The sequence below is a fragment of the Lissotriton vulgaris genome, unplaced genomic scaffold (genome assembly GCF_964263255.1).
Source record: "Lissotriton vulgaris unplaced genomic scaffold, aLisVul1.2 SCAFFOLD_764, whole genome shotgun sequence".
NCBI classification, from domain to species: Eukaryota; Metazoa; Chordata; class Amphibia; order Caudata; family Salamandridae; genus Lissotriton; species Lissotriton vulgaris.
Window position 1 is genome coordinate 45,671 of NW_028241255.1, and position 144,179 is coordinate 189,849.

The window sequence follows — 144,179 nt, forward strand, 5'->3', positions numbered from 1 at the left end:
GGGATCGTCAGGGCATGGAGTGCCCCTACTTGTTTAATTTAATAGATTCGGTTCCCCTATTTTTTGTATTTTAAACAAACGTCCCAGGACGGCAGCAATAGCCAAGGCCTATATATAAGGCTCAGAGTTAATGGCCGTTTGGGTATGGGCGAGACGGGCAGAGAAGAAAAAGGACTCTGTCTTTTCCTTCTTGTCCAGAGAAGACAAGGACCGCCTGCACTTCTCCTGCTATGCCGCTGGCAGCTGCCTCCCCCCTTCTTTCTTCCTCTTTCTCCCTCTCTTTCTATGTCGCTCCTACTCACTTATTGAAAACCATGACTTTAAGAAACGGTTATTACTCCCTCTTTCCTCTGCTTTCGTTTGTGTTCCTCCATGAATTGGATCCCCTAAAAAAAAAAAACTTTTGGTGGACATGTCGTCTTTTTCTGACATTTTTCTATTCCAAAGTGCAGCCTTGGGACGGAGAGAAATAAAAGGTTCAAAACGTAAAAAAAGAACTAAATAAAGCAAGATAGAGTGGTCGCAGAGTGGCCAGATTGATTTTATTCACACCTAAACAAATTAGCGCCAATTTACAGAGTTTGCTAGTGAAGCGCTACTTTTTTCTTGTCTTTCTTTAACCTTTTACTTGCTGCCGTCGGCCAATGGCCGTCGCGAGCCCTACCTTGGTAGTGCTGCGCACGTCTGTTGGCCGACGCGGCCCACCCACATAATGGAACGCCATGCACTGTGGCTAAATTACCGCCGCTGTAAACGGGTTAAACAAATTTGTTTTCCCTGGGCGGGGAAATGCACCATTCCTGGAAAAATTGTTCAATACATGCTTGACGGGTGGATTGGAAAACAAATTGTGTGCAGCAGCTCAGTGTTCAGGGATGTGGTCTTTTTAAACCATGCTGCTTACGTTTTGTAAGAATATAAGCAATGGACATTAAAACGGGTCCCTTCTGGGCCCTTTAGTCATGTCTTTAACTTTTCAGGCAAAGCACTCACTGAGTGAGTGAGTGGATGGATGGATGAGTGAGTGAGCAACAGTGGATGTATAGATGGATGAATGGATGGATGAGTAGATGGATAGATGGGTGAAAGAGGGTGAATGATTGGATAAAAGGGTGGATTAAGGGTGGATAAGTAAAAGATTGGATGGATGAATGAAAGGGAGGATGGATGAAAGGGTGGATGATGGATGCGTTAAGGAGGGATTAAATGAAAGGGTGGATAGAATAAAAGAGTTAAAGGGTTGATGGATAGATGAGTTAAAAGATTAATTAATGAGCAAAATGGTGGCAAAAGATGGATGAGTGAAAGGCTGGATGGATAGGTTTGGAGATGGATGGATGGATAGGTTTGGATATGAAAGGAGGACAGACGGAATGGTGAAAAACTGAATGATGGATGAAAGACTGAATAGACATCAGAATGTAAAGGTTAAATGGTGGACATCAGCAGGTAAATGTTAGGATGAAATGATGAATGAATGGATAGATCGATGGAAGAGACAACAGATATCCTCTGGGGAGGGTCATGATGATTTGCTTCATTTGCTTCGGTTCAAAGTGGGGGTATTATCTGTTTCCTCCTACTCACGTGCTCAAAAATATATAGTATTGTGCCAAACAACAGCAATTAACAGTATGGCATTAAGATGGTGCAACTATTGCAAAAAAAAGAAATGTTAACATATTAATGCATTTCTCTTTAATATTGTGTAATGAGGTAACCTGCTTTGTTTATATAAGCAAATTTATCATGTGTTTTAGTACGTGCTGAATCTAATATAGGAGTCGTTAAGTATCATCATGTCTTGCCTTTAGCCCCGCCCCCTCACTACACCACTAGCTCATTTTAATGAGTTAATGAGTACCTGCACTTATTTTTTCCCATTTAAAGCACTGGCCCCACTCAACTGGATCGATTTATATTTCGGCGGCCTGAAAGGCCGCTGTAGCCCGCACGTCAATACGGGACGGCATGCCACAGAGGGTCCAAAGATTGTATATAAGAGACCACCCAGGTATTAAGTCAGCCTACTCGGGAAGGGACCAAGAAGCTTCCCTAACAAGATATATCGTACAAAGCTTTGGCTCTAAATCCCTAGGTGTCATTCTTGACAAAAGACTCAACCTAATCTCCCACATCAACTCTATTGCCAAGAACGCACGATACCAGTTGTGCCTCCTGTGGGGGATCCGTCAGTACTTCCAGGAGAAAGACTTTAAAAATTTGGTACAATCGCTGGTTCTCTCAAGACTGGATTATAGCAATTCTCTCCTGACAGGCCTACCTAAATCCCACCTCTCCCCTCTCAAATCCATCCTCCATTCAGCAGCTCGCTTCATTTCAGGGTCTAAACGAAGCGACCACGTCACCCCTGTCCTTTCCGCTCTTCGATGGCTTCCGATTGAGGCAAGATCCATTTACAAAACTGCCTGCATCACGCATAAAGCCTTACACACGTCCTCTCCTCGTTACCTGGCAAACAAATTGAAATTGTCCGGAGGCTCTCGACCCTCTCGTAATGCAGAAAAGCTTCTGCTTGAGCCCCCCATCTACAAAAGGGAGAGATCGATGGCACAATCCTTCTCAGGCAATTCGGTAAGAATCTGGAACTCACTTCCTCCATTGCTCCGTGCCACCTCCTCTACCCGGATCTTTAAAGCTCATCTCAAATCTCTCCTCTTCCAAAGACACTTTGAGAACTAATTTTTTCATTCTCAGGCCCGTAATGGTGATGTATTTATATTTCTATTGAATATGTAATGTTAATGTAATGTTAATGATTCCTGTGTTGCGCAACTTGGAATGTATTCCTGTTGCAGAATGTTGTCCTTTGAATGTTTGGAGTCTTCTTCTGTCTGTTGTTCGATGGGTTTCAGCAGTTGCCTGTTGGACGCCGGACTGAAGAGGTACTCCTCCTGTGGGTGAATCACCTGTTAAATAAAACTACTTAATTCAACTATATTTGGACTATTGAAGTGATCTTCTACATATTGGCGACGATCGGAATATTTTTGCAGTGTTTCACCCACCGACCCATGCAAAGCTGTAGATTTTTGGCTGATTTCAATGGATTTGCCTCCATCTGGCTACTTCATTATGGCGTTGTAGGAACATTTTGGAGGATCTTTGTCTGTATTGTACCCATTCAGACTCACAACGACAACAGTGTCACTTCAACCATCTCTCAGTGGGAATGTTCCGAGGTGGTTGTGATTGAGGCATGAAGTCTAGTGTTGATCTACCTGCATTCGGAAGGGACTTCGCCATCTGCAGTATTTTTTTTATTGTTTGGAAGATTGGAAAATGGTTTGTCACTGAGGATCGTAGCGGTTGTCGTTTGGTGACTGATGTGCTATGATTACTATCATACCCATCTTGTTTTGATTTAAAACAGGCACCTTACCTGACTCGCGACCCTCTGGATCTTTGGCGAACGTTCCATTAAATGGAAGACGCTTGAATTTGAGGAAACTGTGGACGCTGGGGTTCTTGGAATGCTCATCACGTCTTCTACGTGATTGTTGTCAGCTTCATCACGCAAGATTGGACTCATTCGTCATCGGACAACGGAACATCTTCTACATCATTGTTGTCAACGTCTTCACGCTTGGTCTCATTCGTCATCGGACAACGGACTACAGACTATCTCTGGTCGAATTCAGAAACATGCTTTTTCACGCCGAATGCCATCCGGAAAAGCGTAAATGCGTGACTCCATTTTGTATTTTTGAGTTCCGATTTTCTTTATCTCTAGTCAGTCTGCTTGGTTCAACCTTCGTGTGTTACATCCTTTGCTTTATCTGATGATCGATTTGAGATTTATATTATTTAGTCTTTAAAATTTCAAGTAAGACTTCTTGGGTTTAATTCCTATTTTAAATTTAAACAGTTGAATACACATTACAAAGCTGAACTCGAGTTCTATTGGACACATTTAAGGGAAACTATTTAACGCCCATCTGTATGTGAGTGAAATCATATTGAACTCGATAAACTCAAGTACGTCTAGGTTTATTTAAAGGAAACAGTTTATGATGCATTCATCTTTTCAGGATGTGTTTCATAGATCTCTTTAAGGGCATTACAATTGAAGGTACTTGTTTTATAATTAACAGTAATAGGGATTTTTTTCTTCTCTTTTATATCATAATGTCCTCTGTACGAGAAGTTACCCAACCACCCCCCTTTTTGGAAAAACCAGGTAAACCTGTGATGCTATGGGCAAAATGGTTTGGTTTATTTGAAAATCACATTGTAGCTATAGATGCTGCGGAATATTCTCCTCCTCGTAAATTCCCATTATTATTTGGTGGCTTAGGTTTGGCCGCTCAACGCATTTTTAATAGTCTTACACCTATTCCTCCTCCTTCTGGTCAATCTGGGGACAGACAGTGGAATGTTTATCTGGAAGCTATTGCCAGATTGAAGAAACAATTTGAAGAATCTCCCAACAGTATGTTAGAAAGACATAAATTTTATAAAAGGAAACAGAAAGAGGATGAGAAAGTAGAGGAGTATATTTCTGCGTTAAGGATCTTGCCAATTTCATGTGATTTTGGTCCTCTGTTAAACAATTATATCAGAGATCAATTTGTTTTCAATTGTGCTTCACCAAAAATTAAGAAAAGGATTCTCAGTTATAAAAATCCTTCTTTATCCGAAGTTATAGATTTGTGTTCAAGTATAGAAAGATCTATAATTTCTACTAAGGTAATGATGGCAGATTCTGCTCCCAAAGTCAACATGGTTTCTGAGGAAAATGAGGACGAAGGAGTATATGCGTTGGGTTGAAAGGATAAGCATGATAAATCCTTGAAGACAACTCAATCCAAAAGTCAAAGTCAAAATTACTGTTATAGGTGTGGCTCTAAATTTCACATTGGGAATTTTAAGGGGTGCCAGCTTTGAGTAAACGTTGCACCATGTGTAAAAGAATTGGTCATTTCCAGAAAGTTTGTAGGTTTCAAAAGAAGCCAGTAAAGGTTAATTGCGTTGATATGGATGAGTGTTCAGAATCTTTTGACAATGTCTTATTGACTCTAGATTCTGAAAAGGATCCAATTTTTATTAAGGGTCCTTTATGTGACACTACTATTAATGGCACAGAAATTCAAGTGATGGCAGACTCAGGATCTCCCATCACCATTCTCCAAGACACAACATTTTATGAAAAATGGGGCAAAGAAGTTGAATTGTTTCAAGCAGATGTGAACCCTAAGGCTTTGGGAGAGAAAGATATCGACATGGTAGGATTCTTCATGGGAAAATTACAAGTACTAAAGAGATCAATTTATACTAAGATTAACGTAGCAATAAAAGGGAAAAATATCGTAGGTTGGAAGGACTTAGCGAAAATGGGTTTGTATCTAGTACCTTGGGATGACAATCCTATTAAAGTAAGAGAATTTCCTATTTGTTATGTGGAAGATGCAAAAATGGATCTTTCAGATCTCTTAAATGAATTTTAATGTTTTTTTTTTTAAACATACATTTTTATTGAGATCATTGCAGAGTCAAAATCCAAGTACATTCGACATGGTCAAGCAAAGTCAAGATACATTTACAACATAGAGAAATCATTGCACAATTCTATCCAGTAGTCTAGTCCGGTTCATGGTCAGTTCCACCGTGGGGGATTCACAAAGTTCACCCCGGTAGATGTTCCAGTGGCTTAAAAATGTTTTTGATAAAGAGATTAGACTGGTGAAAGGCGTAGAACACAGGATTAGATTGATTCCTGGTGCAATGCCTGTGGCACACAAAGTTCGCCCGGTACCTTTGAGTGTGAGAACAGAGTTAAAACATTTTTTAGATGATTTATGTGACCAAAAAATTATTCAAGCTACTGAATCTTCTCAATAGGTCGCCCCCATTGTCGTTGCTCGAAAAAAAAATAACGAGATTAGGTTGTGTGCGGACCTTGGAGGTCTTAATAAGAACATTAAAGTGGACTGCCATCCCTTCCCCAGGATACATGAGATGTTGGCGAATTTAGGTGGGGCTAAATGGTTTTCTTTAATAGACTTGAAGTCTGCTTACCATCAAATTCCCTTGTCTAAATAATCCCAAGAACTGACTACCTTTATTACCCAGTTTGGTACTTTTAAATTTCTGAGACTCCCTTTCGGGTTAGCATCGGCAGCCAGTGTCTTTCAAAGACCTTGTTCAAAGACCTTATTGGAGTTCAGGCTTACTTGGATGATATTTTGATTTTTGTGAAAAACCTAGATGAACATAATATTGTTTTGAGAAAAGTTCTGTCTATTTTAGGGGAAAGAGGTATGACAGTAGGAGAGGATAAGTGCAAATTTGGTGTTTTCTGAATTAGAGTACTTGGGACACACAATTTCTGTAGCAGGGATTAAACCAAAATTCTCTGTGATTAGGGCACTGAAAGATGCTAAACCTCCTGGTGACAAAGACACTTTACGTTCGTTCTTTGGCCTAGCTGAGTACTATCCCAGGTTTGTTGTGAACTATGCGTAAGTGGTGGAACCACTTCGCATGTTTCTCAAAAATGGGTCAAAAATGTGTTTGGTCTAAGGAGATGGAAGAATCGTTTCACAAGGTGAAAGAGCTGATTATGTCCGCTCAGGAACTTCATGCTTTTAGAGATAATTGCATTTCTACTATTTATGTGGATGCAAGCATGAATGGTTTAAGGGCAGTGCTAAGTCAAGAAGTGGATGGCAAAGAACAGACAGTGGCTTTTGCGTCTAGGTCACTTAAGCAATTTGAAAAACATTATAGTACTATTGAGCGGGAGGCGTTGCTCTGTGTTTGGGCGGCTCAAAAATGTTAAATGCATATTTGGGGAAGGAAATTTGTGATTTTTTCAGATCATAAGCCTCTCTCCTTTATTTTTAGCAAAGTTGCTGGGAATAACAGTCTCTCTCCAAGGTTAACTAGACTTGTGTCTGAACTTCAGGAGTACAATTTTGAATTGAAACATATTGCGGGAGGGAAAAATTTCCGTGCAGACTGTTTATCCAGAATGTTAATGAACAAGGATGATGAAGATGATTTGGTGGAAGAGGATGTGGAATGTGTGACCATAATTGACGCTATTGAGGAACGGAGTTCAGTGATCTCAGAAATGGAGTGGAGAGAAGCATGTTTGAGAGATCCCATTTTAACTAAAGCGGTGGAATTTTCATCGAAGGTTTGGCCTGATGTTAGAGATTTATCTGGGGAATTGAGAAATTTTGCACAAGTTGGTGACAAACTTTCAGTTAAGGATAATATTCTGTTGAAGGGTGATAAATGTGTACCCCCAAATGATCTAAGGTATACCATTGTGAAAATGACTCACAAGGGTCATTTGGGAGTAAGCAAAACAGTGATGAGAATCAAATTACATTACTGGTGGCCAGGTTTAGACGCTGTCAAGAATTCCCGTCATGCGGGGGAACGGACTACGACTCCCAGGATGCTTAGCTGCTGAGATGTTATGCAAACGGGAGAGCCGTTGCATGACTCAAAGAAACACACCCATAAAAGGAGGAACCTGGGAAAAGAACGCTGTCGGATATTGAGTTTACACCGACATCCCCGCTTCGTGAAGAGCAGCGTTCTGGAGTGTTAGATCCAGTCCGGCAAGAACGGAGGTAGGTCGAGTCGTTACTCTCTGGGCCGTGTCTTGCCAAGTTCACCCTGTTTCTGTCCCGGAAGCTCTACCGGACATCCATTGAGCTCCGCTTTGACTCGGCTGAGTCAAAGCGCCTTAGCACTTACGCTGGTAGGAGCCGTTGCTCCCAGCCCGAACCGAGATTCAGGGACTACCAGCTGTGACGCACACCGGGAGGTGTTTGCCGCGTTACAGTCTAGGAGGTCCCCAGGGTCGATCGAGCGGCTGCTCTCGAGCCCATCACTACATTCGATTTGGGCATCGGTGACACAGCACCAGGAGGTGACTCCGCGTCCCGGTGGTGACTCCGCGTCCCGGTGCAGTCAGAGGAAGAGGTGGAGCGGCTGCTCCCTTCAGGTAGAGACCCCGGCTGGGTGTCTCCCTTACTCCTCTGTTATCCCACTCGCTCTTCGTGCCCCTCACAGCATATCGATTGGCATTTTCGGCCATTGCATTATCTGCCCTCTGTTGGCATACGCCGGGACCGGCGTATTTGCAGAGGACGGTTAGGACCATCCGTGCTGTGGGTTGGTAACGTAGCAAGACTGGAGGATTCCAGTGACTCTTTTTTCGTTGACTTATTGTATTATTTTTGCCATCATTAAAGTAACTAAACGTACACAAGTGGTTGCGTCCTCATTATATTGTCTGTTAATGATCCTGAGACTTTCAGGACGTTACAAATCCTCATTATATTGTCTGTTAACGATCCTGAGACTTTCAGGACGTTACAGACGCTCAGGTCAGGTTAATGGTGAACAATTGCGAAGAATGTTTGGTATCAGACAAACATTGGAAAACTCATTATTCTCCTTTGCAGCCTACCCAATTCCCTGGTTCAGCTTGGGAAAAAGTAGGGCTTGATTTTTCTGGCCCCTATAACGTGTTACCAGAACACATGAGATACTTAATTTTGGCAATTGATTATTTTTCTAAATGGATGTATTACAAATTTGTGGATGCTCCAAACTCTGATAGTACTATTTCATTTTTGAAAAGGGTTTTTTTATTGGAAGGGGCTCCACAAGCGCTAGTAACAGACAATGGTACACATTTCATCTCGGATAAAATGCATACGTTTCTGGATTTACAGGACATTAAACAACTAAGCATGAGCGAATTTTGCGGATCTCGCGTTTGCGAATTTTGCGGATTTGCGGATTCGCAATCCGCAAAATCCGCGAATTCCCGCGAATTTGCGGATTTATTTTTTTTGTGTGTTCGCAATTGTTTCTGCCAGTTCGCGAGGATTTGGTACTAGTTCGCAATTGCGAACTTACTTGTCGGCTCGCAACGGTCGCGACTATGTTGTTTCTACGTCTGGTTCATCATCACAGCCTCCCAGCACCCTCTGTTTTACCACTGGCACCCTCTCTTTGACCCATGCCACCCTCTGTTACATCAATGCCACCCTCTGGTTCATCATCACTGTAGAAGATGGGGGGGAAAAGCAAGCCCACCTGCCCTGCTTGAACTGACATGAATTAATTTGGGGTTAGTTTATTAACAACACCTGCCCTGCCCCAACTGACAATAATGAATTAGGGGCTAATTAATGTGTCACTGAAAGAATTTAAAGTTCCAGCCTGGCACCTGCTTGTCTGCTCCTTTAGCTGTAAATCAGGACCTTTGTGGCATACAGTTAAGGTCAGAGCAGGGTCACACAAAATAGTTGCAAGCAGGCAACCGAATTCTGGAGGGCCCCCTCAGGAAGCACTACAAAGAATCGTTACAAATCATGAGGTTGACCTTTTGCACCTGCTCATTGCTTTTGCTTTTGCTGAAATCGTTTTTCGTTTTTTTTCGCGCTATTCGCGGGGCGCGGCGTCGTGCGAAACCGACCGCGGAAGCCGCCAATTCGTGCGAATGAGCATTTTATTTTTTTTGCGGCTTGATGTTTCGCGAGTTTTTTTGCAGTATTCGCGAGCCGCTTGCAGCGCAACACGCGAATTTACCCCAAGGTCGAGTACGGGCGCGGCCATTTTGTTTCCGTGACGTATTTCCGTTTCCGCCCGCTATGTATAATCTCGCGCAGTAAGCGCATTGCGAGTAGAGGTTCGCACGAGATCGCGCGGGAAATCTACAGGTTCGCACGAGATCGCGAGGAAAATCTCGCGCGAACTTTCTTTCGCGCTCGTGAACGGGCGCCGGCCATCTTGTTTTTCATTCATTTCCTGTGTCTGGGCATGGTGTTTAATCCTCTTGGTATCTTTGCCATCCTTTGCTTGTTTTCAGTTTTTTTTTTACGATTTTGCTTCTTATCTATCCCTCTCTTTTCCTAGCTGTATATTTTTGTCTTTTCTGCTATTTTTCTTTACTTTTAAACTACTTTTTTAAACTCTTTTCTTTTCTTCTTCCCTATCCTAATCTTTCTTAATTTTCTACTTCTTCCTACCTTACCTGCCCAGACCATGGTCAAGCCAGGCGCCGTGAAGCTGCCCAGGCACTTGAGGGCCGCAGCGGCGGCGGGGAGTAGTGCTGGACCCAGTGGCAGGACAGCATGCGGGAGATTGAGGGGGGAGCAGGTGACGCGACGGGAGATATTCAGCCCGGAGGAAGTGGGCGCGCTGGTCTACTTCGTCCAGCGCCGCCTGCCCAGGACCATCGCGGGAGGCAGCAGGATCGCGGCCGGCGGCTACAACATGCGGGAGCGCCGGAAGCGGTGGGAGAAGGTGTGCTGGGCCATATCCCACCTCTACGGGGTCCAGCGCACCTACAGCCAGGTCACCCATCGCTGGACGGACCTCCTGGACCGCGAGCGCGACCTGCTGGACCAGCTCGGCTTGGAGATCCCCGGGCTTGGTGAGTAGTAGTAGCCATTTAATCACTCACTACTATGATGTTTTCTCCTGCTCTGTGTTGTTGTATTGCAAATATTTGTTTTTTACATGGAGCAAGCCAATAATGCCGCTGATGACGATTACATTGTAGTTAAATTATATTTCAAAATCTTCTGTGCATTTCAGGTGCACTGCTCTCCTTCTCAGTGGCGTTGCTACTATGCTTATTTGTTTTCTATTTCGTGGTCTCATTGGCCTGAGTAACTATTATGTATGAGTGTACTTTACAGAACTGCGTAATGCTAGACACTAGGGGGCAGATTACATTTACAAGCCCCTTGCGCCACGTTTACGTTGCCTTGCGTGACGCAACAGCGGCGTAAACGTGCCGCATCCCTGCGAGTCATTTACAGCATGACGCATCTAGGGAGATGCGTCACGTTATAAAGCCATGGGCCTGCACCACAATGGGTGCGTTCCTAGTACGCAGGGTGGGCGGTCCAGCGGCTGTGCGCCTCGCAAAATTGCCTGCGTGAAATGTACAAGATTTAACGCAGGCACTTCTGCGACGCTGCTACGTCAATTCAATTCCTTATGTCTGCTCGAAGCAGGCGAAAGGACTGACACAGCATGTTAAGTATTGGGTGGCCCTGAGCATTACTGGAGTTGCATTGCGTTGGCGACGTGACTCCAGCGATGCGCCGCTCTTACGTGACGAGATGCGTCACGCAAGTGCCTACCCTTGCGCCAGGGCGCGCCGCATTGTAAATGAGGCACATCTGCCGTGTCGCAAGGGTAGTTTTGCGTGACGCATTTGATCTGGCGCATCTCTGGAGATGCGCCAGAACGCGTAAGTAAGTATGCCCCTAAGGGGCAGAATTGCAATTACCGTCGCATCCCTGCAAAGTAGCAGGGATGCGCCATTAATTGTGCGGCCCGCTACCACCACCAAACATGGTGCGCCGTATTTGCAATGCGGCGCACCATGGGCCCAAAACGTCACCGAAGCTTTACTGCTGGAGTTGCGTCGCAACGATGGCGCAGCTCCATCAATGCTCTGGGGTACCCTATCTCCCCAATGCTGGGTCAAGCCGTACGTCTGCTTCAAGCAGGTGCAGGGTTTGTGTGACGCATCATTGTCCTAAAGGTGACTGATTGATATTTTGTAGATTTCCCTCAGCCACTATTAGGATGTGTTCCAGCGCAGGAATGCCCTCCCTTGCGCCGGAACGCCCCCTGATGGCGCAGGGCTTTATAACGGGATGCATCTCCCAAATGCGTCACGTTGTTATAATATTATACGCCGCACCATGGCGCCCTTTTTTGTTTAGCTGCTGCGTCACAAAAGTCACGCAAGAACGGCGCAAAAGAGCCGCAAGGGCTTAAATCTGCCCCTTCCTTTGTAACCCTGACAATAAGAAAAATAGTGGCGGTGGATTGATAGTTTGACTATTTAAATGACTGGTAATGTAGCAGGCAACTGTTAGTGTTGTCACTGATCTGACTGAAATCTCAATGGAGTTTGTCTGTCACTTTGCGTCTTGCCTGCGGACTGCTGCCTGCCAGTCCTAGGTGAACGTTTCAGTACTTTGTTTAGTGAGTTACGTGACTTTCGAAGTCACAGGTCCGCAAATAAATGAAAAGTAACCATAATCAATATAATTTCGCGGAAATATTTTGTTATTGTTCTTTTGAAATGTTTGATTTGGTTGACATTGACAAGCAACAATCATCCATGTTTTCTGTTCTTTCTTTCATGTTGTACGTCAGCTCCCCCCAGGGGCGAGAGGAGGACACAGGAGCAGCAGGCGGCGGATGCTGTTCAACAGGGCCAGGATCGGGCAGGCGAGGGCTCCTCTGCTGGCCCCAGTAAGTTTTCATTTTAGACTAGTACCTATTTTTCCTAGCGTTCCTCATTTGACTTTTTTCAAAATTGTCTTTGCTCTTCTTGTAGACTGTATCTAAATTCTTATCCTGCCTCTACTATGACTCCCTGTGGTATTACTAGATTATTCTTATTAGTCTGTCTGTGTAGCTAACTAAGATTGCACGGTTGGCGAAACTCCCATGATTCTAGTCAGCAATAGCTCTATCAACTTAGTGCAGTCCTCTGGGATTGTCCATAATGTCTTTTGAAGTGTTCTATCTGGACTCATGCTTGCAAAAATTGCAAAACCTTTCGCTCAGTCACTCTAGTCTGGACCAAAAAACACAGATTGTATTTAAGTTTAAAAGCTTTATTAAAAGTAAACACATTTATCAAAATGAAGTCATAATAAAACTAAACGTTTAACTGATAATGGAAAAGTGGTTAGTGCTGACGATTAATTGAAGACATTTCTTGTGGTCGAGCCGAGCTCTCACCTGGTTTCAACTTGATCTTGTTGTTAGAAGTCCATCTTCTGTCTGTGTGGAGAAAAATGGTGCGTGTTAAAAAAACAGCCTTCATCAGTTGTGCCAAAAAGTGCAGCAAGACAACCTTCCCTGGAAAAAGGGACATTTTTTTTAACTTTAACGTAGACAGTCACAAATTACATTGTTTTCACATGTCTTCATTCCTAGACCAAATACTAGTGACTAGTGAGTGCTTTATTCTAACATTCTTAAATGTACTTTGTAGGTGGAACATCTGGTGGCGGGGCCAGTGTGGAGGTGGTGGTGCTCGACACGGAGGCGGAGGGCGATTCTTCAGGGGAGGAGGCGGCGGCGGCGGCTGTGAGAGTTGAGACGGTGGTGGTGGCGGCCAGAGGTAAGCTTTTATATATTCCTTACTTATTGAGATTGAAGACTAGCTGGGAAGGCAAGAATATGAGATGCATGGCTGGGTGAATGATGAAGCAATGATGGGTGGAAGGACAACAGCCTGGGTGGGTGACACAGAAACTGTATGTGTCCATATACCTGGATCATGCTACTATCTGACTCTTAGATAGCATATGTGTATCTAGAGCAGGGGTACTCCTAGTACGGCCCGCGGGCCGGTGGTGGCCCGGCAAGCCTTCCTTGGCGGTGCGCAGACCTTGCAGACAATCACTGCTCCCCCGGCCCCCACAGAGCAGAGGCTTTTTTGTATTTCACCTGTTAGCGCCCCTGCATCTCCACTCTGACAATCACTGCTCCCCCGGCCCCCACAGAGCAGAGTGGAGATGCAAGGCCACAAAGAGGTGAAATAGAACAAATTAGCATAAGAATGGGACCCCCTCTATTATTACTTCAATGGTCAGGGAAAGAGGGGAAAAGCAAAGCACTAACAGTAAATATGTTCCCCCTTGACCTCTAAAACTGTAACGGTATATATCCAACACTTTAATTCTGCTATTTTAATACATAAGGGCAAACAACAAGAAAGGTTTTTTTTATAACTTTATCATTTTATTATTTTTTTCTTTTTAGTTGTATTTCTTAGTACAAAGATTATTTTTCCATTTATCGATTTATCACATCAGTTAGTATATTTTATCAAAAAACACATAGTATAAAACACATCATTTTGTAATATCATCAGTAAAAAAACTATTTAATGCAGGGAAAGCAATATACAAAACAATCAACACTCTCACAAGTACATACATCCCTTATTCATCATACATACTGCATTCATTCTTAGATTCTGCGTCTGAGGGATCGCAGGTGGACGTGCAAATTAATACGCAAGGTCCTTGCGTATTAATTTGCACGTCCACCTGCGATCCCTCAGACGCAGAATCTAAGAATGAATGCAGTATGTATGATGAATAAGGGATGTATGTACTTGTGAGAGTGTTGATTGTTTTGTATATTGCTTTCCCTGCATTAAATAGTTTTTTTACTGATGATATTACAAAATGATGTGTTTTATACTATGTGTTTTTTGATCAAATATACTAACTGATGTGATAAATCGATAAATGGAAAAATAATCTTTGTACTAAGAAATACAACTAAAAAGAAAAAAATAATAAAATGATAAAGTTATAAAAAAAACCTTTCTTGTTGTTTGCCCTTATGTATTAAAATAGCAGAATTAAAGTGTTGGATATATACCGTTACAGTTTTAGAGGTCAAGGGGGAACATATTTACTGTTAGTGAAATAGAACAAAGCCTCTGCTCTGTGGGGCCGGGCAAGCAGTGATTGTCAGGGTGGAGAAGCAGGGGCGCTAAAACAAACAAAGCCCCAATAATATGTTAATGGTCTTTTAAAGACCTGTTAAGTACTTTGGTGTTGTTGTCTGTGTGTGCGCGTTGAGGAAGCGGTCTCAACCCGGGCTGAAGGCTGACACAGATAGACACACACACAGTGAGATGACAGAGGGGGAGGGAGAGGGAGGGCAGGAGGGAGAGAGAGATGGAGGGAGGGCAGGAGGGAGAGCAGGAGGGAGAGAGATGTATGTAAATGCTGGGTCTGGTGGCTCAGTGGATGAGGGCATCTGCTGCAGGGACCTGTGTGCAACCTCATGGTCACAAGTTATCGTTTTGCTTTAGCCCCGCCCCCTCTGACTCCGCCCCCACCAGTGCGGCCCTCGGCCCCAAACTACACTGTAAATGTAGCCCCTGAGAGAAAGTTTGTGAGTACCCATGATCTAGAGAGAGTAGACGGTCAGTGGATGAACTAAGTGTAACTTTGAAGAGCATGTAACACTGCAACCGCACGTCCGTTCCAGTGTAGGAAAGGCAAGGAAAAGAACTTTTAATTTTGTCCAAATACTACCATAAATAGTAGCAGTAGTTTGTATTGCAAGCACTGCATAGATCCGGTTATTATGGTGGCCACTCCCTACCTCTCTTAATAAGTTTAGTAGTACTCAGTCATTCATGTGTGGATGTATCAGTGGTCACTCAATAAAAAGCAAAGCACCTAAAGTCATCCCATATATAAGCAAAAACATCCCATGTGAAGTGATAGATAATCAGATTATTTATCTTCTTCAATTTTCCATTTCTAGTACTCATTTCCACTGTAGGGTGAAAGTTAAATTAATTAAGCAGTAGCCCTTGAGTTGTAACAGAGTATTCTCAGTGCCACCCGTAATAGAAAAGTAAGAGCTTCACCACCTGCATGTACTGGACGGGTACAGTAACGCAACGGCAACGCAAGTCTAGGTCACTCCTCATGGCGTGCGTCTCTTTTTCTCGGGTGCAAGTTTACTGCGCTGGCATTATGCCGGCTTGCAGAAAATAACGTACCAATTTTCCAAAACAAGAGATAAGAAGAAGAATAAGACTGGTGTACTTTCATAGTCGACTCCAATGGAAGTCCACAGTGCTCGTAGAATTTGTTCCTTAAACTCCCACTAATGTTAGAGCAAGGATGAAGAAGTGTGAGGTTAGATAGATACTGGCCTCAATAGTTATGTAATGCGCTTGCAAGTTGCTAGTTGTACTGCAACACAAATTTCTGCTGAATGATTGAGTTAATCTTAAAGAGCATTGGTTACAGACTATGTCTTTCTTTCTTCATATAGGTTCTCCTTCCAAACGAACAAGGAGGAAGGAGCTGGCTAGAGCGGCCCGGCAACGGAGGATCGAGGCCACTGTTGCGGAATATCGGCGGCTGGTGGCCCTGGAGGACGTGGAAAGTGTGCAGTCGACAACTACAACAACGTCGTCTGCATCGGCCTCCGTGGCCCCACGGGCTGCCACCCAGCACAGTGGTCCACCCAGACTGAGCCGGGCTGCCAAAGGCAAACGCCACCGCCGAGCAGCAAGTCCAACAGCTGCCTCTCACAGGCATTGCACCTGCAAGGCAGTGAAGGCACGCCTGCGCCGCACTACCCTGATGGTGTCCCGCCTTCAGCAGGAGCTCGCCTTGCTCCGCGAGGAGCATGATGCCCTGGCCCAAAAAGTTAACAGCATCCACCCATAGTGTCCCTTGCCCCTTTTTTAGAGACTTTTGGGGGGTGGGAATTGGGAGTTGGGTTTTTGGGGACTTTTGAAGGACAATCGTTGGGGTTAGGGAGGGTCTTGCGGGAGATTATTTTGTTAGGGATATAAATATACTTTTTCAAACTTTATCTGAGCATACCTGTTTTTTACTGCTTGCCTGGTGGGTGGGGGTTTAACGTTGACTGTTTTCCTGAAAGTTTAGTTCCATTTTCTTCCTTTAAGTGTAAATGCCCAAATGTTTTCAACACTAAGTGCCTCTCACAGACTAAGTGAAGTGAATCCAAGAGTCCTAGGACTTTAGTAGTACTACCTTCAGTCTCTCGTCTCTCGTACTAATACTCCATTATACCCCCAAACCACCAAACGCTTATCTTACCTGTAATTTGTGTTTGAAAGTAGGGCTAGACCCAGGGCTGGCTCCACGGGAAACACCGAATAACGTTGGCAATCTTGGTCGGATAAAATTTCCTCATAGCGGTGGTACTAGTGGTGTGACACAGTGGCAGTTGCATGCCTATGAAAAAAAAGAAAATGAAATCTGGTTTGTCCTCCTGAGCAATTCAACGGTACAACTGAGAATATAGCAGGTGACAGAAGTACAGTAGAGCAGTGCCACATTGTAGCCTAACAAATGGTAAAGTATAACTACTAATTCGGTTGAAGTTCTTTCACATTAGCAATGGTTCTTTGTCAAGCAGAGTAAGAATATATCCTCGGATTTCTTCACCAGCCTGTTGCTATCACCTTATCCTCCCCACCCAGCAAGTGTGTGGATTTATTGCTGTAATAATAATTTAGTCACACATCAATCAAAACCACACAGCCCGGGGGAAGAGGGTTAGGGTTTGAAAAATGGATGGGTACGGGGGTTTTTGGGAAAGGTTTTGGGAGACAAGAAAAAATAGCACAGCATAGACAAACTATTGTGAACATAAACAAATCTTTGGGTACAAACCTATCCATCAATCTTTGAAAGTGCATGCACTACTGCATGCATGTCAGTGAAAAGTAAGTAGTACATTCGACAACTGTGGAAAGAAAGAATGCGACAGTACAGGGCCTGTGTGGAATTATTGATAACGATATTCAACATAAGGTCTCTGTAGCCAGATACCCGAGAGCCTTGCTGGTCACTATAAATCCATTCACAACAACACTCAATGGGGTTGGTCTGGAAGGTGTCAGGTTTACTCCCCGTGATGCAGTCGATGCAAATATGGTTCCACCTCCAAATGTCACCAACACCCAGAAGTGTAAACACAGGGTGTTCGAGCCATTAGGCGGGGGAGAAAAATAACAAACTAAAATAAAAAATGTGGGATGGGTAAAGGTAGGGTCAGCAGGGAAAGGATACCTGTAACAGAAGACAAGACAGGCATCAGTGAAGTGCTGTCCTAACATACAAGGGTACTCTCATATAGTCTCACTAAATAACCAAGGAAGTAGACAAGTACCTGAGCACCAAGAAAACATGACCTTGGATAGGAAATACTATAGCCCTTCTGCCACAATCTGTGAGGAAGGCCTAAGAAACACATAAACATATAGTTAACGAACACACTCCTGTCGCACCAAACACACTCGCGTTATACTAAGACATCAAACCCACTACTCACAACATACCACAAACTTGGTAGAGGACTCAATGTACAAAGGGGGTTCCAAATAGTCAAAGCAAAGATGTATGGTCCAACAAAAAGGAAGAGGGAAACGGTAGTGTGTAGGAAGCAAGAACTACAACACTGCGCTCTCTAAGTAATGACCCAGTAGAGAATATTTGGTGAAGGTCAAACAGAAAAACGTAGTTGCGACCACCACTGAATTCTGCCAACAACACACCCCACGGTGCACTACACAAAGAGAACTGGGGTAGCCTGTAGTTACCTCACTACATGCCCAGTTATGGAGGTCCTTTGAAATACACAGTTATACAACGGAGACGCGTAGTTGTCCTTACTACCGTGCTCCGTTTTAATAGTACAAAAACGATCCCCGATGTGAACGCTAACACGTGGTATAGACCGCCACTGTGCTCCGCCACACACAATTCAACCAAACAGGAATTCATGAAAGGTAGAATTCTGTTAGAAAACAGTCACAGAACCTCCCTTAACAATCCGTTCAGGCAGTAATCAGCTGACCGCACGGGCGGCCGAAGAGTTTAGAGCGGCTTTACCTGAAGACGCGTGAAGTCCGTCTACCGCCAAGGACAGAACACGGAAGCGCTCCCCACTGAGCCTCAGGGGGGGGGGGGGGGGAAGGTGATAGTCCACAGGAGACACGATAGAAAAGCATGCAGAGCGTCCGCTCTCATGCCGGTGCAGAACAGAAACCAGAATAACGCGCAACAGGAAGCGCGTCTGTTCCCCAGATAAACTTCCTGCAAGTCTCCCGCCTACTCATGGGAAATGTAGTTTCATAGTACGGTAGGCGCTTAGGGGCTGCGTAACCTGACAGAAGGTATAGTAGATAGAAAAGGAGAAATTGCTTTTTTTCTAGGTGTCCCCTCACTCACCAGGGTTGCCCCTTGGTGACATGCTTCATCATTGGGACCATCCCAGTCCTCTACGGCCTGGGGCGTGCTGCGACTTGCGAATTACGTAGGAGCACTTACAAATGACTATGTGTGGTGCAGATGTGATAGTGGAGTGGACTAAGTGATGTGTTAAGGGATCAATTTAGAAGCCTAGAGAGAGCCAAGAAATGCAGTCACAGTCAGAGAAAAAGGCAAGGGATACTGTATCTATGTGGTTGTAGTGGTCCTGTTGGAAGTGGTAAGTAAGTTGCCTGCAGAAAAAAAATCCTCCTATTAGCGGCACTCCTCCATTGCAGCCGACGCTTCGTCCATCGATGTTGGTCACCAGAAGACACCCTGTAAAAAAAAGCACAGCATAGACAAACAATTGAACATAAACAATTCTTTGGGTACAAACCTATCCATCAATCTTTGAAAGTGCATGCACTACTGCATGCATGTCAGTGAAAAGTAAGTAGTACATTCGACAACTGTGGAAGAAAGAATGCAACAGTAAAGGGCCTATGTGTAAATTATTGATAACGATATTCAACATAAGGTCTCTGTAGCCAGATACCCGAGAGCCTTGCTGGTCACTATAAATCCATTCACAACAACACTCAGTGGGGTTGGTCTGGAAGGTATAGTAGATAGAAAAGGAGAAATTGCTTTTTTTCTAGGTGTCCCCTCACTCACCAGGGTTGCCCCTTGGTGACATGCTTCATCATTGGGGCCATCCCAGTCCTCTACGGCCTGGGGCGTGCTGCGACTTGCGAATTACGTAGGAGCACTTACAAATGACTATGTGTGGTGCAGATGTGATAGTGGAGTGGACTAAGTGATGTGTTAAGGGATCAATGTAGAAGCCGAGAGAGAGCCAAGAAATGCAGTCACAGTCAGAGAAAAAGGCAAGGGATACTGTATCTATGTGGTTGTAGTGGTCCTGTTGGAAGTGGTAAGTAAGTTGCCTGCAGAAAAAAAATCCTCCTATTAGCGGCACTCCTCCATTGCAGCCGACGCTTCGTCCATCGATGTTGGTCACCAGGAGACACCCTGTCCACTGCCTGCCTGATGCTGAATTGTGGCTCGCTACTGTGAAGCCTGACTCCATCCTTTTTTCCCCATTGCAGAGACTGAAACCCGGCCTGTAATTATTCAACGAAAAACAGGAAGTGATATAATATTACAACACCACTGATAAATAAATATAAGGTATGTAGGCTGTGGAGTGCAAAAAGTCACAATTTGTTTTTCCTAGTAGACAGTACAATATTTTTGAAAGTGCGTACTCTGAGTCACCTTTTGAAGGATAAATAAGTATGGGCAAATTAATGTAGCGGATCTTGCCCCTCAAGCTAGGTGTACTGTAAACTGTGTTTTAGAACAAAATTAGATCTTCCTAGCAGTGCTCCCACCCAGACCCTTACTAAAGCCAGTCGCAAAAATGTAGAAGACCCCCAATCAAATCTCAAAAAACGAGGCCTAGCAGAAAACTGGTGACAAAACTTACTTTGAAAGTAAAAGTAGGCCGAAGTACCCCCTTCCTAATTACCCATTACCCACCATGGATTGCATTCAAACCACTTGCAAGCAACCAAGCAAAAGTAGCCATAGCCAGCATCGCTCCAAGACTCGAAATCCCCCCCACTCAAACACATGCAATAGAAATACTGCTAACCCTAACGAACCCTAAGTTAAGAATAGTGGCAAAGGCTTTCTTTAACTATGCCAAATCCCCCCTTTCCCACCATGGATTTTCTTCAAATGACTTGCAACCAAAATTACACATTCTCACGAGTGCTCTAAGACCCCAGAACTCAGTTGGAAAAATCTAGAACACCCCGAAACACATGCAATCCTGCTGCTAGGGCTAACCCTAACGAACCCTAAGTTACAAAAAGTGCCAAAACTAAAGGCTTTTCCGCGCGGATTTTGTCCCAACCACTTCTACCCGGTATTAGACCTTCCCAGGAATGCCCCAAGACCCGGCAACCCACCCGCCAAGAAGCGTAACACCCCCAAACAGGCCAAAAGCAAAATCTCATACTTGCAATATTTCTGGGCCTTCGGTCCAAACGCGCTGCGTAGCTAGGCCATAAGTCGGGGTTGGCACGACGGATTTCCTGAAAAGCAAATGCAATCAAGATTAGAGTGTCCCAGCAGTGCTCCCAGACCACGAAACTCACCCACAAACACCAGGAAGCCCCCCAAACAGGCCCCCGAAAACGCTACATAGAGCAAAATGTCAGTAATAGCCAAAAAAAAATCGGCCTGGATTTTGTCCCAACCACTTCTACCCGGTATTAGACCTTCCCAGGAATGCCCCAAGACCCGTCAACCCACCCGCCAAGAAGCATAACACCCCCAAACAGGCCAAAAGCAAAATCTCATACTTGCAATATTTCTGGGCCTTCGGTCCAAACGCGCTGCGTAGCTAGGCCATAAGTCGGGGTTGGCACGACGGATTTCCTGAAAAGCAAATGCAATCAAGATTAGAGTGTCCCAGCAATGCTCCCAGACCACGAAACTCACCCACAAACAGACGGAACCCCCCCTAAGAGCACCTCAAAGGCAAGCAAGTCATCAAAAACACAAAAAAAATTCCGCCTGGGATTTGGTCCAAAACACTTTTATCCGGTATTAGAGCTTCCCAGCAATGGCCCCAGAGCTGTCAACCCAGGAGAAAACGAGTATAAGACCCCCAAACAGCCAAAGAGCAAAAGTACAAAAATGGGGACTTAGTCAATTTTTCACAAATTTCCCAAATCACTCCGCGCGCGCTCTGCAGCTAGGCCCTAAGTCCCCTCTGCCACCATGGATTTGCTTCAAACCTCTTGCAAAGTAAAGTATATATAGCCAGCAGTGCTCCCAGACCACAAAACTCACCCACAAACACCAGGAAGCCCCCCAAACAGGCCCCCGAAAACGCTACATAGAGCAAAATGTCAGAAATAGCCAAAAACAAATCGTCCTGGATTATGTCCCAACCACTTCTACCCGGTATTAGACCTTCCCAGGAATGCCCCAAGACCCGTCAACCCACCCGCCAAGAAGCATAACACCCCCAAACAGGCCAAAAGCAAAATCTCATACTTGCAATATTTCTGGGCCTTCGGTCCAAACGCGCTGCGTAGCTAGGCCATAAGTCGGGGTTGGCACGACGGATTTCCTGAAAAGCAAATGCAATCAAGATTAGAGTGTCCCAGCAATGCTCCCAGACCACGAAACTCACCCACAAACAGACGGAACCCCCCCTAAGAGCACCTCAAAGGCAAGCAAGTCATCAAAAACACAAAAAAAATTCCGCCTGGGATTTGGTCCAAAACACTTTTATCCGGTATTAGAGCTTCCCAGCAATGGCCCCAGAGCCGTCAACCCAGGAGAAAACGAGTAGAAGACCCCCAAACAGCCAAAGAGCAAAAGTACAAAAATGGGGACTTAGTCAATTTTTCACAAATTTCCCAAATCACTCCGCGCGCGCTCTGCAGCTAGGCCCTAAGTCCCCTCTGCCACCATGGATTTGCTTCAAACCTCTTGCAAAGTAAAGTATATATAGCCAGCAGTGCTCCCAGACCACGAAACTCACCCACAAACACCAGGAAGACCCCCAAACAGGCCCCCGAAAACGCTACATAGAGCAAAATGTCAGAAATAGCCAAAAAAAAATCGGCCTGGATTTTGTCCCAACCACTTCTACCCGGTATTAGACCTTCCCAGGAATGCCCCAAGACCCGTCAACCCACCCGCAAAGAAGCATAACACCCCCAAACAGGCCAAAAGCAAAATCTCATACTTGCAATATTTCTGGGCCTTCGGTCCAAACGCGCTGCGTAGCTAGGCCATAAGTCGGGGTTGGCACGACGGATTTCCTGAAAAGCAAATGCAATCAAGATTAGAGTGTCCCAGCAGTGCTCCCAGACCACGAAACTCACCCACAAACACCAGGAAGCCCCCCAAACAGGCCCCCGAAAACGCTACATAGAGCAAAATGTCAGAAATAGCCAAAAAAAAATCGGCCTGGATTTTGTCCCAACCACTTCTACCCGGTATTAGACCTTCCCAGGAATGCCCCAAGACCCGTCAACCCACCCGCCAAGAAGCATAACACCCCCAAACAGGCCAAAAGCAAAATCTCATACTTGCAATATTTCTGGGCCTTCGGTCCAAACGCGCTGTGTAGCTAGGCCATAAGTCGGGGTTGGCACGACGGATTTCCTGAAAAGCAAATGCAATCAAGATTAGAGTGTCCCAGCAATGCTCCCAGACCACGAAACTCACCCACAAACAGACGGAACCCCCCCTAAGAGCACCTCAAAGGCAAGCAAGTCATCAAAAACACAAAAAAAATTCCGCCTGGGATTTGGTCCAAAACACTTTTATCCGGTATTAGAGCTTCCCAGCAATGGCCCCAGAGCCGTCAACCCAGGAGAAAACGAGTAGAAGACCCCCAAACAGCCAAAGAGCAAAAGTACAAAAATGGGGACTTAGTCAATTTTTCACAAATTTCCCAAATCACTCCGCGCGCGCTCTGCAGCTAGGCCCTAAGTCCCCTCTGCCACCATGGATTTGCTTCAAACCTCTTGCAAAGTAAAGTATATATAGCCAGCAGTGCTCCCAGACCACGAAACTCACCCACAAACACCAGGAAGACCCCCAAACAGGCCCCCGAAAACGCTACATAGAGCAAAATGTCAGAAATAGCCACAAAAAAAATCGGCCTGGATTTTGTCCCAACCACTTCTACCCGGTATTAGACCTTCCCAGGAATGCCCCAAGACCCGTCAACCCACCCGCCAAGAAGCATAACACCCCCAAACAGGCCAAAAGCAAAATCTCATACTTGCAATATTTCTGGGCCTTCGGTCCAAACGCACTGCGTAGCTAGGCCATAAGTCGGGGTTGGCACGACGGATTTCCTGAAAAGCAAATGCAATCAAGATTAGAGTGTCCCAGCAGTGCTCCCAGACCACGAAACTCACCCACAAACACCAGGAAGCCCCCCAAACAGGACCCCCGAAAACGCTACATAGAGCAAAATGTCAGAAATAGCAAAAAAAAATATCGGCCTGGATTTTGTCCCAACCACTTCTACCCGGTATTAGACCTTCCCAGGAATGCCCCAAGACCCGTCAACCCACCCGCCAAGAAGCATAACACCCCCAAACAGGCCAAAAGCAAAATCTCATACTTGCAATATTTCTGGGCCTTCGGTCCAAACGCACTGCATAGCTAGGCCATAAGTCGGGGTTGCCACGACGGATTTCCTGAAAAGCAAATGCAATCAAGATTAGAGTGTCCCAGCAGTGCTCCCAGACCACAAAACTCACCCACAAACACCAGGAAGCCCCCCAAACAGGACCCCCGAAAACGCTACATAGAGCAAAATGTCAGAAATAGCCACAAAAAAAAATCGGCCTGGATTTTGTCCCAACCACTTCTACCCGGTATTAGACCTTCCCAGGAATGCCCCAAGACCCGGCAACCCACCCGCCAAGAAGCATAACACCCCCAAACAGGCCAAAAGCAAAATCTCATACTTGCAATATTTCTGGGCCTTCGGTCCAAACGCGCTGCGTAGCTAGGCCATAAGTCGGGGTTGGCACGACGGATTTCCTGAAAAGCAAATGCAATCAAGATTAGAGTGTCCCAGCAATGCTCCCAGACCACGAAACTCACCCACAAACAGATGGAACCCCCCCTAAGAGCACCTCAAAGGCAAGCAAGTCATCAAAAACACAAAAAATTTTCCGCCTCGGATTTGGTCCAAACCACTTTTAGTGCTTCCCAGCAATGGCCCCAGACCCGTCAACTCACCTGCAAAGAGGTAGAACAACACCCCCACAAGTGCTGAGTCTTTCTTCATTGGGCGTAAACCAGCCCTCTGCTTTGATGGAAATAGGAGTCTGGAGGAGGAGGATAGAGGAGCATGTTCTTCTGAACTTGTGAACCTGAGGAATGCAGACTGCGGCACCTTCAAATAAATTAGCAAACAAGTGAAGACAGTTCTGCTGATGGGCTTGTTTTTGTGATTATCTGATTAAAGTTTGAATTATATTAACTGTGCACAACAAAGAAAGACAGACACACAGGAATAAAAGTGAATAAGGATGAAAAAGAAAGTTATTGATTCGTTGTCTCATTTTCAGGGCTCGAAGTCGGTATCACGGTCCAGGAATAAGAATAAGGCTTCGTCATCATACTCTGCGAATTCAGACAGGGAGAGCTCAGTGTCACCTGACAGAGTAGAAATTCCCTCATCTATGTTGCTGGCCACCTCCTCTTCATCCGGCACGCTCTCTCGTACTCTGAAATCTGGTGGTATGAGGTGCTGATTCATCTTGATCATTGTTAACCTCTCCACATTTTTGGGCGAGAGGCGGCTCCGTTTGGGAGTTACAATCCCACCAGCCGCACTGAAAACCCGTTCAGAAGACACGCTTGCGAGTGGGCAAGACAAGTAGTTTAAAGCCAGGTTGGTGAGCTGTGGCCACAATTCTTTTTTCCCATGCCAATACGCCAATGGGTCAGAATTAACATAGACCTCTGTTGAGTCATTCAGATAGTCCTTCACCATCGACTCAAGGTCCTCATCCAAGGTTCCTCCACTTTGCTTAGCTCTTGCTGTGCCTCTGACCTTTTGAGAACCAAACCCACGCAGAGCTAGCCAATCCTCTTCAGCCTCCAATGTTTCTGTTGTCTTTCGTGCAGATGATCCGGTTGCCGGTGTCTTTAACGGCTGAGAGGTCACTTGTGCCACAGCCACAGGTGCAGAAGTGGATTGTTTTGACTGGGGATGGCCTGCTGATGTACTGCCATTTCCTTCAATTTCCAGCCGTTCTGTTTCAAACTTCTTGGCTGACAAGGCTAGCCAACGTTTGTACTTTAGAACATGTTCATCATCAAAAGGAAAGAATGCTTGGCCTGCCAGCGCCTTTTTGTAGCGTGGATCCAGAATAGTAGCACAAATGTAATGCTGTTCTGAGTGGATCTTTTTAAGACGTTCATCACCTTGTAGGAGCTCTAATAATTGCTCGGCCAGAAGCAAAGAGTCTTGGTTTTTATCTTTTCGAAACACAGAACACACCTCCTTCAGTTGGTCCTCCAGCATGTACAACAATGGGATAGCTTTTCCCAAATTAGAGTCCTCCTTGCTGACTGCACGCGTGAAGAACTCAAAAGGACGAAGCATGCGTGTCAGGCTTTCAACTATGTTCCATTGCGGCCCACCCATCCTCAGCTCCTCTGCACCCTCTTTAAGGAAATATTGATCGAGTTCCGTATACTGCTCATACAGACGCTCAAGCATGTAGCAGGTTGAGTTCCAACGTGTTACCACCTCCTGGATGAGTGCTTTCACTGGCATTTGATGTTGATATAGCAGGCTCCTCAGCTGCTTCCGGGCCTTAAAAGAATGGCTGAAATGCTTGCACATTTTTCGGCAGGTGTCCAATACACCGTACGCTGCACTGCCTTTATTACCCAAGAATTTTTGGACAACCAGGTTTATACAGTGCGCCAAACACGGCACTCTGAAATAGTAACCGTCCCTCATGGCCTTAACTATATTGGAGCCATTGTCCGTGGAAACATAACCAACCTTGCGTTTTAGTGGGGACAGACAGTTAAGGACCTTTGTGTTAAAGACATCCAAAATGTTTTCTGCTGTGTGACGTTTCTCCAAACCAAACATGGCTAGTGTTGCATGTTTCCGAGCACCTTTAAAAACAATGTTAGTGTCAACACCTGAGTTTAGCTTTGCTTTAGCCCCTGAAAAAGAGACCCAGTGTGCAGTGATGCACATGTAATCAGCGCCTGCGCCACTGGTCCACATGTCTGTTGTCAGATGTATAGTGTGAACAGCACTCTTCTGCAAAGCTGCCCCAATCACCTTCAGAACATCTTCATGTAGTGCTGGAACCGCAACTCGTGCAAAATAGAACCGGCTAGGAACCTTCCATTTAGGGCAGAGCGCTGTCACTAATTCTAGAAAACCAACCCCTTCTACAAAAGAAAAAGGGAGAAGGTCCAGAGCTAGCATTTTAGCCAGCTTAGTGTTATACAGACGGGTCATTGGGTGGTTGCGTTCATATTGTGCTTCTGTAAACAACATCTTTTTAATGTTGCCCTGGACCAATGATTTACGGGATGATGATGATCTCTTCGACCTAGTTACGCTCGCTGATGAACTTTTCCGCATTGATGTCTCACTCTCTCCCACACTCTTAGTGTGGCTCCCATGGGGTGTGCTGCTGACATGGGAACTGGGTGTAAGTGAAGTGTTTGAATCGTCTTCTTCTACCTCATCGTCATCAGCAGATGAAAAATCAACGTTTTCATTACGTGCAATTCCAGCTTTCTTGACCGCCTCTAGGTGCGGAAACCATTGGACAGGGTGCCTTCTCTCAAGATGACCTCTCTGGCCTCCGGTACCATAGTTAGAACCAAGCTTACCACGACTAACTCGAAGCTTACAAAGGCTACAAATGGCTACGTTTTCCTTTTTTGGGCAAACACTAAAGAAGTCCCAAACTGGAGACTTGAAATGTCTTTGGGGGCCGGAGGAGGCGGCGATACTGGTGGTGGTGGTCCTGCTGCTAATGCCAGATGAAGTGGAGGATGTGGATTGCCGAACTTCAGTACGTTTTGCACTTTCACCACCACGAATTGAGGTCGAGGACGAGGTGGGTACCTTCTTGCGAAGAAATATGGAAGCGGTAGGTTTTGGTGTACTACTTAACTCCAAATCTAATGATTCCATTTCCATTGCCTCCTCGCCGACATCATCATCACGCTCAGCAGCTTCTCGGGATAGGGTCAAAATGTCTCTTTGCTGCATGCCCGGTGGGGCTGCAGTGACCTTTGTGATGACTGGCTCGTCGTCATCGTGAGAGGCTTTATCACCAGCAGTATCTGTCACTTCTTGTTGAGCCTCATCACACTCCATAGGTTTGAGTTTTTGGACGACCTTCCTTTTACGCTTAGGTACCGGTGTCAGATCATGGTGTGCCTCACTGTCAGACCGCAGTTCTGGTTCCCAAGACGGATCACTTGCATCAGAAGGAGGTGGGCTTGAAGAAGATGTAGACACCCCCCTTGATCTTTTCCTTGCTAGGGATGTGGAAGACAATGAATGATCATCAGGAGGAGTGGCTTCCAATGATACCTCGGCTTCATTGTCGATTTCCTGATGTGCCCCTACTTCGGGAGGAACAACTATTGTGGGCACTTGTGAACCTCCATGCACCTTTGCTTGCGCATCTCCTTTTGCTGCCTCTCCTTCCACATGTACTTGGGCGTGTACTTGCACATGGTGTTGTTGTTGCGGCTGTGGTTGTTCAACACTTGTCAGATGAGTTACAACAACCTGTGTTGATTCAGGGACATTGCTGCTACTTTCTTGCGATGAGCCAACATCACTGGTCGATGGTGATTGGAGAAGTACACTGACTGCCTCTGAAGCACTCAAGGGCTTTGACTTAAGTTGGCGTGGTGGTGGAGGCACTGAACCCAATGGAGCAGGGGTGCTGCTCCCAGCTTGGTCCCCAGCAGATCCTGCTGCTGCAGGCGTACTTTTTTTTTTGCTCCCAAAAAAAGTGGCGGGTGGCACACCAGCCTCCTTGGTAACTTGCTTCTTCTGCTCCTTACTAGCAACTTTCTTGCTAGAGGAGCTACGGAGAACTTTCTTTGGGGGCGGGGCCATCTTCTTCAGAGCAGGTCAGACAGCAGGCCGCAGTTGCACGAATTGTAGAGTTGTCTGAGGCCAGACGTGACGTCGCGTGACGTTATGCTGCACACACACACCGCTGCAGGACTTCTTCCAGGCACTGGTGGTTCTCTTGAGTCTTGTGCACCTAAAAAAAATGGAAGACAGAGGAACATCAGTTCAGTTATAGAGCACAAAAAAATCGAAAAACACTGCAAAATCAGCACAATCCCAATCCATCCATGCCCTCCATAATGTTTAAATTCAAGACAACCCACAGAAAGACTAGGCCCATGCAAGACTCACTACCCCTGGGCATAAATAAAGGTTGAAAAGTAGGCAAAATGGTTGGAGGCCTAACAACAAAGCCTGCATTTAAAATGGCCACTTGACTGCCAGCACTGATGTGGCACTAGAGGATCTCTAGTGTCATCCCTTACCGGGCACACAAATATTTGTCTTCCCACTCAAAGAAGACTTTCAATCCAGTGTTTCAATTGTTCATGAAATTTATTTTATATTTTTAGAAGAATTTATCATCATCATTTCATGTTGTTCGTTCAATATGATTCTCATGTTTGTAAATCAGACATTGTCAAAGGTTCAAAATATGCTTTATTCGATATTTGGCAAAGAAATATCATATAAGCGTAAAATTTCATAAAATATTATACAAACATACAATTACAGAAATAAGTTAAAAACAAGCAATTTGATCAATTCATTAAGATAAGTAAATGGCGACCATTTAAAGGAAAAAGAAAAGCAAAGAAAAAAACAAAAAAAAAAAAAAAACGAAAAGCAAGATCGGGAGAGCCATTCTTTTAGAGTGATTAAGAGTTAATTAGCATGTACGACAAAATACATAAATACAATTGTTAAGAGCATATTTGGGTTTTTCCATTTTTACATGTCTGGGTAAAAGGATGATAAACACATGGTGGTCAAAGTCCCCTTTCACCAAGTGTTATTGTTCATTATTCTGGGGCCCGGGTAAAAATCAAACAAGTCCCAAACAGAAATAGGGCCATCACCGGGTTTTGGTTGGGAAAGTCTTAAAAAGGGGACGATGTTCCTGTGTTTAAATCTGATCAGTATCAGGTCTCCCGAAATGTCTTTAGGGAATCTGCCTAACCACCCCACCCTCCTGACGCTCACAATTCCGCCATCTAGGGCGGGCGGCAGCGGTCTGTTGTTGTTAAGCCAGAAGATGGTCTTATTTAGCAGCTCCTCGCTTGTTTCATGATTGCCCTGGCCAAGTTCGGGCACCCCGGAAAGAACGGACACGTAGGGGGCAGCCTCAGGGGGTAAATTAATTCTATGCCTTCTTGGCTGAGGATGTCTAGAGGCTTTAAAAGGAGCACTATTATGGTTAAGAGTGTTATTATGGCCCCTTGAGAAGGGTATACTCCGGGCAGGGTCAATTGTTCGTGCTTTTATGGGTTCAGTAGGAATTGGCTTGTCCGGGTTTGTACGGAGTGTAGAAAGTGGGGAGACAGCCGCTTTTACAATTGGTGGGTGAGTCATTTTTACTATTTGTTCCACACTGGACAACCTGTCTCCCAACTCCTTAATTTTAGTGACCAGGGGTAACAGAGCAGCATTCAACAATCGTTCAAATTCGGCCAATAGGGTGGGTTGAAGGGGGGAAACAGGATTATTTAATGTGGTCCCTGCTTTATGTGGCGTTAAAATAATTGGAATGGCGGGGAGGGATGAGGAGCTACAACACAATAGATTGGGAGTTTCCTCGTTGTTAAACAGGATTAAATCAGGGGATACAGGAACATCTTGGGTGGTACAGGGTACGAGATCAATGTCTTTGCCCACTCTGGGGGGGGTTAATATATCAGGGACATAGTTAGTGCCACACACGGCATTAAGCTCTTCCCAAAAAGACATCATGGGAGGACTGTGTAGAGCCCGATGACGACACTGGACGATAGAAATATGTATACAGTATTATGTGTCTGTACCTCTTGAGTTGGGACCAAGTAGGGTGGCCCGCCCCGTCCTCCTCAGGTCCTCGGAGGGCCACAGAGGGCCCGCCCTTTGCCCGGGCTTAGCCCGGCTGGTCCCGCGCGCGTCCCGCGAGGCGGGAGGGGCGGCTGCCTCTTATGCGCCTCCGGGCGCTGCTGTGTGATCCGGCGGTTCGGCGCCCCCGGTGGCAGGTAGGGGACGCCGGGAACTGTAGTTTTTCCCTTAGCTCTCTCCCCGCTGCGACCGCGATGTCAGGAGCGGCGCCGGCGGGGGGAGAGAGCGAGTGCAGCAGCGAGTGCGCCAAATGTGGAGAGCTGGTCCCCGCAGGTAAGTGCCCCTGTGTAGAAAGAGATGGCCCCCGCTCAGCAGCAGGGGCGGCTGCCTCTTATGCGCCTCCGGGCGCTGCTGTGTGATCCGGCGGTTCGGCGCCCCCGGTGGCAGGTAGGGGACGCCGGGAACTGTAGTTTTTCCCTTAGCTCTCTCCCCGCTGCGACCGCGATGTCAGGAGCGGCGCCGGCGGGGGGAGAGAGCGAGTGCAGCAGCGAGTGCGCCAAATGTGGAGAGCTGGTCCCCGCAGGTAAGTGCCCCTGTGTAGAAAGAGATGGCCCCCGCTCAGCAGCAGGGGCGGCTGCCTCTTATGCGCCTCCGGGCGCTGCTGTGTGATCCGGCGGTTCGGCGCCCCCGGTGGCAGGTAGGGGACGCCGGGAACTGTAGTTTTTCCCTTAGCTCTCTCCCCGCTGCGACCGCGATGTCAGGAGCGGCGCCGGCGGGGGGAGAGAGCGAGTGCAGCAGCGAGTGCGCCAAATGTGGAGAGCTGGTCCCCGCAGGTAAGTGCCCCTGTGTAGAAAGAGATGGCCCCCGCTCAGCAGCAGGGGCGGCTGCCTCTTATGCGCCTCCGGGCGCTGCTGTGTGATCCGGCGGTTCGGCGCCCCCGGTGGCAGGTAGGGGACGCCGGGAACTGTAGTTTTTCCCTTAGCTCTCTCCCCGCTGCGACCGCGATGTCAGGAGCGGCGCCGGCGGGGGGAGAGAGCGAGTGCAGCAGCGAGTGCGCCAAATGTGGAGAGCTGGTCCCCGCAGGTAAGTGCCCCTGTGTAGAAAGAGATGGCCCCCGCTCAGCAGCAGGGGCGGCTGCCTCTTATGCGCCTCCGGGCGCTGCTGTGTGATTTGGCGGTTCGGCGCCCCCGGTGGCAGGTAGGGGACGCCGGGAACTGTAGTTTTTCCCTTAGCTCTCTCCCCGCTGCGACCGCGATGTCAGGAGCGGCGCCGGCGGGGGGAGAGAGCGAGTGCAGCATCGAGTGCACCAAATGTGGAGAGCTGGTCCCCGCAGGTAAGTGCCCCTGTGTAGAAAGAGATGGCCCCCGCTCAGCAGCAGGGGCGGCTGCCTCTTATGCGCCTCCGGGCGCTGCTGTGTGATCCGGCGGTTCGGCGCCCCCGGTGGCAGGTAGGGGACGCCGGGAACTGTAGTTTTTCCCTTAGCTCTCTCCCCGCTGCGACCGCGATGTCAGGAGCGGCGCCGGCGGGGGGAGAGAGCGAGTGCAGCAGCGAGTGCGCCAAATGTGGAGAGCTGGTCCCCGCAGGTAAGTGCCCCTGTGTAGAAAGAGACATTGTCATAATAAGTTAGTTGTGAGGGACTTTATAGACCACCAGCCTGGTTGTTAGTATGTTTTTGCCTTATGAACTGCCTCCCTATGTGAGGCTGTTTTTGTAACACTGCTTTATTTTTGATTTGCAGAACTACAAGTATTGTTAGAGACCCAGCCATGTGAGTTAGAGTATTTTTCTTTGAGAAGATTCTTTCTGTTTTTTCACTAATACTAACCACAGCATGTGATTCACACACAGCTCATATTGACTTATAAGCACATATCAAGCAGACCTTGTATTGTTTATGTCATGATTGATGTTAATAAGACTCACACAGAACCTTTTTGATGATATGATTTTATTATTCCTTGTTTTACAGTGTCTATTTCCCTGATGAAGGGCATGCTATATAATGCCCGAAATGCATTGGATGCCTTATTATGACAATGTCTGATTTACAAACATGAGAATCATATTGAACGAACAACATGAAATGATGATGATAAATTCTTCTAAAAATATAAAATAAATTTCATGAACAATTGAAACACTGGATTGAAAGTCTTCTTTGAGTGGGAAGACAAATATTTGTGTGCCCGGTAAGGGATGACACTAGAGATCCTCTAGTGCCACATCAGTGCTGTGTATCTTGACGTCGCAGGACCCTCGACGCCACCTTACGGTGCACCAAAAAAACGAGTAACTGTTGAACTTTGGGAGGTAACAAATTGCTGTGCATTTATCCAATTCTAATATTGTATCACTTGACTGCCAGCACATGGCCAGTGCCTGTAGCTGCACTCAAAATGGCCACCAGCCACATGGCATGTCCCTCCCCATGAACACCCCCAAAAATCGAAAAACACTGCAAAATCAGCACAATCCCATTCAATCCATGGCCTCCATGATGTTTAAATTCAAGACAACCCACAGAAATACTAGGCCCATGCAAGACTCACTACCCCTGGGCATAAATAAAGGTTGAAAAGTAGGCAAAATGGTTGGAGGCCTAACAACAAAGCCTGCATTCAAAATGGCCACTTGCCTGCCAGCACATGGCCAGTGCCTGTAGCTGCACTCAAAATGGCCACCAGCCACATGGCATGTCCCTCCCCATGAACACCCCCATAAAATCGAAAAACACTGCAAAATCAGCACAATCCCATTCCATCCATGGCCTCCATGATGTTTAAATTCAAGACAGCCCACAGAAAGACTAGGCCCATGCTAGACTCAAATACCCCTGGTGAAAAGGCCACAAGTACAGGCCCAAAAAACGAAAATCACTGAAAAATCTGCACAATCCCATTCCATCCATGGCCTCCATGATGTTTAAATTCAAGACAACCCACAGAAAGACTAGGCCCATGCAAGACTCACTACCCCTGGGCATAAATAAAGGTTGAAAAGTAGGCAAAATGGTTGGAGGCCTAACAACAAAGCCTGCATTTAAAATGGCCACTTGCCTGCCAGCACATGGCCAGTGCCTGTAGCTGCACTCAAAATGGCCACCAGCCACATGGCATGTCCCTCCCCATGAACACCCCCAAAAATCGAAAAACACTGCAAAATCAGCACAATCCCATTCAATCCATGGCCTCCATGATGTTTAAATTCAAGACAACCCACAGAAATACTAGGCCCATGCAAGACTCACTACCCCTGGGCATAAATAAAGGTTGAAAAGTAGGCAAAATGGTTGGAGGCCTAACAACAAAGCCTGCATTCAAAATGGCCACTTGCCTGCCAGCACATGGCCAGTGCCTGTAGCTGCACTCAAAATGGCCACCAGCCACATGGCATGTCCCTCCCCATGAACACCCCCAAAAATCGAAAAACACTGCAAAATCAGCACAATCCCATTCAATCCATGGCCTCCATGATGTTTAAATTCAAGACAACCCACAGAAATACTAGGCCCATGCAAGACTCACTACCCCTGGGCATAAATAAAGGTTGAAAAGTAGGCAAAATGGTTGGAGGCCTAACAACAAAGCCTGCATTCAAAAAGGCCACTTGCCTGCCAGCACATGGCCAGTGCCTGTAGCTGCACTCAAAATGGCCACCAGCCACATGGCATGTCCCTCCCCATGAACACCCCCAAAAATCGAAAAACACTGCAAAATCAGCACAATCCCATTCCATCCATGGCCTCCATGATGTTTAAATTCAAGACAGCCCACAGAAAGACAAGGCCCATGCTAGACTCAAATACCCCTGGTGAAAAGGCCACAAGTACAGGCCCAAAAAACGAAAATCACTGAAAAATCTGCACAATCCCATTCCATCCATGGCCTCCATGATGTTTAAATTCAAGACAACCCACAGAAAGACTAGGCCCATGCAAGACTCACTGCCCCTGGGCATAAATAAAGGTTGAAAAGTAGGCAAAATGGTTGGAGGCCTAACAACAAAGCCTGCATTCAAAATGGCCACTTGCCTGCCAGCACATGGCCAGTGCCTGTAGCTGCACTCAAAATGGCCACCAGCCACATGGCATGTCCCTCCCCATGAACACCCCCAAAAATCGAAAAACACTGCAAAATCAGCACAATCCCATTCCATCCATGCCCTCCATGATGTTTAAATTCAAGACAGCCCACAGAAAGACTAGGCCCATGCTAGACTCAAATACCCCTGGTGAAAAGGCCACAAGTACAGGCCCAAAAAACGAAAATCACTGAAAAATCTGCACAATCCCATTCCATCCATGCCCTCCATGATGTTTAAATTCAAGACAGCCCACAGAAAGACTAGGCCCATGCAAGACTCACTGCCCCTGGGCATAAATAAAGGTTGAAAAGTAGGCAAAATGGTTGGAGGCCTAACAACAAAGCCTGCATTCAAAATGGCCACTTGCCTGCCAGCACATGGCCAGTGCCTGTAGCTGCACTCAAAATGGCCACCAGCCACATGGCATGTCCCTCCCCATGAACACCCCCAAAAATCGAAAAACACTGCAAAATCAGCACAATCCCATTCCATCCATGCCCTCCATGATGTTTAAATTCAAGACAGCCCACAGAAAGACTAGGCCCATGCTAGACTCAAATACCCCTGGTGAAAAGGCCACAAGTACAGGCCCAAAAAACGAAAATCACTGAAAAATCTGCACAATCCCATTCCATCCATGCCCTCCATGATGTTTAAATTCAAGACAGCCCACAGAAAGACTAGGCCCATGCACCACTCACTACCCCTGGTCAAGGCCCCAACAACAGGTCAAAAATCGAAAAACACAGAAAAATCAGCACAATCCCAATTCATCTATGGCCTCCATGATGTTTAAGTTCAAGACAACCCACAGAAAGAATCAGTCCACCCACCACTGAGTACCCCTGGGCAAAAGGCCCCAAAACAGCCCAAAAATTGAAAATTCCAAAATTTTAGTTGCAGCAACTGTAATGCCCCAAACAAACTTACTTGTAAAATTTCTAATCCAACAGTGATCCAAAGAAAGTCAAAAAGGCCTCAAATCCAAAGATCCAGCAGCATCCACAAAAAGTAATCCTTCCAGCTCCAGATCCTAATGAAAAGTGACCAGGAGATGGACAAAGCACTGGGAGGAGCCTGCTGAACAGGAACAGGAAGTTGAAGACTGTGGGGCACTTCCTTCCTCCCACCCCCCTGCCCCCCTCCCCAAAATGGACTCCTCGCTAAAAAAGTGCAGGCAAATGTCAAACTAAGGAGTTATTCACATAAAAATCATCATTTCTAGAAGGTTTATGCTGCTTGCTGGTGGATTTCTTGTGCAGAATTGCAAATTTATATTTTCGCTCGCCGCATCTCAAATCTCGCAATTGCGAAGTACCGCGAGACATGATCTCGCCGTACTCACGTTGACAAACTATCGCTGGCAAGCCGCGATGACGTAATCGCGCTCGCCATTTCCCGCGGGATCACACAGCAAGATCCAAAATGGCGCAGCACTCGCAAACTATCGAAAAAAACAACTCGGCAAACGATGATAAACGCCGCACGCCGCAAAAATTGTATCACCAACGCCGCGCGCCGCCAAAAAAATCCGCTGCGTGCGAATTTGCGGATTTTGCGGGAAATCCGCAAATCTCGCGGATTGCGGATTTCCCGAAAATCCGCAAAATCCGCGAGCGTAACGGATTTTCCGCCCATGCTTATAAACAACTTAGTTGCGCTCTACTCCCCATCTTCTAATGGATTGGTGGAACGCGGTAATAAAATTATGAAATAAGATATTCAAAAGCCTATTGCTTCTGGGTTGGATGTGGGAAAGTTTTTGGAAGAGAAAATTTGGAATGACAATACTTCCCCACATTGTACAACCTTGGTTACACCTTTTGAATTGTTAAGAGGGAGGAAAGTACATTCAAACGTATTCCCTTCCTGGTTGGACAGGAGGAATCCTGGGGATAAAAGGTATGATGCCTTGAATTGTCAAATACAGTTAAGCATAAACAAGAAATGATGAAAAGAAATTTCGATAGAAAAAGCAGTTTGAAAGATGTGCAAATTTCAATTGGAGACTGGGTGATGATTAAAAAACCTTTTAAGTTTTCGAAGGGTAACTTTATTTTTACAAACCCAGTTCAAGTGGTTAAAGTGTGTAAAGGAGCTGTGTTTTTGGGGGAGAAGGGTTGGTGGAATTTCAGACAAGTGGTAAAAATGTCAGATGATCAAGCCAGTTTGGTTAATAAAGTGAAAAACAGGTCTAGTCAGGAAAATTGTGGTTGGACACACTGGTTACAAACTAAAAACAATCACAATAGTGAAAATTCATGTATGTCTAATTCATCTATTGCTTCTTACAGCCGGAGTGGGAGAGCTCGGAGAACTCCTGCGAGATATAATGAATTTATTAGATATTTTTTTTTTTGGTCCTTTATAAAAAGAGTAAGGTGATGTATTTCTATTTGTATTGAAAATGTAATGTTACTGATTCCTGTGTTGTACAACTTGGAATGTATTCCTGTTGCAGAATGTTGTCCTTTGAATGTTTGGAGTCTTCTTCTGTCTGGTGTTCGATGGGTTTCTGCAGTTGCCTGTTGGACTCCGGACTGAAGAGGTACTCCTCCTGTTGGTGAATCACCTAGTGAATATAACTACTCAGTTCAACTATATTTGGACTATTGAAATGATGTTCTACACGGCCCCTCTTGGAAGTTCGCTCCTCATTGTAAAATGTTGTATATTTGCCTGTATATTCCTCTCTCCTGCGTACTTTATCGGAATTTGTGTCTATGTAACCTTAATTTTTAGTCGCAGTGTCACGCAGGCGAAATCTTTTGATCTCTAGTATGGGGCTTTAACCCGCCTCTCTCTTCCATTGGCTAGCTCCATAAATGGAGGCTAGCCATTGGAAGAGATGTGTGTAAATTACTCTTTTCCCCGGCTTGATGCGATCCGTGGGCGTTTCTGTCTCTTTTTTTAAGTCCCGCCCCCCACACCCTCCCTCTCGCCGAGGAGTTACACCCCTCATTGTCTGCGTTTTCCATCCTCCCGCCCTCCTCTCATTGTCAGCGATCCATTTGTTCCCGCCTCCTCCCTGTTGTCCATGTTGTCTATCCTCCCCTTCCCGTTGTTGTGTCTTGTTTGTACCCTGCACTCCAAGCCGTTGTCCGTGCCTTCTCCCTCCCGCCCGTCCACTGTCCGTGCCTCCTCTCGGAAATGCCAGGGACCCACTCCACCCCTGCCTCATGCTAGCCATTGCCTCTCAGCACTGAGGTAACACACGCACACATCGTAGGCACAGCAGGCGAGTACCGGTGCATGGAGGGGCTGCGGGGCTGAGCACACCCTGTGGTCCGAGATGGCTTCCCTGAGCCTCAACTTCTCCGGTAACAAGAGCATTAGCAGGAATGCGACGTGGAGTGGAAGAACCTGATCATAGTGTGCAGGGAAATACCGGGGCAGGGCGAGCTGAGGGGTGGAGGGCCACGTGGGGCGCACAGCTACGGGGAACAGAGGCTCCCGTCATTGCGGGCAGAAGCGCCGCTCTGCCTGAAGATGACTTCATATTTGCGCCCTTGTATCTGTAATGATGAATGTCAACAGTCCTTACCATAACTCGGAGTCTGTGAGGAGCGTTGAGGGGTGATGTCACCCAAGCTTGTTGTTTTTTTCTGTTCTCAAGTTGTGCCGTAAATTGCCGAAATCTTTTACACTTTTTAAGAGCGACCCGAACTTAACCGGAAACAATCAAAAAGACTCAGTAACCGACATGTGCCGGAAATAGACGAAGTGGGCCGAGGTCTCAAAAGTTGCCGAAGTGTGTGTGTGTGTGTGGGGGGGAGGGGCGGGCAGCCATGTTGGGGAGGCTGGGAGGTGGCCGTGGTCCAACAGGAGCATGTGCTCGAGCTGCGGGGCAGTGCACGAGCCTGGTCGCGCGCCGGCGGTGGAGGGCGAGCGCGCGGACACCTGTGGGAGCGGCACGCAGAGGCCAGCAGTGATGGCCGCGGTGAGAGGGAGGTGGCACCGCCATGAGGGACTGAATCAGGGCCCGTATTGCACCCCCAGCACCGGAGACCCACTCAGGGTCCACCGCAAACATGACGTCTCCTAGGACTCCGCTGGCCACCGTGAGCGAGAAGGATACCCCCGAGCAGGTGAGCTGGGAGCGGGATTGACTTCCGGGCAGGAAAGGGTGCACCTTCCGACCTGCCCCTTCCCCTTGTGCTCTCTGCCTCTTTCTGTACCTCAGTCCTGAGGAACCTTATGGTTGTTAGTCCCCCTTCAAATCTCGGGCTTTGACCAGTCCTGTATCATAATGTAAATCTATTATGGCTAAATTCACCTGAACATGTACCTAACTTTGGAACTTTTTGAGACTCCTGACTATTTGTAATACTTGTTTATCAGATTGACTATTTGTATTATTGTTTAACTGATTGTGTATGCTCCCTCTTTTATCTACTTTATTTTTACTACCCATTTACTACCTCAACTATCTGTCGCTCAAAAGCTTGTTAATTGCTCTCTTGTTTTTATTCCCCCTTGTTGTAAAGCGCTCTGATATCTGCAAAGATCTTGTTCGCGCTATATAAAACTCTCAAAATAAATAAATAAACGTTGACGTAGGTTATGGATGCTATTGTCCATTCCACCCACCATTTTGTTTGGTTTTACTTCCCTGCTTACATCCTCATTTGTTAACCTCCATTTACACTATATTTTAAATGCGAAACCTCTTTAACCCCTTCACTGCGGCGGCTATTCCGCTGCAGTGCTAAGGGGGTGGGGGGGCTGCGCTGCGGTCCCGTGCTTGTGGCGGATCCGCTCCGTCACGGCACGCGGGTGAGCTGGGCTTGTGACGGAACTGTTCCGTCGTGGCCCCACCCGCGCTAGAGAACGTTAGCGCAGGCGCGGAATTCGCGCCGCGCAGGCGCGGCGTGAAGGCCGTGACGGAGGCGTTCCGTCACCAGCACAGTCCACCCGAGGCTCATGACGGAACGGTTCTGTCACGAGCATGGGAAGTGTTAAACATGTTTCTCGTCAGCCAACCTTCATGTATTTTTCCTTTTGAGAACCATCTTGTGTTTCTTTCTCATCAGTCACCACTAGTGGTGTACCTACCTGCCTCTTCAGACCTCCTCCCTTGACAGTGGTGTCACTATTTGCGAATTTTAGGATGGTACAAACTGAATCACAGATAAACAGTGTGTGTGTGTGGGGGGGGCCTCTGTGTGTGGTTGGGCTCTGCGTGTGGGGGGGCTCTGTGTGTGTGGGGGGCGCTCTGTGTGTGTGGGGGGGCTGTGTGTATGGGGGGGCTGTGTGTGTGGAAGGGGGGCTCTGTGTGTGTGGGGGGCTCTGTGTGTGGGGGGCTGTGTGTGTCGGGGGGCTCGGTGTGTGTGGGGGCTCTGTGTGTGTGGGGGGGGCTGTGTGTGTGTGGGGGGCTCTGTGTGTGGGGGGGCTCTGTGTGTGTGGGGGCTCTGTGTGTGTGGGGGGGGGGCTCTGTGTGTATGGGGGCTCTTTGTGTGTGGATGGGCTCTGTGTGTGTGTGGGTGGGCTCTGTGTGTGTGTGAAGGGGCTCTGTGTGTGTGGGGGGACTCTGTGTGTGGGGGGGCTGTGTGTGGGTGGACTCTGTGTGTGGGGGGACTCTGTGTATGTGGAGGGCTGTGTGTGTGTGGGGGGGCTCTGTGGGGGGGCTCTGTGTGTGTGGGGGGCTCTGTGTGTGTGGGGGGCTGTGTGTGTGTGGGGAGGCTCTGTGTGTGTGTGGCTCTGTGTGTGTGTGTGTGGGACAGGTGTAAATGCAATAGGTCTCGCATTTGCGAGAGATTAAGCTATTGACATTGTAAATGACATTGCCATTTATTTATATGTTTTCAAAACCAACACATAAATAAAAATGTTGTCATTTACAATGCCAATAGCTCTAACTTTGGCAAAGGCGAGACCGTTGCATTGTAAATGCTTGTTTTTCTTTGCAATCTATTATTGTGTTCCACGGTTCTTTTGTAATGTAACTGCCCCATTGTAATGCGCTCTGACACCTTCAGGCTTTATAAAATTGCACAAACAAATTAAATAAATAAAGTGATCAAATGCATATACTTCCAAACATGTGCCCACGCCTACAGCGAAGAAAACATCGATCATTCTGACATACACTCCACCATCCAATCAGCAAAAGGCCTTCAAGACGTCAGGGAGTAACTTAGGTCCCGCCCCTTCGGCTTACTATAGCAGCTGAAGCGCGCACTTGCGACGCAAGAGCGTGAGTGGGGGAACGCGCAACGTGGAGACTATAAGGCACAGATCCATGAACCACACCGCTGTATAGTCAGTACGACAGTCTTGCCGGCGAGTATCTACCTGTTCTTCCACCATGTCGAAGCGCATCATTGTCGTGTTTGGAGCCACAGGTGAGACAAAAGTTAGGAAAGACTCTTTCCGAAAGAGAAGTAGACTCCATTTCATTTCCAAACGAGAGACGCTGTCTAATTGCCCGCGGTCCCATGTTAAATGAGACCAAACAGGTTTTTGCATTCTGGACATGTGCGTTCTCTTTTGCTGTTCTACGTTTTGAGCTACCAGGTTCCAGCATGCACTTTGCTGTTGCCAAAAAAGCAAGGACTGGAGGATGCTGATGAAGTTATGCGTGGTTTAAACCCAGCGGACGAAACGTTACATGTTCGGTTGAATTAGTGTCACAGTCTGTGAGAGCTCGGGGAGGGGCTGCTGCAGCCTCTGGAGTTCAACAGAGAAGAGAGAGCTGCCCCTGAAAGCTGAAAGAAAAAGTAATCGTTTTTAAGTTGGACTATTCTTGCTGTCCCCGGCGTCCCGGGATGCTTTTTTGAAAGAAGTAGGGGAACGGACTGAAATAATTTTTAGAAGTAGGGGCACGCAGTGCCCTTCCGATCCCGCCCACTGACCTTAGGGTAATGAATAGCAGGGAACCTGCAGCGCACCAGGAATGATCCCCCATGACAACTGGTGATGTATTTGGTTTGTTCCACTAACATCCTGTTTAAGGATGTGAGGGGGCGAAGAGATCAATGCTTCACCCGGAATACACTGGGCACAGCTGATGACCAGTTGCCTTAAAGTACGCATGAAGATTGTGAACCAAGACCTACCTAGAGTCTGTGCTTTTGGCTCCTGGAAGTAGGGAATTTGGGTTTGCCCTGCACTCCGTGCCAGAAAGGGATGCCTTAAGGCCATGTTTAGGGTGCAGGAACATGGGCTGGACATGGCCGCGGTCCATGCCTAGCAAGCTCTGAGATAAAGGTGGCAGGAATATTGAAGGTATTTAAAGTAAATTATTACAAAACTATCAAATACACCAAAAATATTTCATAACGGAATTAGGCTTGCTTCGTAAGACTATCTATGATTATCCTCCAAAATTGATATTCAGTTAATATAATAACAAAAAAATGCTTATGCTGAAGCCCTAGTTAACTGGATGAAGCACAGAGGAAGTTAACATTCAATTGAACATTTTTTAAACCTATCACAAAGATACAGATGGTTACAAATAAAATTCAGTATTCTTTAAGGAAACCCAGATTCGCCTCATTAAGCAGAAATAAACTTTAAAGTCCTCAAGCTAAAGTCCAAAAATAACTTAGGACAGTAGAAATCATCTACTCTGAATTAGGATAGGGATGGAACTAAGCATTGGTCTCTAGAAGGCTCGGGAAAATGAAGGAATGTGTCCACATTGCAGAAACTTCTGTATATGTATTCTAAAAGTGAATTTGAGTTGGCATCAATGCTTAATTTGTAAAATATGAAGTCCAGGTGCACAAATGTTTGTCGGAGGCCACACCCACGTTTACCAGCTCCACCCACTTACTCTATTGGCTACACCGGCACTGCTGAAAACCAGAGTTAATACCCAATCTGAATTTCAGCAAGGGAACCTTCCTCAATTAGGTTTTGATCAGAGGTAGTACCCCTGCCCCGTGAACTTTGAAAAGGATAAAATCAAAAGTGCATTTAAAGCACATTTTTTGAATAAATTAGCTAAAATGACGGATGCATTAAAAGGGGACATGATTCGTGAAGTAAGGACTTAAGACAGTGATCAGGAAAGTGGACGATGACGTTATCTTCTTGCAAAGACTGACTAGTCTGTGTGAATAGGCCTAAAGGGGGATTTAGTTCATATCTCTGTGCTTGTTTCCTGGTCTGCTGATACTCGAAGCACTTCCATACAGACTAACAGTATTTACAATGTCTTCTCTTGCATAATGTGAATGCAGCTCCAGCGTAAGGATTTTCAGAGCCACATCGACTATTACATGTTGCCAAACAAGCCCTAGTTACCCTGGCAACAAGGCACTATAGGACTGTTACGTTTGCTGCCAACTTGTTTGCAGCAGGGCATTAACTTAACAGCTGTAAGATAGCACCCTTCGGATGTGCAGATTATGTTTGTGAGAGATCTATATTAATTACCTCGATCCCCACTTTACTGTCCCTGGTCCAGAATAATGAAGAGAGCAGGTTGCTCTCCAGAGGAGGGAGACGCAGTGGAGATTTTCTGCCCTAGCAGCATTACCACGTGTATCTGGAAAGCTTACGTTTTTTCAGAAACTCCAAGAAACCACTACAAAAGCATGGTAGAACCCAGCCCGCCTGCGGGTGGCTGACACCAGAGAAGAGTCACTAAAACATACAGTACCCGGGATACTGGGCAAAGCAAGTACGAACTCTGCCTATGGTGGAGTGTCATCGTGGGAGGGTGTGAGACATGTCTGTCACCAGACTTGCAAATATTGCAAATCCCAGTCCAGTTCCTCTTAAACGTGCATCTTATGAAAGTTTTAACTCTAGCATTAAGTTAAGAATATATAATTGCTCTGTATTTGTACAACATCTTTTTGTGAGGGAGCACAGCAGTGACCTTCCTCACAGAGATCAGTGATGACATGAACTCTTGGTGCACACTTTCATTACTGCACTCAGCCCACATGTGATTACTTTATAGGTTAACGTTTCTGGGAGAACCAACTAACTCTCTGGCCTTTGTGTTTACTTTTACTGGAAAGGTTATATGTTTACCGTTATTTACACTATTCCTATTTTTGCTAATTCACCACAAAAATACCTCTATGCAGTACTGAAATTTTATTGTGAAGTCCAAGAGATAGAGGCAATTTCGCAGTTTTAATTGCACATTGTGTATATTTATGCATGTCGGTACCAAAATATTGTGCAATTGCACATTTAATGTTTTTGTGTTTTTTTCTCAATATGAAAAATAGCTTTCCTCGCTACATCCCATACCAAATGCTCGTTCCATTCATAAAACTAGTCATTTCCACAAGTGCAAATTAACAATTGGCCTTGGTGTGTATCCGATTGTGACTACCATCAAATCCATGGTAAAAGTGAAACACCATCCAGTATTAATCTTGCTCCTTTATTTTCAAATATTTACCTGGCCTTCAGCGCTCCTTTTTATTAGGTCTCGCCTATGCAGCAAGCATGCGCTGCATAGGAGAGACCTAATGCCATCGGCAGAGCTTTTCCAGCAAAGAAGTGCAATGCAGACGTGTGCACTTCTGGAGATTTCCTTGCGGGAGCGCACAGCGCCATCTGGTGGCTCCATATGGTCGCACACTCCTGCAAGGATATCGCACATGTCCCCTCTGCTGCTGGGGCGTGCTCTGGCTGGGCAGCAAGTTTTTTTTTTTTTTTTTTTGCTGTCAGTTCCCCCGGGGCACAAGCAGGCATCCACTTTTGTCTTTTTGCTAAAATCAGCTGTCCTGACAGAAGTGGATGCCTGCTTGTGCCCCGGGGGAACTGCAGGACTACTCATCGGTACAGAGTCTCTTGGTTTTTAATCATTGCTTGGAGTCGAAGTTCAGAGGATGCCTGTGATGGAAGGACTGGCGTGTTGGGCTCCTCTGCTCTTTTGATTAGCCGGCTGCCTCTCTGAAGAGACCCCCCCCTTTTGAAGGACAGCGGGCGAATGTGATGGATTTATCGTCTGAGTTGAGCAAGCATGGGCGAAATCCATTTAGTCACAAACTAGAAGATAAGAAGGTAGGAATACCCGGGTGCTTTGCTTCAAATTTATTTTGAAGAGTGCTTCAATTATACTTGTGAACTAATTGCAATGTGCACCACTTAAGGCCACTGCCGTCTATGCTGGATCGATAGTTCCAAATTGGCAATTTCAAATAATGGGCATTGTACTGAAACCACGGCCTGCAGTTGTTTATTTCGTTTGTTGATTTTCTTAGTGTCCGAATTGTCTTCGCCGGGCTGTTGGATCAACCAATGGAGAGAAATGGGCTGCGCTCTGTCATTCATCTGGTTTGTTGCTACCTGGCAGCTGGTTTGTTTGCAATGCGCCTTTCTACATTGCCAAGTGTGTTTTCAAGGTCGCCTCTAAAATCTGCATTGCCTCATTAAGTCTGTTTATTTTTCATTAAGTAAAGCCTTCCGCATAGGTTTTTGATGGCGCTGTAAGGAAGTACGCTGGAAAGGTCCATCCTGACACAGGACAGCACCCGAGGTCCGCTGCTGTCATGGCAACTAAGAACAACCTACAGCAACACTTGCATTAAATCTCCGAATACTTAGTTATAGAAACAATTCTTGGAAAGTTTGAAGTGGGTGCGAACTCCTGTGATTAGTCGTCAGCGGTGCCTGAATAATATAACATTCATCTGACATTCATTAGTAATATCTTTTTGCAGGTGTACAGATAGAAATTGGCATTTCCGCGGAGCTAATGATCACTATTCATATTGTGCTGCAGTCCCCCTCAAGCAGTGAAATGAAGTCTGAATTTATTGCAGCTGTTCATCTAAATAGAGTAGTCCTTGGGACTCTGATGTGCTATGCATGTATCAGATAGCCAGGTAAGATGTTGTCTATTACATGCATTGCACAGTTAATTGTTGTGTTGGAAGCATCATGATTTGATGAGATTGACTATTGACTTACATAGGTTGAAGGTGTGACCTTGGACATTATTGAAAAGTGGGGTTGTAACAAATAAATTGTCTTTTGCTGAAGTGCTAGGTTGAAGGTGTGACCTTGGACATTATTGAAAAGTGGGGTTGTAACAAACAAATTGTCTCTTTTGCTGAAGTGCTATGGTTAAGCAATCAGAACAGTGGTCGGTGGTTTAAGGTGTAGTTGCTTCAGTAAGAAATTTGACTTTTACTTGCTTAGCTTATGATTTATATATCTCAGTTGCATTTACAGCCGTGTAGTGCAGTTGTTCACGGATATCTGGAAAGCAAATTCTTATTCAATACAAGAAATAGTTTCCCTCAAGCTATGGAAACCTTTGTAGATGCATGTATTTGTAGATATGGCACATCCTTACGCCTCGTGTTTTCATGGTGCAATGAGTTTTTTGTGATGTCATTGGAAATGCTTTAATTTGTAGTTATGACACCTCTTTACATCTAATGCTTTCAATGTGCAGTAACCCCAACAATCTCATTGTTTCGGTGGGCAGTCCGGCAAACCTCACTTTCATCTAGACATAAACGATCATAGACTAGACTGTAATGTAAATGTCTGCATTAGTCAGCTGAAACTGCAGTGTTTTGTTTGCTTGTAGGTACTGCCATGCCATCTTAGAAGGAGCCTGGCTCCTGGTGTACCACCATACTTGAAAGGCTATTTGCCTCTTTCTACTGGTTTTATGTCTGTTTACACTTTAATTACTGCTATTTGTTTCCAGTATTCTCACCACACAGGGCAGCCTTTGAAGTGAGGAAGAGTTGCTGGACCCCAGTTAGTGCATTTTAGACGCCCCCCCCCCCATTGATTGCTGAAGTTTATAGTATCCCCCTCCCCCCCCCCCCCCCCTTCGGAGCTTGGCCGCACCTCCAGTCATGCCCCTCTTGAGGACGTCCACATTAGTCAGCTGAAACAGTGGAGTTTTGTTTCGTTGTAGACTCTTCCATGTCAACCTGGCTCGTTTTTGTACTGCCATACTTGCAAGGCTAGTCACCTCTTTATACTTGTTTCATGTGTTTTTAAATGTTTGCAGGTTTTCTTTCAATCTTATTTCTTGCCAGTATTCTTACCACACAGGGGAGTTTGTGTAGTGAGGTGTTGCTGGACCCCAGTTAGTGCATTTTAAATGCCTGCCTCTGTTAGATTGCTGAAGTGCAATTTGCGATTTGAGTCTTTGCCATGCCCTCTGTCATGCCCTTAATGGCACGCAAATGGCAAGCCCATCTGCACACGTCTGCGGATGGACTGCGCCCAGCGCTACAACCCCTGGCAGCTTTACTTTAACGCCAGTTGTATTCAAGGGTAAAGCTCTCGGAGCTCAGCAACCAAGGCAGGAACAGTCCCTGTAATTGTTTTAAATTTGATACTTACCTTGATTGTTTTGGCTACAAAAATTGCAGATACTCATTTAAGGTAGATACTGTGTCACCAATAGAGGCACAACTTACCTTGCACCCCCTTCCATCAACCCTTGAGAATAACCCACATGCTCTTTGATAAAAAAATAAATATGATATTTGGAATGAGTGTCTATGTATATTCAGAATTTGGCTCCTCACTCTGCAGATCACCACATTTTGAGATTGGATAAACCAATCTTTGTATTCTCCTCCAACTGCATGTACCATTGTGGTAGGGTTATTTTTAGACAGGATGATTTGTGCAACACGTTAAAGCAAATATTTTATAGACAAAAATGTTACTGAAATTTTTATATAGCCATAGCATTAGCTTGCTCATGAGATAGGCAGATTAGTCAGACGAATGGGCGTGTTTGAACTATTTAAAAAGGTGAAATCTATTTTTGGCAAATCAGACAGCACGTCACTGAGGGAGCCAGTGAACAAAGAAGTACAGTTGAGGTGCCGGGTTTTTAGGAACCCGGTGGTGCCAGGGGATAACACCCGAAGACCTGAGTTCTCCCTGTTCCGGACCACAGAAACCAAGAGTCTTCTAGTTGAAGTCAGAGATCGAGTTTTATTGGCTGCAACCAAGTAACATGTGTCCCAGAAGCACGACAGCACGGGTCGTAAGTTCTCAGGAGACTGTTCGTTTTTACAGAACCAGCCTTCTCCTTTTATACAAAAATAACAGCTGCGGGCAAGAATACTTTAGTTTACAATACGGTCATATACATATTTCCAAAATAGAACAAAAAGCACAGTCATGTTGGCCAACCCATATTTTAGATGTCCAGTTTGTGATAGATGACCCAGCCAGGCCCAGAACTCCCATCAGATATCGATGAAACCCCAATAAAACCGGGCACCTCCCCGTCGTAAAACTGGCCATAAACAAGGAACATGGACAGGTGTATGTGTGCAGAAAACATGGTCTGTATGTAGTGAATTGTTTATGGCATGTTATGCATTGATGCTATCTTGTTCGGCCACTGGGCGAGGAGCTGCCCAAACAGGTTTGGCTGGAGGCAGTGGAGTCAGTTTGGCCAGGTCATGGGGAAGTCAGCTAAGGTGGACGTGTCCTTTCAGATCAAACTCTGCCTTAATCAATTGACTATATGAGGGCAAGCCATAAGATGGACGCCGTTCACAAAATGGAGTCCGAGGGTTCAGAACGGAACCATGATTTAAGGGCGTTAGCATCACTCAATCATGACGCAAATGTATAGGGATAATGTCCTACTCATTACCGGTCTGTAGACACCAAATTCGTAATGGTGCGACGATATTTTGTGACACGAGTGTTGGACCTCGGTACCCGTATTACAGCAGGGTCCAGAATTTCAGAACCACACAGTGAACAAAAGTACAGCAAGGCGTGTGAGTGAAGAACAGTGTCAGAGAATTATTTACATGACTAGGGCATTATTTACAGGAGACCATGGAGTAATTGCATGTGTATGGGGATGGTCAAGTATTGTGCTATCTTATCTTTACCTGACCACATGTGCCTGCTCCTGGACTTCCTCAGTGCTGCGTTGGGATGGGTTCCTAGTGTGCATTTTGGGTGAAAAACATAAATGTACCATATCTCTGGTACACATAATATGGTGTGATTTTTCTTAACTTGTGTAGGTCTACTGTTAAGCCTATGACTGCGCTTTAGCACATTACACAATACCTGTTTAAGAGATACAAGCAGGGTGCAAGGGGTCTTTGGAACGGATTTTGGATCAATTCCTTTGATTTGTTCCTACCATCTGAACTTAGTGAAAGTTCTATTACTGGAATAGTAAAAGGTGCTGCATGTCAGATGTGAGGTGCGTTGGTAGTGCTGGGTGCGAGCCAATGGACTGAAGTAGATGTGTGATGGCTACACTATAGGATGGTGATGATTTGGGAGAGCTCTAGGTATGAAGGCTTGTGTGTATGCATAACTGATCACATCACCACACCAACACACACTTTTGTAGCCATGCTTAAAACATCACACATTCACTACTATCACACAAACAAACATTACACACCTTCAGACTGTGTGAGTGAATCTTGTCCTGCTGATACCACTGGGGATTGTGTGCTTTATGTGGGGAAAAGTGCTATGTTCATTTATGACTGTACCTGTACTCTGTATTTGGTGTTTGTGTCTGAGGGAACCTCGATTTGCAGTTGCTGTACCCTACCAGCTGTATTTTCATTATGTTAATACATGCACTACTACTGCCAAACTCGTTATCTTGTTCTATGATGGTGAAGCTTTGTAAAAATGTATTTCACTTCACAAATGAAAGAACTGGCAGTGTCGAAGCTCGTTTGAAAATGTATGTTATTTATTTTTATATATATATATATATATATCAAACAGATTTGCCCCAAGCAAAGTGCACTCTTTCACAGAAACATTTTCATGGGAGCAGCCACGGTGAGTCACATGACACAGCAGTTCAAATGCCTAACGCGTTTCAGAAATACGATCCCTTTCTCAAAGGCAGAACATACTAAAATACAGCAAATATTTCATACCAGTATGTCCCCAAGTAATCGTCATGTTCAGGGAGTCTATGCATCCTTGGAAAGAGTTTCAAATTTTACCCATGTTGGTTTCGCCACACTATTGAGAATGGACTCTGTCCATTCTGCCCCTCCATGTTGTGGTCTAAATATTTTTGAGTGAGCCTACGGAGCTTGTGAACAGTTGTACTCGTTATCATTTTGTCACACGCATTGCAGTGTAGACCAGGCCCTGAGACATAAATTCTGGTGCAAAGCACCAGCACAAATTAAGCCTTGGTTAGCATAATGCCACACTTAGAAAAGATTAGGGAAAGCATAGAGGTATGTACGGCTCAAAGTCCAAAAGGAATCTGCTCTTCCGTGAACTGTGTGAACACCAGGATATGGGGCAAACGTGAGATTTAGATAGTGTTATCTCAATCACAACACAATCATCCAATGAAAAAACAGTATTCAGGTGCTTTGCAGTATAGCTCCCAATATCACTACCAGCCATTTTCAGCCTTGAACAACTTGTCTCTGCCTCTCTGCCTCTCCCCCTTGCTCTCCCTTCATATGGTCTTGGTACTCTGGGGTGCCTTGCAATATCCTTTTAATGCAAATCACAGGGTACTTTAATTCTTATAATACATGGTGACTCCATCACCCTTCCCACACACTGCTTAACCCATTCGCTGCTCATGACGAGCTCAGCTCGTCATGAGTCACACTGGAGCTGTGCTTGTGACTAGCTGAGCTAGTCATGAACAATGGTAAATCTGGAGTAACAGCACAGGAGAAAAATCTCCCTAGCCGACAAGGTGTTAAAGTCCTTGGGTTGTTGCACTTTCATATGAAATCGATAGTATGTTTGCTGACCTGATGAATAAAAGTCGGACCTGTACCACAAAATTAAACCCACCAAAGGGCACTCTTTTGCCATAAGATATTGGAATCCGTTTAATACATGTCAGATTTTTAGGTCTCGCAGAGAGACCTAATGCCGCCCATCCACAAAGCTGACTTTTACGATGTGGATTTTCAACAGTTCACGAAGCGAATCACGTGACAAGCTCCTCGTGCACAAGCTTGCCCGAGCCTTCCCCCTGCCAGCAGCATTTGCCACATCAAAGGCTTCCGCTGCCCCGCCGTCACTTATTCACAGCCGCAGGCCGTGACTCGCATGTACTTCCCCGGCTCTGCTCCCCGCCCCGCCTCCTCTCTATCTCTCGCTCTCCGCCAGATGCTAGGCTTCCTTTTCAGCTGCTTGTTTTGGCATAATGGTGATGTCTGGCATTGGCCGCCAGGCCACTTCAAAGGGTTCCGCTGCCCCGCCCCCTGCTTCATGGCCATCTGTTCCCCAGCACCTCCCCTCTCTCTCCCCTAATTATTCACTGCTGGCCGGCCGGCACATCGAAGGCTGCTGCTCCCCATGCGTCTCGTTTATTTTTTTTTGTCCCCTCGTTTTGATATAGTGCCTAATGCTGCGCATTCAGTCTGTTTGCAACTTTAACGAGAACCGGGACTTGGGAAAATAAGCGTGTTTGTGCCGAGGCAGCTCTCGTGATGTGGCCGGCAGTAAATCCTGTAAAGATTTTAATATTGTGGACATACTTTAGCAGTGCTGCACCCGTTTTACGAGCGCTGCGCTGGTTTTAATTTCATTCTTGTTTCGAATGTCTTGTGACCAGGCATGGAAGCTGTTCTGTTGTGCGACTGGTGACATTAGCATCCGCAAATTGCATGACTCCGATTCTGCAGAGGCGAAGCCCTGGTAATTAGCGGTCACTAGAGGCTCGTGTGAAACTTTTCAAAGCTTGTTGTTTGAGAGCTGTTTCCTTACCGCGCTTCCTCGGTGTTTATTGCATCAAATGCAGATGTTCTTTCACCCATTCAAATGTGACTGGGAACAGCACTTGCCCTGGTTAGTTTCTGCCAGGCTGCTTTGACCACCATATCAAAAGGAATCACTACAGCTATGTGGATCTTCCATGTACTGCCACAGGCTCTGGTAAAATGATTTTTGGAAGATAGCAGTCATGAAGCATGTTCTGGTTTGCTATGAATTAAATAGGAAGACTCTGCATATATTGTTTCAAGGTCTGATTAGTTGTTGCAGCTTTTGCTGACAGTCTGGTGTCGTATCGTGTTGTTGCATGTCGTCCTTCGTTGTCGCTCTATCTACCTTTTGTAAAATCTCATTCGGACACATTTGAACATCTACCAATTTTTCCATAATTAATTCCTGTTCCCCTAAACCTAAATTGGGCCCTAGGTTGTTTATATTCAGTGAGGCAAGTGAGAAATTTATGTCCGGCTAAACTGTATTTTTTTGGCATAATGTTGATGTCGGGCATTGCACATATCCGTCATCTCTTAAATAAAGTCTCTGTATTTTTACCCTTTCTGCACCATCGTTTTGGGATTCCACTAAGTTCTTGGTACTGTTTACTTCACTCCTCCATCGTGTACTTGTGTAAATGGTAAATGTTTCCTGTTTTGACTCAACATTCTCATAGCAACAGTGAGGCCTCTTGCAGGTCCGGCTCGGTGGCTTATTGGGTGCCTGATTACCAAACTCCTGCACTAGTATATGATTAGTTGTTCCATAGTGTTAAAGTGATCTTGTTGAATTTGTATCATGAGATAACAAAATCGGGAGTGGGGGGCAGGGGGGGGGCAGTTAGGTGTCCGTAACACCCAGAATAGGTAGGATATCCATTTTAACTGGACCCGTTTGGGTGTTAAAATGAAAGAATCCTCTCCTTACTTTTCAAACCTGTGAGCTCTAGACTAGTGAGCAACACCTGTTCCAGCGAAGGGAATACTTTTGGAATGTGTGTGGTCTACATTTTGTCAGCACCATGGGCCCTACGGTTACATTAGGCAACAGTTATTCTGGTGTTTCTAGGCCACAAATACATGTATTCCGAGGCTGTGCATGGTGCTAGGGAGTAGATCTTTCAAGGCAGTGCAAGCTACCTCACACTGTCCACATGGTGTTGTTTATCATTTTTAATCCTTACTTTATTTCTGGCAATGCTAGGAAGGTCTCAACAGGACAAGACAGCCTAGTTGAATATGACCTTAGCAAGAGTGCTGTTGGAAAAGTTTTATGTCCAGTTCCGCAGACCTGTACCTCTTGCCTGATCAGATGGGTGAAAAAGTGATGTTGGAGTTCTGACAAGGATCGAGCTATGGATTCTCTCGTGCTCGCCTACATCGCAACATGAACCATCCAACTCCCTCCACCCAGGAATGCGTGTTGGACGCCTACCCTCAGTCCGCTTCCCAGGAGCAATCTGTTGAAGCCACCGTGGTCTCATCCTCAGAGGAAGCTTTAACTGATAGGCCAGTTCTAAATAGCAGTGCTCTGTACAAACCTTAGCTGGGGACATTGAGGAGATCCCAATGAGTGGGTCCGACTGTGCACCATCTAGCTTTGCTGTCTTAGAGCTTAAAATCATGCTATCATGTAAATGACGTATCACAAGTTGGACATTTTGGAGATTTGTGATATCTTGATATCTTTTAAAAATGTTTTCATCTAGTAACATGTTTTCATTGTCCATATTTTCACTGACCACAAGGGGCGCTGCTGACCCAGCCCTCACAGCGGAGCACCTCTGACCCTATCCTTGCAATCAGTGTTGATATATAGAGAAACAAAATGTAATTTGTACTGCTATTTCATGCCCTATAGTTGAAATACAAAGGAAATATTTCCTCATAGAAGCACTCAAATCCCACTGTGCCAAAATTAAAAGGAGAACCAATAGGACTACACCCTCGCCCACCCTCACACACCATCACTCACCTTCACACCTCACCCACCCTCACCCACCCTCACCCACCCCCACTCCCCCTCACTCACCCCCACTCCCCCTTTGTTATTTGTAATATCAATAAATCTAAGTCACATAAATACAAAACATGTTGCATTACAAATGCTATAGGTGTCACATTTGCAAAAGAAAAAGTATTGGCATTGTAAATGACAAAGCTATTAATTTTGCTATTTTCAAAACCAACACATAAATAAAAAATGTCATTTACAAGACCAATAGCTCAAACTTTCCTAATGCGAGAACGATTGCATTGCAAATGCTTGTTAAAAATGTTGTAGTGCAGAAGCAATATGCATGGACAGAAACAGATGTTTTTCTATAATTTCCTCATGCATGCAAAAAATATATGTTGCCATAAATGTCTCCGTTCTACAGATCATCGTTAATTCAGAAAATGCGAGGTTTCGTTTTTGCATGTTTAAATTGCAGCTTTAAGGATGCTCCATGTCCTCCCTTTCACCTTTGCCGCTGGCTCTGGCAGTCACCTACCGTATGGAAATCAGAGACCTGCTTTAATAAAGGGATTCCAGTCTCTCCTATATTATCAACGCCCTTTTAATGTTATACTAATGTTGGACAAAATGAGCATGCGCATTAAAATCCACCCCCCCTGAAATCTGCTCATCATAAATTGCAGGTTCTGAAATGCGGCCGGTGAGGTATTATGTAATGTGCTCGTGAAAATGCTGCCTGATGGGATCGGAAAGCGGGCCCTGTCACAAAGATAGCTCCAAGTAGAACCACTGACCTTTTGCAGGAATACACTCACTTCTTTGTAGGGTACTGCAGTGGGTCTACATTAGCCAGTGCACAGAGGGTGCACAACTCCAGCCAATGGTGAGTGGGGGTTGCGTTACGGCTGGCAGGCTGAGGTACTTCAATGTGTATGAGAATCTATTTGCGTACCTAAACCCCAATTTTGTGGGATATAGACGTGGCTGAACGCTAGTCAAAAAGTTTACTTTGCTTGTAAGCTGAATTTATATGCTAAAACATCCTTAAGCATCAGATTAGGCAAGCACTAGTTAACAAACTGGTGGTTGAGTATAATGCAAAAATACCCAAGGGCAACAACGGTATTATCTCGCTCCAACAGATGTTTCAACAACTGCTCTTATTTTTCGGGAGTAAGGTTCAGAGCTTCATCTCTGCGAACAGCTCTCCCCACGAATTGAAGAGGAATGAATTGTAATTACACCAAACGCAAAGGGCAAGCTGTCCCCCTAGACAGCCATCCATCACACCCCAGATTCCCCCAGGGACACAGAGGTCAAACCTTGGTCACGGGCCTTACTCTGTCCCAGGTGGGACAGTGGCACCACATTACTGAAAATGCTGAAATAGCATTAAGCAGGGTCTGCTTTAGCCTTTGTTGCCCCCCTTCCCGCCTTCTCTAAGGATGCCTTCACTATTTCCTTTCAGTGCTTCCCCTCATTTCTTTATAGCCACCCTCTTGCAATGAACTATTATTATTGCGATGCCCATTCTAATGTAGGGTCAGAGCGCTTTACATAAAACTCACATTATTCAGAGTCAATGAATCCTACAAGAGAGTAAATCCTTCTCCCTCCCTTTCCATCCCACTCGCTCTCCCTCTCTGTCTCCTCACCCTCACTGGGTGTGCCCAGGCTGTGACAGCTTCCAGGCGCAGGCCCACACACACACACAGCTGCACCCGAGCTCTTGACAGATCTTTAATAGACCATTGGCTTGTTAATGAGGCCTTGATCACCTCTCAGCACCCCTGCAGCCCCACTCGGACTATGACGGGAATCGCCCAGCCCCCACAGAGCAGCAGAGTTGCAGAGTGGCGCTCTGGTTGCAGACACACTTTATAAAAAAAAAAACTCTGGTATGATATCTGCAAGGTCCGCCAGGGAAGGCTTGCCGGGCCGCACTATGAGTACCCCTGGTGTAACTGATTTCTCACCACCTTAACTCTTGATTCAGTGCCCAGGATCTCAAACCGGCATCACTGTTGACCTCATATCGCATTTTATTGGGATCACAGAAGTTGCAAGCTGTCCCCTTATTATTTTTTTTTTTTGCACCGGTTTGATAGCCTTGGCAGTGCAGGATTGTTCTGTATGTGCTCATTGTGGTTAATTCAGTATGTTGAAGGTGGGACTATACGCTTCTAATTATAAAGAATGTACTGCTAGCAAGTTTATTAGCAGTATTTTTGAATTTGCTGCATTCTCTTAACAATTGAAATGGTAATGTAATCCGTGGTCCTCAAAGATCTCTTGGTGACCTTGTGAACAGTGCAATATGAAAGTTAAGATGACATAGCTCCCAAAAGGGTGTGTGAAGGAAAAACCTAGTTTGGATCTATCCATATTAAAAGGATTTTGGTCAGCCTGAGCTTGGACTGAGTGAAAAGGGCTGTTGGGTACCTTTTTTAGGTCGAGCTATTATAGCTCTGAACTATTGTAGTTGAAACAACCCTCTTGAACAAGCGGATTTCTCCCAATGCATGTTGTCTACTGAAGCGCGAAGCTTTGCCAGGCGCGTGCTATGCTCATTCCATCCCTCTCGCTTGCTCCCCCGCCCCCCCACCCGACTTGAAAGGAAGCCTTGCACACCAACATGTCTCTCACACCACGACATCAAAGGCTGCTGCTCCCCCGCCCACCCACCCCCCACAGCAATGCCCATATGCTCTTGCCTCCTGTCTCTCCCCCTCTCTCGCTTGCTCTCTTCTTCCCTCCTCTCATTTACTCTCCCTCACACTCTTATGTTTACTCTCCCTCAAAGTCTGTGGCCTCTCATTAATGCCCACTTATCTTCCCTTGGCCTGCTGCTTCTTAATCGAGTGCGCTTAATTTACCTCTGATTTTTCTCTCACTCGCCCTTTCTCTCTCCCTCTTCACAGCCCTCTCTCATATTAATCTTCCGCTGTCTCTCAGTCTTGTTAATAAGACATGCTGCTGTTTTCTTTCTACCCTCCTTTTCTCTTCTCTCATTTTCGTCTCCCTTTCTGTTTTCTCTCCCTCGCTAGTCCCGACGCCCTTCACTACCTTTCTCTTTTTTTCTCTTTTTTTCCTTAGTCTCCTCTTTCATTCTCTCTCGTTATCTTTCCCTCGTCTCTTTCCTTCCCCTTCCATTTGTGTAACTTCCTCCGGCTTCTTTTTGGTCTTTGTGGTTTTTTTTTGTTGGTTTTTTTAGACACGGAAAAAATGAAGTTATTTGCCCAGAATCACATGGTGCTGCTCGGTTTCAAAATCCGCGGCTCTGGCGTAAGACGTCCTACGCTTTTATGCAGGAGAACAGAATACACTACAGATTAGACAGGGACTCTTTCACTTGGCTATGATTTCTGTCGCTCGCTTTCCATTTTTTTCTCCCATGCAATTCAATTTGAGTGCTTTATTGACCATGCCTGAGCATTTAAAATTCACAAATAAGGGTATACTTCGCATCTGATTAACACCCCTTTGATGGTGCTTCAAACTGGAAGGTATTTCACCTCTTCCTGCCTGCCTTGAGTTCTTATCAAAAAGTAGACTGCTTTGGATTTACGAAAGTGAAGGCTGGTGTCCCCGTTCTGCTTGTACTCAGACAGGATGTTGAGACGCCTTCCGGGATGCCTGGCTTCTTGTTATTGTTTTCTATCACTCTCTATCACTCTATCACTCTCTCACCATTCAACAAACTGATTCAAATATGTTCTCTCAATGTTTCAAGATTTATTACAAATGTCACAAAAATGTTAATATTTCACTTCTGTTCTTGGATTTTCATCACAATAAAATACACTGAACATAATCTTCCCAAAAGTTATTTACAAAAGTTTACACTATTGCCATTATAAATTACAATAACTTTTATTTAAGTATTCAATATTAAAATAAAAGCCATTGTTATTTGTAATAATATATTTAAGTCATGTAAGTACAACACATATTGCATTAGAAATGGTATAGGTGTCACGTTTGCAAAAGTTTACACTATTGGCTTTGTAAATGACAAAGCTATTAATTTCGCTATTTTCAAAACCAACACATAAATAAAATTTGTCATTTACAATACCTCAAACTTGCCTAATGCCAGACCTATTGCATTGCAAATGCTTGTTTGATTTGGTGTTTAAAATGTGGTAGTATATAGTGCTCCACCCCTTCAGAATAGCTCTATTCCCCCAAAGACCATTTTCTGGGTAAGAGTAAACGCTGTTGGGTTCGGCCGGGCCCTGCACTCCGACCCACACAACTGTGGTTGTAAATTGAGACATGAATCCTCTGTTCTAAATCTTCTTCTCTTTGGATTTTTCCCAAGGGGCCCAGGGTGGCTCAGTAGCCCGAGCTCTAATCAGTGATGGCACCTTTGCTGTGAGGGCTGTGACTCGAGACCCCGATAAGAGTGCTTCCCAGGAACTGAAGAAACTAGGTGCTGAGCTATTCAAAGGAGACCTGGATCACATTGAGACTTTAAAGCATGCCCTGACTGGTGCCTATGGAGCCTTCGTTGTTACCAACTACTGGGAGCATTGCAGTAAAGAGAAGGAGGTTGCACAGGTGAGACTACCACTCTTATCAGGGGTGAGTGCAAGGAGCTGCCCAGCCATCGGGGGTAGCCCTCTCCCTCAACCCCACCTTGTTATGGGTTGGGTTGGGCATGGAAGCACTGTACATAGCAGAGAGCATCTAATATTGGATTGATGTCAGATTTTGTGACAAACCATGAATCCTACATGGTAGGATCTTGAGTTTCAACACATGTATTTGCTAAATCGATCCTGGTTTTGGTGTGTGTCTTATAGGGTAAGGCTCTAGCTGACCTGTCCAAGGACACAGGCTTAAAACACGTGGTGTTCAGTGGTCTGGAAAATGTGAAGAAGCTGACGGAAGGCAAGCTGGAGGTACAACACTTTGACGGCAAGGGTGAGGTGGAAGAGTATTTCAGAGACCTCAACGTCCCTATGACCAGCATCCGGTTGCCTTGTTATTTCGACAACTTTCTTACCTTCTTCCGACCTCAGAAGGCCCCAGATGGCGATGGCTACTTGCTTGGTAAGAGGAGGAGTGTGGTTATGTTAATTCAAGCTGTGTAGCTGGTTGTGTCGTAGGTGTTGGCCTTGCTTCTGGAAAACCATATACAAAATGCTTTTATGTAATTTATGTATTCCAAATGAAACAGCGAATCGCTCTAATTGCTTTAATTGTTATGTTTGTTTGTATCCTGTCAAGAAAAACAATAAAATTTATTTAAAAAAAAACCATTGTATTAAAAATGAAATCATATCAGTGCCCATCATCGGCTTTATTCACAGTGAGCCAGATTACTTTGGGTATATCAACTTTCAAATGCTAAATGCCTAATATAAACCCATGACCTCCAGAGATTTTATTGCTACCATAGCTGTCAGGCTTAGTTTATTTTGTGTCCCATCCTGTTTTTTTAGCTGTACCAATGGGAGACATTCCAATGGATGGGCTAGCTGTAGATGATCTTGGTCCTGTAGTAGTCGGTGTCCTGAAGGCCCCAGAACAGTTCATTGGGAGGGACATTGGACTCAGCTCGGAGAAACTGACTACTGAACAGTATGCAGCCATCATGACTAAATTCACCGGGAAGAAAATCAAGGATGCTAAGGTGAGACTTGCACCTTTTTTCCATTGTTCATAGCTTCCCTAGCAAGACTTTGTACTTTTTCAGGTATGTATACAGCAAGGTGCTTGCAGCCCACCCATTGCATAACATATGTTTGCTTCATTGTCACTTTCATTTGCTTGCTTCTGATTGGCCATCACATGCTGGCTTCCATTCCTCTTTTTTTTTTTTTTTTTCCGGTTGGAGCATAGACCAAGTACTGATTGCTTCAGCTTGATTGTTGTCCTTCCGCAGATCACGCTTTAATTGAGGCACTACTTTATTTGTATTCCACTTTCTTGTTATCCTTGTAGAACCGTCACAATTTGCAGCTATGTTTTACTATGCTACACACACTTCAAAGAAGCCCTTTTCTCCTTTGAACTGGATGTTTATCGTGGCAAAAGATGTGATCTGCTTCCAAAAGTATTATTATTAATGCCTCAACATGGGTGCAATTGCCTTCTTTTGGTAGGATTTTTTGCCAAATGTCATCTAATTAAAAAAAAAAATGTAATGCATGGGGAGAATAGCCGATTTGCTCAGGATCATAGCGGTGTTCTGCCAGACTTAGCAAGCATTGGTATAGTCGATAGGTATCACCATTGAGATTATTGGCCCAGCCATTGCCTTTTGATGCATCCAGCACTAATGCACTTTAAAAAACCTCATTATTACTGTCTGTGTCATAGCGTTTTTAAAAATTGGTTTTAGCCACACTGCAAAGCATCCACGCTGCTGCACAGCATGGCTACAAAACTTTGCCAATAGCACTCGTTGGCAAGACCTGTTGGATTTGCCAATGTTGAAGTGTGGTGCTTTCTGGATCTGCTGCTGCTTGCCCCGGTCAACCCTGCTTCCCCCACCTCAACTAGGTTTTGAGTCTGTCTAGATCTGCATCTGTCATTGAATTTGCACACATTTTTGACCATATGTGATTACCCTTCTTCTTGGTTTTGAGCTCTCTGGTTTGTATTCTTGGAATACTAGGTTTGGTGGCTCATTTGCAACTCCTGTTTACGTCACTGTTTTTTTACATTAAATTGCTTGTAGTACAAGTGTTAGTTGCTACTTAACAGTTGAGTATACCATTGTGGAAGAGGCTACAGCCTATTTTTTGTTACAACCTTTTTATAGTTTTACTTTTAATTGTTTTCATGTTTTGATGAGTGATTCCCAAGGGTGGTGGTTTTCTTCACACAAGGTAGATTTATGATTGTCTAATCCACCTGTAAAATGCGCAGCACTTCAAAGTCTAACTCACTCTTTATGTAGAGGGTTCTTTGAATTTTCCTTGGAAGTTCAGCAGTGCACTCAAGCCTGTTATTACCATCTGTGGTTAATGCTGTACTCTGCGGCTCCCCAAGGGGTACACACCGGTCTGTGAATGCGCGAGCCGACACTGGGCTCCTGTCCTCCCGCATCTCTTCTAAGGCGCGCTCCAGGCCGACTTGTTTTTGTAAGCATTGGCTGAGCGCGCACACAACTCCCGCTTCTCCTGACCTCGCGCGCAGCCAATGCTTGTTTCAAATGTTGACATGTATGCATCATTGCTATATTATACACTCTGTGTAGACCTGGATCAGTGACCGGCCTCAGTGCTGTTTGCCTGCCGCCTGCAGTGTTGGATTGTGTTTGCGCTCTTCGTTTTCATTGCCTCTCTTCATGGCTCCGTGACAATCACCTGGAAATTCATGGCGACCGGAAGGTAAACAAGCTACTTGTGCCAGTGTGTGTGTGTGAGGCCCATATAAAAGGCGATCGTATAATCATCCGATCCCTAAACCCGTCCATCGAGTAACGCTGCACTGCAATTCCAAAACTGAGACCCCTTAAAAGGGGACCCCCTTTCCCAGACCCTCGGTCCGATCTATGACAAACTCTTGGCGCTGCGTCCAATCATCCTAATCGTACCCTCCGCGACCTCAGCCAAACAAAGTCCTGCCCGCTGCAGCTCACTCAGTGTCTAGCATCTGCCCTCTGTAGCTCAGGGGTCGCTGCCCTTTGCCTTCTCCAGTGCCTTGTTTTATATGCCACGGCGCCCGCGATTCTTCATTATCCCCCCTGAGGTCACCTGCGGGTTAGAATCACCCTTGTAACCAAGAGCTAGCGGCAAGACCACATGTAGAATCAGTTTATTGTAGAGCCAATTACCGAGCCTCACGTGCAACCGATCAACCTCAGTTATAAGAATGAATGTATGTGGCACAAAACTGGTCACTCAATGGCTGACAAGGCAGAGAAGGTACTGTACTATTCTTGGAACTGTCTCCCTGTTGAAATGTGGAGTCCTGGAATGTTACTGCAGCCCATGAGGCGCTCAAGAGGATTAGATCTGTAAACCTGGGAATAGTCTCTCTGAAGTAAAGTAAGTGGGCATGCACTAAATGTCCTTGCCAGTGTTAGCGAGATCGGTCTTCTGTTAGTACATTCCTCGTACTTTATTTATTTATTACATTTATATAGAGCAACAGCTACCCGTAGGTTTCCCGGCGCTGAAAGACAATTGCAGAAAAATACAATCCAAGGTGAAAATTATTGGACAAAAAGCCAGGTCTTTACGGCTCTACGGAAGAGAATATGACATTTCTCCATCCGCAAGTCCAAGGGAAGAGAATTCCAGAGTTTGGGTCCTTAGGTAGCGAAAGAGCGACCGCCCATTCTCAAGAGTCTGAACTTAGGAATACTAAAAAGGTGTTGGGAAGAAGAACGAAGTGAACGAGCAGAAACATAAGGTTTAACGAGGGACTGAAGATAGGAGGGGGCGACTCCAATCTTGATCTTGTCCATGAAGCACAGTGCCTTGAATTGTACCCGGTTGTCAAGATTGAGCCAGTGAAGCTCCTTGAGATGCTCAGTGATATGATCACGTTTTCGACAACCACAGAGAAGCCGTGCAGCAGCATTTTGAACCAATTGGAGACGGCGCATGACCGCCCTGGTAGACCCCAGGTAGAGCATGTTCCCGTAGTCTAGTCTGGAGGTCACCAAGGCCGTCATTACAGATCTCTGGGTGTTAGAAGGCAAATCCAAAAGATTTTTCTCAACCACCTTAGGATGGTAAAACAGGTGGCTGCAACTTTGTTGGCCTGATCTTTCATAGATAGATCCTTATCAATAATGACCCTGAGATTACGTACTCGTTCAGACTTTATTAATTCCAAATAGCTGTTTGAAGAAAAACTTGTATTGACCCACTTTAGTGCATACATCCGCTGGCCTTGCTCACATCTGTTTCCAAGGTGGCAGGATGGAAGTGCAGTGATCTGTATGCCATCAGTTTGAGCTCCGGCAAGACTGATTCCGAGGTCGCTAAACTCGGTAGCATTAAAGTTAGTATTAGTAGCACCCGTCATTTAAAGTGCCAAAGTGTGGTATTAGGCGCTGTATAAAACATGTATGTATCGTAAATTGTGTAAATGCTGGCTGCGTTTTCCTTCTAGTAAGGAGTTAAATCCTACATTGAAATGTTATAAATAATTAAACCTGTATTAAAGATGGTAGTTTAAACAAAGGTCCGTTTGACCTCTCTCCCTCTCCGTCATACCAACAAAGCTACAAACGCTGCTACAAGCAATCTCCTGAATTTCACCTGCTGTGCCGTCTGATCTGAATTGGATTGCAGTAGCACATCTTTGCATCTCCTGTAGTGAAAAGTTGGGGTTTCCAGGGGTCTGTTCAAGTGATGGCATAATAATACTCCACAGCTGAAAGAGAATCTGCGGTAATACCTCAAGAGCATAGCCTATCTGAACTGGCAGTGCACTTAGGCAACCATTCTCTTCTGTTCCAGAGCCCACATTAGTTCTGCTTCAGAGTTAACACTAAATGGCTTCAGTTTCTGCTAAATTAAATAAACAAGCATTTGCAATGCAATAGGTCTCGCATTTACGCGAGTTTAAGGTATTGACATCGCAAATAACAGCCTTTTTTTTTTTTAGTTTTTAAAACAGAAATAAAAGGCACTGTCATTTACAATGCCAATAGCTTAAACTCGCATAAATGCAAGACCTATTGCATTGCAAACACTTGTTCCTGTTGGCAGGGCATTGGTCAGGCCTTCCACTGTCAGTTATGTTTGGAGACTGCATGTCGCATCCGTAAGGCTTTTATTTTGGTAATACAATTTTTACAGGTGTACGTAAGCTCATTTGTATAGCGCATACATCTGGCCAGCTGTTGAATGCTGCTTAAAATTGGTGGTGATTGGCTGGCAGTTGAGAGTAGATTAGCAACTTTTTTTAACAGTACCATAATGTGAGGTGCAGAAGCCCAGACGAAGAGCTAGTGGAAGAGTTTCACAATGTGACGAAGTAACCATTCTTCATGGTAGCCATTTTCAGCAGGCTGATGGCAGAATCATTGTCCATTTGCTCTTATGTTTGGGGCGACATGCAATAAAAACATACTTGGAATTAAATATTTGGGGCATTTCCAAAGAACAACTTGTGTAGTAGGCATGCGATTTTAGAATAAGAATCTTCAGCTTTCTAAAGCTATGGTCCCTCGCTTTCCACACCCATTTCCTATGTCTCCGTCTCCTAGAAATGGTACCTTTCTGCTTGGTTCAGTCAGGGCCAATATACATGCTGATCATGGCCAGTTCAATCTGGTGGTGATTCTGACTACCTGCAAGAACTAAGGGAAAGGAACCTAAAGCACTTGTCCTTGATTAGGAGAGGGCTTCAAAATGTAAACTGATCCAGAGATATTAAGATGCAATGTGCAAAAAGTAAAACGTGCACCTTTAAAAAAACCTTTTATTATCCAATCATAATTATGTATCCGGAGTTGCCACACAATGCAGATATTTATGAATTCCTTGAAGTCAGTTCGTATTTTTTTGATAAATTAAACTTGTAAACAGCATGCACCTTAAAATCTTTTGCGACTGTAAAACTCCAGTCAAAGCCAGAAATAAATGTGCTTTGATGCGAAGCAATCAAGTGTGAGGTGTGTTCCACCTGAATCATTACGTTGTATGTTTTCATTCTGAACCAGTTTGTAGCAAAATTCCCTATTTGGTTTTCTCAAAACGCACAAATGCGCACCTAGGGATGGAGGCCGGAGAGAAACAAAGTATAATGGAAAAGGGGGTGGTGGGTGAAACGGAGGGTGGGTTATAAACAAGGGAAAGTGGGAGGAGAACCAGGGCTTTAGAAACCACAGAAGGTGGAGGTGAGTTAAAGGAGAGGGGGTTTAGCCTTCTGGCTAGAGCGGTGGACCTCTAAACTCTGCAACGTGGGTGGGTTTACAAAATGGGGACTTGCAGGGGGGGGGGGGGGAGTAGAGTCGCAGAACAAACTGCATAATATTCATTAGGCAGATCTCGATTTACGATACTACAGGACACCTTCCTTGTGAATGTGTTCCAACACTATCTTTTTATTTTTTCTTCTCGGTCTATATCAGAACTTCATGGGGAGCAGGCAGTGGTCCCAGATTTAGAAAGCAATCTGTAAGGAAAATCCCTTTCATATCCATTTTAAATTGCGATTGGTTATGGTTTGCCAGCCCAGTTTTGGGATTTTGGAAACATTTTAAAATCCCAAAATAGGATTCATACATAAAGGATTTTGCAGCTGCATGATTTTTCCAAATCAGAGGGTTTCCAACTGCAACATTGTAGCACATCTGATCCGAAATGCCGTCTCCTGTTCTAAACTGAAAACCACCAGCAGTTCAAAATTGACTGACTTCTGCTTATAAATTGCTATCTTTCATCCGTTGTTCCTCCTGCAAAGATGCTTGGCTGAAGCCTTATCCATCATAGAAGGATATCACATAGTCCCGTGAGATTCCTACTGCCCACCTTGCCTGGAGAAGACTCCTCTCTTGGGGCATGGAACTAGAGATACTTCCCTTCATCTCTGGTGCTGCCCATGGCCTTAACTATCTTTTCTGGTGCCAGCGGCACACAGTCCTTTCTTTCCAACACTGCTATAGTGCCACTTTCAATTTGTTGGGCCCGGTTCCTTGATACCAAAACAGTTGAATCACATTTCCAGTACTTTCAGTTCCGAATCTGATTGTAACTTCAGCGTTTTGATGAGTGGGTGACAACCTTCTCACCGAAAGCTTTAATAGCTGAACTGCAATTGAACATTTATAAGATCCAGGGCCATAAAGTCAAGTCAGTAACCCCAACAAGAATAATTTGGTTATCCTATCGGAGTGCGATGGTATTTCATTTATAAACCTCTGTACCGACCCAAGCTCCTGGCCTGTAACACCCGATTGCCTTAGGCCTTTGAGGAAAAGGCATTGCAATGAGCATTTACATTTTTTACTGTCCTTGACATGGAGCCAGCGAAGTGCTGGCAGTGCCCCAGGGACATGGTCCGTTCATCTCAGCCCTACAGTGAATTTTTTTAATGTCTTGCAGTTAGCAGATTTTTCTAAAATTCTTTTTATTAAGAAAAAGGAACAAACAAAACAATAGCATCAGGTGAGCAACATATAACATAATTGCAAGGTTTGAATTGTCATTCATACAGAATGATAAATTACAATATGCAACATTTTTGGGGATCACCGGGATTCCTGTGTCAACTTTTATTTGTCTTGACGGGGGTGTACACATCTCCACGGTGACCATTCCAGGCCCCCCAGATCTTCCCCCACTTCGGACAACCCCATGTCACATACACACCCTCTCCCTAAACATACACCAGTCTAGATCCTGGGCCCACTTGGTATGTTGGGGTGACCGGCTGGCTCCCCACAATTGAGCAATGTTACGCTTTGCCACCATACACTCCAATGTCACCCACTGTCTCTGATATCCATTCAAATCTGTGGGTTCCCATATATTCAATATACATCTCCGGGCTTCCGGTCGTATTTCCGCCCCCAACACTTCTGTAATCACATCATGTATTTTCATCCAATAATTTTGTATCACCACAGTGCCATAGGATATGCATGAAAGTGCCCAGTTCTCCACAACCTCTCCTACAGTCTCCGTTCGTCGCTCTCCCCATGTGAATCAGTCTAGGCCCTGTGATATATGATCTATGTAAGATCTTAATTTGTACCAACCTAAGCCTCATCTGAACTGCAACCACTATGGGGTAGGAGATAGCCTCCACCCAATCTTCATCATCCAACTCCAATCGGTCCGCTCCCCACTCTGTTCTAATGCTCCCAAGTGGGTCCTCCATATTATTTACAAGCTTCCTATAGATTAGGGAAATGGTTTTTTCTGAAAGTTGACAGTCAGGCACTCTGTCCTCAAGGGGGGAAGCCTCTGGAAGCTCCATGCCTCTAGGCATGCGAGCGAGAAGGACATGCCTGATCTGCCAATACCGAAAGCCTACATTTTCATGTAGGCTGTATTGTTTTTGGAGAGATTCGAAAGTCTGTACACAGCCCTTTCCCCATACATCTTTAATCTGACTAATTCCGGTAAGGTCCCACTTATCGAACCACCTAGACCTCCACAAGCTCCCTAGCCTCTCCGAGCGAAACAGGGGGTGGCCATTGTCCGTTCCCCTCCCAAACCTCTGGTAGCCGCGTGCCAGACATGCGCCGTCTGGCCCGCCAACGTGAATTTTCCCGGTTTGGCATATAAAGCTTTAACAATATCCCCACCTGGTGCCTGTCCACAGTCCATAGCCTAGCCTGGGTCCCCTGGGGGGCCATAAATCATATGATTCACCCCTGCAAGGTGAGAGGCCCAGTAGTATCTCTTCAAGTCTGGAAGACCAATGCCCCCATCATATCACGGGAGAGTCAGCTTGCCAAATGCTATGGGGGCCCTGCCGTCCTAAAGAAGTTGCTGTTGGAGTGTCTCAATCTCCCTGAAGTAAGCAACAGGCAATGGATCCATAGTGTTTTGAAGTATGTATAGGAACAGAGGCAAGGCCATCATCTTGAACAACACCGTCCTGCCAAGTAATGTCATGTAGATAGGCTTTGCCTTTACACTGTTAAGTTAGCATGAGCTTATTAGAAGTGTAAATGCCATTTTACCTCTGCTGCTTTTGCACACAGCACATATTTTTATTAATGCTTTGAGCCTAGTGGAATATTTTGCTTCACACGAATGTTTTCCCATAGTATCAGCTTTGCTTGGTAAGCTATGTCTGAACAGTGAGTGCTGAGGCCTTCAAGGTTATTTCAACACAGCGGTTGTTCGGTCTGATCAGCGCACGTCTTAGACATAACACATAGGCAGCTGTGGCCAACTCTGCCTTTTGGCGCGTTTAATAATGCACCGCGCAGAGCATGCACACGTACTTGATGAACATTCGCATGCAAAGAACTGGTGTTCCCTTTCTACTAAGACCAGAGGTATGGGGCCGCCCTTCTAAAACCCAAAGAGACCTTATATAATATAGAATAATATGTAATATACTAGCAAGGGAGGGTAAGACTGAGGTTCTATTTAGACCTTTTCCCTTTAGCATTTTAACATGCTTTCACCCTTTGTATTTTATGAAATAGTAAATATGCTGATAACCTCGGTGCTTATAATATGTTTACTTGTATTAGCCAAGATACTGCGCTTGAGAACACTGCATTAGAAATAAACATTTCAAACTTGCACGTGTCCTGATTTACTCCTGTTTCTGGACTGGTATGATAGTATAACGAAAGTGTTCATGTGTTCCACGTGACCTGAGGTGTTCTAAGTTCATGTTCTGGGTTGTCTAATCATTAGGGGTGTGTAAGAACCATTCAGATACTGATTGCTAATTTGGTAGGGGATTTTGGATACGAAGGCTAGTTTTGGCACACCCTACTAAACTGAGGTTCCAAGTCTCTATGCACAGTTCTGTGTAGGAGCAGAATCCCTGCGACAGTAATGACAGGGGGAGAGCCCTCCAACGTTCCACATGTTTTCTGAGCCAACCCAAAGGGGTTTCCAAGTTATTAGCATATCTCGCCTACGGGTCTAGTGTTATATACATGCCAAGATACTTAAATCCCACCAGTTCGATCTTTATAGGGCATGACTGTTGGACCACTGGCGGCACACCCGTTATAACAAACATTACCGACTTCATCCAGTTTATTGCAAACCCGGAGTACCTACTAAATATAGTCAGGACATCCAAGAAATTACTCGGGGATGCCTTGGGGTTAGTGAGATATAACAGGATATCGTCCCCGTAGAGCGAGATTTTATCTTCCCACTCCGGTGTCCACCGCAAGCCACGTATCGACCGGTCCCATCGGATCCATGCCGCCAGTGGCTCTTTCGCCAGTGCGAGAGTAAGAGGGGACAATGGACATCCCTGTCTTGTGCCCCTCCCAAGGGCAAAATCAGCTGATTTACAATTATTTACGATCACTCTGGCCAAAGGAGCGACGTACAACAATCGAACCCATCCGATAAATTCCGAGCCAAAGCCCATCTTAGTCAAAACCGCAAACAGATAAGCCCATTCAACCCTATCAAATGCCATAGTGGCATCCAAGGACACCAAGACTGCCGGTTCCAGTATTTTCCGGGAGCCACCCAAAATCCTGTGGAGTCTCCGCAGGTTCAGGGCTGTGTTACGATGCGGCATGAAGCCAGATTGATCGGGGTGTATTAGGGTTGTAATGAGCTTGACCAACCTATCTTGGGCTCAGCATTGAGGAGGTGGATGGGTCGATATGAGGAAGGTGACATCCTAGTTTTGCCTGTCTTATGAATAACTACAATATTCGCCACCTGCTGGTCGTATGGGAGTTGTCCCAACTCTCTACTTTCTAGAAACATGGCACGTTTATGCGGAGCAATTTTATGGGCATTCAATTTATATAGCTCTATAGGCACTCCATTCGGACCGGTTTCCTTCCCAGACTTTATGCTTCTAATTGCTTGCGCAATTTAATCATCCATGATGGATGAGTCTAAATATTTTCTATTGTCTTCGGAGAGGCTCGTCATAGCTATATCTCTGATCATGTCGCCATTCTCGGTCTCTGTAAAACCATTCGCCGAGGTATATACTTTATAATACTCGGAGAAGGAGTCTGCTACTGCTTGCGGATCCGTGATGCTATCCGATCCAGACCCTTCTAGGTCAGGCACCAAATGAGAGGCCTGCTCTCCACGTTCTAACCAAGCAATTAACTTACCAGCCTTATCCCCATTCTCGTATACCTGACTTTGTATGTCATTGTTATGAGAGACTGCCTTTTCCCTGGAGAGGCCCTTGTGTTCATCTTGTTTCAATTTCAACAGATTCGGGTCTTCCAGAGCAGCAGTCTCAGCCACCCTTTTCTCAAACTCCACAACTTCCGCCTCCACCGTGGTTACCTCTGCCTGGTGTCTTTTTGCCTGCAATCAAGGAGGACCTTAACCCGCAGTACTACTTTATATGCCTCCCACAGAGACTGTGCTGAGTCGACTGTGCCCACATTTTCCTGAAAATAGTGTTCCGAAATTTGGCATATCTCCCCTTCTTTGTGGCCGGGTCCTTCAAGTGCCATGCATTAATCGGAGCCACTCTGCCAACCACTGATTGCCCGATCTCGACCTGTAACCACATCTGGGAACAATCTGAAATACCCCTCCCCAGGTATCTTGCTTCTCTAATTGTGTCTGCAATAGCCGCCGGCACCAGTTGGTAGTCTAATCTAGACATGCTGTTATGTGTGGTGGATATGAGTGAAGTGTCTCTGGGTCGGGTTACGCACTCTCCAGCGATCTACTAACCCCAGCGATTCAAGAAAGTCAGGGAGCCACTTCTGTGATTGCTTATGAATACGTGCCGGGAACCTATCCACTCCCTCACGAAGCACAGCGTTGAAATCTCACCCTAGTACCAGGAGACCCAGGGGCAGGGTTGGAAAGACCGCACTCAAATATTTAAGTGTCGGATTGAAGGCCCAGTGGTAAATATATGGATAGAAAGGTAACCGTCCCACCTGCCCCGAGACACCCACATATCTTCCCCTCTGGTCCGACCATGTAGCCTTTAGATCGAACTGGGAAGGAATTTTTAATGAGGATGCCAAACCCCCCCCCCCCCCCCCCCAGAACCCGGATGTAAAACTAGCACATGCTCCTAGTTTATATCCCCCACTATGGAGGGCCATGCACCAATTCCCAACAAGATGCGTCTCCTGTATTAGTGCAACTTCCGGGGAGTGTCTTCTAATTAGCTGATTCACCATCCCTCTCTTGATCTTGTCACCCAGACCATTGACATTCCAGCTCAACACTCTTATCCCCAATCCCTGATTAGTACGAGACATTTACCCCACACCGCTAGCATTGAATAGCAAAACTGTCACCTGATGCGAAAGAAATTCGTACACATAAGAAAGAGAAACACCAAGCACCCTTCAACTCTAAACCTCCCCCCTCCCTACCCTGCACCCATGCATATAGCTAACGCTCATCCCCAACAAGCAGTGTGCCTGGCACCCCAATCTACTCTACAATTAACTAAAAGTAGAAAACAGAGGAGGGCCCTCGGGCAGACACCTGGAGGTGGTCTGGAAACATGATAGCATATTTTATACCCTTGTCTACCAATTTCCTTTTCACCGACAAGAAGCCTTGACGTTGATTTTTTTACCGTTTGGGTAAAATCCGGGAAGGAGAGTCTAATTTTCAAATCTCAGTGGAACCCCAGCTCGGGCCTCCTGGAGGATCACATCTCTGTCTCGAAAGTTCAGAACCCTTGTAATCATAGGACGAGTGGGCGCCCCCGGTCTAGCCTTACCTCCTGGGACTCTGTGGGCACGTTCAACCGTGAAGTAATTACTAAGACCTTAAGGTTTGAGGTGTTTGGCCTTCTGACTACTCTGGCACCCCCAGTATACAAACGTTGTTGCGCCTTGCCCTTCCTTTATAATCATCCAGTTTGCGATCGGTAAGAACTCTTGAGGCCTTAAGATCACGCACCTCTTGCTGCAACAGGTTCACATTGTCTATTAGGCTGGCTGTCTTGAGTTCCAGTGTTTTGACCTTCTCACTTGCCTTTGTGAGATCCACTCTCATCAGCCCCACCTCAATTGTGACGGTATCAAGTTTATTGTCTCGGGCCTCCATCTTCTGGCCCCAAGGATGTCTGAACTCCGGTGATGACCGCCATGAGATCTGTCAGCGTTGGTTCATCCCTGGCGACCAATTTCAGCACCTGGCCACCGACGAGACGTTTAAAGGGTCTCCCCCCACCCCCCCAGTCAGCCACACCAATATTCCCTTCTAAATGGGATTCCAAACCACCTCTGGTACCTGTGTAACTCCACTGGGTGACGCCACCACCGCAGGCAGGCTGAGCAGGTCGTCCTGTGCCAATGTCCCTCCTTTACAGTCCAGCCACTGCATTCATGCTGTGGGGCCCGCCGAATGCCCCGGGCCAATATCAGCTTTCCTCCAGATCAGGCCGGCCCCACCAAGCCCGTGGCGGCCGATGTTGATGCCCTACCCGGCGGACACGCTGCCACCTGAGGCCCCGGCTTTTCAAACTGACCAAGCCACAATCTTCCCGACTGCATATCTTCGCCGCCGGATCTCGGGGGCGGCCCAAAACACCCGCGAGCCTCTTCAGTTCCCCTGTATGTGTGTGGGGTTGGGGCTCAGGATTAATGGCAGGATGTTGTGGCAGTTAAGGGAGGTCGGCGGAGCAGAGTCCCTAAGCGGCCATCTTGGTCGCCGGCTTGACTCCTCCCACCGCAGTTTGCAGATTTAAATTTTTAAAAAAATATTATGTCCAGGCTTCTGTTTTTTCGTACTGAAGGTTGATGTTTAGAGGAGTTCAAGGCATTATAAGGCACTGAATACAGTAGATAATTTGTACTGCAAGAGGTGACAACAGATTTTCTTTGTGATGGTCCTAGCAATGTAGTGATTGGTCCTTCTGTAGAATGAATCCAAGCGTAACTTGATGGGATGGAGTTGTAGGCTTGGTAAAGATGAGATTACACCCAGCCGCTCAAATCTTGGTTAATTGATTGAATGTTCTGAATAGAATAGCTCCTCTTTTGGCTGCTATTCTGCAGGCAGCTGGCTTGTATCCATTGAGAGATCAGTTTAGGCCAATATTTAGTCTGTGAAAAGGTTTTGTTGCTGAACACTTTTGAGCACTAAATATTTATCACCTGCATACAATGGATATTTCAGATTGAACAATAGTTATTTTTTTCAGGCAATGCTTTTGTTAAGCACATGAACCCAACACAGAGCTTTGCATGTTCATTCAGTGTCTGACAAAGTAAGTTGCGATCCACAACTTGGGTGACATTGCACCACTCAAAGGATGAAGATCTGTACAAAGTCTACATCTACTGATCATGTTCTGTCTAATAACCTTTATGGTATTGACCAATTACAAACTCATAAGACCTGTAAAGTCATTCGACCTTTTTCTGCAGCTTCAAACACAATATGCCTCCTTTTTAGAAGTGGAGGGGGTTTATGTTCTCAATTTGGGTTCTAACACTGCCACCCTGTCTCTTTTGTAATTAAGATCCGCTAATCGGGTCATCGAGGAATATTGTTAGCTTGGACAGGTGACCATTTCTTGGCTCTTCTTTAGCACCAGCTTACCTAATTTATTTGGGGTTTCGGATGATCTGCTGCTCTTCCCCAATACCCTGCTTCTGGGGAGGGGCTAAATCTTAAGCATGCATATACCTTTCAATTTGCAGTTCATGGACAGACTTCACTCGAAGCCATCTAGTTCTTTTCCTAAGGAGTTTTTGGCAAGAGGTTTTGAGTAATTGATTGAAAGACCACCATCATTTATAGGTATGAGCCACTTCTGTAGGAGATTAACCAGGAGCCCTCGCCTATCGCAATTGAAAGATTCAGACCTCAATTCTTTGGGCAGATCTTTCAAAATTTTACCCTTTTCTTTCCCAGGGTCACCACGTCACCTTTGATACCTCTTAAGCTGGTGGGCTTTGGATGCCAGTTCGATACTGCTATAGGTCTGTGGCCTGTTATTGCAAGATTCCACAGAACTATTTTCCCATGCAACCTCACCCTCTTGCGTGAATCTCCCTCCTCTTACACATTCTTTGTATGTTTTGGTCTGTGACTTTTGACTATTACTGTAGCCAGAAACCTGCTAAACAGGGCTCAGTCTTGAGTGCTCTGTAACATGGTACACCCTTGACTTCTCTTTGAGGCAGCTCCTCCCGTAGGCTTGCCCTGACTGTCGGGGTTCACGATTGTCACTGGACATGTCCAAAGTTTAGAAGCAGCCCATTGAAAAACAGCAGTATTAGTACAGGACAACCAGGCCTATTATTGGAGAATCCTTTTTTGAAAACCTTGGATCATAATAAATTTTCATAGTTTTGAAAATGCCACTCAGCTTGGATACAGCACTGAATTATGACACCTGCACTGCAAAACAATATCTTATCAAAATAAATACATCATTTGATTTGGATATAGTTTAGTAACTGATCCTGACACCACAATTGCATCCTAAATGTAACGAAGCCCTGAAAGTACAAGTCTTCAGTTCTATTTGAGTTACATACTTTATTTGAATTGCTTTTTAGAATACAGTAATGGGTGTCTGATTAACCTTAAGTGACTTATTGAGATTTGTCTTCATGACTGTTATCAGACCTAGTTAGATTACTTAAGTGTGCTTAAATCCATCTTGGCTGCTCAATAATACATTCTATATATTTTTTTTCTATATTTTGAACAAGAGCTTCAGATATGGTTTCTCTTTTCAGGAAATTGACTCTAATAGTTCAGAAATGCTTCCTTCCAAGAAAGAGAATTTCCACTTAAATTTAGTTAGACTTTTTTAAATCTCTTGTATTTGCTATTTTACAAGCATTAGTTTTAATTTGAAAATCTAAAAAATGAAAGATATTTTGAATTACGGTACAATTTAATAAGTTGCAACACCAATAGAATGGTGCAATTTTGTAGTTTATTACTACCAATAACACTGAGGGTAATGCAGGTCAGAGATTTTGCAAACTCATGTGTCCATGATCACTTTTTTCCAGAAGGCGCATTAACTGTAATTCACAAGAAATAAATCGGTGAGTTTCTTTTGTGAGTTGATTTCTGCAGAAGTTGCTGAAATTATTTTGATGTAAATTTGGCTAAATTGGTTTAGGGTTGAAGGGGTTCCTGGAGCTCCTTAACCAAAAAGTATTCTTAGCCACTTTGGTTATGAGTGTGGCACCTCAGTTTATCAGGCTTGCACTGCCTGACATAATTGAAATAGTTTTGCAAGTCAAAAAGTAGATTTCAATCCAACACCTTATAAATATTTTGCCCAGTATGTGCTATTTTGTGTGTTCTGACTCGTACAGTAAAGGTGTTAAAATTCCTTGGTCAATCTCCTTTATTCTTTGTCTTTTTTACTTGAACCAGTTTTTTTTTTTTACTGCATTATTTTGTAGTACTGCTTTACAAAACACATTCCAGCCATCACATTTTTTATAAAAATGTTGTTTTTATTGGGTTTTTCACAAACTCATACAATTGACATTTAAGCATTACGTGTAGTCCATACAGGGTGACGATCCGTTAGGCTTAGGAGCTGGTAGCATGAGATGCAAAGGCGTGTTAAAACCATTTGTCATGCATATAACATATACCCAGTGGCGTTTTGCGCTAGGGGTGTCCGCTGCGTCGGTTGGGATGCAGAGGTCCAAGGACTTAATCGGCACCTGTCTCACAGACTACTCTAATGGAAGTAAGAAAGAGGGGCACTAGAGGGAGTGCAAGCAGAATGGCCGCCAACTGGTGAGGCTCCTGCTTCCTGGAATCCTGATCCGACATTTATCCTAACAGACCTGCACTGTTGCTGGTCCAAACATTGCTGAATTGTGGCGTATGGTGACCCCCACCCTCGGCAAAAGTTGGTGAAAATCGAAGGAGGCATTCCTGAGATTTGTGCCAGTGAACACCTGCCTGAGGACTGCGCTGGCACTGCCGGTCCCCCCGCAGCGGCTGACGGACTGCAGGAAACACCGAGGCCTGCCACGAGCAGAGTGGGCCGCGCTGGGCAAGACTCACTCTGATGCACAGAGACGCGGCTGTCCCGTGAGGTGAGGGCGCGGACAGGCTACACTGCCTAAATATATTGAACTTGCGGGGAGAGGCTGGGCAGCCACGGACGAAGGTGCCTTCTTCCAGCGGAAGGTCCGGGCTGGAAATCTCTATTGCCCAGGAGCATAACACCTGCGGCCAGGAGGCTGGGCGCCTGGCGTGTGCTGGAAGGGGAACGCGCCGCTCCTTGAATCCGACGGCACCGAAGAGCAGCGGTGTTTACCCCTAGGTTGGGAAACGGCTACATTACTGCGACTGTCACGCTTGGTGCACCAAGGATCGCCCGCTTCACTCGGCGACGCCTCACCATTGAGGTTAGTAATCCTAATCTGAAGGGCGGTCATATTGGACTTTGCTGGTTCTCTATCTGAGTGGTACCGGAGATGGGTGTGAGGCTGGATGTTAATAGCTAGACACACGCTATTAACAACCAACAACTAGCTGTGTTACTGGATATCGCCAGGCTTGACTGGGAGCCCTCTGGACTGCGTGACACAGGGCCTGAGGCACTATAGATGCGGAGCGGGACCGCCCGACCTTCACACCTGTTACGACTTGTCGAACACCTGTGGCCAGCCCTTGCCGCACCCTGGCCTCGACTGGTGCACACATCATGTGGATAGGGGAACAATGACTACGCCTGGCAAGCCTTGCTGTAAGTAGCGCTTATTGGCACCCAATGGTGTGAAACGCACCACAAAGCACGCTCCAACCAATAGCCTGACCGCACCGTGGTGGGTTTGTGGGGCTATAGCTAGACACTAAAACGGACACTTGGGGAGCCACGCATATTAACCCCACAGATTACGGCATTTCAGTGTATGGCTGACATAGCTGAGGGTGAACTCCCACTAATACAGGCGAACGTAAAGACGTACGTGACTGCATGACGCCACATCTGGATAACTGATTATAAAAGGCCCCCCCCTCCATTCCAGCCACGCATCAACGGTACAAACTTGAGATACTCCCCAACGCCATCGTAGACCTAGAAGACCACGCTACGTGGAGACAGCTGGTCCACGTGCAAAGCCCAGTACTGCCCCCGTGATACAGCACGCGACCTATGCCCCTGGACACTATGGGCAAACCAGACACCCGCCAGCCTAAACTCTCCTTGTACCACACGGCAAAAAGAGGCCTTAGGACTAACGCTGCTGGCCGTGCTCCAGAAGACTCTGCTAGACAGAGTACGACAGACCTCAACGGATCTTGATATGCGGCAACTTCTCCAAGAAATGCGGCAAGGCTTCGCTACAATAGTGGACAAGGTGGACTGCATGTTTTCCAGAATGGACGCAATGGTTCACAAGGTTGATCAACACGGAAGAGCAGCTAGATGAGACTGAACAACGTATCTCAGATAACGATGATGCCACTGCTTCCCATGCCACACAACTAGCGAGAATGGATAACTCCTCTGTGTAATTGCTGCGAAAAACGAAGATTTGGAAGCTCGTAGCAGACCCAACTACATCCGCGTAACGGGCATTCCGTAATCCAGACACAGGGTGTATGTAGGACTATGTTAAAAACATGCTCAGACTCCATTGGGGAAGAGGCCTTCTCTACGCAATTTATTGTGGAACGAGCGCACCGCTCCCTTGGGCCGGGACTGAAGCCTGGAACACCACCGAGGACTTATCGCACGCCTGCTTAATTATCGCGATCGGGATGTGGCCTCCGAGCGGCATGCACCAAGCAACAGCTGACCTATAAAGGAGTGCAGTTTTCCATATACCCCGATAGTACAAGAGCGCCGCAAGTTCATCGAATTAAAAAGAAGCTACGTGCAGAGCTCATTGACTATGCCTTACTGTACCCGGCACGCCTACGCTTGACACATCCGGGTAAACAGCGTTTCTTCACTGACCCGCACAAAGTAGAGTAATATTTACGCTCCCTTAGAAGACCACGCCGCGGAGGTAATGACCAAAATGGGAATGGGAGAGAAGACATTCCAGCTGAAGTAGAGGAGAACTGAACATTGTTCACTTGGACTGTGCTGGAACACTGGACTAACCGACCAAACCACCTGCCTAGACTCTTAAGCGCACAGGGTCTGGGAATGCTACTTAAGATGCACGACAAGAAATCTTCACTTACAGTCCAGTGGTGATGCATTCCAGGGCCCTGTTCTACACTGAGCCTGGAGGTCGTGTAGGTCCAGAGGCTCGAGGAGAGCCCCTCTGGTAGGACCCCCTGTGTATTTACCAATATTGAGTTTTCTTACTTGGGGTATGATTGCTTTGTTGTCTGGGGATAAGTGGGGGTGGAGGGTATGGTCTACTGGCAAGTTGGGGATGCTTCAGTGGGAGGAGGGTGGGATTTGGGGACTTGAAATGTTTGTTACGTGTTTTAGCGGACTGAATATCGAAAAGGTGCCGCACTTCGATACGATTGTGGGGCGGTCGGGGGAGGGGGGGGGGGGGGCTGCACACGCAATGCATTTGGTACACACTTGCTTCAGCCCACACTACTGCAACAGGTGCACCACAGATGCTGAGACTGCATGGATACCATTCTCATCTGGAGGAAATGGTCACATGGGGTAATACATTTAGATTGCTGCACTGGCTGTCTCAACAGGCACGCGTATGATCCCAGGAACCCAGACTGCTTATGGCGGAAACTGATTTAAATGTTCTTACATTGAATGTGCAATCACTAGGTGACCCGAGGAAGAGGCGGCAAATACTATCGTACCTAGACCGCCACTCAATACACATAGCTTTCCTCCAGGAAACTCATTTCAAAGCCCAAGCTGCTCACACTTTTGCCAGCCGATGGGCAATTCATATTGCCTTTTCTTCCTATTCCACATACGCGAGAGGCACAGAGATACCTGTGAAGAGGGGCACACCTTTCACCATGGGGGGCACCAAGTTAGATGCTCAGGGACGGTATTGTATACTGTGGGGGAGACTGGGACAATTGGCGGTCACTCTGGTGTGCTGCTACCACCCGAGCACAGATGACCCTCAGTTCTTCACAGAGCTGTGGGCGACCTGGAGACCTCTTCATACTGACACACGAGAAGGTACACACTTTACGGCACAGGCACGATCATGGGCGAGGCTCGATTACATACTTCTCTCCACAGTTTTACACCGCGCTCATAAAAGCGCAACACCTCCCTCGAACCTATTCTGACCATTCGCCTGTAAAAATTACATTGAGGACTACAGACTTAGGCCCTCCAAAAACTGCCTGGCGCTTACAACCTACGATGCTACTAGACAATGCGTTTCAAGAAGAATTACGTGAAGCCTTAGATTTTTTTAAGCGCAACAAGGACTCAGTGAAGGAGGTAGACACTATCTGGGACGCCTTTAAGGTAACCTTAAGTGGGATTTGCATAGCAAAGGGGTCGGGAATACTAAAGAGTATGTCGAGATTGACTTAACTAGACACTGAGCTCAAAATCCTTGAAACATCCCTGGCTACCTGCCCGGATGATGAGACCCTCTCAAACATACGGGAAAAATTCACTGAATATACCGATGAAGCCGCCACAGAATCCAAATTTAGGAGTAAACACTGGATAGCTCGCCGATATGGTGAAGGTGAAAAACCAGGTAAGGCCCTTGCTGCGACGATTAAATTAACACGGCGGCCGAACGTTGTCTTGGAACTTGAGGGACCGATGGAGTGGTGTATAGAGACACTACGCAAATTCTTAACGCTTTTGTGACACTATACTACACTTTACACGTCCTCTAGGACTGGTAGTCTCCAACTACAGGAATACCTGGACGACATTTCCCTAGGTTGGTTGAGTGATGCACAGAGAGCATTCCGAAGCTCCCCTTTCGAACTAGACTAAGTGCGCGATGCTATCATGAGTATGCAGTCTGGTAAGGCTACGGGATTGGATGGGATCCCAATAGAATTTTATAAAACATACGTTGACTTTATGGCTCCGGTGTTGTGAGGTCTATGAAGATGCACTGGAGGTTGGCCATCTTCCCCTTCCATGCGTGCCACGCTTATCACCTCGCTCTTGAAACCAGGGAAACCGGCGAATAGTTGCGACTCGTACAGGCCCCTATCATTGCTCAATTACGATGTGAAAATATTTGCGAAATTAATTGCCACTCGTATCAACCTCCTGCTCCCTACACTAATTCTGCCCGATCAATCAGGCTTTGTCCTTGGTAGAGCGACTTCACAACCTACGTACCTTCTTCTCGGTCTTGAACATGGTCCATGAGGACCAACCAATGGCTGCCATATTCCTTGGTGCCATCATGGCCTTTGATTCACTGGAGTGGGACTGTGTTTCAGGTGATGGAACGTATGGGCTTCCCGGCAATCTTTATATCTTGGATTAGACTTTTATATGAATCGCCTGTTGCCAAAGTGGCTATTAATGGTAGACTGTCCTCAGAATTTTCCATCACTAGAGGCACAAGGCAGAGATGCCCTCTGTAGCCACTGTTTGCTATTGGTACAGAACCTCTGGCGCCGACATTGCGGCAGCACTACAAGGAAAAAGCGTTGAGATGTTTCCAGAGACAGATATTGATATCAATGTATGCAGATGATATCACCCTATATGTGCGGGATCCCGGCCATAACTTAAACCCCATTCTCGGAGTTTATCTGCTTTGGTAGGCTTTCCGGAATTCAGATAAACTGGGGCAAATCCTGTATCTTCCCTCTTACGGTGTCCACAGAGAAATTTGTGGTAGATTATCCCATTGCTTGGTGTGAATGATATTTCAGATACTTGGGGATCCACATAGAAAAAGATAGAGATGAACTATTACGAGCAAACTATGGTACGACTATGACCTGTATTGTAGATTATATCACGAGATAGATCACCCTGTCCATGGCGGGCAGAACGTTTTTGATAAAAATGGTAATATTGCCACAGTTACTTTATCTGTTTCTGAACATTCCATTGTACCGGGGCAGGTCGTTTTCCAGCAACTCCGAGCGGAGCTCATTCGCTTGGTTTGGGGTGGAAAATCGCCTCGACTCAAATGGGACACTCATTAGACCATACAATCAAGGGGGAATTGGCGTCCCTGATTTTGAGCTGTATTACTATGCCGCTCAAGCTCACTATGCCTACTTTTGGGTGAGACAGCCTAGTGGCTCAAGTGGTGGCGGAACACTGGCTGGCGCATCCAATCCCAATAGAAGGGGCACTATACGCCCCATACCAGGGTAGAGATAAGACACCTAGGACCGTAATGAGCATGGTAAATGCGTGGACCCGGCTGTCAGCTGTATTACAATCTGACATGCTCTATTCGCCACTAATGCCCTTCGTTTATCATCCAGATATGCCCTTACTACAGGAGGCAGTCTTTCGCAAATTGCTTAAAGGCATACATGTCACAACATGGGGTGACCTGTATCCTGCTGGAGTGTTACGATCGATGGACCATTTATATGAAGGCATACAGCCATCCCCACTTGACACTTTCCTGTACATTAGACTGTCAAGGATTGAAAGCGGTTATACCTGATTTTCCCCAGGAACCTCAGGTTCTTGCACCATTGCAACGCATCCTTCAAGATGACACACCCAAAAAACTGGTCTCTACAATCTATAGAACAGTCCACACATTGGTAGACGCTCCACCGCTAGCGGCCAAAGCAAAATGGGACTAAGAGCTGGGGGCGCCACTTACAGACAAACAATGGGAGTTTTGCCTACAGCAGACTGAACGCGTTTCATCAAGCAGCAGATTTAGAATTATGCACTACAAATTCTTACACAGATTATACTACACTCGTACGAATGCACAGATTTCAGCTACGCACCGCTGACCACTGTGACAGGTGTCCTGCCCCAGGGGCTGACTTTCTACACCTGGCGTGGGAATGTGATGAAGTGCAAATCTACTGGCGTCAGGTGTTTGCAGCATTGTCCAAAATGATTAATACTGGGATGGAGCCCTTCCCCTTCCCGGCTCTCCTGGGGTATGTAGAACCAATACAGGCGGTGCACCGCAAATTTACCGCTCTAGCCTTCCTTGTGGCTAAACGAAGAGTTGCATGCAGATGGGGCAGGGCCTCAAAATTTAAGGATTGGCTACACTATCTTACATATTGCCAGGAACAGAAATACATATTCTGAGTTATTACCGGTCTCCTCACGGCCAACTGATATTTGGGCTCTATTGCAGTGTTACCTACTAGAAGGGAATGACTCCACTGACGCAGAAACACCTCATTTAGCACAAGCTTGAGGGCCCTCTGATATTTCACTTGACATGCATGCAAGGGCTAGGCCACGAGAGGTTGGAATTAGGATGCTGGATTGTGTGCCAAATATTTGATAATATCTGGAGTGCAAGGCTGCCTTGCTGTACTGTCTGGTTCTGGTTGGATTGCCTTCTCATTACTTAAGTTCTACTGCTCATGATTCAATATGCTGCCTTAATTGGTATTGTAATGGAGGGACTGTAATCAATGCATATATGATGGTACCGCACATATTTTGCGATGTCTAACGTGGGGCAGCTCTGTGTCGAGACCATCCGATTGTTGCTCTATGATGATGGCATATATTTGTGTATGATCTCTCTGGCTAAGTAGCTGCACTGTTGACTATAAGCTGTAATGTGTACCTAGAAATGCACCTTTTTGATGTATCGTTGCTAAAATTTTACAAATGTATTTTTTTTTTTTTAAAGGGGGGAGAAGATTCTAAGGGGGGGGGTCCTGCTCTGAGTAGAGGGGAGGAGTTGGGTCCTGCCCCTGGTATTCTGTGCCTTCACGGTGGTTCATATGGGTCTAGGAACCTGTCCAGGGAAGCCCAGTCCCCTATTAGCGTTTCTCCATGGTGTGTTGCGTAGGGCTGGGAAGTCTGCTCCTCTCAAGAATGTTACCCAATTGAGCCATCCTTTGGATGTGTCCTTCCAATTGGTGAGGACTGTTTTACCTACTGCAGTTAGTAAAAGGTCAAAGCTTCTGTCATGTTGCGAGTCTCATTCAGATGTTATGAATGCGGTGGTGAGTGAGGAGAACTCTGCTTTAAGGGTGCACCCTAGGGCTTTGTTTATGAAGGAGAACATTTTGCTCCAAATGTTCTGACCTTTGTGCAGTGGAAAATGAGGTGGGCCAGGTCCCCCTGTTCTATGTCGCAGTTCCAGCATTGGTCGTGTTCCCTCAAACCCATGGCCGCTAGGCGAGCCGGGGTCCAGTAGACTTTGTGTAGCAGCCATAACTGTGTCTGGGCAAGCACAGGAGAGACCATGCTTTTCGAGGGAGCTGACCAGAGGGGGTGTCTTTCTTTTTTGGTCAGGGCGGAGTCTAGTTCTGCCTCCCAGTGGTTGGTTGTTTTGTTAAGCGTGCATGTGTTGGGGCTGAGTAGATTGTAGATGTGGTAGACCTGATGGCCAATTTTGTTTAGGTTCTCCATATACTGGAAAATTGAGGGAACGTGTTCGGCTATGCTAGATTTGGTTAGGGCAGTTCTCATTTTAAGAAAGTTGTAGAGTTCTATGTCTAGTAGTTGATGACGTTTTTGTAGCATGTTGAAGGTTAGGGGTGCTCCCTCTTCTTCCAGATGGGCTGGGAATGAGATCCCTAGGCTTTTCCATGCGTCTATGGTTAGGGGTTTTCCTCTATTTTATTTTTGTTTCCCCACAGCGATTCCCATTTCGAGTCTTTAATGCTGTGTTTTAGTTTTTGATCTACCTTAATCAGGGCAAGTCTGGTGTTTTTGAATGAGGCTCATGTTTTGTGATTTGTGGTTTGTAGTGTTAGTGGGTCGAGGTTATTGAGTATGGCCCTCTCCACCATGAGCCAGACGGCGTGTAGCTCTGGTTGGGTCAGATCCAATAGATCCCCTGTCTCGCAATGAATGCAGTCTGAAAAGTTCTGAAGTCTGCCAGGTTCAGGCCCCCTAGTTTCTTCTCTAATCGTAGTTTCTTCAGGCTTATTCTGTTTTTTTTCTTGCTAAAGGAATTTGTTTAGCAATTTGTCAGTCTTGCGGTGGAAGTCATCAAAATGTAATTTAGATCCATTCGGCCAGGTAGTTGATCGCCAGAGTGATCATCTTAATTGTCTGCTCTGCCCCACCAGGATAGAAATTTTGGAGACCAGGACTCCAAGAGTTTATTTTTTCAAGGGTTAGCTTCTCGTTGTGTTAACCTTAAATCCAGTTTTTCGCCGAAATGGATCCCTAGGTATCTGATGAACCCGGGTTGCCATACAAGACCTGACTTGTCAAGTACCCCTCTGGTGGTATGGATAATGAGAGGCATGCGTTCCGTTTTGTCTCTGAGTTTATATCCTGAGTGGGCTGATTACTTACCGATGTCCATGAGGGCAGGGATGGAGGATTTGGGGTTCTTCTGAGACTGAGGATGTCGTCTGCATAGGCTGCTAGTTTGGCTGTGGCCTTGTTTATATGGACCCCTGCCACACCTCTTGGTTAGGATAGCCCTTATCAGGGGTTCGAATGCCAGCAAGAAAAGTGCGGGGGACAGGGGGCAGCCCTGTCCTCACCCTTGCTGTAGGGTGAGTTGTTATGAGACCCCCTCTTGATGGCACTATACGCAAACCCCAGGGCGCAGATAGCTATCACTTTCCGCGTGTATTTTGCTCCCAAGTTTTTTGACCTCATGCATTGTTCTAGGAATGCCAGGACCCTGTTGAAGACTTTCTCTGCGTCTAGGGTGATTGCCACTGCCTGTTTACTAGATTTGGCCGACTGTTCGAGAACGTGGCACAGGAGTCTTGTGTTATGTGACATGCGTGTCTTCAGGAAGCCTACTTGTGAGTTGCCTATCAGCTGTGGGAGGATTGTGTTGAGTCTTGTGGCTAGTATTTTGGCATTGATTTTGCAGTGTAAGTTGAGCGATATGGGTCTGTAGTTCTGGGGGTGTTGAGTGTCCTTGCTTTCCTTGGGGATAATTAGGTTTGCTTCCGCCATAGTATTGGTCACCCTTCTGCCATAGTATTGGTCACCCTTCCCTCCCCCTCGCAGTGGTTGAAGACCTTTTTCATGGTTGGGAGTAGTTGTGGCCTAAAGCTTTTGTAGAAGGACGCAGTGTAGCCGTCCGGCCTGGGTCCTTTTTGTCTTTAAGCGAGTTAAGCACTTCCGAAATTACGTTGGCAATTCTCTCCCTACCTAGTGTGATTGCTTCCTCGTTTATCTTAGGAAGGTTAAGTCTGTTTAGGTAATCATTGACTCCGTCATGGTCTGAGTCGTCTTTTATATAGTTCCTGGTAAAATTCACAGAACGTACGTAAGATGTCTTTGTGCTGAGTGTGCGTGTTGTTTGAGTCAGTGATGGATGATAAGGTATGTTGCCTCTGTATTTCAGATATGTAGCTAAGGATTTTCCTGCTTTATTGGCTTTGCATAGGTTGATCTGTTTGTATTTGTTAATCCAGTCCTGCCCTTTCACTCAGAATCCTGTTGTATTCGTATTTTTTTTTCGTCAACTCTTTTAGTGAGGTTGTGTTCCTTGTACCATATCAAAAGTCTAGAGGAAACCCATATCCGTTTCTAACGTGTCTAGATATAATCTAGCTACCCATTTCCGTTTAGCCATGATGTTGATTAGTGTCCCTCTGTCTCTTTTAGAGCGTCCCACACGATGTTTGGTTCCATATCTCCCATATTGTTGTGTTTAATGTACTCGTTAATGGCCTGCTTTATTTTAGCCTCGTCTTCTTGGTTTGTCAGGACAGCGTTATTTAACCTCTACTTGTGTGTGATGTGTTCGTTGTGTCGGCCCGACAGTTGCAAGCTGATGCATGAACGATCTGAGATGGTCCTAGCCGCTGTCTCAGAGTGGTCTATTAGGTGGGTGTGAGTGCCTGATATTAGGATGTAGTCTATTCTACTGTAGGAGTTGTGTGGGTTGGCGTAAAAAGTATAGTCTCTTGTGTCCGGGTGTTATAGTCGCCATGGATACCTAAGATTGAATCTGTTTCATGTGTTTTTTTAAATATGTGAGGCTGGGGGAAGGGTGTGCGCTTGTGATCTGTCCAGGGTGTAGTCAAGAGCTAAGTTGAAGTCACCCGCCTAAACGGTCATGTCGTTTTGGGCCCTTTCTTCTAGTCTCTTGGAGACATCTTCCCAGTATGCGGTGTCATCTGTGTTTGTGGCGTAGATGTTCGCAACTAGGATTGTTTCGCTCCCTCTTTTCAACTGTTACTAGTAGTCTACCTGCATCATAGTGCAGTTGGTCTTCTATGGTGATTCTAAAGTTCTTGTTAGTGATCACTCCTCATTTTTTCCCTACCGCTGCTGAGCATGCAGTCTGTCCTTTCTATCTTGCCTTAACTCTAGCCGCGTCTTCTAGGGATAATTTGGTTTCTTGTAGCAGTATGACGTCCCCTTTAGTATTGGCTGAGTAGTCTAGCACCTTCCTCTTGACTGGGTGGTTAAGGCCCTTGACATTGAGGGAGAGTATCTTCAGATTATTTGCCAGGGAGGAGCTGTTGTGCAACATATCTAAGATTGAATGCGTGCCCCGCATCCTCCCCGCACCCCATTGTGGGTAGCGTTCCCTGTTTTTGGTTTTGTTAGTCAACCTTGTGCCCCGTCTGCATCCCTCCAGGGTCCCTCTTTGGTTAGGAGCTGCGCTATGATAAGATCCCATTCCCGTGCATCTGGTATCCTTTGGGCAAGTGTTGAGCAGGATGTAGAAAGGATTGTGTAGTAAGAGTTGACAGAGTAGTCCAGAGACACCGGTACTTCGGATAAGACCGACAGGACGAACTAGACAACCTGGACAAGGCAGAGAGACAAAAACAGACTAACTTTCCACTCACTCTCCCCCCTCATCCCCCACCTCTCCCAGCTCCCACCCTCTTTCCAGAGGAGCGCAAATCCTTAGCCATTTGGCAGAGCTTTGATCCCATATCTGAAGATGCCCTTCTCAAATGCATACGGGAAACAAAGCCCTCCAACCATTCGCTTGACCCTATCCCCAGTGCCATTGCCTTTGACTTCTATACCCATTCCCTCTCCTATTGGACCACTCTGATCAACCTCTCCCTCTGGCAAGGCTCCCTTCCTGTCCCCTTCAAAACTGGGCAGGTCACCCCTCTGCTGAAAAAGCCCACTGCTGATGCGAATGACCTCAATAACTACCGCCCCATCACTAACCTTCCCTTTCTTGCAAAGATAACGGAAAGATGTGTAGCCAAACAACTCTCTCGTCATATCAAGGACAATGATCTTCTTGACAATTGTCAGTCCGGCTTCATCCAAAACTGCAGCACTGAAACAGCCCTACTGCAAGTGGTTGATGATGCGCTGAGGATACTCGACTCAGGGGGGTCCTGTCTGCTAATTCTCCTTGACCTCTCCGCAGCCTTCGACACTGTTAATCACAACACCCTCCTCAATATTCTTCAACAGAGAATGGGCATGGAGGGCACTGTGCTTAAATGGTTTGCATCCTTCCTCTCTGACAGATCTCAAATGATCAAAATAGCGAACAGTCTTTCGTCTCCTGTGGCGGTGGGTCAAGGTGTTCCCCAAGGCTCTATACTTGCACCCACACTGTTCAATCTCTACTTAGAACCACTGGGAAACCTCCTAAGCAAATCCGGGATTCACTATCATCTCTATGCAGATGACACTCAACTCTACCTCAAGGTTGCCTCCACTCATGATCTCTCCATCCTAAAATCTACTCTTGACTCCATTCAAAACTGGATGTCATCTCATCAATTAATTCTGAATCCCTCCAACTGAATTCCTCCTCTTCTCCTCCTCACTCTCTCCTCCCCCGGTTCAATCATGGATGGATCAGATGAATCTACTAAACAACAAACCCATCATTGTCGACAGCGCAAAATCTCTTGGTGTCATTCTAGACAAAAAACTCAATCTAACTCCCCACATCAATTCTATTGCAAAATCTGCTCGCTACCAACTGCGCCTTCTTTGGGGAATCCGTCGCTTCTTCCCGGAGCAGGACCTTATAACCCTGGTGCAATCGCTGGTCCTCTCCAGACTAGACTACTGCAATTCTCTTCTTACTGGCCTCCCCAAATCTCACCTGTCCCCACTTAAGTCTGTCTTCCATTCAGCAGCTCGTTTCATCTATGGGGCCAAAAGAAGCGATCACATCACACCGTTGTTATCCACCCTCCGCTGGCTTCCCTTCGAGGCTAGAGCTATCTACAAGACCGCTTGTATCACCCACAAAGCCTTGCACTCCTCCTCTCCCCGCTACCTGGTGAATAAACTGAAACTCTCTGGAGGCTCTAGACCTTCACGCAATGCCGAGAATCTACTGCTTGAACCTCCCACTTTCAAGAAGGAAAGAACAATGGCCCAATCCTTTTCAGGCAACGCAGTGAGAATCTGGAACTCGTTTCCGCCTGAGCTCCGGACCACCGCCTCCTCCCAGGCCTTCAAAAGGGACCTCAAAGTTCTCCTCCTCCAGAGACACCTCCAAAAGTAATTCACGTCCTCTTGCTATTCGGAGGAAGACTTCCCACTACTGATATTTTCTACTTTCCATGACCATGGGAGTGCCTTCCCAGTGTTTTCCTGTGGTGGGAGTGTCTGCCTTTTTGCAGTATTCTCCATGTACTTGTGTTCGGTGCCCTTTTGTAACATGCACACAACACTTTGCCCTTGTAACACACGGTTGCTACCTCTCACATGTTTTTACCTTTGATACTTGCACAAGTGCCACCTTGCCTACGTAACGCCTGTTCTTGTGCCTAGCACTTATTGCAGTATTATACCTCAAATTATACTCTGTTTTCTCTTATAACTGCCCACTTGTCACTTTTCCTCTTGTGCACTTTTGACTACCTCATGTATTTTTGGTTGTTCACAATTTTTACTACCTCAAGTATTTTGTTTGCTCACAATTGTCACTATTACCTTTACTACCTCATGTATTTTTGGTTGCTCACAATTTTTACTACCTCAAGTATTTTGTTTGCTCACAATTGTCATTATTACCTTTACTACCTCATGTATTTTTGGTTGCTCACAATTTTTACTACCTCATGTTTTTTGTTTGCTCACAATTGTCACTATTACCTTATATAAGTAATGTATGTTTTAGTAATCTGCTCTTCTGTAATGTTTCTCATTATGTTTCATTTCTGTTCCTAATGTGAAGCGCTCTGACGCCTTCGGGTAAAGTCCGCGCTATATAAAAATGCATAAATAAAATAAAATAATAAATAAATAAATCTTTCCCCCCCTCCCCCCTCAAAACCTCGTTCCTAGCACGCTGAAAGTGCGACGGCAAGATTCTCGATCCGCCTCCCTGAGATTGACTCGTTTGGCTCCCCATCTGTCTCATGGGTGGTGCCCTTCGTTAGACTTTATTGGTCTCCCATATTGGTAGCACCTGGTTAGGGCTGGCAGATTGTGTTGGACTGGCCTTTTGGAGCAGGGTCATGGCTGATTTGCATATAGTTGGGTCCAAACTGGTGTGGCATGGTGTGCAAAATGGTCTGGGATGCGGCTTGAGTAATTACTGGTGGATTACGCATTTTCTCTGACTGCTTTTCTGTTCTCGTCTGCCCAACAAAGGTGAAATAGACATGTGTACTCCCGGGCATTCCCTGCCGGCCCGCTCACCAGAGAGCTTTTCAGTAACTTTTTTAGTAGGCGGGTAGATAGATGACTTCCAATAGATATATTTTCTTAATACATTGTTTTTCTAGCAAGATCTCCTTTCCTTCGCCTTGATTCAGAGTTCTCACTTTTAAATTTCATGTCTTCTAAGATTACCCCACTGCACCTCCCATATTTATGAAGTGACCATAAATATTATGTTAATTTATCTAACGATCAACCGAGCCTGACAGGATATGAATATGCGGTATTCATATCCTGTCGGGTAACCAGATTTTTTTTTTCTGCTTTAGTCTATCTTTCACTTTCAAGATTACTGCTTTTTAACTTGTGGCTGTTCTTCCTACATGTGATCAAGTCTTTCTCAACTGGTGTCAGTTGAGTTTGCAGTTTGTTTTTGTTTCTCTTTGTGCCTGGCTTGTGTTTGGTAAGCTTCTGAGAATGTATCTTGATCCCAATGCTAATCCCCAGGTTCAAATCAGAAAGGTAAATACTGTTCCAGAAATGTTACATGAATTTCCTGAAGTGTTTTTTGAAAGTGGGTGGCATTAAAGGTTATGTGCATTACATTAAATTCAAGACGGGTGCTATCCTTGTTGTGTCTAAGGTTAGGGCTATATGGTTTATCCTGAAGGTTGCAGTCAAGATGGATTTGAATCGATTTGGTGAGGAGGGGATAGTTGCACCTGCAGTAGTTGCCACCCAGAATTATGGCGAGATCAGACTTTGCAGGGATCTATGAAAGCTCAACAGTGAAGTAGTTGAGGACAGGTTACCCCTACCTAACATTTCTCAGATGGTACGCCTATTGGGGGATGCCAAGTTCTTCACTTTGGCTCTAATCTCTGCTTTTCACCAGAATTGCTTGGTTGAAGATTCTTAGGCTCTAACTGCTTTTTACACCAGTTGGGAGTTTCTGTTTTAGCAGGATGCCGTTTGGATGCTGTTTGGCAGTCTGTCAACTCCTGGAGTGGCTAGGACCCCTGCATCGTTCACTCCAGCCCCCTAAATTTCTAACAGTTCCCACCTCCGGAAACTAAATAACCCCCCACGAACTAACTGTGGGCAAGTCTTTTTCCCTGACAAGATCTCAATCAAATGCCCTACATGTAAGCATGACCTTACCCCACACAGGCTAGACCACACCCACAATAAAGCTGAATTTAGAATCTTCCTCCAATTGTAGATCCCTGCCCACACATACGGCAGAGATCTTGATGCTTCTCAGAGACCAAGACCCTGATCTACTTTTCCTTACGGAAACATAACATGGCTCACCCCCTAGCTCAGAGCCAGATATTGCGCAAGCTCTTCCCCCTGGCTTCGTGCTACAAAGAATTGACCGACGGGTCGAGGTGGTGAGATCGCCATTGCCCAGAAGAAACAGCTTACCTGTCGCCTCCTGGGCAACCTGCTCAGACTGCGAGAATGTTCAGTTTTCTATTGAATTCTCCCCACTTCTCGTCTTTACCGGCATTGATTTATCATCCCCCGGGGCCAGTGGGGTCATTTAATAACTCACTGCTCGAGGCCACGATAAATTTGACAGCACAACGGGCATTTTCACGATCCTGGGAGATTTCAACCTCCATTTTGATGAGCCGCAAGTTCTCAATGCATGCAAGCTGTCCAGAGATCTCTGATCTCTTAAACTCTCCCAAAAATGAGTAAGACCACTCACGCTAGAGGACATCTTCTCGACCAAGTGTTCTCTAGCCTAGCCGACCTTAAGGGAACTGACCCTATTCCATTACCATGGATGGATCACTTCCTGATCTTGTTTGGTCACCCCAGACAACCAGACCCATGACTCCATCATCCTGGACATTTGGTCGCCCCTGGAACAAGCTCCCCCTAGAGAAATGGTCCCAGGAGCTGGAAAAGACAAAACCTAGCTTAAACCAATGTCCGGTATAAGCTAATGAGGATTTTCTCTGCTGGATCGAGGAATCACTCAATGCGGTCCTCCCAAAGATCAAGATTAATAAATCGTCAGGGCCCCATAATGCCCAATGGTTCACACCGGAATTATGCCCCTTAAAGCAGCAATGTAAAGTGAAGGAAAGACATTGGAGGAGAGTTTCTTCCTTCTAAAGAACAGGACTATAGGCTAGCCATTCTTGCCTACAATGCAGAATTAAGGAAAGCTCAAGCATCTTATTATGAGAACAGATTCTTAGCAGCGTCCAACTCTCCCATAAAAACCTTTAATATTATCAAAAATTGACTTCAACCCTCCACCCCCCACCGCTCTATTGACTGTGGTAGAGGAAAGTAGAAAAATCTTAGACTCTGGAGGTTCGGCGGCCATTCTACTCCTGGACCGGAGTGCCGCTTTTGATATGGTGAACCACTCTATTCTGATCCGGCGACTCTGGAACATAGGAGTGGATGGTACGGCCCTCCAATGGCTAGCCTCTTTCCTGGAGGGAAGAACCTTTCGGGTTTTTGAGAAATATTTTTTCTGAGCCCACACACTTCCTGAGCGGGGTGCCTCAGGGCTCCTCAGCCAGACTATTAATGTTTATGTCCCCTCTAGCAGCCAGAATAGCTCCACATGGAATCCGGCTTGATTGAGCCAGACCACCAGTTGAGTGTTATCGGCGTAGGTGATTATCCGAACAGTAAATCCATACCCTCTACTCCTGTGTAAACGATATCTCAAACTGGATGGATGACTCCCAGCTTAGGTTTAATGAAGAGGTCTAGGAGTGGTGGTTCGTTTTTGTCCTCAAATGCTTCCAAACTCTGGAGTTCCTTGCCTCTCCACCTTCGCTCAATCCATGACCACCTGGCTTTCTGGAAGCAATTAAAGACCATGCTCTTTCCATAGCTTTTCTGGTCCCCTGTGGCAGTTACTAGCTCTAGGATGCTTCGGGGTAGCCATGTGCTCTATAAATGTCCTTCCATTCCATTATGTGTTCTAAGTCTTAAAGGTATTCATTTGAAAGTCAGCAAATTCAAGTTTTGTCAACCTTGAACAGGTTTATTGGGCCATGCTATCATAGCTGAAGATGTTAAACCCAGAACTGATATTGTCTTAACCATTACAGATTTGCCACATCACTTCAAGGAAGAAGAAATGCAAGTTTGTATGGGTATGGCTGAGTTTTGTAGCAAGTTATTTCCTAATTTTGCTTGTCAAACTTCGCTATTTGCAGTTGCTCAAGAAATGGTATAGATGAATTGGGCCAAAAAATTGCAAGAAGTTTTCTAATATCAAACTAGTTTAGCTTTCGTGCAGTCTTTTTGAAGAGAGCTTTGTTACTGGTTTGCCTTGTATTCTTGTGACTAGTGCGAGGGAGAGGTTTGGGTGCTGTATTGAGACAGTACTGTGATGGCCGTGACGTTACGATTGTACTCTACTCTTTGCAAGGAGCAGAGGTTCAGTAACCCAACATAGAGAAGGAGGCTTTAGCAGGTCAGTAAGGAAGTTCAAACAAGTTTTATGGGGTGTGAAGTTTGTTGTTGAAACTGATCACAAACCTCTTCAAAAGGCTTTTGGCAAGAAAAGGTTTGATGTTACTTTTTGCATATATAGATTGTTGGCTGCTTTGCAGGATTATACTTTTTCTGTGTCCTTTATTCCTAGTATTAACAATAAGACAACAGATTGTTTATTGAATTTGATCAGAGTCTTAAAGTGCTGTGGAAGATACAGTGGAAAGAAGATTAGGTCAGGGTATGTAAACTTTCTGATGGAAGTGTCTGAGTGGTTGAGTGAAATTAACCAGGAAGAATTTCCCTCAAAGGTCAGGGAAGCTATCAAGGGTGTTAGTGAGGTTTCAGTTAGCTGAACAGTTTTTCATGAAGGTTTGGGTGAGCTTCATGTTAGCGACCAGCTAATGGTCAAATGTGGAAGGTTATTTCCTCCGTGTGGTGTGAAGTCAGTTGGTGCAGCCTGCACGCTAAGGTCATCGGGGCTTATGCAAGACTAAGTAATGATTACAAGATCATTATTGCTGGCTTGGTATGGACATTCAGGTGGAAAATATTGTAAGATATTGTTATGACTGCCAGGTGAGTGATCAGACGCAGAAAATCAAATCTCCTTTAATTTGTCATGAGATTCCTGGCAGTGAGTGAAGAATTATCGTTGGAGATCATGGGACCTTTGAACTTTGGTATGCCGAAGTATTTAGTGGTACTAATGGCCATGCATTCGAGGTGTTGAGGTGGCCTGAGGTCAGTGTAGGGCAAGAAATCTCAATCTTCGCTGATCAGGTTTTTCAACCAGGTGTTCTACCTCAAAAGAGATGAAGTTTCTGAATGAGGTATTCTACACAAGAAGCGTGCCTTGTACCACCCAAACACAAATGGGATGGTGAAATGATGCAATGGAACGCTCAAAGAAAATTCTAATTGTAAAACATGGAGGACATGATTGTTTCCTAGTGGTGAAGGATATGATAGTGGAATATAGGTTTACTCCTCCCTGTACAATGGGAATTTCATTTTTTAATTGCTTAAACAATGCATGCCATGTATTATGATGCGTCTGCCCTTGGTAAGCAGGTACAACACTTCAAGAGAGGGTTTAAATGAGGAATGGCTAGAGAACTGTACATGCAATGTGAAAGAAAAAAAACTGTGATCGCTGTAAAGCTGTCCAGTCCCTTGGTGTTAAGGTGGGGTGGATATGGTAAAGGTGAAACTAGCAAAGGGAATGAGGCCATTCTTCATGTGTTGTAGATTTTATCGAGTGACCAAAGTATTTCATGGGGCTGTAAAGTTGGATGATAGTATTTGGAATTTTAACAAAATTGTAATCCATAATCCCATCTGAAATGTTTTCATTTTTCTATTCCTTAGGGTTTTTGGTTTGTGTGATGTTTGTTTTTCTTTGGCAGTGGGAAATATGTGGTATAGTTAGCAGGTGTATTTATTAGAACATGTATTTGGCATCTCCTGCATGTTTCCCTTTGGCCTGTGTTATGGTATGTTCTTGTGGAATGTTGTAATGTTTGTACTTTAGTGGGGAGTTTTGAAGGTATTCTGACTCCCTCCGCTGCCTCCTGTGGCTGGAGTTTCCTTTTCTTGCAATAAGCTTACAGATTACTTTGATGCTGGAATTATTTACTGTCCACTTTTCTGTTTTGTCCACCTTTCATTTTCAGGATTACTACTTTTTACCTCTTGGCTGTTCTCCCTCCCATGTAAATGAGTATTTCAGAAATGGTGTCAGAAGAGTTAACCTTTCCTGTTGGTGTGCACTTTCAAAACATACAAAATGATGAGGAAGCTGTACAGTGTCTACTAACAATTGGCAAAGCCAGCAGGGCTCAAAGACGAGACCGATTTGGCTTTGCCAATACATATTTCAGGAGAAAAGATGTCCTCTGTCCTTTATTAATGCTGTGCTTCCACAGTATCTTTTTCAGTTCATGCCCTCGTGACTCAGTTTTTTGCAAGGTTGTCGTCTTAAAGCCCTCAGTGTGTTAGTAACACACCAGACTATGACTTCAGATTCAGACATGGGATTTCTGCGATCCGTTGCGGCTCTGTAATCCCCGATTCCTTGTGTGGTTTAAAGATCCTTAACCTGAACTTCTCTACTTGTCTGATACAAGTCTCATGCTGTTAGGGTAGAGAAAGTGATGCATAGCATGGATATTAATTGTTGAGATTTCCAAAATACGTGGAAGTAATTCTGTAACTTGTTGCAGATATTAATGTACTCTGATTTAGGATGTTTTATGGCTGTGGAAGGCATGGAATTGCACAATTTCCTGTCGGTAATCACATTTCTGGTCCAGATGTGTCTTGTAGAAAAACCTGCTTAACCAAAGGCAAGAGGGGAGGATTTAGATATGAAATTGAGAAATTACTTGTATTAACCAAAGTACTCCAGCTGTTGGTTATTTGTATTAATCTCACGTTTCCATGCTTTATTTGACCCTTGATGGTACTTAACTGCTGAATGCAATATTGAACAGTGGGTCCCAGGCTGGACAGGGTAAAGAATGGTAGGCAAGGGAATGGTGCCCATGGACCACAAGGTGGAATGTAAGGCCCTCAATGAAATATTTTGGCTCAATGTAAATCGCAAATAAGGATACAAGCTGGGAGTCATCACAAGTAAACACTTAGACTCCAGTGTCTAAGAGGATACTATTAGGAGATGGATTTCAGCAAAGATGAGATTACACCGTGGTCTAAGCCCTGATGATGATCCCCTGAGGCAGAGGGGGATTGGAAACGCGTTGGCATGCTAATATTTTGTCTGCAAGGGATCCACATTAATTGAAGCTCTAGAGAGGGTGCCACTACATGAAATATACTCAGAGAGCAAATCCCTTCCAGAGAAAGTTGTCCCCGCATTATACCTGTTTGAAGCGCTCAATGAACTGAACAATACTCAATATAGCGCCTACAGGCATTGTTTGAATCACCGACTGGTGTAATTGTTTGAATTAATCGCTAGATTAGAATTGTCATCAAGTTTAAGTTTTGAATTGTCCAGTTTTTTTATGTGAATATTTATTCATGAGGAATGTATAAATGTGTATTCTTTTCATGCTTCAAAAAAATGAAAGCCTGTTTACAAAAAAAAACTGTTTACAAAAAAATGAAAGTATGTTTGAAATTAAGTTGAATTAATACAACTGTGAAAGTAAAATGCAATGACGTGATGTGTTGTATTCCCAAATCTGCATGAGTAACTAGCAGTTCCAAAACTGGTGGCCAGGTAATTTCTTTTTGAAACCATATTGCACGTCCTACCGGGCCCCCGAAACGGACGTAACCCCTATAGTTTAAAAAAAAATAAAAAAAAAATGGACCAACTACAGCATTTAATACACATGAGTGAATGCCTTATATCGAACCAGCCCTTCGAGGAAAGAGCCTCAACCTCGTGCAGACACTACTTTTATTGTTTGTGTATTACATTTGTGTAATGTTTGGTCCTTTTTTAATGCTGCTATTTCCTTAACTTTATTCAGATGACTCCCGAAGCTTATGAGAAACTGGGCTTCCCTGGTGCTGTAGAATTGGCAAACATGTTCCGTTTCTACGAAATGAAACCGAACCGTGACATACAGCTCACGTTACAGCTTAACCCCAAGGCCAAGAAGTTTGCAGAGTGGATGGAGCTGAAGAAAGATGCCTTCAAAGACCTGTAGTGGCTGGATCATGCACATTGATTGATAAGCTGGGACTCTTTTCTTGTGCTTTGTTTCAAAGAACAACATTCTCTGAAATGTCTTCCTGCAACACATAAAGCTTTCAAAGTTGAACTTTATTTAAAGTGCTGGATGCTTCCTTGTGTACCATCGGAAGCTTTGGATTAGCCCAAGTTAATGCAATGCATCTTGTATGAAACACCTTTGAATCCCAATTTGTAAACAATTTGTTCTTGCAGCAGTGCATAGACGTTATTTCTCATACAATTCACCAAACAGTTTTTGTTTCTGAACTTGTGCCACCTTTTGCCATTGACCAGGAATTTACTTCTCAGACAAGTCCATTCAAAGATCATGATGGGACAGATCAAGCCTTCGCATGTACCACTTGTTGCTGACAAGTTACGTTTTAGTAGAGGCTTATCCACCTGTGTTCTTTTGGAATGTGGGTAATATTATAGATTGAAAAGATGTCCAAATGTCCTGGATTAATAAATGTTTCCAGGATTACTTCTGGACAGCACAGTGTAATCTGCATTCATGGCAGTTTGTGAATTCATATTAACGTTATTGAAAAAACATTTCTTTATGCTTAAATACATAATGTGCACTTAAAAGTGTATTTGCATCAATGTAGTTGCACTTGCTCTTTTCCACACTGGGAAATGTATTTTCTTGTGGGGAAATACTTTGCCCTCCAACCCTGCTGTTATTTTGGAGGTGTTTCCTTCCTTTTCTCACTATGGGAAGGGGTTTACACCAACTCTTGAAGGGAGTAAGGGGCATATGTACGACCATTAAGTTTAGCGAGTCGCAAATTGTGAAGAATTGCGACTCGCAATTACAAACTCACTAAACGAATGTACTACAGGGTCTTATACACTGTTTGCGATTCCCAATGGGCAGGGGCGTAGCTAGAGCTTGTGGGGCGCGGGGCTATCCCTCAGATTGCCCACCCTTGGGGGGGGGAGGGGGGGTTTGCTGGGGGAAAAGGACGGTGAGCACTTGAAAAATGAGTGCTGTAATGTATTGTAGTTTGGTTTGCCCTGTTCCCATCATGCACTGGGACAGGAACAGACTAATTTGCATACAGCCAGGTTCTGAAACTGGGATGGTGCAGTGAGCTAAAAACGGTGTTGGATCTAGCCCTGATCTCTTGACTGGGTGAGAGCTTTCTGCTTAATTCAGACTCTGTCCCTCACCACCCCTTGTTGTAAATAGTAATGTATTGTGTGGCGTGAGGTAGTGTCTGCACCTGTGCAGTAATATAGCCCAAGCTGTCCTGGAACTCATTCGTAGCCCAGCCCAGCTCTCATCCTAACCACCCTACATAGATAATCCCTTTTTAAACGCCCATGCAGTTAGTCATTGAGGGGAAACATCCTGGGTCACCCTTCAGCGTTCCTTCCGTCCCCTTTCTCTTCCTTCTTAGCACCCAAAGACAGAGCTGGGTGACCTAAGCGCTACACCAACAACCAAATGGCTTGACATGCTCCCACTTTTCCCTCATGCTTACATCATTCTTTCTCCTCATTGGTCATCCTTCCACCCGGCACCCCTCAGCGCGTCGAAGCAATCTGTGTGGGTAGAAATGGAGAGGGAGCACAGAGAAAAGAGGATGGAGATGGAGAAAGGACAACGAGTGAGAAGAGTAAAAGAGGAGATTATGCACTAGGTGGGAGGCAGTGGGGAGTAAGCAGGATGCCAGAGGCAGCGGAAAGTAGAACGAACGGAAGAGATGGAGGTGAGACATTGAACGCGAGGAGATGTGAATGAGGTAGAGAGGGAGGGTGGGATGGTAGGTGGATAAGACTGCTGAAAGGCCTGGTGTGCGAGAGAAAGAAAAGTTGGAGCACTCTTGCGGGAAAGTGAAAACGAAAGCCCACGAAAAAAAAGATATGTGAAGAGTGTGTGAGAAAGTGATAGAGGGGGAAAAATGTATCTACATGGCTGCAACACAGCCCTCTCCCTTTAGGGCACCGCTTATTAGCAGAAACCCAATGAATGTTAGGGAGTTACTGAGTCTAAGCCGGGTGTGACCCCCCCCCACACCAGTCATAAGGGGGCAAAAGAATCCTTGATTGTCCTAGGGAGGAGCTGAAATCGCACCGCAGCCTGACAGTCCCCCTCAGGACCGTGGGGCACGGCTCAGCCTGAGGTCGGCATTCACTGAAGCCTTTGGAGTCACGGAGTGGAATCGGACCTACTGGCACTGGCACTCTAATCCACTGCTTGCCTGGTGGTGGAAAAGAAAGGGTGCGAGTACAGGGGTGGGGAGTGCTGGTCTCCCTCCCTCCCCCCACTCCCCCCCCCCCCCCCCCCCTCACATCAGCGGCTGGGGAGTGGGGAACATTGACAATTTGGCAGGCCTGAGTTCTCACGGTGTTGAGCTGGTCGGACCTGAGGGATGCGGTTTGGAGGCGCCGTCTGTCCATCCGAGGTCTTGCGGACCATGCTCCCTTCCACATATGAGACACTGTGGTCCCCAGTGTAGCCTCTCCCCTAAGGCACAATGCATGCAACGGACCAGGATGTCACTAACACGGCGGCGGCACTTAGGCAGCGCTGCAGGCTGCACACACTCCTGACCTGCTTTTAAGTTTTAACTGCTGCAGGCAGGCACAGTTGAAACGCGGGACTTTTTATTATTTTTTTTTAGGTTTTATTGTCAGGGAATTTTTCAGCATTACAATGCATAAAGAATAAGAAAAAAAACCAATTCAATTGACATACGTTGCCACATACATTAAATATGAAAAAAATCAGAAGACACTAACGACTAAATCATAGCATTTCAATTAATCCATTCTACTACCAGAGCCAAAATCTTTGAAGCCTTTAATCTCCTCCTACCCCCTTTACATGAAAAAGCTGAGAATTACAGCCTGTGAATGGCTAGCAATCTAGCTCGCCAATTCGAAAAAGTAGGCGCTTCAGAGGACAACCATTGTGACGTTATACACAAACGGACCTGTGACATAGATATAAACATGAGAGCAGACTCATATTGCGTATTCCTACCGTCAACATTTTTACATACATCAAACCCGAAAATCACCAATGCTGGGGACAGAGTGCATCTCATCTTGAGTGTACTATAATAAAACCCTCAATATCTTCTAAAAACGTAAGAGCGGGGCAGGAATAAAACATATGAATGGCATCAGCCACAAAAAGTCCACACCGTGCACAAGATTCTCCCTTTCTACTACCCCATTTTGAGATTTTTGCAGGTGTATAATATAAGTCCAGCATTGCCATATAGCTTTGAGATCTCAGTGTTTCTGAAACAATGACCTCATTGGCGAGCTCTATCACAGGTGATAAGTCAATGCCTGTCTTCCCGATCTTGGCTTCCCATTTGGCACTTTTAATTGTTAAATCATCAGGAAGAACTGACAATATATATTGGAGCGAGCTGATTATACTTTTTTTTTAATCAAATATAGCATAGGCACTTGATCCAACATACCTGGTATTACCTTCAAAATGTTTATAAAGAAAACTATGAATCTGTAAATATTTAAAGAAATCCTGTGAAGGCAGCTGGAATTTATCTTTTAAACCATTGTAAGATAGCAATTGCCCATCCCCTAAGACCCTTAGCCCCTGGATTTGCCATCTATGCATAGTTTGATCTTGAAAAATACTAGGCAAGAGACAAGCAGCTTTAAAAGGTGTGTATAGATTAAGATTTGGAATATTTAATTTCTGCCTTATTTTCTGCCAGATTGAATATGCAGCAATAATAACCTTAAATCTGGTTCTCTTGTAGTAACTAGGCTCCAGCACTTCCAAGAGAATACCCTTAGCCGCAGTACCCAGGAGAATACCCTTAGCCGCAGTACCCAGGCCTATCTCGAAGATAGTAGGACGATTACATATTGGTACTACCGCTTTATCACCAAATAAGAGCACTCCCATTGATTGAGCCATGGCTGCCCAATAGTAAAGAACCAGATTCGGAACAGACCAGCCCCCATGATCACGTGGAAGGCACATCCACTTAGCTGCCCTACGCGATCGTCTATAGCCCCACAAAAACCTATCACAGATCCTATCAGCCTTAGTCAAACTTATTTGAGAATATAATAAAGGGATAGTCCTAAAAAAATATAAACTTAGGAAGTACTAACATTTTAAGGACACTAGAGCGTCCAAATAAATATAGGTGCAAATGATCGACTCGCTCTAATTTAGTATTCACCACTTCAATTGCGGGAAGGATGTTTAGGTCTGGAATAATATCGACTGCAGTAGTTATCCGAACCCCTAGTAACAACTGGGGCATCTGATAATGGCATATCGGGGGTCTGAACAACCTGGGTTTTCAGTACATTAAACTTATATCCCGAGACTACGCCGAATTGGCCAGCTAAATCCTTAAGGGCACTGAATGCAGATGAAACATCTGAAGTAATAACAGCTATGTCATCTGCATACGCTAAAATATTATGGAAAGTGTTACCAGCTCTTATCGGTACTATAGCCGGATTACCCTCAATTCTGCTCAAAAAGGATCTATATAAAGGGCGAACAAGGACACTCTTGCCGCGTGCCCCTACTGATGGAAAAAGGAAATGGTCTGTTGTCCAGAAATGCGAAGTGAAGCTCTTGGTAAAAAATACATTGCCCTAATCGCGTGTATAAATTCTGCGGGAAATCCCTTCCACTTAAGTACTGCCCACAGGAACCCCCAGGAGACCCTGTCAAACGACTTCTCTGCGTCCAACAGGATCACCCCGAGGGGAGAGATCGTAGCATGTGCCCAATCTAATAGGGCGATGACACGCCAGACATGGTCCGCAGTATCTCGCCCTGGAATAAATCTGCTGATGCAATTAAACCAGAGGAGTGATCACTTGAGCAAGCCTAACGGCCATAATTTTTGATTATATTTTAGAATTACTATTTATTAGTGAAATTGGCCGGAAGGAGGATGGAAGCAACTCAGGTTTACCTTTTTTTTTTTTTTTTAAAACGGCACTATCGTAGTATCCTGCCATGATTCAGGGACTAAACCCCTCTGAGCAGCTCCAAGTACCTCCAGTAAGTCCAGCCGAATCTCAGCTAAAAATACTTTATAAAACTCAAGTGGGACTGCATCTGGGCCGCAAGCCTTACCATTCGCTAAGGATTTTACTGCAAATTCAACCTCGTCCCACTGAATAGGGGCAGCCAAAAATTCACACTGCTCTTGAGGCAACTTAGAGGTGTCTGTCTGCTAAAAAATCCTCAGCTGCTATTTCTATACCCAATCTAAGAATATCCTCTGTATACAAGGTGGTATAGTAATTCAAGAACACATCATTAACACCCTCCTGAGTGTCATGGATTGTTGCCATTTGGTCTTGAATTTTTATAACCCACCTCTGAACGCTACGCTGGTGGAGCCGCTTTGCTAGCACCCTGCCCGAATTCTCCCCAAACTCTAACCTCTCTGTGCGATATTGTAAATACTTTGTGGCCAGCTCCTGTCCAAAAGGCTCCAACAGCCTAGCCTTCAAAATTGCTACATCCTGTTGACTAGACTCAGTCTCATGACCTTGTTTAATTTTTGAGGAAAGTAAAATTAGTCTCATGACCTTGTTTAATTTTTGAGGAAAGTAAAATTTCCGCATCCCTTAACTCCTTTTTATTTATTTATGAAGCTTGTAGAGCGCATGGCTACCCCTGGCGGGGGTGTCCCGGCGCTGAGACTGTAAGCAGGAAAAGGGAGTCTACCTATGCAGATGAGAATAGCCACGTCTTGAGACGGCTACGAAAGAGTGCTTCAGAGGGAGCAAATCTGAGATCTAAAGGTAGGCTGTTCCAAAGTTTGGCCGTGAGGACTGCAAAGGCTCTGCCGCCCATTCTAGAGCGGCGGAACTGCGGGACAACAATGAGACGTAGATTGTTGGATCGTAAGGATCTGACTGAGTGAGATAGTACTAATCTGTCTTAAATATTCCGGTCCTGTTCCATTAAGGGCCCGAAAAGCAAGGGTTAGCGTCTTGAACTTGATGCGACTGGTTATTGGGAGCCAGTGAAGCTCTTTGCGATAAGCTGAAACCGGATGCCGGAAGGGGATGTTGCCAATCAGCCTCGCCGCCGCGTTCTGAACTATTTGTAGGCGTTCAATTTGGTACTGGGGGGCTCCTGCGTAGAGGCTGCTGGCATAATCCAAGTGTGAGGTAATTAAGGCCTGTGTGACCGTTCTGCGAGCATCCAAAGGCAGAAATGGAAAGATCTTTCTCATCATCCGTAGTTTCCCAAAACAGGCTGCAGTAACCTTATTAATTTGAGGGCCACAGGAGAGAGCATTGTCAAACTGGAAACCCAGGTTGCGAGCAGTGTGAACAGGAATGGGGGGGGGGTTGAGTACCGTCGGCCACCACAAGGTGGAGGGTATAGTCATTTTTTGATTAAAAAACAAGACCTCCGTCTTGTCACTGTTGAGTTGGAGATGGTTAAAAGCCATCCAGGAGCATATTTCGCCCAATCTGAAAGAGCCACGTTAGTGATGGATTCCTTACCTTAGAATATCCCCAGGCGTCAGACTGGATCCGGAAACTTTTGCGTAGCAATACCCCTGCGCGCCGGTAGGCGTCGTCTGCGGCTCCGCGTCCGTCGTCTGCGTCGTGAGCGCCGGGATGACGTCGTCGGAGTACTTAGACGGCGCCCATGCGCGCTGACGTCAGTTCTTCTTTTTTCCGCGCCAGCTAGCGCAGATCCGGAAGAAGCTCTACCCCCAGTCACTTTTTGACTGAACTTTTTTGATCTTTTGATCTTCTCTTTAGTCGACTTCTCGACTATCGGTGCCAGGGATGCCCGGGTTCAAGCCTTGTTCGAAGTGCGGCCGACTCATGTCGGTCACGAACCCCCATCGCCGGTGCCTGAAGTGCTTAGGCCTCGACCACGACGATCGATCCTGCTCCGACTGCCGGGCCCTGACGTCGAAGGCTAGGCGGGAGCGGTCCCGCAAGCGTCTCGAGCTGAGGCAGTCGGCCCCGCGCCGCTCCAGGTCCCGGTCCCACGGGAGGTCGAGGGACGGGTCGCGAGGTCGGAGTCATCGACGTTCCGGGAGTGGACACCGATCGTCTGGTTCCAAGTCCTCAGGTAAGAGGCATGAGAGGTCGGAGCGACACCATCGATCCTCCGACCCGCCCCGACGCTCGCACGATGCGGCCGGGGACTCGGGCGATACCGCCCACGCGGCTCCGCGGGAGTCGCAAGCGTCGCCGCCTGCCCCACACCTTCGGGTCCCTGGGCATGGCGCGTCGCAGGAGGAGGTCGAGAGGTACCTCATGGCCATGAGGGCCCTCCCTCCTCAGTCGGTTCCCGTGGCGCCTTCGGGCCGATCAGCTCCGTCTGGAGGTCCTTCCAGGTCGGGCGCTTCGGCCCCGACGACGTCGGGTGCTTCGGCCCCGGCGCCGCTGGCGACTTCGGTCCCGGCGCCGCACGACCTCGCTGGATCCGGCTCCGGATCCGGGACCCCGCTGGTCGACCCTACGACCTCGCCGGCGCCGTCCCTTCAGGTGTCGTCCCCGGCAGCCGATGTGGTTGCCGCCCCCAATGTTTCCTACGGTCCTACTCAGGAGTCGGAAGGGCGCTGCTGGGCGCCGATTCCGTCGGCCTTTGGAGACTTTTATCTCCACGAGGAGGCCCTGGCTGTTAATCCTGGTCTCCAGGAGCCAGGTGACTAGGAGCAATGGGAGGGGTCCGAGGACCCTCTGGCACGGGATTGCCAGTCACATCAGGACTGGACATATGAGCTTGGGGAGGCCAGTGGTATTGACACCTCGCCAGACACTGGATTTACATCGCCCCCGACTGTGGCTTCGGAGGCGGGTTCTGCTTACAGCGTAGTGTTGACGAAGGCAGCTAAGGCCTTAAACCTTCAGCTCCCCGTCGCGGCCGTGAGGACTAATCTCCTCACTGAGGTCCTCAAACAGCAGTCCGGCTCCGCGGAGCCCCTCCTGCCGTTCAATGAGGCCTTGTGTGACGTTCTTCTGGGCACTTGGTCCAAGCCCGCCACAGGCCCCCCTGTGGACAGGAACGTGGCCAGACGCTACCGGGCGACCCATGCTTTTTGTCCACCCATCCCACCCCCGAGAGTCTGGTCATCCAGGCCTCAAACTCCCAAACCGCATTCCCGTCGGCCCCGCCCGACAGGGAATCCAAGAGATATGAACAGTTCGGGAAGAAGGTTTTCTCGTCTGAGCCTAGGGCTGCGGTCTGTGAACACCGCCTGTCTCTTGGGCCGCTACACCCACACCCTGTGGGACACGGTTGCGGAGGTGCTGCCTAGATGCCCGGAGGAGGTCCAGGCTAAACTCAGCCAAGCCCTGGCGGACGGCCGAGATGCAGCACGCTTTTCTATCCGGTGTGGGCTGGATACTACGGACTCACTGGGCAGGGCGATGGCAACGACGGTGGCGGTTCGACGCCACGCCTGGTTGAGGTCCGCCAACTTCTCGGCCGATGTCCAGGCCACCCTCCTGGACATGCTGTTTGATGGCCGTCGCCTCTTCGGCGACAAGGCAGACCATGCGCTGGAACGTTTCAAGGACTCCAGGGCCACGGCCAAGTCCTTGGGCCTTACGGCCCCACGCCAGCAATCGGGTGCCTTTCGCTCCTTTCGTGGCCACGGAAGGGGCGCCCCACCACGTACCGTCAGCCACGCGCCGCAGAATGTTCAGCAACGCGGTGGCGGACGTGGGAACCGCCGTGGCGGTGGTCGGGGCCAGCGGCGAGGCCAGTCCACACCTCCCTCAGCAGCCCCTGCCTCAAAACCTTCCTAGTCCGAGTTTTCAGGCCCATGTGACGCCTGTGGGAGGCAGGGTTCGCCATCACCTCTCCCACTGGCATACAGTCACTTCGGACAGGTGGGTGCTGCAAATTGTCCGAAGGGGCTTCTCCCTCCCCTTCGAGTCATCCCCTCCATCCATGCCACCTCAATACCACCGTGTGTCGGGGGATCACTTGCAACTTCTGCAAGAGGAGGTTTCGGCCCTCTTGGCCAAGAGGGCCATCGAGCGCGTTCCTGGGCCAGAAGTAGGACGTGGTTGTTACTCCCACTACTTTCTGGTACCCAAGAAGGGCACAGGGGGCCTACGCCCTATCTTGGATCTGCGGAACGTCAACGGCTTCCTCCGGAAGGAGAAGTTCAAGATGCTCACTTTGGCTCAGGTCCTGGCTGCCCTGGACCTAGGAGACTGGATGGTAGCGTTGGACTTGCAGGACGCCTATTTCCACATCCCTGTCCTGCCGGCCCACCGGCGTTACCTGCGGTTCACGGTAGGCCAAGAGCACTTTCAGTTTATCGTGCTCCCCTTCGGCCTTACCAGCGCCCCACGGGTGTTCATGAAGGTGATGGCGGTGGTCGCAGCCCATCTGCGCAGGCAAGGGGTATCAGTCTTCCCCTACCTCGACGACTGGTTGTTGAAGGCGGGCTCGCCCCAGACAGTCGTCAGCCACCTCCAGACTACGGCCGACCTCCTGCACTTGCTGGGGTTCTCCATCAATGTGCCGAAGTCTCACCTGTGTCCCTCTCTGAAGCTCCTCTTCATCGGAGCGGTTCTCGACTCGGCGCAGTTTCGGGTTTACCCACCCGAGCAGCGGGTTCGGGATATTCAGGCTCTGGTTCCCATCTTCCAGCCGTTATCCCGGGTCTCGGTCAGGTTGACGCTGCGGCTTCTGGGACTGATGGCCTCCTGCATCCTTCTGGTGCGTCACGCCAGGTGGCGGATGCGGGCTCTGCAGTGGGACCTGAAGTTTCAGTGGGCCCAGCATCAGGGCAACCTGTCCGATCATGTCTTGATCTCGGAGGGCACTGCGAGACAACTGCAGTGGTGGCTCACGGACCGCAACTGGGTCAGTGGCAGACCCCTCTCCCTACCCCAACCGGAGCACGTAGTTGTGACGGACGTGTCCCTCCAGGGCTGGGGAGGCCACATGGGAGAGGCGGAGATCAGAGGCCTCTGGTCTCCGGCGGAGTCCCGGCTCCATATCAACCTTCTGGAGCTGCAGGCGATTCGTCTAGCACTGAAGGCATTCCTCCCCTCTGTCCGGGGGAGCGTAGTGCAAGTGTTCACCGACAACACCACCGCCATGTGGTACTGCAACAAGCAAGGCGGGGTGGGGTCGTGGACCCTCTGCCAGGAGGCTCTGCGCCTCTGGCAGTGGCTGGAACATCAGGGCGTGACCCTGGTGATTCAACACCTGGCAGGCTCTCTGAATACCAGGGCGGACGAACTCAGCCGCCGGTGCATGATGGATCACGAATGGCGTCTGAACTCGGACGTGGCGCAAGGTCTCTTTCGGCAGTGGGGAGAGCCTTGGTTAGATCTATTCGCCACAGAAGAGAACGCGCAATGTCATCAGTTCTGCGCGTTGGAATTTCCAAGGTGGCACTCGCTCGGCGACGCTTTTCGTCGCGAGTGGAGCTGCGGTCTGTTGTACGCCTTTCCGCCTTTCCGCCTATACCACTTCTGCCCAGAGTGCTGAAGAAAATCAGGCGCAACCGGGCCCAGGTCATCCTTGTGGCTCCGGACTGGGCACGAAGATACTGGTATCCCGAGCTACTCAGCAGGTCAGTCGATCCCCCGATTCGTCTGCCTCTTCGGGAGGACCTTCTGTCGCAGCAGCAGGGGACGGTCCTGCACCCGAACCTGTCCAGTCTCCACCTACAAGCTTGGAGATTGAGCGGCGGCAGTTGAGGCCATTTGACTTGCCTCCTGAAGTCTGTGATATCATTCTGGCAGCCAGGCGTCCCTCCACAAAGTCGGTATACGCCTGCCGGTGGAACAAATTTGTGGCATGGTGCACAGCAAAGGCTGTGGATCCTCTCTCTGCACCCCTTTCGGAAGTGCTGCTCTTTCTTCTTTCCCTTGCCCAGCAGGGCTCTGCTCTGGGCACTCTTAAAGGGTACCTTTCTGCTCTATCAGCCTTCTTGAGGCTACCAGATCAGCCTTCTTTATTCAAGTCCCCTATTGTAAGTAGATTTCTGAAGGGCATCACGCACATGTTCCCTCCTGTTCCCTTCGTGATACCCCAGTGGGACTTGAATCTTGTTCTCACTTATCTGATGTGTGCTCCCTTTGAGCCACCGCATAACTGTCCTCTTCGTCTCCTTACTCTGAAGACTGCCTTCCTGGTTGCCATCACCTCTGCCAGGAGAGTGAGTGAGCTCCAGGCTCTTTCTTCTTCTCCACCTTTCCTGTCTGTTCATCCTGACAAGGTGGTGTTACGTACACGACCTTCCTTTCTGCCCAAGGTTGTCACGGCCTTCCACATCGGGCAGGCCATTACCTTGCCCACTTTCTTTCTGCCTCTGCATCCCTCGAAAGAGGAAGAGAGGCTCCACCGTCTGGATCCAAAACGTGCGCTCTCCTACTACCTAGATCGCACACGCCAATTCCGGGTGGATGACCAGCTATTCGTTGGTTACGTGGGCGCGAAGAAGGGTAAGGCTGTGCACAAGAGGACCATCTCTAGGTGGATCATCTTGTGTATCCAAGCATGTTACTCCATGGCGAGGAAGGAGCCCCCGGCTGGATTGCGGGCTCACTCCACTCGGGCAACTGCCCTGGGCCGAGGTGTCCCCCTGCAGGACATCTGTCAGGCAGCCACGTGGGCCTCGCTGCACACGTTCGCGAGACACTACTGCCTGGACAGTCAAGTCCGGAGGGATGGCTTCTTTGGCCGTTCCGTCCTCCAGGACTTTCTGGTGTGATATTGGTTCGCAGACCCACCACCGGGGTTGGTATTGCTGGGGTATCTATTCTAAGGTAAGGAATCTATCACTAACGTGTCTCTTTCAGATGCACAAGTTACTACTTGTGTAACGATATATCTGTAAGAGACATTAGTTAGTGATAGATTCCTTACCGACCCACCCATCATCCCCGTTCTGCGAACCGATATCTAGGGTTAAGGTCATCCCCTTTCAGGGCCCTAGTTTCATGGCACCAGTGTTAGTTCTATCATGGCTCTGCGTATCTGGCGCGGAAAAGCTGTGTGTCAGAACTGACGTCAGCGCGCATGGGCGCCGTCTAAGTACTCCGACGACGTCATCCCGGCGCTCACGACGCCAACGACGGACGCGGAGCCGCAGACGACGCCTACCGGCGCGCAGGGGTATTGCTACGCATAAGTTTCCGGATCCAGTCTGACGCCTGGGGATATTCTAAGGTAAGGAATCTATCACTAACTAATGTCTCTTACAGATATATCGTTACACAAGTAGTAACTTGTGCGACAGTGACGAAAACTGGCGAGGCTGGAGTCAGAGTGATCTCTAAAAGAGAACATCAGCTGTGTGTCAGCATAAGAGATCACTCTGACCCCACATGATTCAACCACCTTGGCCAGAGGGGCCAGATAAACATTAAAAATACGATGGACTCAAAGCAGAGCCCTGTGGGACTCCACAGACAAGTGGTTTGCACTCAGATTGGAACGGTCTAAGAAGGACCCTCTGTGTTCGTCCTTGGAGAAAGGAGCTAATCCACGACAGGGCGGAGCCGCCCAGTCCAATCTGCTCCAATCGATCTAAAAGTCTCTTGTGGACACCGTATCGAAAGCGGCGGATAGGTCGAGGAGGACCAACATGGCCTCCTCTCCCCTATCCACACATTCTCGAATGGTCTCCGACTTCCAACAGCGCTGTTTCCATACTGAAACCTGTGCGGAAACCTGATTGGGAATCATGGAGTAAGGAATTAGTCTCCAGATATTCCGCGAGTTGTAGTTGAACGGCCTTTTCCAAGACCTTCGCTGGTTTAGGAAGGAGGGAGATGGGACGGTAATTGCAAAATTGCGTAGGGTCCGTATCTGTCTTATTCAAGATAGGTACTAACAAGGCTTCTTTCCAAGCAGTAGGAAATTGGCCTAGATGTAATGAGGCATTCCATATAGAGGTAAGTGGCTCTATCAAGAGAGTAGCAAGATTACTCATAACCTTAGGGGGGGCCGGATCTAGAGGGGAACCTGATTTGCACTGAACAAGCAGTTTAAGTGCAAGATCTGAGGTTAGGTCCTTGAAAGCTACCAGGGATGGTACAGTATCATTCCTGTTTGAGACAGGGGAAAGGGATTGTTCAGGTGCAGAGACTGATGGAAAAGAGGAGGAAATTTTCTCTTTTTTTTTCTTGAAAAAAATCTGATAGCCCATTACAAAGAGACTGACTGGAGAGATTATTAGGTGTCATGGTGGGAGGTTTGACAAAATCTTTAACAATATTAAACAAAGTTTTAGCCGAGTTATCTGCGTTTTTTGGGGGAAAACCTTTATTGGACAGTATGTGCAGACAAATACGGGCCTACAACCCACAGGCCGGCCTCGACAAGAAAAGGCACATCAGCAAGCAATTAGGCAACTCAGCAGCATATCGGAGCAGGCACGAATAGTCCAGGTTACACTATACACAATTGCGCCGCCAAGAGGTAGGATGATGAGGTTTAATTTTTGTAAGTTTTGAAATAAGTCCATAGCAACAGGTCAAGAAGGATCCGAATCAAAGCAATGCAATTAGGACTGTAGTGGGCAACGATCATCAGAAAAGTCAGCAAGCATTATCCGCAAGGCAATCGGTTGTAATCAATGAAGTCAGGATAGAGAGTAAACACATCACATGATGACCCCCCAAGCACTACCCACAAGTTCCCAATCCTCCCTTCGACCCAAGGAAATAAGAAAGGAAAGAACAAGAGATAAAAAGTAATAAAAAGAAGAAAGGGAGAAAAAAGAGGCCCATAGAAATGAAACTATCAAGGAAATAATCCCCCCCACCCTACACGCATGCAGAGGCTACGGCCTACCCCCCCCTAGCAGTGTGTCTGTCGCCCCAAAAGAGTACCCGAAATGTAGGAGAAAGAAAAGGAAAAAGAAAAGTCACGATTGATCGGAGGGGGGCCAAGGATATAATCAAAGCAAGCAATATCGTTACCCGCGGCCACCCAACCCCAGGCCCCGACCTAGCACCCATCCAACATGTACCTCCAGCAATTATTATTCACAGTCCCAGCCATGTACGTATCAGTTTGCAGCGAGGGAAAAACATCTTCAGTCCTGTCCCCTCCGAACCCGCATGCCAACAGAATCCAGTTGCAGTACGGCCAACCGGAACGGGACGTGCCACCATGGAATCCATTGCAGAAGTCGGGGTGCTTGGGACGAGTCAAATTGGATTGGAGCTCGACAACAAAAGACAAAAGAAATCGCCACTGCCAGTCCAAGAAGAGCACAACAGGGAGCAGGACGAGGCGTGAGTTCCAGTGTAGAGGCCGGCCGATGCACAGACAGCAAGTCCAGGAGGACGCCTAGAAGCATGTCACCAGAGGACAAAGGAGATGGGCAACATGGCGTCCGAGACACAAGCTCCGGCCATAACAAAGGATCAACATTGCCAAACTCCTTCAGGGCGGAGCCGAAGAGTACCGCAGCGGGCACTGAGGCGCCTCTCTCCGTCGCTTCCGCATACTCCAGCTCGGGTGATCCACTGTCGATCGACTGAAGATGTGGCGTAGTGTGCAGCACTGAAGAACCATCATGGCCGGCTGGAGGAGTCCCAGCAAGCCGATCCCCCAAACCAGTGGCAGAGTCGCGAAAGGCCAACCGCAGGTCTTCCAGTGCAGCCAGGATGTCCCGAAGACCCAGCGGTGGATCCAGAATAGAGGATGCAGCTGTGTCCACCATCTTAAGCGAGCAACTACAGAGCGCCTCGGAAAGCAAGTCCCCCTCGCCAGCCATCGACATCCGAGAATTTATGTGCCCTCTGCGGGGCCCAGGTGGTGCAGAAAACGTGAAAGCAGCCGGTCGTAGAGAGGCTCCAAGTGCAAGGGAATCGGCGGAGCAGGGAAACCCACCGGCAAGTCCAGGGTTTCCAATGCAGGAAGATGGCGTCCGCTGCGGAGGGCTGCAACAAAGAAGCGATCCCGGCCCTCTCCCAGCTAGGCCGGGATACAATATGTGGGAGCCGGATACAATGTTACAAGCGAGGCGCGCTGGGCTGCCGAGCGGAGAAAAAGGCTTCAGTGAAAAGCCCAGCGCCACGCTTCGGGTCCAGTGAACCGGCTCCTCCTTCTCCGCAGCGGGCGCTGCTGTTGTTGTCGCCGCCGGCCGTCCCTACAAAGCAATGGCCCGGCTGCGGCCACTCGGAAGGCCGGAAAGGAAACAGGGGCTCCACACCGCCGGGGCTGCTCCGTTCTCGACAGGAGTTGCAGCAGCGCGGTCAGGAGCGTTCGACAGGTAAGCGTGGGGCTTGGAGGTGCAGGATATATGCCAGGATCTTGACGAAGGGTGCAAGGGTCGGCGGAGCCGAAGAGCTAGGCGGCCATCACGGCTGCAGGCTAGGCTCCTCCCCGTTATCTGCGTTTTTGATTTGGGAGGCAAAAAATTCTCTCATTGCAGACTTTTTTAGTTTAATAAATTTCTTTAAGGCCATTCTATAAATGCTTTTTGCCTCTGGATCATAGGCTAGTCTCCAGCTGCGTTCTAATTTTTTACAGCGGCTTTTTTCTTCACGCAGGGCTGCAGAGAACCACGGGGCTGAGGGACGGGATCTTGCAGACGAGACTGGTAGGGATGGAGCAATACCGTCGATGGCAGACAGTAAGGTTGCGTTAAACTTAGTAACGCAGATATCAATGTCTTCTATGTGAGGTTCCAGGGAGCACCGAAAGACAGGCTCGAAGGCAGTGCAAGTAACTTTATGCCATTTTCTCCTATGGTCCGTTCCTAGTTCCACCGGGTTCGGTGCTGGAGTCAACAGGATGTTGACCGAGAGAAGATAATGGTCGGACCAGGTGAGGGGAAGGGGAGGGTGGGTTATAGTACCCGGGAGATTTGAGAAAATTAGGTCCAACGTATGGCCCGCAACGTGCGTCGGGCCTTGGATTAATTGCGTCAGACTCAGGCTCTGTAGCGAATCTAAAAATCGGATGGCCTGAGTGCATGTAGGATCTTCGGCATGCGGGTTGAAATCGCCTAGTACTATGAAGTGCGGGTGCTTGAGTGATAAGTCCGCTGTAAGATGGACCAACTGCGTTAAAGAAGAGGGTGATGCTTTCGGTGGGTTATACACTAGAATGCCAGTTAAGTAGACCGCAGCGGAGTCTGCAATCGAAAAATACATGTTCAATCAGCCCAATATTTGTACGTTTTTTAATGGTCAATCTGAGGTGAGTTTTAAAAATAATGGCAAGTCCACCCCCTGTTTTGCCTTCTCGGTTGATACCCATGAGGCGATAGTCGGGGGGGGGGGGGGGGGGGGGGGTGGCTAAATAGATATCCGGGTTTGAAGTATCCTTTATCCAAGATTCAGTGAGGAATAATATGTCCCAATCGTGTGTGATCAGTGTAGACCAGATTTCACTCGCATGGCGGGGAAGAGATCTGCAGTTAACCAAACCGGTTAATTTTAAGAGGCTCTTAATCAGCTCTTGCTCCCTCTTCCACCAATAGGAGGAAACATTTTTAGTCTCCTCGCAACCCTGCTTTCAGAGTATCCCAGACTATCTGGTCTTTTGCCGAGCCCCTATTAACATTCAAAAATTCAACTAACCATTTTTTGATGTGAACACAATAGGCCTCTTCTAATAATGATTTCCTTTCAAATGTCCAATCCCTAGGAGGTCCACTGCTACGCGGCCAAGGGCATTCAGCGATCAGAGGATTATGGTCCGAAATGATCGGGGGGGGTGGTAGGAGATAGAAGAAGCCGCTGCTAGCTGCTCAGACAAGAAAACCTAGTCTAACCGAACATTCTTATTGTGGGAGATCGAATAATCCGTATAGCCATCTTCTGATTTGTTATGCAAAAACCATAAGTCTATAACACCATGTTCTTGAAGTAGAGCCTGAAGTGCTTTAAATACTTTTGGCTTCCTACTGACATAGTTTAAGTAGTTGACAAGATTAACATTGCTTAGCGTATTAATATTCAAGTCCCCACAAAACAAGTGGGCTGGGCCAAGCGGCCAATTCAACATTTAAATACCTAACCACCTCAGGATCGTCTAGGTTCGAGCCATAAGCTGTACTAACCATTAATAATTTACCACATATAGACCATTCAGCTATGGCCCATCTACCCATTCGATCTCTAAGAACCCTTTTACAAGTCCCCACCCCCGCTTCATAAGTATAGCTACACCCCTAATTAATGACTATTGTTTGGAACATACTAGCACCTCAAAGCCAGGAAACCTGAGGCAATCCCGCCTTGCCCATGGTATGAGTCTCCTGAATGCATGGTATGTCTACCTGCATAAGATGTAAAATTTTAGAAAATAAAGACCGCTTCTTTGCATCATTAAGGCCGCATACATTCCATGTTATGCGAACTTCTATAACACACAGCTACCCCAGCAAAGGGGCGTCCTGGCGTTTAGGATAGGCAGAAGCAACATAACACTACGCAGAGCGACAAAGAAGGCAGACAGGAAGGATCCTAGCACTCCGAGGGGAACAGAAATTTTTTAATCACCTTCCTAAACTTAAATAGGTCATTACAAGCACGAATATGGCAAGGGAGAGAATTCCAGAGTTTTGCAGCCAAAACACGGAAAGATCGTCCACCTACTCGACACAGCTTGAAGCGGGGGACAACAACCAAATTCTGCCCCGAGGACCTCAGAGCAGGACTGGATGTAAGGGATGAGAAAGTCCTCGAGAATCCGAGAAGACATTTTCAAAATTTTAAAGGAGAGACATAGCGTCTTAAAGTCAATCCTTTGCCTAATCGGTAACCAATGAAGTGCACGGATTGTACCTTTTGCGGAACAGAACCTTGGTAGACCTACCAAGGCCCTGGCAGCAGCGTTCTGTACACGTTGAAGCCGGGAGAATTCCTCTTGATTAGCCCCTAACAAAAGGGAACTGGCATAATCAAGTCGGGAGTCGGGACAGGATGGTTGCCTGAATGACCAACTGCCTAGTAGGGGCATCAGAATTTTAATACGGGCCTAAGCCCACGTAAAATCCCAAAGCAGGTCGCTGCTACTCTTTGTGTGGCCACAGAAAGAGAGGGTCGGATCCAGCCAGACACCTAGGTTTTTTTTACCTCCAGCGTCTGGATTGGAGTGACGCCTAGCTCTGGAGGCCACCAGTCATCTCCCCAAAGGTTGCTCTGCTTGCCCACAATCAAAACCTCTGTCTTCTCAGCATTAAGCTGGAGACAATTAGCTGTCATCCAGCCAGCCACCGCCAAGAGACCATTACGGAACCTCAGGGCATCAAGGTCAGAGTTCCCACTAAGAGCAACCGCCAGCTGCGTGTCATCGGTGTATGAGACAAGTCATACCCCAGAGGTTGGCGACAGCAGCCAGCGGCTGCACATAAAGATTAAAAAGTGTGGGACTCAGAGTGGAACCCTGAGGCACCCCTAATTCCAAAGGGTAAGGCTTCGATTCAAAAGGCATGATGGCAACCCTAAAAGAGCGATTATCCAGAAAGGATTGAAACCAGTCAAGTGCCAAGCCGGAAACACCTGCGTCTCCCAACCGCTGCAGCAGTATCGGGTGGGAGACTGTCAAACGTGGCACTGAGGTCGAGTAACACCAGTGCCGACCAGAATCCACCACCGTCCGCAGGTATTCCGTCATCGAGAGTAGGGCTGTCTCGGTGCTGTGACCAGTACGAAACCCATTCTGGGATGGATCCAGAATGTTGATCCTCTACAAATGCTCCGATAAGATGTTATTTACATGGGCCTCAGCAACCTTCACTGCCCATGGGAGAAGAGAGGTCGATAATTCTCTAATTTGAGAGGATCTAATGTGGGTTTCTTCAGAATTGGAGACAGGCCTGTTTCCATTTAGATGGGACTATGCCTGATGAGCAGGATAAATGTATAAGATGATGAAGGTGTGGCAAGCATAGGATGGAAAAATCTCAACTGAGCCGATCTAAGAGGGTCTGCAGGGGATCCCGATTTTACCCTGATTGCCATGCTATCATATACTTCCCCCGTCATCTCAGGGAAAGCTGAAAAAACCACATCGGTGGAACCGCTAGGCCTCGGGGCCTCACTCCGTGGAATGGGACTAGGAAAAGAGCGATAGATGGACTGAATTTTTTCAAGGAAGAAAGCAGCTAGATCTTCACAATGTGCTACAGAGCGGATTTCGGCTACCGAGGCTCTTAGCGGTCAAATCTTTAAGAACCTTAAAGATCAATTTCGAGGGATTTGGGGAGGTTTTGAACTCTAGCGCGTAGTAGGCCGCACGGGCTCTACAAATAGCTTTGTGGTAGATTTTAACTGTAGCCATGTACAGTATCTTCTTCCCAGCCTCATAGGTTTTCCCCCAACACCTTTCCGCCTGTTTACAGGCTTTTTTCAGAGGCAGCAAGGTGCTGTTGTACCAAGGGCTGGGTTCTTGGAGCGACATTTACTCCAGGTAGATGGAATCAAAAGATCAAGAGCCTGAGTGATCCAATCACAGAAGGAATCATAGCCGGATACCACATCATTAAGGGGACCCAGAGGGTTTTCAACCAGTAATCTGTGAAAATCTCCGGGCTTAAGTTTTTTCCAGGGGCTTTTCCACACCACTTTCTTTAGAGGTTTGAGGATAGTCCTCAAGCTTAAGATGACATTTCACGAGAAAGTGATCAGACCAAGCTACTGGGCTAGGCCGGAACACCTTAACTCCTGTTAGATTTGTGAATATAGGGTCCAGGATATGTCCACCCTCATGCGTAGGGTGGGTCACCAGCTGGCTCAGTTGTAAAGTCCAAGTCTGCAAGAAGGCTGCTAATACCTGGAGTGTGACCGAGATCAAAATGAAGATTAAGATCTCCGAAAACACTAAAGTTAGCCGAGCTTAACACAAGCAAACTCAGCATTTCAGGCAACGCCTTCCTAAAGGCAGTGTCTGGTCCGGGAGGTCGATAGACCAGGAGGCCCGACAGAGACAAGTGATGGTTAACCATTATGGTAAAATGAGCACTCACACCCATCCACCTTCAAAGGCTTACAAGTACAGGGAAAGCAGGACCGAACTATCACAGCTATGCCCCCACCCCTAGAAATGCAATTATAGGTATAGATTGAACAATCTGAGGGAATAGCAAGATTTACTATAGATGTCCCCTCATCCTGTAACCATGTTTCGGTTAGGAAGAAAATGTCTGGGGCCCCCCTCTGAGTTAAGATCATAAATATCTGAATGATGTTTCACAAAGGATCGAACATTGAGACTCCAAACTCTAAGGTCACAAGGGGCCACCAGTTCTGTAAAGCTGGATGCATCCACAGAGTGTCCATTTAAAGCAGAGATAGAGGCCGGAGCCTTAAGGGAGAAATTACCTCAAGCGCAATGGAAAGGACCACATAACGGAACAACTAATCCCGAGGAGCAATGTGGAGTCAAATACCGAATACGTAAAAGCTCATCCCTCGAATACCTACCTCTATAGGTAGGAACAGAGTTCCTGGCACTGCCTTAGCGCTGGCCGGCACAGACGGGCAGGACTCTGGCACGACTCCGGCGTGATGACGGCGCTCCCGCTGCGCGTCTCCATGTCAGGTTAAAGTAGGGGGCTCTCCTGCAGGGAAGAGCACTGGAACGCTCACCAAAATGGCGCCAGCGGTACGTCCCTACCTACCCCCAAGATGTCGGCAAGCGAGTGAGGCTGCCTAAAGACCCGCGAAAATAGCGATGAACATAACAATTCTAGTGCAAGAGTGCGCTAAATTTCAAAAACGGGGTATGATAACGAAGTACAAAATAATTAGATACAACAGGAGAAAGTACTTTAAAAAGCCACGCTTGCTATTGCAAACTGTGCCGCTCAAAGCGTGATGTCAAAATATCTAGCGTTCCCAGCGTTACCTATAACAAGTTTATCCTGTCCCATCTAAGCATCCCAAAGCCAACCAACCCTGTGCTTTCCCTGACCTTTTTTATTCTATAATAACAAACATATATTCATTTGACAATGCTTTAATATCATTTCTGCAATATAATTCTTGGACCTACTTAGTCTTAGCCCTGACATGAGCCCCTCTACCCCAACCCCCTCCACCCCCCCCCCCCCCCCACTGCAAAAGTGCCCCCCCCCCCCCCCCGAACTACCCCATCCCTTACAACACCCTTAAGTGGCAACAGGACAAGTGTCCTTGTGATGGAAAGAGCTGGAGTCTCATCCCCCACGGGTTCCTTCACCCTTTCTCAACATACCAAAAAAAAAAAAAGGAAAACACGACTAAGGGCAGAGACACAAGAAAAAGAAAAGGAAAAACACTGCAGAGATAGCATCACCTATCCAAGCTAAACCAAATTACAGGAAAGAAACCTACATGTGTTAAGCCATCCGACTACCGCCTGCCCCTTAACTGACTATCCTTAATCCTAAATATAGCATTAAACAACCCAAGGCAACCTTCCCAATGAACCACAGAAAAAAAGGAAGAGACACATATTGCATTTAAATTGAGGAAATAAATTCCTTTGCCAGGATCTCAGATGAGAAAAATTTAGTTTGACCATGCTGTATAACTTTTAACTTTGAGGGGAAAAGCAGAAAGGCCTGTGCTCCTTTTGCCTGGAAAGGGGCGATCAGCTGACGGAGCTGCCACCTCCTTTCAACGGTCGCTGGGCAAAAATCGGGACGGACAAAAAAATCGCAGCCTTTGCCCTGTCTTTTCCTATCCGGCCATGCTAAATCATATAGCTTTTCCCTAGCTAAGAAGTTATTTAGACATATCAAAATCGCACGGGGCATACTTGCGGGCAAGATGGCGGCCACTGGTCAGGGCGAGTGAGCTGGCGCTCCTCCTCCACAGCGAATTCACCCGTGCATGGTTAAACATCCCCGGTGACAAAGACTCTGCAAGGGCTCTGGGGCGATATCTGTGTGATTACAGACTGTTATACAGAGACCCATATTGCGGGTTATCAGCGGTCAGCAATTTCCTCACCCGCTTACCTGGTCCCCGATTGCCGTCCTGCATCGGATTCACGCCGGCTCCGTTATGGCACCAAAAGTCGTTTTGAATGCAGCGCTAGCTGCGAGAGCAAGGTCGGCCGCAGCGGCGGCTTCATTGAACTGCAAAGAGGCAGGGAGCGAGGCGGGGAGCACTTTAAAGGATGATCGGAACGGTGAGCAGAACTGTGGATCCGCTCGTAATGGCTCGAGCAGGAAAAATGACCTTAAGACTGTACCTGCATTATTTAATCAGGCAATTATTAAATCTAAAAACAGTGTGCCTGCAGCAAGACCAGTTTTGGACGGTGTAAGGAAAAGTAATGAGGGAGAGAAAGAGGGACAGCTCTTCAGACGTCGGTGGCAGTTTGCTCTGGTTAAAAATGGCAGTCCCCCCCCCCTCAAGAAAAATCCTGAATCTGTCAGTGCCTGGTCAGGGCTCCTTGGCAGATAAGCCGGTCTCAACAGATAAACATGACATTTCTAGCACTGCTGTGGAAGGGCTATCGAATTTCATTATGGGGAATGTAGTTCAAAGAGAAGCAGAACAGAATGAGGCTCCATGCTCTTTGGGTCCCTGCATACCTGATGGCAATCTAAATGGTATCCCGCCTACTGATAACATCAGCCAACTTTCTAAGGATCTTGAAAGCGAATTTTATTTTTTCCCCTCTCGGAGCACACTGGATCATTGGCGGACGCTGAGGAGTATGACCCTGAATGGCTAGATGATGACAGTGAAAATGGAGATTGGCGACAGAATGGTATTCTGAATAGAGGTCGCAGTCCCCGATATTCGAGGACAGTTCGGAAGGGTTTGGCTCAAGAAGGCCGGGGCTTGGTAAGAGAGGACCCAGAGATACGAGGGTTTTCATTTATGGATAACTTATCAACCAACGGTGCTGATTTCAGAGGGTGATTCAGTGTATATAACCACCAAGCAGCCCCAAGAATCTGAGCCACTGCCCTCTGAGATCACCCTGTCTCTTATCTATCAAACGATGATGGTCCATCGTGAAGAAGCACAGCAAGACAGTGCTGGCACCCAGGGGGTGTGTTGCAGAGTCCAGAATTCTGTTCACAGAGTCGCAAAAACATGTTTTGAATTCTCCGCTAGAATTGCCAAAGCAGAGGAAAGGATTTCTAGTCTTGAGGACGCACTTGCCGCACAGAAGAGTGCCAATGATTTGTTCAGGGCTCAGAAGGAGGACATAATATGGAAATTGACTGAATTGGAGAATAGAATGAGAAGGAACAATCTCAATCTTAGGGGTTCCCGAAGGTTGTGAAGGGGGCGATGTGAGACAATTCGTGGTGGAGCTGTTTAAGGAGGCATTCCCGGAAATTGTTCAATGGGACTGGCAGCTCGAGGTACTCCGGACACACAGATTCCCCTTCAAACAACGGCAAACGCGGGACTTTAAATTAAATTGCCAATTGTAAGTCCCGCGTTTGTGTGTACTGTGCATGCAGTCTGCAGTTACCCACTGAAGCAGGTCACGTCAGAAGGAGTGCAGGCAGGAGCGCGGCTTTGCATTGCACACTTTTACCGCCTTAATCATTTATTTGGAACACACTGTGTTACTTCGAATCGTTCCCAAGAATCCCAAATAAATTAAGGCCGCCGCGGCCGCAACGATTCTCCAGTGCGGCGCGACTGCGGCCGCCTCAAAAATGGTGCCGCCTGGGGCGGACCCCACCCTAGCTACGCCACTGCCAATGGGTCGCAAATTGCATGCCTCATCACTATTCATGAGGCAAGCACAATTTGCAGCCCATTGGGAATGGCTAGAACGCACAGGGATGGTGGCCTGCTGGGGCTACCATGTCTGTGACTGCTTTTTCAATAAAGCAGTTTTTTTTTTAAATAGAGCCCATTTTACTTAAAGTAAAAAGGGCTACATTTAAAAAAAGAAAAATGAAACTTTTCAGTTTTATTTTTTAAGGGCAGGCAGTGTTTACTGGGACCACTGCCTGCTCTTAAAAATATTTTCACACCCATTCCTTCTAGTTTGCGAGTGGTTTACCACCTACTTGAAGTAGGTGGTAAACTTTTATTGTTTTGAGGTCGCAAAACAATCATAAATTGGTGTTCGACTCGCATTAGGAAGGGACTCCCTGGTCACACCGTTTCCTAATACTGAGTCGTAAACCATATTTTGTGCTTCGCTAATAGGTCAGCAACTTACAAAATACTGTGCGGGGTGTCTGTTAACAATGCAAGAGTTGGCTAGCCTTCAGTAGCTCACAATGATTTTCACAGATCAGAAGTAACTCTGACTAAAGAAAAGGTTGGAGACCCCCTATTTTAGGCTGTGCAGCTTGAGTTTGTACCTCTCATGCTAAATGTGTGTTAACTGTATCCTTCCACAAACTTGTTTTTCTGTAATAAGCAAGCCTTTAAATCTTGTTCTAATCTCATCCAATTTGATGGGCATTCAAAGACCGAGGTCAAATGTCGAGCTGTGTTTTTGTGGGAGCCTGGCGTTTATTTTGCTTCTGGGTGACTTTAAAGTGAGACCATTTATAGGAAAGAGGAATGGAGCATACTTTCTCCATGGAGCCAGCCTGTGCTCTTTTTTAAAATGTTATTTTAGACATAGCCATGTTAAAAGGTATCTCGTTGTTCATCTGCACAAAACTGTTTTTTTGCAAAATTCCTCTTCTTGGAGTCCATTTAATTTGGGAAACTGCCTTTTTTAGGAACAAATTACAAAACTGCATTTTATTCTCAGTGTCCGCCTTACATAATGTGATCTTGGGCAATTTTCACTATTTATGGCCCATTAACTGTCATGCAGAGGATAAGATCTTTTCACAGAACGTGCTAGGCAAATTGTAACACAATTTATCAATGCTTAGTTTTTGCATTGATATGTAAAGCATATGCTTTATTTATGACGTTTGTGGCAACTCATTTTGGAGCGTTAGATACATTTTAAAGACAATTTCCTCATTTCTTTTTGCAGACACTAGGGTCATAATTTGAGTGCTGCAGTGGGTGCAGTGGCACAGGCTCAAAATGTCCTGGAAACCCACTGATCACTGGTTATTGCAATATTTTACTACTAAACAAGTAGTCACAGGTGCAATTACTTTGCAGGCACTAGGGTCCTGATATGAATGGTGCAGCAGGTATAGATGCCAAAAGATCTGGGAAACAAACTGAACACAGATTATTATTGCTGTATATTACTATCGAACAAGCAGTAATAAGTGCAGTTACCATGCAGGCACTAGGCCATGATTTGAATGGTGTAGAAGGTGCAATGGCACTGGGGCCAAAAGGTCAAGAAAAGCCGCTGAACAACGATTGCTTGCTATATTTTACTACTAAAGAAGCAGTCACAAGTGCAATTACCTTGCAGGCGATTGGTCATTATTTAAAAGGTGCAGTGGCATAGGGCCCAAAAGCTCTAGGAAACCCACTGAGCACATAGTATTGCTATATTTTACTACTGAGCAAGCAGTCACTAGTGCAATTACCTTGCAGGCACCAGGGCCATGATGTGAATTGAGCAGCAGGTGCACTGGCACAGGGGCTCAAAGGTGTAGGAAACCCACTGAACACTGATTATTGCTGTATTTTACTACTAAGCTTTGTTTTTGGTTGTTTTGTAATCATTGCACCCAGAGTAATTTCCAGCCTAAAGCATCACTGAAATACAATCTGTAACCTATTGGACTTTTCTGTCTAACTACTACGTATGTTACTTTCTGCGCATTTATAAGGTATATTTTCAGTGTTTGTATGGTCCTAAAATGCTTCTGAATCTGGGGACACTTAACACCTTGGCAAGAGGGCATTCACCATTCTGTAAACATTAGCATTTCACCCTTTGTAAACATTATATAAACACTTATAATTTACCATATGGCATTCCATACCACGCATTGGCATAACCCATAGGTCTCGCCTAAGCGAGATCTATTGGCTTTGTCAATGTTGTTTAGTGATCTTATACACCAGCGCTAGCTTCAGTGCAGTGTAACAGAAAAAAGCACTATAACAGACAACTCTGCCTGGCTACCGAATTCTTGTTTTTACATTACTTACAGCCATTTGCATTGTGGCTAAAAACATAATCAAACCCAATAAATCTCATGTCCGAACTGGTAAAATAACCGTTGCGTTCCTCAGTAGCATTACCCTCAAGCCCACCTTCCAGCAGCCTTTACTCAAGCTTAACTGCACTGAGAATCAAAGTGGCTAGACAGGGGGGAGGAATTAGGGAGGGTGCTGCGGGGAGGGAGACCTGAAACGAGACGTTGTCCTTGATTAGCTTTCCTTTTGTGCTTGGTAAACTCTGTGACTATATTTAACATGGGTGAAACGGGGCAACATACCTGTAAAAGAAAAGCAGGTTATGCATAGAACAGTCGTTGTGTACGTCTACTCAAGCTTCACTGGCGATTTCTGTTCCTATAATTCTTAAGGATACAATGTTATGGCTAAACAACTATGTTTCAAACTAAAGCACACATTCATTTAAAGAGCCACTTGACTTGACACAATGTTTCCTTAATAATGTGCTTTAACCACTGTTAAATATCACAGTGGTACTTCCAACAACCTTCTTGCAATACACAACACATTACATATGTTAATGAGGCAGGTTAATATTCAAATGCCCAAGGTAGCGCTTCAGCGCTATGTATCAGTTAAAAAATGTAAAAGTCCAGGAAGCCCATCAGCACTAGGCACTGAATCCAAATATGCAAATGTTCAAAGAGCGCTTCAGCGCAATGTGACACAATGCCTCAGGTATGAAAATCCCAAGAGCACTTCAGCGCGATGTGCCTAAAATGCCAAAATCAGCAAACCTGTAACTGACCAAAGAGCACTTCAGCGCGATGTACAACAGTGTCAAAATCACCAAACATGTAAATGACCAAAGAGCGCTTCAGCGCGATGTACAAAGTGCCAAAATCACCAAACATGTACAAGCTCAAAGAGCGCTTCAGCGTGATATGCAACTTTTTTCAAATGCAAAATAACAAAAATAGCACGTAGTACCTTTCACAATGCTGTGGGTTAAAAAAGGAGCGATCCTACCTAGTTGTAGCTGAGACAGGATTTACAACCTGGGAAAAGAAAAGAAGTCTCCTTGCTGCAACCGGAATCTTCTTTCAGCAGCCGGAGAACAGGAACAGCTGCTGTCCAAGCTCAGGGTTCTCAATAACCAGCAATGAGAACAGGGTGTGGCCCCTATTTAAAGGGCTCAGGAAGAAGCTTCCAGATTCCAGCTCACAGGTAAACTACTGGAGCTGAGAAGAGACAATAGGCCTTGATAACATCCTAGTCTGCAACAAGCACTGGCACAGACAAATGGCAAAGTCACAACAAGCATTGGTAAAAACAATAGAAAACAGTAAACAGGTGCCAGACAAGGTGCACCAGGAAACTGACGTGGCAGAATCATGACAGTCTACCCCCTCAAAAGTGCTCACACTGCCTGTCATATGGGAGCCTCTGGATGCTGTCTGTGAAATGTAAGTATCAAACGTGGTACATGAATAGCATCACATGGGCCCCATGAGTCTTCGTCTGGGCCATAGCCTTTCCATTAAACCAAATACCACAATTTTCTTTTTATGCGTTTACTACCCTTTTTACTGTGTACTTCATATTCTTCATGATCTCCTATGAGGAGAGGTGGTGGAACAGCTTGTCATTTGGTCTTTGCTGGTTTTAACAACTAAGTGTGAAATACAGGATAGATTTTCATGGAGCTTGGTAATTTTAATTTAAATGCTACTGGATTTACAGATTTTTTGATCTCAAATGGTCCAATAAATCGTGGATGGAATTTATATTTCTTTTTGAACTGAGAATTTCTTATAGAGAGCCAGACGAAGTTACCAGTCTTGTACTTTGGTCCTATTTTTTTTTCTATCAGCAAATCTTTTATAGTTTGTTTTTGCTTTCTGTACGTTTCTTTGCAACTGTTTTTTAATAGCAGTCATTCCTTCTAATTCAGAGTCCAAAGATGGTATGTTAGTTTGAGGTTGCGCTAACAGCAATGGAGCGTAATGTGAATGACAGCCATGATTCGCGAAGAATGGCGACATGTTTGTGGGAGCATGCTTTAAATTATCGCAGGCGAATTAAGCTTCCCAGAGGAGATTCACCCATGAGCTTTGTGGTTTAAATAAATAGCATCATAGATATCGTTTTAATACCTGGTTCACTCCGAATCCGGATGGAAACTTGTGGACACGCTTCTTTTTATCTGTAAAGTGTCGCACCAAGCTTTCCACATTTTTGACGTAAATTGTGCCCCTTGATCGGAAATAATAGTGCGAGGCAAGCCATGCTATCTTACTATGTTTTTGAAATTGTAAGGTTACTAACTGAGTTGAGGTTGGCATTTTCTCCTAAGCAATAAAGTGAGCAATCTTTGACAGTCTGTCAACCATCACTAAAATGGTGAGTTTCCTTTGATCCTTGGGTAAATCCATAATAAAGTCCATGGATATATCTTCCCAGATTCACGTTGGAGTAGGAAGGGGCTGCAATAATCCATTTTGATGATATGATCGTCTTTAGCTTGAGCTCAAACGTCACATTGAGTTATATATTGGATAACATCTTGTCTCCAGGTTGGCCATCAGAAATGTCTTTGGACAAACTCTTGGGTTTTTGCTATTCCTGGTTGTAAAATGTAAATGTAAATTGATACTTGTATAGCGCACTACTCACCCGCAAGGGTCTCAAGGCGCTTGTACGAATACCGCTGTGGAACCCATCCTGGCTTTCCCTGTGAGGCGTCCACTCCTGGGCACCCCAAGGTGGAGGCCAGGTATCCTTAGCGTTGTTGGGGCTGTTGTGGAGATTAAGCAAGCTATTGCCCAGAGTTGCAGAGTGGGACTCCATGATTGGAATAGGCACCGAGGCGAGAATGATCAGGTCCGTGGAATTTTTTTTTAGCCCAAAACCCGCCGAGGCGGGGAATTGAACCCTGGTCCCTGGCTAGACCTCTGCATCAGGGTCTGCCGCTCTAACCATTGAGCCACACTTCTCCACCTGGTTGTCCAGCTAATGGTTTTGTGTGACACCACTGTAAGACTTGTCTTTGTAATGATTTTGATGGAATGTACAGGAGTGTTTTTTGAAACGGTAATCCTTGAATAATAGTTCTATCTTTGTCTTTTTGTTGCCAAATTAAGATCTGTTTTAACGGCATGCTTTTTCTTATGTCTTGAAAAAATTGTTCCGACATAGCAACTGCGATAATTTGTTTTTTTAGAATTATGGATGGAGATGTAATTGCCTTTTTTGTTATTTCTCCTGCTGTTTCTTATCGAGATAAAGCATCTGCTTTGTTTTTATTTTGCCAGGTCTGAATGTTATTACAAAATTAAATTCTGCAACAAATAAGGTCCAGCGTAACTGTTGAGGTGTCAAAGCTAGAGCACATTGTACAATTTGGAGGTTATGATGGTCTGTATAGACAGTCACTGTATGTTTTGCACCTAGAAGATAATGGCGCCATTCTTTAAAGGCGAGATGAACAGACAACATTTCTTTTTCTGCCACTGTATAGTTAATCTCAGCCGGTAAAACTTTTTTGGATAGGAATGCAATGGGATGTAATTGGTTAGTTCGTTCATCCTTTTGAGATAGAATTGCCCAATTTGCAGTCTCTGAAGAATCTGCTTCAATTATGAAAGGCTGATCGATGTATGGATGATTTAAAACAGGGGCTGTGGTAAATGCAGTTTTAAGGGTTTGAAAGGCAGATTTAGTTTGTTGTCTCCATTGGAACTGAACAGGTTTCCTAAGCAATTTCGTTAAAGGACTTGCTTTGCTGGAAAACTGCTTGATGAAGTGACAATAAAAATTTGCGAATCCTAGAAATCGCTGGCTATCTTTCACTGAGGTTGGTTCTGGCCAGTCTAATATTGCCTGAACTTTTCTGGGTGCCATTGTGATTCCTTGAGGTGACAATAAGAAACCTAAGAATTCCACCTTTTAGGTGTGGAATTCACACTTAGATAGTTTACAGAACAGGCTATGTTGGCGCAGGGTGTTTAATACCAGTTTTAAATCTTTCTCATGTTCCGAGACAGACTGTGAATAGATAATAAAATCATTAATGTAAGCGATGATGAACCTGTCAAGAAAATCTCGTAAGACATTATTTATGAAACATTGAAATGCTGCAGGGGCATTGCATAAGCCAAAGGGCATTACGCAGTATTCAAACAAGCCAAAACGAGTTCGAAAAGCGGTCTTCCACTCGTTTCCGGCTAGGACACATACAAAATGGTATGCCCCTCTCAGATCCAACTTGGTGGAAATAGTTACTGATCTTACCTGGTCCAAGAGAATGGGGATAAGTGGCAAAAGATATCGGTTTTTAATCGTAATGTTGTTTGAAGCGCGATAGTCTATGCACATGCGTAATTCCCCATTAAGAAAGGAACAATCCTACCTGATTTAAGATGTGAGGGGATCTACAACCTGGAAAAAGAAAGCAGAAGTCTGATTGCTGCAACCAGAATCTTCTTTCAGCAACCGGAGAACAGGAACAGGGACAGCTGCTGCCCAAGCTCAGGGTTCTCAATAACCAGCAATGAGAATAGGGTGTGGCCCCTAATTGAAGGGCACAGGAAGATTCCAACTCACAGGTACACTACTGGAGCTGAGAAGAGACAATAGGCCTCGATAACATCATAGTCTGCAACAAGCATTGGCACAGACAAATGGCAGTCACAGCAAGCATTGGTAAGAACAATAGAAAACAGTAAACAGGTGCCAGACAAGGTTCACCAGGAAACTGACGTGGCAGAATCACGACATCTCACATAGGCAAGACCTATTGGCTTTACCAATGTTTGTTAATTACCAGGGCGGAGGTGTGCACTAGCACAAATCACCCCACGTGAAGCTCTACTTCTGAAGATAATTTTTTTATCTGTGCATTACACTGAAAAGTGCACAAGAGCCTTATTCATTCAACTACCTTCCTAGTGTCGCAGGGATCCTGCTCTACCACAGAACTGTGCATAGAGACTTGGAACCTCAGTGAATTAGGGTGTGCCAAAACTCACCTTTGTACCCAAAATCCCCTTACCAGACTAGCAATCAGTGTCTGATTGGTTCCTACACACCCCCAATGATTAGACAACCCAGAACATGGACTTAGAACACCTCAGGTAACGTGGAACACATGAACACTCTTTCGTTATACTAACATACAAGTCCAGAACGAGGAGTCAATGAGTACACGTGCAATGTTGAAATGTATATTTCTAATGCAGTGTTCTCAAGCGCAGTATCTTAGCCTTTACAAGCAAACATATCATAAGGAACAAGGTTAACAGCATGGTTACTATTCCATAAAATACAAAGGGTGAAAGCATGTTAAAATGCTAAAAGTAAAAGGTCTGAACAGAACCTCAGGTTACCCTCCCTAGCTAGTATATTATATTATATCTACAGAAGGTCACTTTGGGATTTAGAAGGGCGGGCCCATACCTTTGGGTTCAGCAGAAATGGATCACATCATCTTCTGCACCAACTCTCTGCATGCGAAATATTCATCAAGTGTCTTTCTCATGCTCTGTGTACTGTATTATCAATCACGCCTAAACCCAAAGTTGGCCACAGCTGCATATATATTATGTCTACTCAGTGCGCTGATCAATCCCAACAACAAGCGCTGTGTTGAAATGACCTTGAAGGCCTCGGCACTCACTGTACAGACATAGCTTACCAAGCAAGGTTGAAAATATAAGCAAACATATTATTCTTGTGTGAAGCATAATAGTGAACTAGGCGAAAGGCTTTAACAACAAAATGTGTTGTGTGCAGAGGCTGCAGAAAAGGAAAATGGCGTTTAAACTTCTAACACACTCATGCTAACATAACACAGTGCAAAGTAAAACCAGACCACATAACACTAGCAATCCCAATTAGCCAGAAAATAATGTGGACAAGATGGGCGAGTGAGCTAGCCATTCTACAATACATTATTCTTTTATCATTAGATTGGTATTTCATCCTGCTACAAACGCACACAAAATGTAAGGTGCATGCTTGCAATAAGTATAACCACTGCCAATTGCTCACTGCAGCACCCATCCTTTTGCCCACCATGCTACCTCATCTTAGACCCAGCCAGTGATTAATTTGAGCTGGTGTTTCTGCAGCTCTACATGCCAAGAACAGATGCATACTGGTAAGTAGCATTTTCCTTCTCAGGTTGTGAAAAGCACGTTCAGTTTGTGACAAACTTCTGCTTCCATATGCCACAATATACCTTCGAGCATTTGGGTGTCCACTGGGTTGGGCAAGGATTGCGCCCAACCTGACCGGGCTTTCGTCAACAACAACCACTGACCACTGTATGAAGCTTCGGATCAAAGTAGGCCATTTTAATGGCGTTCTCGATTGCTGCTTGATTTTCTTCAAACTTTGTTCCCATTCGTGTGGCCAGTAGAATTGAGCATTTCTTTATGGTAAGTCTCTTAAGGGAGCACTTACTGTGGCAAAGTCTTGTGTGCATCTGAAACAGTAACTGGCCATGCCAAGGAATGAATGTAACATGGTAACATCTTGAGGATTGGTGGATGACAAAGCTTGTACTTTAGCTGGATCCGGTGTTATATATCAGAAAACAGATGGCCAAAGAATTTGAGGTTTGTTTTGTGACTTGCATCAGCAGCTAAGCAACACACTTGTGTAAGAGCTTTATAATGTTCCTTTCGGGTAGCTCCAAAAATGAATGTCATCACTGTAATTAAAAGCATTTATGACAGGTTGTATGATACTTTGAATGGCATCTTGAAAAAGTTCTGTAGCTGATGACACACCGAAATTAAATTGTTTATATCTGAACAAATTCATATGTGTTGAAAAGGTAGTATGTACTTGCAATGGTCTTTGAGTTCGAACTGATCATATCCTTTGTTCAGATCAAGGCGAGACAAGACTTTGGCACCATTAACTATGTGATCATGTCATCAATGTCCGGACCGGGATGTATTCTATTTCAATTGCTTTGTTAGCTTGACACATATCCACACAGATGCGTACAGCTACTTCACTGTTCTTTTTCAGAACCACCACTATGGGCGTAAACCACAGAGCTGGACCAGTATATCACTCAATGATATCATGCTTTAGTGATGCAATAGCTCTTTCTTAACAGCTTCTTGTAGATCGAATGCAATTTGTCTATGTTTTTGAGCAACAGGATGAACTGACTTCCTATTGTGTGGGCATTCATGTTGTAGTTCACAGATGTCCGTCCCATATCAACAGCAGTATTGACACTGGGTTACATAGCCACTTTACGCAGTACCTTGAAGTGCATTAATGGGAACTTGTACTTTTATCTTTTTGTGTCTCTTGGTTGATCCGAATGAACCTTGACTCTTAAATGGCATTGATGCAGCCCATGTATACACTTTAGTAGCCGACGGTGTGGAACGGGCAATGCAGACAGTTCACTGTATTTCTCCTCAGGCATAATGTTTATCAACGCACCGCTGTCAATCATAAAAGGTATGGAGCAAACATTTACTTTTAGTGTAATTTTCAAACAATGTTTGAATGACTTTAGTGATTGTACTTGTCATCTTTTCTTTGACTCGTATTTTTCCTTGCATGAGGCCAGTCTGATGTGCATGTTTTTCTGAAGTAAACATAAACATTGCGCATCCTTCTTCCTCACTGTAATTTGAAAATTAAACCGAAGAACTCTAAGACAAAGATTTAGGTGATGATCAAATTCATTCAATGTCGATTTGCGTCACGTGACGTTGCCACTTGGACTTGGGGGCGTGCGTAGAACAATGCTTCTGGAAAGTTCCAATTTCTATTTTGTTTTCTCATTGTGATGCACTTAGCTTTTCCTTCGCCACTCAAACCATTACAAAATGGTTCTCCTTCCTACGGCCTTTGCATACTTGTCCAAAGGCAAGACATTTACCTTTGTGTGTCAATGAAAATCCACATCGAGACATCACTTTGTGTTCTTCAGCTTTGTGTTTCTGCATACTTTTCATGCTCATGACTGACTTATTCTGGGCACCTACAGCCTCTATGTCAGCAGCTTGTCGATCAGCATATTCCTCAGCTCTGGCAGCCATGGGAACTCGCTCCAGACTAAGGGTTTCTCTCAGCTGACATCTGTTGATAACTCTGAGACGTGTAGCTTCTTCATAATTTAATTAATTAAACTTACAATGATATGCAAGCATATCAAGTCTAAACAACTTTGTTGATTGTTTCATCAGATGTCTGTTGTTCCTGACTCAAAATACATCTTTCGTATTCGACATTCGCCATTGGATTGAACTTGAGATTTAATGCGTCTTTGGTTTGACAGTATGTGACTTCGTCACTTCGTGGCACTTCTTTATTATCTCTTTCATTCCTTCACTGGCAATAATTTTGAGGTATTTGACAATCTTTTTCTTATCTGTTTCTTCTAATGCATCAATGAGATCATCAAAGTTTCTATTCAGCCGGTTCATCTGTCACAAGTTGTGTGCTTTTTTACGGTATCAAAGGTATCGAAGGGAGGCAGTGGTTCTAGGAATGCAGCAGCATAATAACCTTTGGAACTTTCTGCTGTCTAGAGCAGAGCACCTCTCTATGGCTGTGAGGTGCTGTCTTCTTTTTTTGTTCTTCTAAATCTGTTTATTGGTTTTTCACATGAGAAAGCAAAGACAAACAAAGACACATACACAGGAACATCATGAATGACCCCAGGATTAATGGATGATTCGAACCTGCAGGACATTGCAATTAGGTGCTGTCTTCTTCTTGTGTGGTGAGTAGGGGCTTTGTTTCTAGCCCAGATTCTTCACACTTCTCGCCTCTTTACATTGTAATTTGTTTCTCCCGTCTTTAGCATTTCTTTGCATTAGAAATGTTTTCTGCTTTTAATGCTTCCCTGCATTCAGCAATCACTGCCTTTGGCTCTTCTCTGTACCTGGTTGTCAATGCCTTTAGCATTGTCGTACTGTATGAATGACAGCTCAGTTTTGCATCGTGGTGCAGTACCTCTTTTACTGCCTTATTAGCAGGTCTCTGACCAGTGACGAGTAAACTTCTCAGTGAGACTTTTGTTATCTTCAAAAGATTCATGCTGGCTGGAGTGGCGCTTTGACTCCACATATGCCAACTCTGTGGTAGAGCACTCTCGGTTCTTCAGGTAGCAGAGTTTACATAATCCCCTAACTCAACGCCAGTTGTAGCATCCTCCTTAGCCTGGGTACTCATAAATGAACATGCCTCACACAGAGCTTGGTCTTTCATGTTTTTATTGCTCTACATGTAAGTACGAACTCAACATTCTAAACCACCTCAACACTTATGTCACAGTTCTACAGAGTCCATCAGGAACCAAAAGGGTCCCATCTCTAACTCACATGACACTACAGTTGTTAGTAGTTTTATCAATCCAAACAACAAGCGCTGTGTTGAAATGACCTTGAAGGCCTCGGCACTCACTGTACAGACATAGCTTACCAAGCAAGGTTGAAAATATAAGCAAACATATTATTCTTGTGTGAAGCATAATAGTGAACTAGGCGAAAGGCTTTAACAACAAAATGTGTTGTGTGCAGAGGCTGCAGAAAAGGAAAATGGCGTTTAAACTTCTAACACGCTCATGCTAACATAACACAGTGCAAAGTAAAACCAGATCACATAACACTAGCAATCCCAATTAGCCAAAAAATAATGTGGGCAAGATGGGCCAGTGAGCTAGCCATTCTACAATACATTATTCTTTTATCATTAGATTGGTATTTCATCCTGCTACAAACGCACACAAAATGTAAGGCGCATGCTTGCAATAAGTATAACCACAGCCAATTGCTCACTGCCGCACCCATCCTTTTGCCCACCATGCTACCTCATCTTAGACCCAGCCAGTGCTTAATTTGAGCTGGTGTTTCTGGTGCGCCGCACCGGCACTTAATTGTCAGCACCTGCTCTAGTGACAGTCCACCACATGGTGGCGCTGTCTTTGTAAGTTTGAGATGAGCACAACATGTGTGTTGAATAATTCTAAATGTACAAAAAAATGGCTGAATAGTACCATTTGCAGGGGTCTAATGGTTAGTACTAGTTGGTATTTTCATTGGCAGCACTGACAGAGGTAATGGGTGGTGCAGACTGCAGTGGCCTCCCCATAAGGGCCAGCCTGAAGTAAATACCAAAGGCTGAGATTAATTCAAGCATTCCATGCATCACTTTCTGTATACTTCAATGTGTCACCCTAAGTGGGATTGGTATGCCCAGAAGTGGATCCTGTGCACACTTCCATTGGAAGCAAGCTGTACCCAGGTTATGAGCCCTACTCAGGGTGAAACTGGCTCTAGGTTGCTTGTGTTTCACTTCAGGGAGGTTTGGGCAGGCAATGCGGGCTGGACTGTTACAGCAAGGTCTCGACTGATTCCATCATGTCTGGGTCAAAACTGAGGTGGCATGGTGTGCAAAATAGCGATGGACTGCGATGCAGCCCCAGTATTACTAGTGGCTGAGAATCATTCAAACATTGAATTCATCACTTTTTGTATACTCTATCCTTCTAGGGTCAATCAAACCAACCTATATTATTCATACTGCTAGCGCTGAAAAAGGGTGTATCACTTTTTCACATGAGCAATCCAAACTTGTCAAAGATCACGCAGAAAAAATCTCAATGTTTTTCAATTCAGTGTGGAGACACCCTGCAGTCACTTGGGCCCACAGGGCGCCGAATCCCCAAACTCCTCAGTTGTCAAACCCGTCTAACCAGCCCGAAGATGAACATTAGAGGGGAGGTTTAGCGCATGCAGGTGCCCTAGGGGATACACAGTGCGATAGCAGCCACCCGGAAAACAGTAGGCCTTCCATTTGCACCAAGTTTCCCTTTCAAGCTATATCATAAAAAGCTTTGATAATTGAACTCAAGTGCTTCTAAATGTCCGCCTGCTAAACTAAGCCGAAGGATACAATTGATCATTCTCACACGCCACACCAGTGGTGGCTGGTGACTTTTGAAAGTGGTGGGGCGTAAACCCATCACAGTCAATATTAAAAAATACAGACCGGCCCATTTTATTATTATTGTTACTCCAGCAGACAACATTTGGTCTATGACTGGGGGTTGGGGGTATCACAAATTCAAAACACCAGACTGACCCTGTTCAATAATCTACGTTATTCTACTGACATATTCATTATATCTCACGTCACACTATTCAATCAACAAGCTGCCTGCAATATGTTGTAGAGTGGGGTAGTTCCTGCCCCCTCATGTTATGTTATGTTAAAAAAAAATTGTAGAGCGCAGCTAACACCTTAAGGTTTCCTGGTGCTGAGGGCAGTGAAAGAGACGTGAGGGGGAGAACTAATTGTAGGCCTCAATGAAGAGGAAAGTCTTGAGAAGGGATCTGAACCTGGTGTGTGGGAAGGGCAAACTAAGAGGAAGGGGAAGGGTGTTCCAAAAAGAGGGAGCTAAAAATGAAAACCTGAGGCCGACCTGCTTCTTCCTCTTGAATCTTGGGACTGATAGCAGGGCCATCTGAGATGACCGGAGATTGCGAAGAGGAACATACGGGTGGAGAAGGGAAGAAATGAAAAGGGGAATGTGACCTGCAAGGGATTTAGAAATTATGCAGCCTAGCTTGAACGTACAGCGAGCAGAGACCGGAAGCCAATGGAGAGTTTTTAAGAGAGGGCGGACATGTTGATCTCTAGGTTGGCGGTAAATCAGGCGAGCGGCCTGATTTTGGATCAACTGGAGTCTCTTGATTTGATAGTCAGGGATGCCTACATACAGTGCATTTGCGTAGTCGAGTCTGGAAATGACCAACGCAAGCAAAGCCAAGGTAAGAGCCTCGGTAGTGAGTAGGCGAGAGATTTTGCGGATTTTCCTGAGCTGGAAGTGGCTAGAGGACACTACTGCGCTGATCTGGGGCATCATAGAAAGATCACTACTAATGACGACTCCCAGACTTTTGGCTGAGTTGACTGGGCAAGGGGAGCTGCCCAGACTTGCCGGCCAAAAGGATGGTTGCCAAGGGTTGGAGGGTCCCCCGACAAGAACCAGCTCGGTCTTGTCGGGGTTGAGCTTCAGATGGTTTGAGCTCATCCAATTACTAATAAAACAAAGCGTGGTTTGAAAAGTGGAGATTGATTCATCCGAGGAATCAATAGTGAAGACCAATTGAATGTCGTCCACGTAATTGAATGCAGTGACACTCAACCCACGAAGGGAGCGGATTAGAGGAACCAGATATAAATTAAAGAGAAGAGGGGACAAAGAGGAACCCTGCGGGACGCCGCAGGTCAGCCCGACCTGAGTGGCGGAGAACTGGGACAGTCTGACTGCTTGCTGGCGTTTGGTCAGAAAAGACTGAACCCAGTCCAGGGCGGTACCCTGGATGCCGGCCTCTCTGACACGGTCGACCAAAATGCCATGGTCGACCGTGTCAAAGGCGGCCGACAAATCCAGGAGAACCAGGGCCTGACAGATGTTAGCGTCGGCCCCTCTGCGCAATTCCTCCATCACAGAGAGGATAACCGCCTCTGTGGAATGCGCAGGTCTGAACCCGGCCTGCTGGGGGTCCAAAAAGCACGATTCCTCAACAAAAGAGCTGAGAGTTTGGGTCACATGTGACTCCAAGACTTTACTGAGGAAAGGGAGAAGGGATATGGGGCGAAAGTTGCTCATGATGGAGGGATCTGCCGAGGGTTTCTTCAAGATGGCAACCACCTTGGCCTGCTTAAAGGAGCAAGGAACCTCCCCTGTGGCAAGAGAGTTGTTCAAAAGGGCCAGGGGGGGTTCAGGAAAGGTGGTAAAAGCTTCCCGAAGGGCCGAGGGGGGTCAACAGTCGCTAGGTGAACCAGAAGAAGCATTGTGCAAGAGGGCAAGAAAATTGTCTTTCGAAATGAGGGGAATATGAGTTAGGATGTGAGTGTTGGGATGATGGCAAGAAACAGCAAGCAGAGGGGGGACTGGTGGGGCTTGAACAGAAATAGTTTTTAATCTTGATAATTTTTTCCACGAAGAATTGGTTCAGGGAGTCACATACAAACTGAGAAGGAAGGGGTGCAATAGTGACTCTCGCTGGATTGGACAACTCCTCAACGATTGGAAATATATCTTTGGATTTGTTGGATGAATCCAAGATTCTGTTGGAGAAGTAGAGAGATTTAGCCGAGGCTATGGCTAACTTATACTCTCTAAGCAGGGAGGAGAATATCTGTTTGGTCTCGGGGGAGTACCCCCGGCGCCAGCGCCGTTCTGCCTGTCGAAGCCCAAGTTTTTGGGCTTTGAGATCCTCGGTGACCCACCTTTGGGCGTCGTGACAGAGCCTAGCTCTAACTAGTTTTAAAGGTGCCACGGAGTCAGCGGCAGAAGTGAGCCAGTGAGTCAGACCCTGTGTTTGAGAGTCAATAGAAACAAAAGATCCTGTGCTGGGTGGAGCAGATGTGCTAAGAAGGGGGGTGAATTTATTCAGATCGGCCCTGTTCCAATTACGAGCTAAAAAGTTGGTTTCTCGGACATTGGTTACAGGGGGGGGGGGCATAGCTAGGGTGAAAGTGATTAGAAAATGATCTGACCAGAGGCAGGGGAGAATAAGGGGTGCAGAAATGTCCAGGCAGGAAGTCCAAACCTGGTCCAGAATGTGACCCTTAACGTGAGTAGGTGAGTGTATGTGTTGAGTGCAGTTTAAACCTAACATAAGATCCGAAAAGGCCAAAGAGCATGGGGTTTCGTGGGCATCCGAAGGCCAATAATTAAAGTCTCCCAGGACCAGGACATTAGTGTTGTTAATGGTGAGCTGGGAAATGAGGTTGCCAAACCTGGCCGAGAAACTGGGCATAGATTGAGGGGGGCGGTAAACCAGGGTGCATATGAGAGATGACCCTGGCTGCTCCAGTCTGAGCACCAGGCAGTCAGTCATGGGAATACTAGTAGTGGCCACTGGGGAGAAGTGGATTGGATGCCTAATGATGGCTGCGACACCACCACCAGCTTTACCCGAGGGACGATTAGCTTGCAGTATATAGTAGCCCGGGGGGATAGCCGTCAGAATATCGGGGGATGAGTCATCCGTGAGCCAAGTCTCAGTCAGAAACAGGATGTCCGGCTGTTCCGACCCCAGAAGATGGAAGATATCTAACTGGTGGCTAACCAAGGACCGAGTGTTAAGGTACATTACTGACAAGGTAGACTTTTGAGCCCTTGCCAGCGGAGGTGTACAGGACCTAGGCCCCGGGGCTGGTGGCCTGGCAATGACCGGAGGGGGAGTAATCTCTGGAAAGGTTTTCCTGGCCGTAAGCAGACCCAGTGAGGCGAGCCTGGGGGAGGACTCAGGGGGAGGGAGTGCATGATCATGACACTTAATAAGGGAGGAACGGGAATATGTAAGGGAAGGGGCAGAGTGGCGTGCCCCGTGCCACGGCCGGCCGCGGCCGGGCGCAGACGGGCTTAACTCAGGCGCAACTCCGGCGCGCCTGCATCGCGCCCGCTGCGCTCGTCCGCTGCGCTGACACATAGTGGCCGTTTAAATAGAGGAGGGACTAGGGGGGTGTGCCCAGATCCTGATCGGCACTCAACCCGACCCAAAATGGCGCCTGCGGCTGCCAAGAGCCCGCCCCAGCGATCAGCCCTCAGCCGGCCGCCGTGCCCCAGAAAAGAAAAGCAGGTAAGAGCCTGTCAACTTTGAAGTCAAGTTAGTAACAGCGTAATATTTTGGCGATTTTAAAACTGCGATTCCAAGGGAGCCCCCACAGCTCGCAATCAGCAGGGGGGAGGTTCAAAAACTCAGCCAAACAAAACACTGCTCCTCAGCTACTGCGCGCTAGCCCACTGCCACCGGGCAGCGTCGCAATCACTGGGAGGAAGAGGAACTCACTACTAAATAGAGGAGGGACTAGGGGGGTGTGCCCAGATCCTGATCGGCACTCAACCCGACCCAAAATGGCGCCCGCGGCTGCCGAGAGCCCGCCCCAGCGATCAGCCCTCAGCCGGCCTCCGTGCCCCTGAAAAGAAAAGCAGGTAAGAGCCTGTCAACTTTGAAGTCAAGTTAGTAACAGCGTAATATTTTGGCGATTTTAAAACTGCGATTCCAAGGGAGCCCCCACAGCTCGCAATCAGCAGGGGGGAGGTTAAAAAACTCAGCCATATTAAGATTTCAAGCGAGTGAAGCGGACGCGGTCTAGCTGCCCACCGCCCCATGCCAAGTGACAAAACAGCATTTTGCATTCTGGACATTTGTGTTCTCTTTTGCTGTTATACGTTTGAGCTTCCAAGTTCCAGCATGCACAGTTCTGTTGTCATAAAAGCACGTACTGGAAGTTGATGATGTTATGTGTGGCCACACTTTACATGTGTAAGTATGAATAGTGGTTTTATTCTGTGTTTTTGCTGTGGTGTCTCTCAAACAGCTGAGTGGCTTCCTATAAAGTATATTTGGCATTTATTAAGAAATCCAAATCTCTGCCTTTTCTATTCAGACAGTCTTCTGCTTGCAATAGCGTGAGAAAGATGGTCATAATGAGTTTGGTGCTCCAAGTGTAGTTAATTTACACTTTTCTTGCGCAGGTTTATGTAATGTGGACCTGACCCGAAGGTATTGGAGCGCTCTACATGAGCACCAGTAATCTTCCGTTTTAAATCATGTGGAGATTGTGTTTCGCTCAGAATCACTAGATAGGGAGCTGATGCCATGACTTGAATCTTGTTCAAAATTATGTTGATGTCCTTCTCCTTCCAGTCATCCCTCCAGCTTCCCAAGTTGTAACCTACAACTTTATTTCACATTCCACCATATGCATTCTACATTCTACCTACATCCACTCACCCCAAGGGCATGCACTCGATCGCCCAGCACCATACCACAGTCTGTTTTCGGAACCAAGCTAATACAGTTTCTGATTTGCTGCCTCTTGATTCCGCTCTTAGCAGCACTCGCCTCATCATCCGAGAAATGTCACTCAGATTCTTGATGTTTAATAATGGTGATTGCTTATTCTTGATCCATTCGTCTGCTTGTAGGGGTTGTGCCCTCCACAGGCTGGGTACGCGTACATGATTATGCCACACACGGAACTTGGTCTTAAACATCTTTATTGCTGTGTGTGTAACTGCAAACTTAACATTCTAAACATAAACTCTATTCACAATCAATCAATCAATCATAGACATTTATAGAGCGCACTACCTACCCGTAGGGTCTCGAGGCGCTGGGGGGGCGGGGGGGGGTGCCGTTACTGCTCGAACAGCCAGGTCTTGAGCTTCTTCCTGAAGGAGAGGTGGTCTTGGGTCAGGCGCAGGTCGGCAGGGAGGGAGTTCCAGGTCTTGGCGGCCAGGTAGGAGAAGGACCTTCCTCCTGTGGTGGCTCTGCGGATGCGTGGGACAGTGGCGAGGGCGCGGCTGGCAGATCGGAGGTGGCGTTTGGGAGCGTAGAAGTTGATTCGGTTGTTGAGGTAGCTCGGGCCTTGATCGTGTAGGGCTTTGTGTGCGTGGGTGAGGAGCCGGAAGGTGATTCTTTTGTTGACGGGGAGCCAGTGCAGGTCTCTCAGGTGTCCGGAGATGTGGTAGGTCCGTGGGATGTCGAGGATGAGTCTGGCTGAGGCGTTCTGGATCCGCTGGAGTCTCTTCTGGAGCTTGGCGGTGGTTCCGGCGTAGAGTGCGTTGCCGTAGTCCAGTCGGCTGGTGACGAGGGCCTGGGTGACGGTCTTCCTGGTCTCCGTGGGGATCCACCAGAAGATCTTCCGAAGCATGCGCAGGATGTTGAAGCACGACGAGGAGACGGCGTTGACTTGCTTGGTCATGGAGAGGGAGGAGTCCAGGATGAAGCCTAGGTTGCGTGCGTGGTTCGTTGGCTTGGGTGCGGTGCCCAGGGCGGGGGGCCACCAGGAGTCGTCCCAGGCGGAGGGCGAGGAGCCCAGGAAGAGGACCTCCGTCTTGTCTGAGTTCAGTTTCAGGCGGCTCGTCGTCATCCACTCGGCTACCTCTTTCATCCCTTCGTGCAGGTTGGCTCTGGCGGCGTCGGGGTCGTTGGTCAGGGAGAGGATCAGCTGGGTGTCGTCGGCGTAGGAGATTATGTTGAGGTTGTGTTGGCGTGCGATGGCCGCGAGGGGGCTCATGTAGACGTTGAAGAGTGTCGGGCTCAGCGAGGATCCTTGAGGGACGCCGCAGATGACTTCGGTGGCCTCTGACTTGTACGGTGGTAGGCGGACCCTCTGTGTTCTTCCGTCGAGGAAGGAGGCGATCCATTCCAGTGCCTTCTCCTGGATTCCGACGTTGCCGAGGCGCTGTACTAGGGTGCGGTGGCAGACTGTGTCGAAAGCCGCGGAGAGGTCTAGGAGGATGAGGGCCGCTGTTTCTCCGTTGTCCATCAGGGCTCGGATGTCGTCGGTGGCGGCGATGAGGGCGGTCTCGGTGCTGTGGTTGGCACGGAATCCGGACTGCGATGGGTCGAGGGATCCATTCGTCTCGAGAAAGGTGGCCAGCTGTTTGTTGACGGTCTTCTCGATGACTTTGGCTGGAAACGGGAGTAGAGAGATGGGGCGGTAATTCTTGAGTTCGGTGGGGTCTGCCGTAGGTTTCTTGAGTAGAGCGCTGAGTTCGGCGTGCTTCCAGCTCTCGGGGAAGGTGGCGGTGTCGAATGAGGTGTTGATAATGTCCCGCAGGTGGGGTGCGATGACGGCGTCAGCCTTGTTGAAGATGTGGTGGGGGCAGGGGTCGGTCGGAGATCCGGAGTGGACGGAGTTCATCACGCGGATGGTGTCTTCGGTGCTGGTCGGGGTCCAGGCTCGGAGGATGGTGGTGGGCGGCGTTGCTGTGGTCGTGGCGTGGGTCAGATGGGTGCTGAAGCTGTTGTGTATGTCCGCGATCTTGTTGTGGAAGTAGGAGGCGAGGGAGTTGCAGAGGTCTTGCGATGGGGTGATGTCGTTGTTTCCGGCGTTGGGGTTGGAGAGCTCTTTCACGATGTTGGAGAGTTCCTTGCAGTTGTGTGCGTTGTTGTCCAGTCGGTTCTTGAAAGCCGTTTTCTTGGCGGTGCGGATCAGTTGGTGGTGTTTCCGGGTGGCGAGCTTGAGGGTGGTCCTGTTGTCCGGTGTGGGTTCCTTTCTCCAGACTTTCTCGAGGGCTCGGCAGTTCTTCTTGGAGCTCTTGAGTTCGTCGGTGAACCATGGGGCTCTTTTACTGCCGGGTCTGCTGGGCGGGGTCCTCAGTGGGGCGAGTTCGTCCGCGCAGTTACTGATCCACTTCGTGAGGTTGTCGGCGGCCTGGCTGGGGTTCGCTGAGCTGGCCGGAGGGTGCTGGCTCAGGGAGGCGGCGAGCTGGTCGGCTGTGATCTTGTTCCAGCTTCTTCGGGCAACCTGTTGCTGGTGGTGGTGGATCGTCGTTCTTCTGAAGGTGAAGTGGATGCATCTGTGATCCGTCCAGTCGAGTTCTGTGGCGTGGCTGAAGGCGATGTCTTTGCTGGATGAGAAGATGGCGTCGAGCGTGTGTCCGGCGAGGTGGGTGGGGGTGGACACCAGCTGCTTGAGTCCAAGGTTGGCGAGGTTGTCGAGCAGGGTGCTGGTGTTGCAGTCGTTGTTGTTCTCCAGGTGGAAGTTGAAGTCCCCCAGGAGGATGTAGTCAGTGGAGGGGAGGGCATGCGGGCTGACGAAGTCGGCGATGTCCTCGCTGAATTGAGGGCGTGGTCCTGGAGGTCGGTAGATCAGGGTGCCTCTGAGGGTGGTCTTCGGGTCGGTGTGGATCTGGAAATGCAGGTGTTCGGCGGAGGGTGGGGCGTTGTCTGTGCTGGTCGTGATGCGGATGGTGTTCCTGTGGATGATGGCGATGCCTCCTCCCACCTGGTTGGCGTTGCGGTCCCTCCGGGTGATCTTGTAGCCCTCTGGGATGGCGATGGCGATGTCGGGCGCTGAGGTGGCGTTCATCCAGGTCTCCGTGATGAAGGCAACGTCAGGGGCTGTGGCGTCTAGGAGGTTCCAGAGTTCGATGGCGTGTCTGTGGACGGAGCGGGTGTTGAGCAGGATGCACTTGAGGTGGTTGCTGCTGGTGTTCGGCTTGGCAGGTGCTGGTGTCGGGCAGGTCCGGATGCAGGTGAACTTGCAGGTGATGCAGCTGAAGGGTCCGTGGGAGCGTCGTGGGGTGGCTTGGTAGCATCCCGGGACTCGGCCGGTGTTGAGTGCGAGGAGGGTGGCGGCGGTGTACGTCAGGCGGGTCGGCCGGGGTCTTCGAGGGCCAACCCCAACACTTAACATCACAGTTCTACGGAGTCCATCAGGAACCAAAAAGGCCCAGTCGTCGCTAACTCATAAGACACTGCACATCAGGGTGGCAGAACTTTCACCTGTTGTTGAATAAGGAGTAGACAGGTAAGCTCGAAGAGCAGCATGTAGAGCTGACTTCAGATCAAGCTTCTCCAAATTAGCACACTACGAAGTCTTAAGTGTGTTCATAAAGCGTTCAACACCACCATTTACTTGTGGCCGAGGAGGTGTGCTTTTACTAATGCTTCCCATGGGATGATCAAGAAAGTCTTTGAATTTTCGACTGTTGAATGGTGGGCCTTTGTCAGACTTTAGAATTGAAGGAACACCCCATGTTGCAAAAATGCCATCTAACCTTTCGATGACTGTTTCTTAAGTGATCTGCTACTAATGGAAAACAGGAGTGTTCATCAATTGCCACCATCCGGTGATGTCCGTTGTTGAGGGGACCAAAGAAATAAACAGCGATTCTCTGCCACACACGTTTTGGTAAATCAGACATGTTCAAGGTATGTTGAGAGGTTTTGGGAGATCAGCAATTGCACAAATGACAGACCTTTATCACTCTCGTCAAGACGAGGAAACCAAAATCTGTCTCAAAGACCTTGTTTAGTGGCAACAATTCCACAATCTCCTTCTTGAGCCACTACAACTACTTGTTGTCACAGGCTTTCAGTTATGACAATTCTCAAACCTCGTAAGACAAAGCCTTCTTGAGTAACGCACAGTTCATCTTTTGTAATTTTTGAACTGATATTCGCTGACTCGTGTGACATATCGGGTGTGCTGTATCTAGGTTTGATGTGCAATAATGTCTTCTAGTATCAACAGGTCTTTGCTTGTTGCAGTAATGATTTGTTCTAATGAAATAGCAGCAGGGTACTGGACTTTACGACAAAGTTACTGTAGGCTTCTACTGATTTGGAAGGAGTATCATGACACTGAACTGGCACTTGTGAAAAGTAGTCCGCATGGTTTTGACCTTTTCTTGGATGGTGCACAATAGTGTAGTCATATTCCTGTAGTTGCAAGCCCCTATCTCAAATTCTAGGAGGCATCTTGGTTTTTGGAATCCAAAGTGGTTAATTAATGCTTGATGATCGGTTACAAGAGTGAAAGGTTTTCCATATAAGAATCAGGGGAAATGTTCACAAGCCCAAACCACTACTAAACTTTATGTTCGAGGCATATGAGCTGCAGATTACACACTGTGCATAGATCGCCATCTGGTGTTGGGCTTGGATGTTTGCACTTTGTTATTGTCCTGGAAAAGTCTTTGGAAGTCACAAGATAGGTGACTCCTCCTGTGGACCATAGTGCGCATGGGCATCGTCTCCATTCTCATTTTGTTTTTGCCGCCATCGGGTTCGGATGTACTTGTAGCGCTCCTGTTCGGAACCGTTACCGATTCTATTTTCGATGCGCAATCCTTCACCCTTTCGACGGTATTGTCTCAATCGCGATCCTAGTAGATACGCATCTCAACGAATTTTAAGTCCTCGATTCCAATCGGCGACCAGGGCCTTTGGGCCTACTTGGGCCTCGGTATCTGGCTCATGGAAAGGACTCCTTTCAAGAAGTGTCCTCAATGTGGGTCGAAGTTTTCCCGCACTGATCTGCATGAGGTGTATAACCTCTGCCTTTCACCGGAGCACGAGGCCAGAGACTGTGAAGCTTGTGCCTCCTTCCGCTCCAAGAAGACCATTTCAGATCGTCGAGCTCGAAGGAAAATGGCTCGCTCCTTGACTCCAATCCCGACTACATCTTCCAGGAGGGCATCGATGTACTGGAACAGGAGAGCGTTGAACAAATCCTCGGCAGCCAATCCAAAGCAGGGTCAATTCGACATCGTAGAAATCACTCCTGCGCAGCGGGTCGTAAGTAAAATCGGCCCCCTCCATACAACATTGAAAAAGGCTTCGGTCACACCTTCTCCTTCGGACTCAGGGACACACGACACACTGCTTCCCGTGCCCCGCCCCCAGGCCCGGCAAAGAAGCCTATTAAGCCTTCAGGCGACTCAGGCTCGAGCCAGCCTGCTGTCGGTATTGAAACACCGGCACCAAAAAAGAAACTGTCTCCAAGCTCCAAAACCAGCCACAGAGCCGGTAAAGCACCACAAAACCGTCCCGGAACCGGTGCCTCTTAAGTCTACCGGACCAAAAAAGTTGGTGCCGGAAGAGCAGCCTACGCCACACGAGCTTTTATACCTGATCCAAAACAAAAGACTCTTGTCAAGGACCCCAAGACTGGTCTAATCACCCTCATCTCGAGGAAGAGACCTTTGGATACACCTGCACCAGCCTCACCACCTAAAAAGAGGGATATTGCTACATCTCCCCTCAGGGTCCCTTCACCCCCTCCTTCACCTCCTCCTCCACCTTCTCCTCCACCTCCACCACCACATCATTCTCTTACACCATCTCCACCAGGGAATGATGATGACATTTCTGAAGAAGGAGACGGGGCACATGAGGAACCACTAGGGGATTATAGTCCACCTTCTTCCCCTGACCCCGGGGATGATTATAATACACCTGATGTTCCGAATGTTCCACAGGAGGACATAGACCCCTCTAGGCCTTCCCCTCCAGAGGATATAACTGGCTTTAACCAGCTAGTTCACAGAGCTGCTCAGTGCCATGGGGTTAGCTTACACGCAGACCCTGTAGAAGAGGATTTTCTTATGCACACTTTTGACACCTCACAAAGGTCTCCACCTCTATTTTACCAATGCTAAAAGGGGTAATTAAGCATGCACCTGAAGTATTCAAAGATCCTGTGTGTGCTAGAGTTATTAACCCCAGGATCGACAAAAAGTATAGACCCAGCCTATATTAAAGGCCCGTACCATTAGACTCACTAGTAGTCTCTAATGCCAGAAAAAGGGCCAACTCCCAAACATCAGGAGATGCTCCACCCCTGATAAATAATTCAAGCTCTTAGACGCCTCAGGCAAAAGAAAAGCAATACAGGCAGCTAATATTTGGCGTATTGTCAACACTCAAGCTCTGTTGGCCAGGTATGATAGGGCATGTTACAACGAACTAGAGACCCTATTACAACACCTCTCAGATGAATAAAAAAACAGGGCCAATGATCTTATACAAGAGGGTAAAATAATTATTAACACCTCCATTTGTTGCGCTTTGGATGTAGCTTATACCGTCTCTACAGCAATCAACACAAGTGTACTTTTGCATAGGCATGCGTGGCTACGCAATTCCGGTTTTAAACCAGAGGTACAAACTGCTATTTTAAATCAGCCTTTCGACTAAGAGCATTTATTTGGCCCTATTGTAGATTCCTCATTAGAAAAAATGAAAAAAGACACATAGACACAGACACAGCCAAATCTATGGGAGCCTTGCAATCTCAAGCTCCTAGATGTTCTTTTGGTCGACGGTTTTACAAAGGCACCTCCAGAGGCTACTCCTCTGACAACCCTACGACTTCTTACAAGGCTCCCAACCAGTCTACCTTTACCAGAGGTTACCAATGAGATGGTTATAGAGGCAATAACAATATGGAAAGAGGCAAAACCAACAAGACCAAGTCTGCCTCCACCCCTACCCAA

At 46.4% G+C, this 144,179-nt stretch overlaps 1 protein-coding gene across 1 annotated transcript; it reads left to right on the forward strand.

Moving 5' to 3' along the window:
- The first annotated feature begins 40,829 nt into the window (after positions 1–40,829).
- On the forward strand, positions 40,830–95,496 carry LOC147672002 (nmrA-like family domain-containing protein 1). The gene is made up of 5 exons (XM_086948060.1): positions 40,830–40,889; positions 57,482–57,720; positions 57,966–58,215; positions 58,608–58,798; positions 95,262–95,496. The coding sequence occupies exons 1-5, from the start codon at positions 40,853–40,855 to the stop codon at positions 95,439–95,441; spliced, it is 897 nt and encodes a 298-aa protein (XP_086804186.1). The 5' UTR covers positions 40,830–40,852; the 3' UTR covers positions 95,442–95,496.
- The last annotated feature ends 48,683 nt before the right edge of the window (positions 95,497–144,179 follow it).

What these genes read in the sequence shown, in the direction of transcription:
- LOC147672002 (XM_086948060.1), top strand. Translation starts at nt 40,853, where the DNA reads ATGTCGAAGCGCATCATTGTCGTGTTTGGAGCCACAG. An exon ending in TGTCGTGTTTGGAGCCACAG is followed by an intron (nt 40,890 to 57,481) that starts GTGAGACAAAAG and finishes ATTTTTCCCAAG; the next exon opens with GGGCCCAGGGTGGCTCAGTA. An exon ending in TGGCGATGGCTACTTGCTTG is followed by an intron (nt 58,216 to 58,607) that starts GTAAGAGGAGGA and finishes CTGTTTTTTTAG; the next exon opens with CTGTACCAATGGGAGACATT.